Source organism: Artibeus jamaicensis, unplaced genomic scaffold, assembly GCF_021234435.1.
Source record: "Artibeus jamaicensis isolate MK-2021 breed Jamaican fruit bat unplaced genomic scaffold, CSHL_Jam_final contig_2377, whole genome shotgun sequence".
Classification (NCBI taxonomy): Eukaryota; Metazoa; Chordata; class Mammalia; order Chiroptera; family Phyllostomidae; genus Artibeus; species Artibeus jamaicensis.
Genome location: NW_026521496.1, coordinates 177,280 through 319,210, shown reverse-complemented (window position 1 = coordinate 319,210; position 141,931 = coordinate 177,280). Strand labels below are relative to the sequence as shown.

General features: G+C 44.2%; 2 protein-coding genes across 5 annotated transcripts; one reads left to right on the top strand and one right to left on the bottom strand.

Annotated features, from left to right (window-relative positions):
* Positions 1–29,920: 29,920 nt before the first annotated feature.
* Positions 29,921–107,881, bottom strand: NHSL2 (NHS like 2). 3 transcript variants are annotated; one of them, XM_037145445.2, is made up of 8 exons: positions 107,822–107,881; positions 47,209–47,364; positions 44,226–44,353; positions 43,723–43,918; positions 41,829–41,960; positions 37,967–40,273; positions 36,120–36,252; positions 29,921–35,299 (listed from the first exon to the last, which is right to left on the bottom strand). In XM_037145445.2, the coding sequence occupies exons 1-8, from the start codon at positions 107,835–107,837 to the stop codon at positions 34,975–34,977; spliced, it is 3,393 nt and encodes a 1,130-aa protein (XP_037001340.2). In that variant the 5' UTR covers positions 107,838–107,881; the 3' UTR covers positions 29,921–34,974. The 3 variants fall into 3 exon arrangements, with proteins under 3 accessions (XP_037001340.2, XP_053518279.1, XP_037001341.2); XM_053662304.1 differs by lacking the exon at positions 107,822–107,881 and adding an exon at positions 95,399–96,058; XM_037145446.2 differs by lacking the exons at positions 41,829–41,960; positions 43,723–43,918; positions 44,226–44,353; positions 47,209–47,364; positions 107,822–107,881 and adding an exon at positions 95,399–96,055.
* Positions 47,383–52,181, top strand: RTL5 (retrotransposon Gag like 5). Of its 2 annotated transcripts, none has more exons than XM_037145449.2 (2): positions 47,383–50,716; positions 51,606–52,181. In XM_037145449.2, the coding sequence occupies exon 1, from the start codon at positions 47,874–47,876 to the stop codon at positions 49,554–49,556; it is 1,683 nt and encodes a 560-aa protein (XP_037001344.2). In that variant the 5' UTR covers positions 47,383–47,873; the 3' UTR covers positions 49,557–50,716; positions 51,606–52,181. The 2 variants fall into 2 exon arrangements, with proteins under 2 accessions (XP_037001344.2, XP_037001343.2); XM_037145448.2 differs by having other exon boundaries at positions 47,383–51,155.
* Positions 107,882–141,931: the final 34,050 nt, after the last annotated feature.

The window sequence follows — 141,931 nt, the reverse complement described above, 5'->3', positions numbered from 1 at the left end:
AACTGCAATAGCATAATCAATAAAATATACTTTAAAAAAAGAAAGGGCTTCAGAGAAGGTTCTATCTATGTTTATCCAGCATTGTCTAAGCAAAAGAGCTGCAGTTTCTTAAGGCACTAATATTCCAGTATCTAGTGAAATGGATTTTGTCGAAGGCAGTGTTCATTTGAGACAATGGAAAACAGCCAACACAAATAGCATATGTAGCATGACCCTGGAGCTTTCCCTTCACTATCTCTTTTAGTTTTCACAAGTCTTGTTACAGAGATCACCATTGTCATTTTAGAGCTGAAGAAACAAGCTCAGAGAGGTTAACAAATGTTTTACAGCTAAGGACTGTGGCAGGGTTGGGCTCTGAACTCAGGTCTGTCTGACTCCCAAGCTGGTACCCTTGCTTTTTAAGGGATGATGACTTACTTTGCCATCCCCTAAATGAAATCCATGAACACCCAGTTCCCTTTGTTCTGAGTGTATGTTTCCCAAGTCAGCTTCCCAGGGATCTGAGGCCTCACAAGGGAACACAGTACTCAAGAAGTGTCAAGGCCAAGTTACTCAGCCACCATGGGACAGAGATTAAATGTTTCTCTGGCTTATGTACCAATGTGTGTTGGTTCTGAGCACTTGAGGCAAGGAGAAGGAACACTGTCTCGGCGGGGGACAGTGGGCAGGCACAGCATTATTACAAAGGCAGAGAGGGGACAGTAGGGAAGAGATCTTCTGTATCCTAACCTTCAGGATCTGGTCTCCATGTCCAGTGGATTCTGCCTCTGAAACAACTCTTCTCACCTGCTCCTCAACATTTTGCAGTGAACAATGAACACTTTACTAGAATTCACCAAACGTCTCTTGTACTCATCCCCCATGCTCTTCTCTACTGCCACAACCTTTTGCACATTCTCTGGACCGTTGGAACAGCCTCCATGTTGCTCTCTCGGTCATCAGTCTTACCACCCTCCAAACTAACTTCCCCAGCGTCTGACAGCTTTCAAAAACATAGATTTGGTGCCCACTTCCTTAATTAAGACCCTTCAGTAGCTACCAGATGTTGAGAGGCTGCTTAGCCTGGAGGCCCTAAGGCTATTCTGCTGCTATCTGCAGGCTCATCTCTTGTTAGTCCCCACTGGGCTCCAACCGGTTTATTACCATTTATAGGCCCTCAAATGTGTAGTTCAGACTTCATGCCTTTGCATATGCTGGTCTCTACCTGAATGCTCTTCCCCCATTTTTGATCTAGCTAACTCTTATTTACATTTCAAAATCAAGCTCAGGTGCTTCTTTCTCTTGGAAGCCTTCGCTGATCCACTTCTCCATCTTCTCTCAGGCTAGGCTAAGTACTCCTCTGAACTCTCAAAGTGCCCTAGGCTTATCTCGAACATTTGTGATTTTGAGGAGAAGTCCATGCTATAGATGCAGCACCCTTTGTTTAACCATTCACTCAATGAGAAACATTTGGCTTGTTTCCAGGTGGGGATACAACAAATACAGTGGCTATAAACATTGTGTACAGATTTTGGTGTGGATGCATATTTTTTTTAAATTTATTTATTTATTTTTTTAAATTGATTATGCTGTTACAGTTGTTCTATTCCCCCCTTCATTCCCCTCCACCCTGCCCCCCCATCCCCATCATTACCCCCCTTTAGTTTATGTCCATGTGTCTCAAGTCCTTTAGGTTCTATATTTCCCATGCTATTCTTGCCCCCCCATCTATTTTCTATCTACTGTCTATGCTACTTATTTTCTGTACTTTCTCCCCCATCTCCTCCTCCCACTCCCCTGTTGCTAACCCTCCTTGAGATCTTCATTTCTATGTTTCCACTCCTGATCTAGCTGTCCTTTTAGTTTGCTTTTGTTTTAGGTGTGGTTGTTAATAACTGTGAGCTTGTTGTCCTTTCACTGTTCATGTTTCTTTAACTTCTTTTTCTTAGATAAGTCCCTTTAACATTTCATATAATAAGGGCTTGGTGATGATGAACTCCTTGAATTTGATCTTATCTGAGGAGCGCTTTATCTGTCCTTCCATTCTAAATGAAAGTTTTGCTGGATAGAGCAATCTTGGTTGTAGGTCTTTAGATTTCATGACTTGGAATATTTCTTTCCAGCCCCTTCTTGCCTGTAAGGTCTCTTTTGAGAAATCTGCTGACAGTCTGATGGGAACTCCTTTGTAGGTGATTGTCCCCTTAGCTCTTGCTGCTTCTAGGATTCTCTCCTTCATTTTAATTTTGGCTAATGTAATTATGATGTGCCTTGGTGTGTTTCTTCTTGAGTCCAACTTTTTTGGTACTCTCTGAGCTTCTTGCATTTCTTGGAAGTCTATTTCCTTTGCCAGATTGGGGAAATTTTCTTTTATTATTTGTTCAAATAAGTTTTCCACTGGTGGCCGTGCCTTTCCCCCTTCTGGTACCCCTATAATTAGGATATTGGAGCGTTTAAAGATGTCCTGGAGGTTCCTAAGACTCTCCTCATTTCTTTGAATTCTTGCTCCTTGACTCTTTTCTGTTTGGCCATTATTTGCTTTCTTCTGGTCCACTCCATTGATTTGAGTCCCAGTTTCCTTTTCATCGCTATTGGCTTCCTGTGGAATTCCATTCATTTCCATTAGTTTAGCCTTCATATGTTTCTCTAATTTGTGGCTATAATCAACCAGATCTGTGAGGATCCTGATGACCAGTGTTTTAAACTGTGCGTCTGAGAGTTTTGCTATTTCTTCGTCGCTTAGATTTATCTCTGGGGCTTTGAGGTCTTCTTGCGACATTTTTGGTCTGTTCTGGCCCTTTAAGTGAGAGAAGCGGCGCCTTGGACTCCCTGGTCGCTGGGTTGTGACGCTGTATGTGGAGGCGTGGTCAGAGCGGGAAATGGCAGCGCCCTCTACGCCACAGCCGATCCAACCGCCCACTCCCTCGCCCGTCCGCTCGCAGGCAAATAGGCGACCGCAGTCAACACGCAGCACCGCCTCCCCACTGTCTCCTCTGCAGTCGCTCACCTGGTGGGTTGCTCGGTCGCTCACTAGGTCCAATCCTGCGTTTGGAACCCGTGCGTCTGGATTCGCGCGTCTGGATTCCGCGCCTGGGTCCGTCCGACCGAGTCCTCCGGTGCAACCCCTCACCAGACGCCGGTTTCGCCCCTTACCAGTTGGGCTGAAGAATTTGTTGTTAACGGACTTCGGAAAAGTTCAATTTTCCGTGTTCTGGTTATGTTTTCTGATGCTAATATTTAGTTGTCCCTAAACTTGGTTGTGTGAGAAGGCACGGCACATCCACCTATGCCTCCATCTTGGCGGAAGTCCCATATTTTCATTTCTCTAGAATTATTTCCAGGAGTGTAGTTGCTGAGTTGTATAGTAAATTGCATGTTTAGTTTTGTAAAAAACTGCCATGCTCTTTTCCAGAGTGGCTATACCATTTCACATATCCACCAACAATGTGTGAGTGATCCAATTTCCCCATCTAACATTTTGTGTTATCACAATGTTTTTATTTTAGCCACTTAGATAGATATGTACTGATATCTCATTGTGATTTTTACTTTGCATTTCTCTAATGGCCAATTATGTTGAACATCTTTTCATGTGTTAATTTGCTGTCTGTATATCCTCTTCTGTGAAATTAATGTTATGCCTTTTGCCCAGTTTCTGATTGGATTTTTTGTAACTGTTGACTTTCTTTTTTTTTTAATAGGATTGTGAGGATTTTTATTATTTTGATCTTTTGTGTTATTTTACAAATACTATTTATACTTAGGGAAAAAAGTGGCTTACAGTCCATCTTTACCTGTAACAGGTCCCTTTTTATACAGTCACTGTCAGAGGTGGGTCACTGTTCTGATCAGCCAACTGAGCTGATATAACCCGGATGACAATTTTTGATTGTATACCGGGAGATTATTGGCAGAGAGGAAATGGAACTGCTGGCTTCGTAAATTTATACTCTATACTCTCACTGCAGGATGCAGCCAGGTGCATTTATCGGAGATATTTCCATTGTCAAGGAGTGATGGGAAATTAATAGTTGTTTTAGTTCTGAGTGCTTTGGAATTTTTGTCTTAAAAAGACTTTAGTAAACTATTGACTTTCAAAAGTTCTTTATATACTCTAGATATCAATACTTTGTCAGGTATGTGGTTTGCAAATATTTTCTCCCAGTCTCTAACCTTGTCTTTTCATCGTCTTTAGGAGATCTTCTTTTTTGTTTTCAGAACAAAAGTCCTTAATTTTTTTTTGATCATGGTTATGGTGGCATATCTAAGAACTTTTTATCAAGTCCTACATCCCAGAGATTTTCTCCTATATTTTCTTCTAAAGGTTTTCTGTTTTATACTTAAATCTGTGAGTTAGCCCTGGCTGGTGTGGCTCATCGGTTGGGTTTAATTCTGCAAACCAAAAGGTTGCAGCTTACATTCCTGGGTTGTAGGCCAGGTTTCCGGTTGGAGTGCATGTAAGAGGCAACTGATTGATGTTTGTCCCTCTCACATTGATGTTTCTCTTCCTCTCTTTCTCCTTCCTTTTCCCCCCTCTCTCAAATCAATAAACAAATCCTTGGGTGAGGATTAAAAAACTTGTGAGTTAGTTTTATCCATTTGAATTAGTTTTTGAATAAGGTATAAGGTTTGGATTGAAGCCCTTTTTTTTGGCCTATAAATGTCCAATTGCTCCAACATCATTTGTCGAAAAGCTATTCTTCATTAAATTGCTTTTGCACTTTTGTTAAGTCAGCCAGCCATAATTGTGTGAGTCTGTTCTGGATTCAGTATTCTATTTTGTTGATCTGTGTGTCTATTCCTCCACCAATATCATACAATGTCATACAGTCTTCTTTTTTAATATTTTATTTATTTATTTTTAGAGAGAGGGGAAGGGTGGGAGAGAGGAAGAGAAACATCAAATCTGTGGTTGCCTCTCACATGCCCATCCCCCACTGGGGACCTGGCCCCTTGGGGGATGTGAACCAGTGACCCCTTAGTTCACAGGCCAGTGCTCAATCCACTGAGCTGCACCAGCCAGGGCTGCAATGTTATACAGTCTTGATTATTATAGCTACATACTAAGTCTTAAAATTGGGTAGAGTGATTCTTTTTTCCCTTTATTCTTATTTTTCAAAATTGTTTTTAGCTATTATAGTTGTTTTTACCTTTCCATACATATTTTAGAATAATCTTACCGGTATCTACAAAAAATGTTGCTGAGGGATTTTCTTTGCACTTTTTGATAGGAATGGTGTTAAACCTATAAAATATTTTGGAGAGAATTGATATCCTTACTTAGTTGACTCTTCAAATTCATAAACAAAGTATAACTCCCATGTAGTTAGATCTTCTTTGATATTTTCCATCAGTGTTTTGTAGTTTCAGCATAAAAGTCCTGTGTATTTTTTAGATTCATATCTGTGTATTTTATTTGATGATTGTGGGTGATACTGTAGTTTTAATTTAGGTTTTCACATGTTCATTGCTACTATGTAGAAATAAAATTGAGGTTTTTGTATGTTGTCCTTATATCCTGTGACCTTACTGAACTCATTTATTAATTCTAGGAGCTTGTTTATTTTGCGTGTGAATTTCTTGTGATTTTCTATATAGATCATCATGTCATCTCCAAAGAATTCACTTCCAAACTCAAGTGATTGACAATCATTTCCTTGAACCCGTAGGACCAAGATCCGTGTTGTGTTTGTTTTTTCTTGCTGACTTTCTCAAGGCCACTCAAATTCCTTGACACTTAGGCCTCTTTATCTTCAAGTCAGTAATGCTATGTTGTATCCCTCTCACATTTGGAATCTCTCACAGTTCCTTCTCTACTACTAGGGAGAGAAAACTCACCACTTTTAAGATCTCAATGTAATTAGATTGGGTCTACCAGGAAATCTCTTTTGATTAACTCTAGTCAATCAATTAGTAATCTTAATTATATCCCTTGAATCACTTTTGCTGTGAAACAATATAATCACGAGCATATTACCAAACCATAGTCAAAGTTCTTGGGACTAGGGCAGGAAGTCTTGGGGAGCCATTTTGGAATTGTACCTTACACTGTTAATATTTAGTTAGATGCCAGACATTGTGAATTTTTATACTGTGTGTGCTAGATTTCTATATTTCTTTAAGGACTCTTTTTTAAAGTATAATTTATTGATTATGCTATTGTAGTAATCCTATTTCACCCCCTTTATTTCCCTCCACCCTTCAACCCCTTCCCACCAGCATCCCCCCACCTCAATTCATGTGCATGCATCATACATATAAGTTCTTTGACTTCTCCATTTCCTATAATATTCTTAACCTCCTCCTGTCTATTTTGTATCTACCATTTATGTTTCCTATTCTCTGTACCTTTTCCCCCATTCTACCCTGCTCCCCACTGATAACCTTCCATGTGATCTACATTTCTGTAATTCTGTTCCTGTTCTAGTTTGCTTTTTTAAAAAGATTCAGTTGTTGATAATTGTAACTTTGTCGTTATTTTACTGTTCATATTTTTTATCATCTTCTTTTTCTTAGATAACTCCCTTTCACGTTTTATATAATAAGGGTTTGATGGTAATGAACTCCTTTAACTTTACCTTTTCTGGGAAGCACTTTATCTGCCCTTCCATTCTAAATGAAAGCTTTGCTGGATAGAGCAATCTTGGATGTAGGTCTTTGCATTTCATGACTTGGAATACTTCTTTCCAGCCCCTTCTTGCCTGCAAGGTCTCTTTTGAGAAATATGCTGACAGTCTGATGGGAACTCCTTTGTAGGTGACTATCCCCTTATCTCTTGCTGCTTTTAAGATTCTCTCCTTCATTTTAATCTTGGCTAATGTAATGATGATGTGCCTTGGTGTGTTCCTTCTTGGGTCCAATTTCTTTGGGACTCTCTGAGCTTCGTGGATTTCCTGGAAGTCTATTTCCTTTGCCAGATTAGGGAAGTTCTTTTTTATTATTTGTTCAAATAAGTTTTCCACTGGTGGCTGTTCCTCTTCCCTTTCTGGTACCCGTATAATTCGGATGTTGGAATGTTTAAAGTTGTCCCAAAAGTTCCTAAGCCTCTCCTCATTTTTTAAAAAAAAATTTGTTTCTTCATTCTGTACTGAATGAATATTTATTTCTTTCTCCTTCTGCATTAAATTGTTGATTTGAGTCCCTGTTTCCTCCCCTTCACTGTTGTTTCTGTGTATATTTCTCTTTATTTCACTTTGCATAGCCTCCACTTTTTCCTCTGTTTTGTGACCATACTCAACCATTTCTGCGAGCATCCTGATTACCAGTGTTTTGATCTCTGCAACTGATAGGTTGGCTATTTCTTCATCGTTTAGTTCTATTTTGGGGGTTATGATATGTTCTTTCATTTGTGCCATATTTCTTTGTCTCAGCACACTTGTTATGTTGTAAGGGGCAGAGCCTTAGGTATTCGTCAGGCTAGAACAACCGAGGTCACTGCATTGTGATGCTATATGTGGGGGAGGGGTTAGAGAGGAAGCAATTCCACTTGCTCACTCTCAGCTGGCTTTCAGTCACTTGCCCCACTTCCCACAAGTAAATTGGGCCCTTTTGCTGCTGATTCCTGGGTGGGTGGGTTTGTATATATTTAGAACCCAGTAGGTCTCTCCAATGAAATCTCCTATGAGGCTGGGTGTTTCCCCTGCTGCTGCAACCCACACAGGTTTTTACAGCTAGAGGTTTTTATAGCTAGAGGTTTTGAGGCTTTATTTCCCTGTGCTGGAACCCTAGGTTGCGTGGTCTGTCTTGCTCTCCAGTTACTCTTCCTGGTTTATTTGCACACAAATGTGGGACCGTCAACCACTGCCTTGCCTGCTGGGTCCTCCAGCCACCATCTTGACTAGGTTCCTCTCCGCCCCAGCTGCCTCTTTCCCTCTCTCCTACTGGTCTGAATGAATGTTTTCCTTTAACTCCTTGGTTGTGGGACTTACATACAGCTTGATTTTTCTGGCAGTCCTGGTTGTTTTTTGTTTTAAAAAAGAAGGACATTGTTGTCCTTCTTTTGGTTGTGCGAGGAGGCAAAGTATATTTACCTGTGCCTCCATCTGGACAGAAAGTCTCTCCTTTAAGGCTTCTTAAACTTTGTTCTAGGATGCAGTCAAGATATTTGGAAACAGTTTGGTCCTTTCAGGTTTATTTTATTTTATTTAAAGATTTTATTTATTTTTTATTTTTGGAGAGAGAAGGGAGGGAGAAAATAGGGAAAGAAACATCAATGTGTGAGACATACATTAATAAGTTGCCTCTCTCATATCCCCAAATGGGGACCTGACCTGCCACCCAGGCATGTGCCCTGACTGGGAATCGAACTGGTGACCTTTCGGTTTGTAGGCCAGCACTCAATCCACTGAGCCACACCAGCCAGCACTGTTTATTTTTCAGCTTTGTTAAGTGGAACCCAGAAAAGGGTTTAGTTTAGATCTAAACCCTACCACAGAGGCAATAGCTCTCTGAGGACTCTTATCAATTTCCCATGAGTTAGGAGTTTTTCAGCTCTTATTGGTGGGAACAAGAACTACTTAGAGCCCTTGTGTGAGTTCCAGCAATTGTTGCCCCTGCTCCTTTCGGGCAGTTTCCTCCAAACTGATCAATACCCATCTGAATGCTTGAGAAATACCATCTACAGATCTCTAAGGTTTTCTCTTTCTGTGCAGTGCCCTCCTCTCTGGAACACTGTCCTGCTAACTCTAGCTGCCTTGGCCTTCATGAACTCTCAGCTCCATTTACTCCACTCAGAAAGTCCACTGGGCTATAACTGGGTTTCCCCCTCATTGCATGATTGGCCTGGAAACTGTCACACAGTAGTAAGCTAGGGCAATGGTAGGGCTCACTTAGTTTGTTTCCTGCCTCTCAGGGATCACTATCCTTCATTTTCTGATGTCATGTCTTGAAAAACATACTCCATAGTTACATATATTCTGCCTTTTTTTTTTTTGGTATTTCAGACAGTAGGATAAATCTGGTCCCTGTTACTCCATCTTGGCAAGAAAGGGTAGTTCTGAACTTCATATAAATGAAACCGTACAGTAGGTAGTCATCTGTATCTGGCTTCTTTTGTGAGTAGCAACAGTTTGCTGTTTTTTAAATTGCTGGTAATATTCCATTCCATGAATATTTTCTCCCTTTTAAATGACTGCATAGAATTCCACTGTAAAGATATATTATAATTTATTTAATAGGTTTCCTATTGGTTTACATTTAGAGATGATTTCTAGCCTCTTGACAAACAGTGCTTCAACAGACATCTTGAATGTACATTTTGCACATGTGTGAGTTATCTTTAAGATAGATTCCCACTCATGGAACGGTTAGGGACAAATGATATGTGCATTTTGCATTTAGATAGTAATTGTCAAACTTTCCTCCAAAGACAGGATCAACCATTGTTTTTACTAACTACGTATAAGGATGCCTGTTTCTTCACTCACGTGTTATTCCTAAAAGAGCTGCCTTGGTCACTTAATTGGCCTATTAAATGTTTTCTCTGTGTGCAGGCCATAGGACCATTGCAGAAAGGGAAATCACTATCTAGCAGGGGTTTCCGATTACTTCAGGAATAAGCCTTCTTTGGATGCCATCCAAAGACTCTGGCCTAATACTAAATTGGCTTTATAAGGAACAGAGCCATAGCAAGGTTCCAATGTGGTAGTTTTTGCTCTGCTGAAACATCTTTAAAAAAATAAATTAATTGCAGGCCTTTGGGGAGCTTATCTCCTCTGAAACTAGAATTACACCTAAAACATTTCAAGATAGTGATTGTTTTCAGTGATGCTAGGCATGTTTCTCTTTTGTAACTTAAACAAAATGCTTCCTCCCAAAACAATATAAAAATCACATGGTTTAATGAGTCATTTTGGTGTCTCAAAGTTTTGCCCCTTCTAATTTAATGATGTGAAAGTATGCTAATGCTGCTTTAAGAGGTCAGTATAAACCAGGTAGCAATCAATGTTGATGGACTTAAAATAATATAAAAACTGATATATGATGTGCCTGTATATGTAAGTTTATAGTGAGTATAGTGTAAGCGGCACTGGAGTCCAACTGTCTGGGTATGAATCCCAATTTCATCACCTAACATTGCAGGCAAATTTCTTAACATTTCTGGGCCTCATCTGTAAAACAGAGTAATACCAGTATCTTTCTCATAGGATGTTGGGGGGATTAAAAAAAATTAATTTCAGTAAAGCACTTACAAAAATGTTTGACACATGGTGTGCTTTCAACAAACAAAAGCAATCACTATGTTTGCATGAGCCAGTACTTCCCTTCGGTGGTCAAATGTATCAATTAACATAAAGCTCTGTGAGTTGAGTTCCTGGTGGATGGCGGGTGTTTTACAGTGTAAGTTGCATTCTTCTAGCAAAATCTATGACAACTCTTAGAAGCTATCAAAAAATAAAGGGGCACTTCTGGCCAAGATGGAGGCGTAGGTGGAAACATTGTGCCTCCTTGCACAACCAAGTTTAAAGAAAACAAAGTTTTAGTAACAAAGATGCAACTAAAACACAGAAAATTGAACTATACAGAAGTCAACAACAACAAACCCTTCAGCCAGACTGGTAAGAGGGATGGAACCAGCAGCGGAGTGGGGTCAGGCAGGAAAGATCTGCTGGACCGACCCAGGTGGGCAGGTGGCCGTGGGCGGATCCCAGGTGTGGGGTAGCAACGGGTGGACCCAGTGAGGGCGCAAGGCGGCAGGCTGAGGCAGGCTGACCATGGTCACACATTCGCGCACAGATAAACCAGGCGATGGAGAGAGCAGTAAGATAGACTGTGCAGGCCCCAGCGGCGGGAAGCAGCAGAGGGGACCGCTATTGCCCCTCTTTGACCCCACCACCACATACAGCATCACAACCCAGCAACCTGGGTGGCCCCGCTCTGGTGAACACCTAGGGCTCTGCCCCTCATACATAACAGGTGTGAACAGACCAAAACATTATGGCTCAAGAAGAACTCAAAGCCCCAGAGCCAATAACTCTAAGCGACCAAGAAATAGCCAACCTATCAGTTGCACAGTTCAAAACACTGCTGATCAGGATGCTCACAGAACTGGTTGATTTTAGTCACAAATTAGAGGAACAAATGAAGGCTAAACTAAGTGAAATGAAGGGAAATGCAAGGAAACCAGTAGTGATGGAAAGGAAACTGGGACTCAGATCAATGGAGTGGACCAGAAGGAAGAAAAAAATGACCAAACAGAAAAGGATAAAGAAACAAAAATTCAAAAAAATGAGGAGAGGCTTAGGAACCTTCACGACATCTTTAAATGTTCCAACATCCAAATTATAGGGGTACCAGAAGGGGAAGAGGAAGAGCAACAAGTGAAAAACTTATTTGAACAAATAATAAAAAAGAAATTCCCTAATCTGGCAAAGGAAATGGGCTTCCAGGAAATCCAGAAAGCTCAGAGAGTCCCAAAGAAGTTGGACCCAAGAAGGAACACACCAAGGCACATCGTAATTACATTGGCCAAGATTAAAATGAAGGAGAGAATCTTAAAAGCAGCAAGAGATAAGGGGAGAGTCACCTGCAAAGGAGTTCCCATCAGACCGTCAGCGGATTTTTCAAAAGAGAACTTGCAGGCAAGAAGGGGCTGGAAAGAAGTATTCCAAGTCATGAAAGGCAAGGATCTGCATCCAAGATTGCTCTATCCAGCAAAGCTTTCATTTAGAATGGAAGGACAGATAAAGTGCTTCTCAGAGAAGGTCAAGTTCAAGGAGTTCATCATCACCAAGCCCTTATTGTATGAAATGTTAAAGGGACTTTTCTAAGAAAAAGAAGTAAAAAAAACATGAACAATGAAAGGACAGCAAACTCACAATTATTCACAAATACACCTAAAACAAAAGCAAACTAAGAGGACGGCTAGTTCAGGAGCAGAACCATAGAAATGAAGATCCCATGGAGGGTTAGCAACAGGGGAGTGGGAGGAGGAGAAGGGGGAAGAAGGTACAGAGAATAAGTAGCATAGATGATAGGTAGAAAATAGATAGGGGGAGGGCAAGAATAGTATGGGAAATATAGAATCTAAAGAACTTGAGACACGTAGGCATAAACTAAGGAGGGGAATGGTGGGGGAGGGGTGTGCAGGGTGGAGGGGAATGAAGGGGGGAAATAGGACAACTGTAATGGCATAATCAATAAAATATATTTTAAAAAACAAAGGGGAATAACAGTCACACACACACACAATAAACACATGTCCATAAAAGATAGTTTATGCAGGGACTCAGAGAAATCACCTCTGTGGTAGAAACTTCACTTCAACTCGTTTATTTCACATATTTGCTGGTGAGGCTTGTTTACCCCAACTGGATACATAAAAAGACTAGCTGGAGGGGCAAGGCTAGGGTCACAGCTGGAAGCAGGAAGGACCTGGGTGGAAGCATGCAAGTGTAAACAAACAGGGATGAAAGTTCAGGGACAGACTGAATAAGAGATTAGAGGGGGAGTGGGTTTTGCGCAAGGTTTACACATCTATCTCCCTTTGCGAGCAATGTGACAGCAGAGACACCATATACTAATAATCTCTCTAGGCTGAAGATGACTCAGTAAATATTTGTTGATAGAACTGAATGGAATTAAAATTAAACCGGTCAGGAATGGTGTCAAGGATCTCCAAACAAGTAGGAAAGAACAGGCAGTGTGGATTCTTACAGGGTGTCCTGGAACAGTATCTCTGAATGCAGCAGAGACAAATGGATTAAAAAAACTGGCAAAACATCATTCAAAAAATAAATAACAAAACACTGAGAAATTTTGGAAAAACTTTCTTTAATCATATCTCGCTACTAACAATTGCTGTCAATTTTGTTTATTCCCTTGTTGTGGTTGTCGTTTCTAAGTTTATTAATTTTTTCATTAATTCATTCAACAAATGTTTACTGAGCATATGTGCCAGGCATTCTCTGTGAATTGTTGTACACAGTTGCAATCATAATTTGCATATCATTCTGTAGCCTGCTTTTCAACTTACTGTAGCATGTGCCAGCATTTTCCTAGTGTGTTCCTGAGCACAAGCTGCCCCATGAACAAGAAGGCTCGGGAACACTGTCATTTAGAGACCTTCTCTTGGCTGTTCACAACTCAATTTCCTTTCTTGGTTGCTCCTTCTGTACTGGATACCTAAACATTGGCTGACCCCAGGCTAGGCCCGAGCTGTCTTCTATCCTCTTTTTGCTTTTGCTCCTTAGGCAAACTCATCCAGACTCAAGGCTCTTAACTGTCAATATTCTAAGGACTCCCGTATTTCTCTGCAGTCCTGACCACTGCCTGCGCTGACAGTTTGTACATCCAGCAGCCCATCTGGCATCACTGCCAGATCACTGGTGTGTCTAATAGATAATAGCCCATCTAATAATAGCCCATCACTGATGTGTCTAATAGGTAACTGAGATATTATATATATAAACCATAACCACTCATTCCTCTGTCCCTCCCAAATGCTCTCTTTCTCAAACCTACATAATCTGAAACCAAAAACTGAGTCATTTTTATATTTATTTTTATTTTTAAAAGACTTTATTTATTTATCTTTAGAGGGGAAGGGAGGGAGAGAAATATCAATGTGTGGTTGCCTCTCATGTGTCCCCTGCTGGGAACTGGCCTGCAGCCCAGGCATGTGGCCTGATTGGGAATTGAACCTCAATCTTTTGGTTTGCAGGCTCATGCTCAGTCCACTGAGCCTACACCAGCCAGGGCTGAGTCATTTTTTAAATAAAGATTTTATTTATTTATTCTTAAAGAGGGCAAGGCAAGAGAAAGAGAGGGAGAGAAACATCAATCAGCTGCCTCTCACATGTACCTCTGCTGAGGACTGGTCTGTAATCCAGACATGTGCCTTGACCAGGAATCAAACTGGTGACCTTTTGCTTTGCAGGACTACACCCAACCCACTGAGCTACACCAGTTAGGGCTTAGGTCTCTTTTTTGATTCTTCTCTTTCACTTGTCACCTGCCTCCAACTTACCAGCCAGTCCAGTGAGCTCAATATTCATATATAACCAAAATCCCTCCATTTTCCCTTATATCCATGGTCAACACCCTAGCCCCAGCCTCTGTCCGCTCTGCCTGGCCTACTGCAATAGTCTTCTCAGTGATCTCCTGCCTTCATTCTGGCTTCACTGTGATCTGTTCCCCACAGAGCAGCCAGAACAGTTTTTTTTAGTTAATTCTGCTTCTGATGAAAAACATAGCCTATAGAATATCAATTATATCCAATTGGTTAATGGTGTTGTTGAGTTTAACTAAGTGCTTATTTTTGTAATTTTTTAAATTAAAAAATTAAATTAGATTTTATTGTTTATGTTATTACAGTTGTTCCCACTCTTTCCCCCTCCATCCAAGCTCCCCTCAGGCAATCCCCACAATGCTGCCCATGTCCATGGGTCCATGCATATATGTTCTTTAGCTAATCCCTTGACCTTCTTTCATCCAGTCCCTCCTACCTCCTCCCCTGTGACAGCTGTCAGTCTGTTCCATGTATCCATGCCTCTGTTTCTGTTATGTTCCTCAGTTTATTTTGTTCATTAGATTCCACATATGAGGTTATATGGTGCTGGTTTTACTTTGACTGATTTTTTTTTCACTTAGCACAGTAATCTCCAGGTCCACCCTTGCTGTGGCAAAAGGTAAGAGTTCCTTTTTTATGGCTGAGTAGTATCCCATTGTGTAACTATATCACAGCTGTTTTATCCACTCATCTACTGATGGGCACTTAGGCTGGTCCCAGATCTTGGCTATTGTAAATAACACTGCAATGTACATAGGGGTGCTTATGTTCTTTCATACTGGTGTTTCACCAGAATAGTTTTTAAAAGGTTAGATCATGTCAGTGACCTCCCCCACTCCACAACCCTCTGATGGCTTTCCTTTGCTCTTAGAATAGATTCCAAAGCCCTTACTGTGGTGACTCTGCCTCCCTCACTCTCCCCCAACAGTGCTGGGCTTCCTTCTATTCCTTGAAAACAACAAACCCTCTCTCCCTTCTCTGGGTCTTTACATTTGATGCCCCTCTGCCCAGGAGACTCCCTTCAGGTGCCTTGTGGTCTCAGCTCAAAATTGCCAGCCCAGAGGAACCTTCTATGAGCAGCCCATCTGGAGTAGCTCCCTCTCAGTTCCCATGTACCATGCCACCTTGTTAATTTCCTGCCCAGTACTCACTGCAATCTGAAGTGATTTGGAGGTATTTATCTGTATTTTGCCTTTTCTAACTGGAATATAAGCTTCAGGAGAGCAAGGATCTTATCTCTCTGATTTACTGCTTTACTACTCAACATCTGAGTGACATACACAGTAAATACTTGTTGAATGAGTAAATGTGTAATAAAGGCTCTGAGAAGTCCAGTGGTAAAGAAACCTTGAAATCTGGTATGTAAAACATCTATTAGTGTGAGGGGAAGTTAGGAGGTGGAGAGATTGAGCAAAAAGGAAAAAGGACCCATGGACATGGACAACAGTGAGGTGATTGCTGGGGGTGATATAATGGGACTGAATGGTAATAGAAAAATATAATAAAGATCATATAAAAATAAAACACCTATTAGTAATGTCCTATGTTTTGTGGAAAATACTTCAAGAAATGCTAGCAGAACTATTTTTTCATGTTTTAGTGTAATGTAGTGAAACTAAAAGAGGTTTTGTATTCAGACAGATATGTACTGAAATCTTGGTTCTAACCCTCATTAGCTGTGTGATCTTTGGCAAGTTAATTTGATTCTTTGAGTTTCAGTTTCTCCACATTGAAATGGGAGTAACAATAAAAGACTTTGGATGTGGTTGCATTAAACTAGATACAGTAAATGCACTCAGTAAAATATGTCAAATGTATCACCCATTATCATAATTATGATTTTTACTTAGTCGCCCTTAGCAAAGCTTATTCAATGGTTTCCTCGTGGAAGGATACTTGATTCACTTCCAGACTCTTCAATATATCTTTTTCCTTTCTTTGCCTAGTTTTCCTAGCATAAATTCTCAGAAGGATTACTAAGTAAAAATGATATAAACATTTAAATTTCCTGATGTTTATTGCCAGATTTCATTTGAAAGGGATGGTATTTATCCATTGTGTTGACAGCCAGTCCTCAAGCATCATTTTGTTATTCCTTCTAGCCTGATGTACTGCCATTTCTTCTGCCTTTCCCCAATTTTTGCTACTACAATAGGCAAAAAAAATGGTCATTTAGTTTTTAAAATTTTGTATATCTTTGTTCATTAGGGAAGGTAAACATTTTCCTACATGACTGCCTCCTAACAGTATTTCTTCTCATCCATGCCTTTGCTCATTGTTCTCTTGTGCAAGCATATTCCTGTCACGGCTGTAAGGACACAGGCTGGTGGCTCTCAGCCCTGCTATGATGTGTCCTGCTGAACAGGGGCAGGGAAGGGTTGGTGCTATTATCCACTCCTGCTCATAAATTCAGGAGCTCTTTCTCTCTTGGTTTGCCACCTGCCCTGTCTGTTTCCCAGACTCCTTTTCCTGCAGCCCTTGCCTTAAATTTGGTGTAACTCAGAACTGTTTCTTGGGCCTTTAAAAAGATGTTCTTATTGTAAAATATAACATACATACATACATACAAAGTGCTTAAAACAAATGTATAGGTTGTACATTTGTAAAAATGGTTACAAATGGACACCAGTGTGATCACCACCCAAGTCCAAAAATAGAACATTGCCAAGCACCTTGGAAGCCTCCCCTGTGTTTGCACCAGTTACAATTTACCCTCCCTCTCATAAGGAGCCATGCCCTTAACATTTTTAAATTTATTTATTTGTTTGTTTATTTATTTATTTTGAGAGAGGAAAAGGGAGGGAGAAAGAGAGGGACAGAAACATGAATGTGTGGTCACCTCTCACACACGCTAAGCTGGGAACTTGGCCCAAAATCCAGGCATGTGCCCTGACTGGGAATTGAACCAGTGACCTTTCAGTCACAGGCCAGCACTCAGTCCACAGACCCACACCAGCCAGGTCCATGCTCTTGACTTTTATGATGACGACTTCCTTCCTTGTGTTTATAGTTTTATCATCTATCTATGCATCCCTAAACAAGAATTTAGTTCTGCTTGTTTCTGCACTTTATATAAATTGAATCATACCGTATGTGTTTCTTCATGTCTTCTTTAGCTCAACGTTATACTTGTATGCTCCACACATGTGGTTACATGTCGCTATAGCTTACCGTTGCTGTTTAGTGTTCCATAGTTTATTCATTCACCTCTTGATGGACTATATGGTTTCCAGTTTGGGCTGTTTTGTGCAATACTGCCATGACTTTTCTATATATCTTTCAGGAAAGATATGTAACCATTTCCCTAGAATATACTCGTGTGTCTAGGAGTAGATTTGCTGAGTCCTGGGGGATGCATATCTTCGACTTTAATACATCAAGACAAACTGTTTTCCCAAGTGATTGAACCAATTTAGATCTTCACTAGCAGTGTATCAGAGTTTCTGTTCCTACACACCTTACTTAACACCACAGTAATACCTCAGTACTCGTCAGCTTCAGAACTTGTCAAACCCTGTGCTCATCACATTTTCACAAGAAAAATTTTCCAGCACTCAGCACTTGCTTGGGACTCATCACACTTGCTAGAACTTGTATGGGTCATGATGCCGCCCCACAAGAGAAAATGCTTCATTCTTCGGTACTCATCAGTTTTGGCATTCATCATGAGTTCTGGGAGTGAACTAACAATGAGTACTGAGGCAGTACTGTAGTTATTGTTAGACTTTAAAATGTTTTCCCAGCCTGGTGGATGTGAAATGGAATGTCATTGTTTGTGTGTTTTACAGCTTTATTGAGGTATAATTGTTATAACAAACCACACGTATTCAATATGACAATCTTATGGCTAAACATCTGTGGAACCAGAAGCACAATCAAGGTGATGAACATATCCATACTCTCCCAGAGCTCCCCTCTGCCCCTTTGTATTCCATCCTCCCTCATTCCTCACTAAGTGTCTTTATGTGCTTATTGGATATTTGGATTTCTTCTTCTATCACAAGCCCATGCAAATTTCTTGCCCTTTTCTCTATTGCTTTCTATCATTTTATGCTAATTTATAGGAGTCCTCTGTTGGTAATGTGTTGCAAATATCTTTTCCTTTTCTGTGGCTTACTTTTTCACTCTTTAAGTGGTTTCCAAAGTGTAAAGTTGTTGAATTTTACCAGTTTTCCTTTATGGTTAGTGGTTTTGTGTTTTATTTAAGAAATCCTTTTCTACTCTGGGGTTGTGAAGATATTTCATACCTTATCTTCCAAAAGCTTTATATTATTAATGTTCATATTTAGGTTTTCATCTACATGGAACTGATTTCTTAGTATGGTCTGAAGCTAACTAATTTTTTATCATGTGAAATAAATAAAATAGAATGATAAAATTCTCAGTATTTATTGATGATGCAACAAATGAAACAAGAAATAAAGGGATACAAGAGAAATTTACATAGTAGAATCTACAAAGCTTATTGGATGTCAGAGAGAAGAAGAAACATCTAGGAAGATATCCAGGCATCTGACTTGTACAACTGAGTGGATGGTGATACAATTTACTGACTTAGGAAACACAGGGAGAGGAGCAGTAGATGTGAATGAGACCACTCAGGAAAAGCTTCTAAAGAAGGGGCAGAAGGCCTGGGATAGTCCTGAGAAATCCAAGGTTTAAAAGAATAGTGGAGAAATAAACAAAGGAAATTTTGAGGGAGTGGTCATATAGGTGTGTGGGGAAACCAGGAGACTGCAATGTCAGAGGCCAAATGAAGAAACTTTTTGAGGAATCAGTGGTCACCAGTACCAAGTGCTTCAAAGGTATAAGACAAGGTGAGTACTGAAAGCATCACTGGATTTTTTGACACAAAACTCCTCAGTGGTCCTCAAGACAGTGGACCTGTGGGAAGGGTAGGGGTAGAAGTCAGATCACAGAGAGTTATGAGTTAGCTGGGCTGCTCAATACTAACAATTATTTCATGACATTAGTTTTAAAGAAAGGAGATGAGCCACAGGATGGTGGCTGGAATGTGATGTGAGGTCCAGGAAGAGTTATTTTTAGGATGGAGAGATATGGACATGTTTGTTTCAAGAAGAAGGAGCTGGGAGAGAGGAATCCCAGGACACTATATGTACCCCCACATTGACTCTTTATTTTTAGAGAGAGTGACCCCACCCCCAAGAAAGTCACATCATCTCAACGGATGGCTTGGCTTCACCAAAATTAGATGCAGCCAGAAATGAACTTCCCCAGGCTCCTACATCCACACCAGACCATATACTATGGTCTGTCCTGTTACTATGAAAGAACTGTCCTCACTCTTATAAAACCCAAACAATCCTTCCTACTGAGTTCAGAGTATTACTCTCTCCTTTTCAAGGGCTCCTGCTTCACCAAAATTTTCCTTCACTGCTGGACCACTGCCATCTGTATACAAATAAGCACCCATGTCTTCCATACTATAAATATTCTCTCAATGTTTCCCCCACCAGCTAATGCTCTTATTTATTTGTTCTCCTTCACAGAAGAAACTCTCAAAGGGCTTGTCTGTAGTTATTCTCTCCACTCCCTCTACTCCCATTTTTATTCAACCAACACCAATTGAGGTTCTATTTATTATTATTATTATTATTATTATTATTATTATTACTATTATTGATTACTATTTAAGCTGTTATAGTTGTTCTCACTTTTCTCCCAAGGTTCTATTTTATAACTCTATTGAAACTTCTGTTATCATGTATTCAGTAAATCCATCAGTCACTTCTCAGTCCTCATATTACTTATCTCTGAGCAGTACTTGACACAGTTAATCAATGCTTTCTTATAAATACCCTCCTTTTTTGGCTTTCACAACACCACATCACCCAGGTTTTCTGTTTTTGCTCTGTATCATTTTTCTTTGCTGACCCTCTTCTTCTACCAAGATTCCAAGTGATGGTGGGCCCCATACCTCTGGCTTGATTTTCTCCTCTAACTACATTCTCTCCCTAGGTGAGCTTATTTAGTACCATGGCATCAAATACACCTATATGCTTATGGCTCCCAAATTTATATGTCTAGCCCTGATTTCTCTCCTAAGCTCCAGTTCATATAACCTGTTGTCCACCTGATATTTCCATTTGTATCACTAATAAGAGCCTCAAACTTAATGTGGTCAAAGCACAACTTTATTTCCCTCAGCTCAAATGTCACCTCCTGACAAATGCCTTTCATGACCACATGATCCAAAATAGTTGTCCTTTTTACTATCATAAAATACTATTGTGTTTTTCTTAATAATCTAAAATGATCATGCCTGTTTGTTTACTAACGTGCTGTCCATTCCCTCACACTAGAATGTAATGTTCTTTTTTATTTATTTAAATTTTTTATTGATTATGCCATTACAGTTGTTCTATTCCCCCCTTCATTCCCCTCCACCCTACCCCCCCGTCCCCACCATTACCCCCCTTTAGTTTATGACCATGTGTCTCAAGTTCTTTAGATTCTACATTTCCCATACTATTCTTGCCCTCCCCCTATCTATCTTCTACCTACCATCTATGATACTTATTTTTCTGTACCTTCTCCCCCCTTCTCCTCCTCCCACTCCCCTGTTGCTAACCCTCCTTGAGATCTTCATTTCTATGTTTCCACTCCTGATCTAGCTGTCCTTTTAGTTTGCTTTTGTTTCGGGTGTGGTTGTTAATAATTGTGAGTTTGCTGTCCTTTCACTGTTCATTTTTTTTAACTTCTTTTTCTTAGGTAAGTCCCTTTAACATTTCATATAATAAGGGTTTGGTGATGATGAACTCCTTGAATTTGATCTTATCTGAGAAGCACTTTATTTGTCCTTCCATTCTAAATGAAAGTTTTGCTGGATAGAGCAATCTTGGTTGTAGGTCTTTGGTTTTCATGACTTGGAATACCTCTTTCCAGCCCCTTCTTGCCTGTAAGGTCTCTTTTGAGAAATCAGCTGACAGTCTGATGGGAACTCCTTTATAGGTGACTGTCCCCTTATCTCTTGCTGCTTCTAGGATTCTCTCCTTCATTTTAATCTTGGCTAATGTAATGATGCTGTGCCTTGGTGTGTTCCTTCTTGGGTCCAACTTCTTTGGGACTCTGAGCTTCCTGGAAGTCTATTGCCTTTGCCAGATTGGGGAAATTCTCCTTTGTTATTTGTTATAAGCGTTCCACTGGTGGCTGTTCCTTCCCCCCTTCTGGTACCCCTATAATTTGGATGTTGGAGCGTTTAAAGATGTCCTGGAAGTTCCTAAGACTCTCCTCATTTTTTTGAATTCTTGCTTCTTCACTCTTTTCTGTTTGGCCATTACTTGCTTTCTTCTGGTCCACTCCTTTGATTTGAGTCCCAGTTTCCTTTTCATCACTATTGGTTTCCTGTGCAATTCCATTCATTTCAGTTAGTTTCGCCTTCATATGTTTGCCTAATTTGTGGCTATAATCAACCAGTTCTGTGAGGATCCTGATCACCAGTGTTTTAAACTGTGCGTCTGAGAGTTTTGCTATTTCTTCATCGCTTAGATCGATGGGCTCTGGGGCTTTGAGATATTCTTGCGACATTTTTGGTCTGTTCTGGCCCTTTAAGTGTGAGAAGCGGTGCCTTGGACTCCCAGGTTGCTGGCTTGTGATGCTGTATGTGGGAGCGTGGTCAGAGCGGGGAAATGGCGGCACCCTCTGCTGTTTTGTGCCACTGGGTGAGGAGCTGAGCCTTAGGTGGTTCACCTGGGCCGGGCCACTCAGAGTCGCTGGGTTATGACGCTGTATGTGGAGGCGGGGTCAGAGCGGAAATGGTGGTGCCCTCTGCTGCTGCTCGCAGCAGGGACCTGCTGGGTCCTGTCCAATCGCCCACTCCCTCGCTTGTCTATCCACACACGAATGCGCGACCACAGTCAACCTGCAGCCCTGCTCCCTCGCTGTTTCCCTGCGATTGCTTGCTGAGTTGCCCACCAGGTCCAACCCTGCACCTGGATTCCGCGCGCCTGAGCCCGTCTGACTGAGTTTTCCTGTGCTCCCCTGCTCTGCCAGCTGCTGATTTCACCCCTCTTACCGGTCAGGCTGAAGAATTTGTTGTTATCAGACTTCCGAAAAGTTCAATTTTCTGTGTTCTGGCTGTGTTTTCTGTTGCTAATATTTAGTTGTCTCTAAACTTGGTTGTGTGAGAAAGCATGGTGTCTCCATCTATGCCTCCATCTTGGCGGAAATCTTCCTTTTTTTAAAGATTTTATTTATTCAGAGGGGGGAGGGAAGGAAAGGAGAGAGGGAGAGAAATATCAATGTACGGTTGCCTCTCGTGGGTCCCCCACTAGGAACTGGCCTGCAACCCAGGCATGTGCCCTGACTGGGAATTGTACCATGATCCCTTGGTTTGCAGGCCCACGCTCAATCCACTGAGCTACACCAGCCAGGCCTAAAATGTAATGTTCTTAAAGATAGGAACCCTGACTGCTTTGGTTATCATTATACTCCTAGATTGTAGCATAGTGCCTAACATACAGTAGGTGCTTAATGAATATTTATGGAATAAAGGTTCACTGAAAAGGAGAAGTTGGAGATACAGGATACAGAAGGGATAAGGAAATGTGCATATATAGGTGGGATTGTGGATTTATTGTTAGGGAGGTAAGGGAATTTCCTGTCTGATACCTTCTACTTGGTCTGGGAAGCAAAAGGCTAAGTAATCTGCTGTAGAGGTAGCAGATGGGACGGGGGGCAGGTGTTGGCTAATGGAGGGTTTTAAGTCTGAAGAGAGTGGAGGTTTGAGGTTATGATAAACAGGAAAGAGAGCTGATTATGGAAACAGAAGAATTTTTTTTAGCAGAGCTGAAGGTCCTCTTTCAGTAAGTGAGCACCAGTTTGTATGACTGTGTATATTTTCCCCCAGCAGCCTCCTCTCTGTGGGAACAGAGAATTGGACAGTTGGATGAGCCTATGTTGGGTTGTACCTGGTGAGAGGGAGGAAGGACAATGGAACGAAAGTACTTGAGGGTGTTTGAGAGATAGTGGTCAAAATGCTAGACCTAAACTAATTGGGGAGAAGTTGAAATAGAGAGAAGGATTGAGAGATAAGGAATAAGACTGAGCTACATGAGAGCAGAGATCGTGTTTGTCATATTCAAAGCTCTACACCCAGTACTTAACGGAATGCTTGGTGTGTGGTAGACACCTACTAAATATTGAATAATGAATGGGTTAAGTTATTGGAAGTGTCAACGAAGTGGAGCAGTGTAATGAAGTAATTGAATGAGAGAGTTGAAAAGATATGAGGTTGTGGGGGATTGAAGTCAGGGTTTCAGTGGTATAGCAGTTCTGGAGAATAACAAGGTCCATTTGTGACCAGGAGAGTAAGTGGCTGGAGCAGAAGAGGAGGTCATCAGAGGTGAGTGGGCCAAAGAAATGAGAAGCCAGGGATTTACAACTGCTTTTTTTACATGAATTTGAAGTGATCCTGGATTTGACAAGTCTAGTGGTGGAAATAAAAACTGAAAGAAGGGGAGTGACTGAGAGGTTCAACAATCACCGTCTGGAAGTTGCAGTGGGGAGTAAGGAAGGGATGCACTGCACCTCCAGATGCAGAAGTTTTATAGAGGGAAAGACTCTCTGAGGACAGGCCTACAGGGGAAGTGTAATTCTCAGGAGAGAGCCACATTTCAGTTAAGGAAGGTGTTGGCAGGGGGATCTTTCTGCTTAGGTTGTAAGAGTATTTATCCCTAGAATCGGGGTTCCAGTGGGTACACTTTCAAAAAAGATGAGAGGGAGAGGAGCAGTGGGAGATTGAGTAGAAGAGTGGAAGCTTAGAATAGCATAAGGTAAGTGCTGAGAGAAAAGAGATGAGCAGAGGAGTTCATATCTAGGGTGGCGACTCCTAGAAAATAAGCATGTGAAGCCTATTGGTCCTGGTCTGCAGGGCTGCCAAGTGAACTAGACTCAGCAGTGGCCCTGCTGGGGTGTAAGTTCTGTGAGCACCAAACTGGGGTCTATATCAGTCACTACTCTACCCTCAGAACCTAGTACTCTGCTGGGCATGTGGAAGGAGTTCATTACGTTTTTGCTGAATAGATGAGTAAGAGAAGTGGATGGAAGAACACACGATACCTGCCCACTGTAGGTGCTTCATTGATTGCTAGTGCTTGATAGATGCTAGTATTATTCCTGGTATTTTATGATGGATTGACTTATCCATTTGCATATATAATATGCCCTTGGAAAGGGTTTGTTAATGGGCATTAATGAGGGTTGTGAAAAACCAAATCCAGTTACAGCTACTGGCATGTATCCTGAGATGGGGACTATAATTTAAGAAAGCTATGAACTTTGATAAAGCTATCAAACCAACCATAAAAGGAGTGGGAATCAGAAAATAAGAATTTGTACATGTTTAACCTGCAGTAGTCCTGGGACCAAGATACCTGCAAGAGACACAGAACTCTGTTGCCCAGATCCGTCTTCAAGGGTGGACTTGTTGCTGGGAGTGCTGTCAGCAAAGAACCTTCTATAGCTACCAGCTTCTTCTGGGATTGCCTGAGCTGGAGAGACTCACCTAACCCAAGGTTAGGGCCTTGGTGGTGTGGCCCACAGCCAGTGACTGACTGAAAAGGGTACAAAGGCCTGCCTTTGGCCCAGTGCAGGACAATTCTGACAGGGCATTTTGACACCAGGGCTTGCCATCAAATCAGCCGAGGTTTTGTGGTGCCTGTGTTGGTGCCGTTCTCTCCTGCCTAAGCCTGTTTCCTTCCCTTCTCTAGCACAGTTGTTGATCCCTGGGGCTTTTGCTAGGAAACACTTTGCATACCGAACTTCATTCCAGAGTCTGCTTCCTGGGAACTCAACTTGCAGCAACACATTGACATGTGCAGCAACACAATCAGACTCGTGTGATTTCAGGGACCTGGCAGGGATATAAATGAATGAAGCTGGTTGGACTGAATATAGCAGGGAGTGGTGGAGAACTAGATGAACTGGAGAGGTTGTGCCCTATCTAAATTTCCAAAAATTGAAAAACAACATTCTGTGCAATGGACAACACGTGTAAGCTAAGTTCAGCCCCCAGGCCTCTTGTTCATGACCTGTGCTTAAAAGGTATACTCTCTCTTTGGTTAGTGAATATACCAAACCCTGCCCTTGGTATGTCTTTTGAGTTTTCTCACTGTGTGTTAGATACTAAAAGCTTCACCAACTCATGGTGCAGGGTGAACACTAGACCCTGAACTGCAGGGTCCCACCGAGGCACTACTGGCATAAGGCCCACCTTGAGCCAGCCTCCTTTTTCGACCTTTATCTTAAATCTGAACATCTGCTATTGTCTGAGAATAGCCCCTGCCTCTTTGCCTTCCCTTGTAAGCTTTCTAGCTTGTTTCCAGCTCTGTTGTGTCTTTTTGGAAGAGCAGCCTGGTGCTGTCTGGGGACATGAGCTGCATGGGGGCCCAAGGAGATAAGGATGCTGGCTACAACACTACAACTGGTCCAGAGGTCTGGACCAGTTGGGAACAGAAAACAACTCCCTTTGCATGAAAGTTGACCCTTGAATATAGGTGTGACCACCTGGATGGTGGGACCATATCTTTTCTGAGGGTTGGACGTGATCTGGGCCACATCAGGTCTGCGATTTTTGCTCCCAGCCCAGACTTACACTGGACTGCCCTATTGGATGGCTTCATTGAACCAGAGAACAAAGAGGGGGAGCAGCCCTGAGCACAGTTGCCAAGGCAACTTCCTTCCCTCAGGAGCCTGGCAACGGTGGCAGACCACTTCACCAGAGCTTTTCCTCACCCACAGCCCCTTGTTGTCTCCATGAGCAGTTGAAATCAAATCCTTGAGGCAAAGCCCTTGAATACGCTTTACCTCACTATATATATGGCTGAGGTTCCCAACTCAGTGTGCCAGGTTTCTGCAAGACACTGTGTCCTGCATATCTATTCAGGGCTCTCAGAAGTTTATGAGAATCAGATTCCATGTGTGTGGGCCCCATACTTGTGTGGTCAGGAAAACATGCTCATGAACTGGGCTTAGTGTCTGAATAAAGGCATCATTGCTAAAATGAAAACCAGAGGGGGAGACAGAAAACAATTTGAACAGAAGTTGTTTATTTTAAGAAGACACAAACAGCTCTAGCTATATAAAGAATACAATTCAATTGCTGGTAGCAAGCCAGTAAGAAATGGTTTTGTTTAAAAAAAAAGGAAAAAAAGAAAGAAAGAAAGAAAGAAAGAAAGAAAGAAAGAAAGAAAGAAAGAAAGAAAGAAAGAAAGAAAGAAAGAAAGAAGGACTAGAAAAACCCTTTGTAATATCACGCCACAGAGGGCTTCCTTCCATTTTGTGTTGGAATTATAGAAAGACTGGGATTCCAATCCTTCTTGGTTTCCGTTGCTTCTTGAAATTTTTTTCCATGGACACATTCTCATCACTGAAGGGGTTACCTTATTTCTGCCTTCCAGTTTAGGATATTGGTTTATAAATTCCAGTCTCCCTCATTTTCCTTAGGTACATTGTTGGCACTCAGAACTGAACCATAGTGCTAACTTCACAAAATTTCATCTCCTGACTATGCATAATAGGACTAGTCAATCCTCCTTCCTCATTTTGCTTTTGGCAAGTGTGGCACTTCTGCTGCCTTAGCGTCAAAGGCACAAGCCTGGCTCCCTTCCTAAGCCTGGGAATCCTAAACAAAAGGCAGAAAGAAACTGTTTCACGGATGCTTTCAAATCAGAAAATCCTGAAAGTAATTTATGTCTCTGACTTTCTAAAACTTAGATTTCAGTGAGTGGGTAGATCTCTGGGCTCAAATGACAAAGGGTCAGTTAAAGATCCTAAGAAGTAATTTGCGTAGAAAAATCTGAAGCCTGAGAGGTATGTCTGAGTGACCGAGTCCTTAATGAATGAAAGTCATAGCTCTTTGTGTGTTGGCCTGTTCAGAACTGCCACAGAAGAGTTTCTTCAAATGGCTTCTTGGGAGAAGCCAGCACAAGCCAATGGAAAAGATGAAAAAAGGGAAATGCCTCAGGAGCCCCAATAATCCCCTTCTCCTTGACCAGCCCCATCAGACCTGGATCTAGACCAGAGAACTGCTGTGAGCAGTGGATGGGGCATATGTGCACATGTGTGTGTGTGTGTGTGTGTGAGATACATACATTAGGGAATGGGGACTTCACAGTCCAGCTGGAGAAACTACGCTTGCACACAGGCATACACCTTGTCATTCACTCATATCTCCTCTTGTTTATATGAGCAAATATTAATATGTGACTCTGAGCTTTAGACCTCCAAGTAATAGCATTAGAGATAGAGATGGAGCAAGATGGAGAAAGATGTGAAAGAGCTTTAAGAAATCCTTTTAGAGGTGCAGGAAACAGGAAATGGTAGTGTGTTGAATACCTGCTGATTTGGTGCTGCCCAGGGCATCCCAAGGAGCCCATGCCTGGGGGCAGGGACCCAGGAGGCAGGAGATTTTGGCAAGAAAAGCTGAAGACACAAAATACCTTCTATAACTCATTGTTTTTCTTGCTGGGGCTGAGTCTAGAACAGGTCCAAATCACATTAGAAAATGGGCATGTGGACATTCACAGTCATTGGAACCAAGAGAGCTGGGGATTTTCCTAGGGAATTGTATATTAGACTGGAGTCTCAGGGCCTGAGCTACCAGACTCTCCAGGGACAGCCCTAAACTTGTGATGGGAGTATGAGGTAGAGTGAAAGATGAACCACAGTTTGGGGGTAAGGATGGGACAAAAGAAATAAGAAAGCTCAGAAATCCATGCTTCCCTGCTAACTTCCCTTAAACTTGTAGAAGCAGAGGCACATTGGCTAACCTGGATAAGAGAGCTAGAGAAAACAATGAGGGTTCCTACACTGAGATAGTCAGTGAAAATGATAGATAGCTAGATAGGTAGATAGATAGATAGATAGATAGATAGATAGATAGATAGATAGATCATAAAGGGTATCCTATTGAAGAGTAATGGTTGGCATAAGCAGCTGTTCTCCACCCACCTCTGTGAAGAGTTATCTGACAATGCAGGACATGGGAAGTCAGTGAGCCATATTATGCAGTACACAAACCAGTAATTACATAGGACAGGTCACAGAAATGCCAGTCTCAGAGGACAGTCTGGACCAAGGCTCAGCAAACTATGACAAGTGGGCTAAATCCAGCCTGTGGCTTTTATGGCCCAAGAGCTAATCATTGTATTTACATTTTTAAGGTGTAAAAACACCTTTTAAAAGGTCAAACACCAAAAAAGAATTTTCTACTGAGGCCATATGTGGCTTACAAAGCTTAAAATAGTTACTATCTGGCCCTTTACAAAAATAATTTATCAACCCCTGATCTAATGATGAGGAAAATACCACCACCCTCTGAGCATTCCTGAAAAGGGAAACCAAAAAGATCCAGGAGAATAAAAGGGAACAATGGAAATGATTGGAAATACCATTCCATATGACTAAGATAGCCCCTAAAGGGCCACTGCCTGCAATTCCAGAGAATAATGAGGTATGCATGAACTATGGAGGGAAACCCAAGAATAGCTAAAGAGAGAGTTAGACTAATCAGCACTAGGCAAAGAATGTTCTGGAAAAGAGACTGCATGCAGAACTTAGTATGGTTAGAGAATTCTGTTATTGTTTGATAAGATGAAGATAGAATTTGAGCCCAGGGATTGGTAAAATATCAAGCTAGTTGAAGTTTCTAGGACACAACTAAGTATCTCATGAGCATGTAACAGTCTGAAAATCTCATAAAATTTAAGTGAAAGATAAAGTAGATTCTAGGAAAGCCTATATTGGCTTGCTCTACTTTAAATAAACACCAATTACAAAAGTTCACACTAGAAGAAGTAGAGGCTTTTAGGAGACAGTGACAAGAGAATTCTTTGTTTTTCAAAAGAAATCACCAAAAGATTCCCTTACATAGAAAGCTTCTCTCCTAAAACTGGAATTTGATGCAAAAAATTCATTTTTCAAATAACTTTTAAAGAAAACATCCATTGTACAAAGTAGAACACATATATTGAATTTGGAGGAAAATTAATGTTTCTAAACTGAAAATCAGATTTGTCTTTGAATTTATGAACTAAAGAACTCTTGATCACTATTCATATATATATATATATATGAAATATCCGAGAAACACATGTGTCACAAAAGCAGAAGCCAGCTGTAAGTCTTCTATAAATGTAGTGCTTTAAAATGAAAAAACACTGAACCCAAAGGCAGGAGACCTGAGATTGAGGCCGGGATCTGCCACTGTGTGACCTTGAGTGAGTTATTTAACCTTCCTGGGCCTCAGTTCCTCATCTTTAAAATGAGAAGTTGGTCCCTTTGAGCTCTAGTATTCCATGACTACAGATAAATATAGAAATAAGATAAATACAACAATCTAGAAATAAGAAATATTCCCCAAAGTAAGATTTGGAGCCAGTAGAAAAAAGTAGCAATGAAATATAATAAAAAGAATAAAATTTTAACTACTAGCCAGAGTAAATATATCTCATTTAAAAATTAATGAAAGATTTGCAATTTACAATTGATCAGGAGAGATAAGAACATACACATTGATATTTTTTCACCATCATACATACAGAGGAGGAAATGAGTTTGGGGTGACTTGTACAATGAGCACAATGCTGTGTTTGCATGCATAACATTCTATAAAATTGGACATTAGAAAAGCTCAACACCACATAAGGAATAAATTTCTATAAAGCTTGGCATTAAAGAGAGGCTAAAAGGAGTTAACTGGTTGTTCCAGTTCATATTTTGTTTGGGGATTAGGTGATATCAAATTCTGCTATTTAGGCAAAATTTTAAAATCTAATATACTTCTGCCAGAGCCCTTCTAGAGAACAGCAAGTAGCTGATTCAGATTGATGATTTCTTAACACCACACAACAACATGACAATATATATCACGTAGCCAGAGACTGATCACTGTAATGATAGCAGTGATGGGAAATGATGGGAGGGTTGGAATCATTTAGAGAGTTGTGACTGTAGTTATCCAGGAGCTTGAAGAAGTAACATCACTAGAAGAGACACACGTGCATGTGCACGTGCCCACATGTACCCCCCCACCCCCACATACATTCCAGGGCTGCTGCTGCTGCTAGTCCTGGTACCATACTTTGAGAGGCACTGGTTTAGATTTGGGGCTTCACTGAACAAAATATATACCTATTTCACGCAACCCATTATCTATGCAAACTCCTTTTTGCTAAACATATTAAAAATGTCTCAGATGCGTGTCTATAGTCATTTACTATTGTATTCCTCTGTAAATCTGTTTTCAAGTCTTCTAAAACTTTTTCAAATTAATGTCACTGTTTAAATAATTATAACTTTTGCTGCCCTCTGACAAAGGCAGCTGTTTGTACCTCTTTCCCTCTCTCTTGTCCGTTTAAATCCCTTATTACTTTTAGCTGAAATACATACAAAGGGTTTTGGGGAGAATCTTGTCTCATTCTCACACCAAGCTGAAGTGATAGCACAAAACATAGATGGCGTGGAGCAGAGGCTCATGTTCAGTAAACTTGTATCTCCAGTAAGTTTAATAGTCACCACCGATACTGGACTGACATTGATTGGACAATATTGGACACTTTCACCTTTCACAAACAGGACATATCTTCACAAACTCTTCAAATCCTTTTGTTTCTACTCAAATTATAAATATCATTAATTCCATTTGTGTAAAAATGTTAACGTACAATTATCTAGGCCTTTTGAGTGGCTATTAGTAGCATTTCTGAGAGTCCCTTGGTTGTAGCCGTATTGAGCAATACCGGATATCAGGACAATTAAATCGACTATCAGTAATTTATTACAATAATTCCAGGAGATTAATGTATTTGTCATATTCTGGAGTTAGCTGTCAGGGAATTTGGCCTTTCCATGGTGAAAAAAAAAAAAAAAAACACTTCTGCAACTAATTGATGCCTAAAATTCTACAAGTAGAATTTCATTCCTTTGGCATAAGGTTTTTTCCCCTGTTAAACTGCAAACAACCTTCAAAAGAGGTAGCATTGAGCCTTATAATCTCAAAGTAAAGGAATTTATCCCTTTCCTGAGAGCACACTTTTCTTAGCTAGGAAGAGAACAAACTAGGAGGCACTCAGAAGAGTTGGTGCTGTGAAGAAGGTCTGGGAAGAATGGAGCAGAAACAGGAGACCAACGATCCCAATGACCAGACCTCCAACTCATTCAGTATTTTGCTGATGGGCTATCCTGCTGGCATCCCTTACTAAAATGGATACTAACTTGCCACTTGGAGCAGGTTACTTAGAAAGCAACCATGTTTTCTGATAATAATGAAGATTCTTTGATGGACATAGGCATACAAAACTTTAGAGTAGTGGAAAAACAGATGGCAACAAAAACATCTGGTGCAACAACAGGCGGGGAGTTAACCCCCAAATCAGAAGAACCATAGTTGCTCTTAGGAAGAAGATAAACTGATAGTACTTTATGGAGTGCAAATCACAGAGCCAGGACAAGGGTAAGGCACTTGCACAGCCCTGAGAGTGGGCGCCTTCTTAAATTTTGCACCCCACACACCTCACTTACCTCACTCCAGGCCTGGCCCTGGCAAATCATATTAAATTGAAAGCTCACCATTGTGTTACACACTTGGTGCTGCTGAAAGGCTGCACTGGTGAGGAAAAGAGCACTGACCATGAGCTCATCTTTTTAGGGAAGAGTGCATTTATGAGGAAGAAGGCAGGCGCGTGGACAGATCTGCTCAGACTGATAGGTATAGTGGAATCGTGATCCAAACCATGTTGTCTAGAGTTAAAATGGATGTCTGGTAACATGCTTGTTGAATCTACTCTGTCTTTACACATTCAGGGTGATGTTTCCAGATCAATTGGTCAGTCTGTGGTCATTAAGCTAACATGAATTAATTTGCTGCCTTGCTCTTGCCTCCTTCAAGGGTGAGCTGTCAACTACAGCTGCAGTTCACAGGGATTGTGGCTAAGGGGCAAGTTGGGGCCAGGTGGAAGTCTCAGGAGAGAGACTGAGGCAGGCAAAGGAGAGGAGACACCAGCAAAGCTTCTTGTTATGCTGGGAATGACTTGCTCTCTAGCCTCAGCATCTGTACCACAAATATGTAATGAATACCCACCAAGAGCAAAGCACTCTTAACTACTCATTAACCTCTCCTAGGGATGACTTCCTGCACTCCTGACTGGACTGCCTGCTCCTATTGGTTAGAATCAGAGGAAACAAAGAAACAGAACTTGAATGGAAGCTGACCTCCTGGGGCCAACTTCATGTCACTTGCACCTCTTCTGTATTCCACCTTCAGAAATTGTTATCGTTATTACTTATAATAGTAATAGTGGCAGTAGTAGGTTCTCTGAAAGCATTTTTGGAGGGGCTCTCAGCCTCTCTTCTCCAGTCTCAGCAGAGTAGGTGCAGAAGGCAGCAAATACTGTGGTTTGTGCCTGGGTGGGAGAAAGAGTTGGTGTTATGATAATCAAGGGGAGGAGAGAGGTTGAGTGTTACGAGTAGGAAAGATGTTCACTGTTATGTTCATTGATGGTTGGTAGAAATCAAACAGTTTGGTTGTTGTTTGTTGGGAACTAGGTCCACCTCTTGCAAAACATTAAATGAATATTTCTAGTCCTCCATGTTACCTCTAGCCACACAATCTCTGCCTGAAATTCTCATGTGCTAATGGGAACACCACTGGCCATTTGAGGGTCACAGTGATGATGTAGAAGATGTTTTCAAAATTCCAGGCATACAGAGTGTTGTAGAGGAAAGTAAGACTCAAGGTAATTGAAAAATATACAGGTATCTGGGTATTCAGCTTAGAATCTTTTGGGGAAACCATCAGAGGTAGCAAGGTGAGGGGAGAGGCAAACCCCACTAGAAGTAGCAAACAAGAAGCTTCCAGTAAAATCAGCAGAAGTAATAAGTCCTATACTGTGTGAGTCTCATACTTAGCTTTAGAGTTCAGCTATTATTAATGGTTCCCAAGGAGAATGACCTGGCTGTCTTTTACCTCTGTTAGGCAAAAGCACAAACTCTCCTTCATTTTCCTACTGAGCAAGATGTTTATGTCTTTTGGAATTCTGAGTCTGGGACAGACAAGTGTGGCATTCATATATAAATTAAGGCCAGAAATGACTTTTTTATTTCAGGTAAAACCCCTGAAATTAGGTCAGGTCTTTTAAACCAAATAATTTGAATACCTTAAAAAACACCTGGAATTTTGCCGTTTATTATTTTAAGTGGCTTCTGTCTAAACCAGGGGAAAGTGCTGATTGCAAGGGAGTAGGTGGGGCTGGCCTGTACTCAGAAGTCTAGAATTCAGAACTGTACCAACCAAGGGCCTAGGCCTAGGGCTTCTGTGTGAGAGGTTTAAATCTTCTCAGCACTCAGTGTAGTTTTTTAGGTGCTCTGTCCCCTGGAGTGTGGGCAGTTGTGTTAAGAGCTTGCTTCTCATTGGTGAGTAACACGGACTATCAAAATCAAGATCTGTTTGTCTCTGGGGCAGTTTCTGCTTTTTCCAGGAGGCTGACCAATGAATCTATTGGGTGGAGGGGGGTGAAGGCGGAAGGGGTTGGGGAACCCTCTTTGTGGAACAGTCTACAATTGCACGTGGCTTCTTTTTCCCTAAGAGATGGTGGACAGTTACCCCTCCATTACTGGTCAGCCAGTTTTCTTTATCCAATGCTTTGTTCCTCCCTGCCCCCAGAAACCAGACATATGAAAATCCAATGAATCACTGCTCTTGCTTTGCTTAGGAAGTTGAACTGACAAGAACAGTTAGTGCCTATAAGCTTTGAGGTGGGGCAGGAGGGATACCAATGATTGTTCTGAGGCTCCATCAGCAATCCATTTACCAGTTCTTACCCTCTGTCCCCACATGGTTAACAGAAAGTTGGTCAAACAGTGTAAGCTAAATGGCAAAAAGTACACCATTTTGGGGGTGTGTTATGGGCCACAGCAATTTGCAAGGCTGCCTTTTAGCTTCTGGATATATCCTTTTAGTCTATACATTCTCAGTTTTAGACCATCGTAAGACTTCCTTTAAACAAAACAAAACCAACCACAAACCACACTTACTTTCTCTCCTCCTTGAGACTTTCATGATGTTGTTCCTTTAGCTAATTACTTCCTGTAATGAATGTTATATGCAAATGATATGAGAGTTCTTCGAATGCAGCATAAGCTGGGCACAGATCCTACCTATCAATGTTGTCAGACACTTGAAGGATCTGAAGGCGCTAGTGCAAGTCCCCTTGGCGAGATCAGAGTGAACAAATGACTGCCTTGTTTTTTGGCCAAGCTTGGTTCATCCAAAGCAACTTGATCCTGACCTTTTCAAGCTAAGGGGTTGTGGGAAGGATCTCTATGTTGTTGAAACTCATCACCCTGATCACCGTGTAGACAATCAAACTGCAAAAGGCATGAAGTTTCAGGACAGAGTAACATTCATATTTTTCACAAAAGCCATACAATCAACCCCATGCCGAAATAAGTGCACACCTGCAAACCTCTAGAAGGAGAGAGCTACACCATGGTTGAAGAGGCATCAGAGTCTTTCTGTTTTTCCACAAAGTCATCAAGGCCTCACCAGGAAAATGTATCATCAGCAGTGGCTCCCCAGGTCCCTAGGTTTGGCAGCCCTCAGTCTGCTCTCACACTGTGCTCCTCAGTGACAGGAGCCATGGATAGAGCAGCTGGTCATTGTTTTAAAAGATGGCACATGTGTCCTTGTATCTGAGAATTTCTTCTTAGTGCATACCACTGGCGGGAAATAAGGAGAAGATCCATAGTCAGTAATGGCAAGATGTTAAGTATGAAACCGTAAAATGTCCGAACATGATTAAAGTGCCTGATGACTTTAGTTCTAGATAAAGTGGTCTCTCTCCTACTGTCCAAAATGTGAATTAAAGTAAAAGAAGTGTAGGCTCTTTTGATTTGTTCATGGTTTCTTTTTAAAAACTTTTCTCTTCCCCCTTTTCTACTCAAGTTTAGTACCCTACTTGATCACTCAAGGCTTAGGTACTGGGGCTATCGGTGGTGTCGTAGTCTTTCGAAAATTGTGCGATAATTCTCCGAGCCAGTGGATTAGTGGTCTTCAGCAGTTCGGCTGCTGAGGGCCGGGACCTTGGAGTTGCCTTACTTCCCTTCTTCTGTAGCAAGGCCTTGAAATCATCATTTCTGCCAGCATCTAGGCTGGCACTGCCGCTTGACCCTGCAGAGGCAGCTGACTCACTAATTGGAGAATCAGCTGTGTTCCTTATTGGTGAGTAGGAGCTCGGTCTGCTGCCTCCAGCAAAGGCTTCCCCAGGCTCCTTCCAGCCAAGAAGCTTTCTTTTGGACCTACGTAAGAGAAAGTTTGCTTTGAGTGAATTCATGGGGCAGTCATTTCCTAAGGCTTCATATAAGTTCATGTATGCCAGTGATGTGATCTGGGAACTTCCATGCAGCAGCCTTGCAAGCAGTTGCACTCCCCAACTTTCTCTTGCTCCAAGTCCTTGGGCTCCCTTGTCTGGTCCCTCTCCCCATACTCCTTTCAGTGCCTGCAGCTGGAGTCATGGGCCTGCGCCTGTAGGCTCAGTCCTGCCCAGCTCTTAGGACTGAAGAAGAATTTAAGGAGTCAAGCTCAGTGACTGATCAAGACAGCCTGGGAACTGACCTTCCTCAAAACTGGTGCTCTAGCTCCAATAACTGGGTGATTTCCAGTTTCCTCCTCACTGAGCCCCTGCTTTGTGCCCCTGTCCAATAACTGGGTCCCCATCTGGTTCCCCCTTCACCTTAAGTTCCTGCTCTGATACTCGGCCTGGTGCCTCACTTGACTTCTTGATAAGATTTTTTTGTACAAAGAATTCTGTAAAGGGTTAAATGTCTCCAACTGTAGACAAAGCTGTGAGAAAGCAGATGGAGCCACAATAGGCTGAGCAGTTGCTAGGAGACGAGGGGCCTCTCACTTGGCACCTGGTCCTTCCTTCCCCACCCCTCCTCCACTTCACCCAGAGATGTCAGTGAATTGGTGACGTGAGGCCCTGTACTGCTTTCACATATGTAGGTATCTGAACTTGTCTCCAGTTTCTATTCTAATGGCTGCTTAGAGAGAAAAGTTTGTCTTTTGGTATAGAAAGGGAAGGCAATTACAATAGGAATTAAGGTAATTGGTCCAGACCTGTGTATCACAGTAAATAAATCTTCAGTTGTGCGTGAAGCCACAAACACATCATCATCATCTTCTGCAATCCATTCAGCTGTTTTATCACTGATAACACTTTTCTCTTCAGTGCTGGGTTCCATGGAACTCCCTAGGTATAAGAACCAGAAGGAGTTACTTTGACTACAAGAGTAGGGACAAAGCACATTCTCATCTGTATTTCATCTGATGTTCAAAGCAACTCTGGAAGAGCAGCAGGGTGGAGATTCTTAATGTCTCCACTCTGCAAAGGAACATGATGTTCAGAAGGTTAGCGATTTGATCAAGGTGGACTGAGTGCTGAAGATCAGCCTGGGTCCCTGCTCTCTCATGCCTCTTCTGTTACAATGGGCTGCTTGAGCATTCTCTTGTTTTAAATGGGTCCTTTTTAAAAATCAAAGAGCCAAGAGAAATCTACAGCAGTGACTCAACCAGTGGGTAGGAGAGGTACCTACCTGAATTTCAGAGTGAGTCTGAGGGGTTTGAGAAAGAAATTCTAAAATTATCTCTGACTTTGCTTTGTTTGAATGTACTAGTCACAATGATCTAATTTATACTGAAAGTCCAAATCAGCTTAAGGAAGGCCATAAGATTTTAATGTTTGGCCCTGGCTAGTGTGGCTCAGTGGACTGAGTGCTGGCCTGCAAACCAAAGGGTCACTGGTTTGATTCCCACTCAGGGCACATGCCTGGGTTGCAGGCCAGGTCCCCAGTAGGGGGCATGTGAGAGGTAACCACAAACTGATGTTTTTCTCCCTCTCTTTCTCCCTCCCTTCCCTTCTCTACAAATAAATAAATAAAATAACAACAACAAAAAAAAGATTTTGACGCTTGGTGTGGAGAGTTCAAAAAAGGAAGAGAAACATGGACAAACCTGGAAAACATTATGCTTAGTGAAGCAAGCCAGCCACAGAAAGACAAATACTGTATGATTCCACTTACATGAAGTCCCGAGAGGAGTCAGATTCAAAGACAGAAAGCAGAATGGTGGTTGCTAGGGCTGAGGGGAGGGGGTAATGGGGAGTTAATGTTTAATGGGTGCAGACTTCAGTTTTGCAAGATGAAAAGAGTTCTGGAGATGAATGGTGGTGATGGATATATTAGAGTGTGAGTATACTTAGCACTACTGAACTGTACATGTAAAACTGGTTAACGTGGTACAGTTTATGTTATGTGTATTTTGCCACAATGAAAACAAAAAGAGACAAGGAAGAAACCCCAAAAGGATGAGAAATATTATCTAACTTAGTCTTACTGTTCCAGAAAGAGCTAACCATCTAAGAAAGTGAGCTCCTTTTCCTGTCGAAAGCCTGCTGCTGGCAATGCATTCCATTGCTTCAGAAGCCTGCAAGCCCACCATGTCACTTGAACTCAGCCTGGGAGGGTGCCCAGTCTTATGCATGAAACTAAACTCAGTGTGGCTAGTGCAAAGTACTGTACAGTAAAGGAGAGAGAGAGAGAGAGAGAGAGAGAGAGAGAGAGAGAGAGAGAGAGATCGTTCCTAGGGCAGAGGAAACATGCCTGACTAGGTAGATGGGCTCCTAAGGTCCTAGGATGCTAAGACCTAGTTTCATTTCATTACCTTGGCACTGGGAGTTTCAGGGTAGACTGGCTCAAACTGAGCCTTGGAGATCTGTCCCTGGGTCAGTTCCAATCCCAAGGGCAGTGAGGCCTATTTAGAGTAACCCAAACCCTCAAGATATGTCCTTACTGACTTGGTCATCCTGGGGCCATGATCATGGGGCACTGGCTTCTGTCTCTGGCACTCCATTCTCAGCCTCATCTCTCCTGGGATTGAAAGGAAAAGCCAGCAGATAGTTTACTAACCCAGAGGGCTTGCCTCCCTTTCACTGTCAGCGTGTGGTATTGAAGTGGTCCTTGTATCAGGTGATTGCAGGTGGTCGCTGGTTGGGGGACACTTGGCATCTTCCTCCAGGGTGATGATGGGGCTGACAGGTAGCCTAGGTTCAGCTCCGCAGGCCTCCATGTGAGCTGTAGGTGAGGTTAGAGGCAGGTAGAGAATGCTGGGCTTTTTTGGTACAGGAGGCGGAATCTTGCCTTTTTTCTTCTCAGCTTGTTCTTGGCTCTGGAAGCTAATTCTTTCAGGCAGAGCTCTTGTCTTGGGGCCCTCATCCTCTGTGCTTCCCTGGGGAGGTTGCTGTGTTCCTGAGCAGAAGGCACCAGAGGAACTGGCAAAAGGTGTGAAAACAACAGATGATGATGCTGTTGACTCCCCTGGGCTTCTGGCCTCAGGGAAGCTGAAAGACTTTGGTTTCTGTACCACCGTGTAGATGTCTGGAGGGAGTGACCTCATGTGTTGAACTGAGCTCTTAGGGGTCATAGCCAATGTAGGTGAAGTGAGAGGGTGCTCCTCAGGGACAGATGGTGGCTTATGGACCAAGCTTGGAGGCCTTCGGGCCAGTGGGGGTTTCTCAGCTATGGGAGGTTTCATCTTTCTCTCTGGCAAGGTGAAGACTTCTCCTCCCGATTCCTCAGCATAGTCAGGGCTCTCGATGTCATCTTCTGGCTCAGATTTGCTGACTGACCTCAGGCGAACAGAACGTAGGTCAGACTGAGTAACCATGGGCATGATTGGCTGATTGGGACTAGTTTTCTGGAGCAGCTTGGCCCCAAAATTTGTATCTGAGTGATGCCGGCTCACCTTGGTTTTGCTTCGGATAGAGATACTCATCCCAGACAAATCCAGGTAGGTAGACGAGGTCAATGGCAGGTCAAATGATAGTCGTGACTTGGAAATTTTTTCCATTGGTGATGTTGGGGGTAGTGATGACTTCCTCTCAGGTACCACTGGACGCACTCGACCACTGCCACTCGGAGGGGGCAAGTGGCCCAATGTCAAGGACATGGAGACAGTGGGTGTTGGTGTCTCTGACTGACTGGAGTATCCACTGGAGGGTGACATCAGCCCAGTGGGTCTCCCTGGGGAGGGTACCTCCCTGGCCTCTACCTCAATGGAGAGTTGTGAAGGTGTTGTAGCTCTGGAGGTGGAAGGGGAGGCAAGAGACTCTGAGCTGCCCTGAACTGGAGTACACTCAATGACTGTGGTGCCAGTGGCAGTGCTGGAGCTGGACAAGGACTGGTAGGTGTCACCAGATTTCCAGTCAGTAAGATACCAATGGTGGGAGAATTGTGTACCTTCTGGGTCTTTGAAGGTAGGCACAGCTGGGTGACTCTGGGATGAGTGATGTCCTTGGTGTTCCAAGGAGAGGCAAAGGCTTCTGGGCCTCTGATCCTTGGGTAGTGCGGACCCACCTTCTGGCTCATCTTTGACCAGCGAGACACTGCGCATTGGTGGGGAAGGCTTCTTTTTGGCCTTCTTGAGTGAGATACTCTTGGATCTCTGCCTTCTATGCTGGGCCTCCTGTTGGGAACTAAGGGAGGCAATGTTGTCAGCACTGTTACTGCCCTCGGAACTTGTACTGGCATATGGCAGGGCACAGGCTTCAGTGGACTTTTGCTCCTCATTGTAGTCCACATCTGTGGTGCCTGAGTCTGTGGGCACAGACAGTGACCGCTCCCGGAACCTGCTGGCCCCACCTGGGCCTGTCTCCAGTCTTGAGGTACCACCACCAGTTAGAAGGCCAATCTTGAAGGGTCGCTCTGATATCTGCCTTCGTTGCATAGGGTGTTCAGAATAGCCAGCTGATCCACTGCATCCTGCTGGATTATCACGAATGACAAAGACACTGGCAGCCTCCTTAGGAACCAGAGGTGGCAGTGTGTGTACAGAAACCCATGCATTCCCAGAGGAAGGATGTTTTCCATTTTCATTGACTTGATTGCTCTGACTAGTGGCACTCGGAGTCATATAGGTAAAAGCATCTCCCTTCCAGGAAGCAGAGAATGTAGATTCTGTTGGTCCATTGCAAGAACTGGGGACACTATATACCATTCCCATGCTTTCCATGCCAGGAGGCTTGGTGCCACCATGCACCTGGAGAGGTTCTTCCAGATCACTAGAAGGATTTCTCAGTGCTGGTGAGCTGAGATTTGGGAAGCGAACTTCCTGACTGACTGCAACTCTTCCATGAACACCTTCTGGAACAGAATGACTGTGCTTGATGTCTGAGCTGGTTGAGCGAGCCACCCTGCCTGTGGGGCTGTTGCTGTGACCTGGAGGAGGGAAACACAGAACATTAGTGGTGCAACCAGGGATCCCCCAGCAGCTCCTGTGATGGCAGCACCAAGTTTTTGCCAAGAAGCATTTGCCAACAACTTGGTCAGAATTCCTTGGTTCCTCCTTTCCATAGACGAGAATGCATGGGAAGTTGGGTCCTTGCCCATCACGACACAGTGAGTCACAGGGTGCCCTTGAATTATCCATATGGCTGCCAAGGACTTTCCAGCTTTGATTATTCCTTTTGGATCTGAAGTGGCAGGTGGGGACTACCCTGCATTTTTTCCTGGGCTTTCACCCCAGGCTCATGAAACTGTCACAGACCTCAGCGTTCACTTCTCCTAAGATGAAAGTAGAGACTTTTGAACTATAAAAGACAGCACTATATGACTTTCAGCTCTAGCAATGAATTTGGAGTATGCCATAGCTGGAAAGCACAGAGTGTAGTTGCATTTTTGGCACCTGTCACTTTTTAACTTTGCCACATGAAGACTTAAGATAAGCTACGGATGTGAGGGAACCATTCCGATATTCAAAATCCCCCAAGATTTCTCATACACACAACAGTTATCACTGTTCTGTCATTACTATTGCTACTACTGCTGTGATAAAATTGATAGTAACAGGCACCATCTGCTGAATGCACACTATGTACCAGGCATAGGGTAGACAAATTATATACAATAACTCCAATCCTCATGACAACTCCATCAGGTTGGTATCATTATTCCCAATTTATAGTTGAAGAAGCTGAGACTGAGAGAATTCTTTAACTTGCTCAAGGCCTCATGGTTAAGAAATGGAGAGCCTGGGTTTGCATCCACCTCTCTGGTCTCTGCTCTTTGGATGGCATTCATTTAACAGCAGTAATGGTTCTGTTAAGATGGCGCTTTTTAAAAAAAAAAATTTTTTTATTTATCTTTAGAGGGGAAGGGAAGGAGAGAGGGAGAGAAATATCAATGTATGGTTGCCTTTCGTGCATCCCCTGCTGGGAACTGGCCTGCAGGGAACCGGCCTGTTCCAGGCATGTGCTCTGACTGGGAATCGAACCGCCATTGTCTGGTTCACAGGCCCGCGCTCAATCCACTGAGCTACACCAGCCAGGGCAAGATGGTGCTTTTAATGATAATTCCTCCTGTACCTACTTGGATAAACTTGTATGTCAATACATGGTTATGTTCCATTTATAATAGGAAACAATAATATTATAAATTTATAGCCTGGGAGACTGGCTCTTCATGTTTGGTTGCTCCCCTTGACCAAAGACCCTTGGTTATCTTTACTGGAGACCTGGCCCACAACCCAGGCATGTGCCCTGACTGGGAATCGAACCAGCAGCCCTTTGGTTCACAGGCCAGTGCTCAGTCCACTGAGCTATACCAGCCAGGGTCCCTTGGTTATCTTTAATTACCACATTGGCTTTTTCAGAATATGCAAAGCCCACCCCCTCAAATTATTCTTGTTCCCCATCACCACAATATAACCCGGGTGGCAGGATTGGAGGAAGTGAGCAAGGGGAAGGGTCTGGGGGATCAACTGTAGTGGGGTCACCTTGGTCTCGCTGGGAAAAGTTAGAGAATCCAATAATGGTCCGCCTCCGCCTCAGGGTGGACTTGGGGTTCACGGCTGTCTCTGTATTAAACAATGAGTGTCGCAAACTTGCGTGTTTATCAAACTGCTGCCCTGTAGCCAAAATAAAGACACTTGGGTGCATCTTGTTTTTTTGTTTACAGTATAGTGGAAATGGGCCTGAGGCAGAGAGAAGGGATGATGGCAGTAGCAATGAGCATGAACAGCATCCAGGCAGGTGGCCATTCTTCCACATCCCTCCCAACATGACCCCAGATACCCAGAGCCCCAAGACATACATGCTGGCTTTCATAGGCTACATCTAGGGTCACCTGTAAGTATTAGGTGGTTGAGAGCCATGGTTTTCAATCCTGGCTACATGTAGAAATAAACCAGGCAGCTTCTGAAACTCCAATACCTGGATCCCAGCCCAGAACATTTAACTCTTTGGGAGAAGGCCCAGGTAGAAGCTATTTCTCAAACTCCCCAGGTGGTTGATTATTAAGATGTACAGCTTGAGGCGGGAACCATTACTATAGACAGACAGGTTGAGACTAGAGGTCGCTTGATTATAATCTTTTCTTAAAGAAAGCCTTTATGTGGGCCAGAGGACAGTGTCTCCAAGAAGCTGCTTTACCTCCTCCCACCATCCAGGAAGCTGCCTGACCTTTGATTACATTTTGGTGGTGACTGAGATCTATTTCTCCTAAAGCACTGGGTCAGTCTTTGTTCCTGTGGCACTGCTGGGCCAGGGACAGGGTGAGATAGGGCGTAAGGTCCACTACTCCCCTCACCATCTCTCATTCAACAGTTGTTTAACCAAACCTTCCCCTCTCAGCCTCATAGCAAGGGACTCTGTGGACAAAGTTTAGGGCCAGCCTTACTGCAAGTAAGATAGAAATTGAGAAACAAAGTGTCCACAATCACTTTGTGAGTCTCTCCTCTCAGCTCTCACTTCTTTTTATACATCTTCCTAGGCTGTGGGCTCTATTTCTTGCCTCTGATTTCCTGAGATGACGCCACTGGCACTGGATGACCCTATATCCAGGGAATGATACCACATGTGGCCAGAGCTGTCCTCTTTCTCTTCATCGACTTTTCCCAGCATATCACAGGCCAATGTGGCACGCAGGGTGCCTCTGGTCCCTTTGAATCACGAAGTCCTTATTTCACCAGATCGCTGGCCCTAACTCCTTCTGAAATAACCAGCCTTCCTCCTCTTTCACTTACAGCCAGTGGAATATAGAGCATAAATTAATAATGTGTGTGGTATAAAGTGTCCCATATCCCCAAAGTCATGTCCAGCTGAGCTCACACATCATGTTTCCCATTCTCAAGGTAGTACTGGACCCCTCTTTAGTGCTTTTGGCCTTGGCCTCTTTCTGTTACTTCCCTTATTAAATACTTGCCACACCAGTTGAGGAGGTCCACCTCACTAGAAGATCAAGTGTCAACTTAAAGTGCCATAGGCCTGTGGCCCATGCCCTGAGTATGAGCGTCCCTTTCCCCTCAGAGTCCTATCCAGACATGGCTTCTGGCACAAGAAGTTTTCTTTCCCCAACCCAAATGTAACTCAAACACTTCAAATTTCCATAGATGCTGTAAAGAGCATACAAGTTCATAAAGTTTCAGAGTTTTCTGTTAAGATCAACTTGCAGTTAATGTGGTAGTGCCATTACAGGGTGAAGAAAGAGCAGCCAGAGCACCCTCTTCTGCATGCCTCTGTTCCCTGGCAAGAGCTGTGACCTTGACAGTGCAGGGCGAGCTGATAGCAAAGAAAGTCTTGCACCCTCCCCCAGCACCCAGTGCATTTGGAGAGGATGGTCTGTAGTTGGCGTGGGAGGAAGCAAACAGAAGTGGTGCTAAGCAACTCTACCAGAGATGTTGATGGGCACAATGTCAGAGTGCGTGGAGCAAGGCTGAAGCCACCGCTTCTCCTCTAGGATGGGCAAAGGGAAGGGGCTATTCCAGGCAACTTGCTTGTCGGCTGTGGTAGACAGGCTCAGGGAGGCCTCAGGGGCCCTCACACCCTGGGTGGTAGTCTCATCCTCGTTCAGCTGCTGTTTTGTAGGCTGTTGGGAAAGAAGGTGATGGAAAGGGTGTGCTCCTGACTGGAGATGAGCCATGCCTGTGGGATGGCTTGTCTAAGCAGGGTGGTTGGAGGCTTTGTCTGGGAGGCAGGAAAACATGGACAGGCTGCCAGGCCAGACACCTGCTGTGCAAGGCCCATTTCAGACAGGCCTCAGGGCAGCTCTCCTGGTGAGCAGAGGGGAGCAGCAGCTTCTAGTGGATAATCTAAGCAGCTCAAGTCCCCCTATTGATGGGTGCCGGGTGAGCTCTGCGTGCTGGCTGTCCCAGGCAGGGGACTAGGCAACTCACCATCAATACAAACTCCAGACGCCTGGCAGACTGGGGCCTTGGGCTAGGGGTGGGCTCAGGGGCCTCATCAGCAGAGCGGAAGGTCTGCCCCAGCAGTCTGGCCTCCGAGTACTGTTCCTCATAGTCTTCTGAAAAACAGCACAGTGGATACACACTCTAGGGGGCCATGGCCGAGTGCTGGGCAAGGGAGGGACTGTGAGCCAGGGCTCCTGCTCTAGCTGCCAGGCCTGACTTGCATGGTTTCTTTAAGATATTTCCTGGCATCTGAGCCTCTGGATTTGAAAATGGGAAAATGCCTACTCCCCAGGGCTATGAGAGCCAAAAAGAAAAGGGAATCAATGAATTTGAGTTGTGCTGGTCCTGAGACTAAGCCTTTGCTTCAGTGGTCCCCACTGTGGTCAACTTGGAGAAGAGGCTCAGGACACAGACATCTTTTGCTACTTTATGCTGTAAGGTCCTCTCTTTGAAGCCCTGTAGCTTTTCAGGTTTTCTGCAGCCCTATGTGGGACATGACCTGTGTGCAGCACAGAGAGACTTGTATTGGGAAGTCCAATGTGCAGTGCTCCCTTGGATGTCAAGAACTCTTGCTCGAGATTCCAAGGGCCTGGCTTCCTGTACCTTACTCCCACTATAGGTAGTGACAGGTCCAGGGAGCTTAGGTGAAGGAGAAGGAAGTCAGAGAAAGTGGCAGGGGAGGAAAGAGAAATTCAGGGGCGTTGTCAAGGAGTAAGAAGGATGCATGAGATTTGAACTGGTTTCATTTAAGTGATGAATTCAAAAGAAGTGAGGGAATTCAATGAAATGAAGGAAGTGAGAGTCAAGAATCAACACGCAGGGAGTCAAGAGTTTGCCTCAAAGGTTGTCTGATCCAACACCTCATTCTGGACACAGACTTTCTTCTCAGCAGCCTTTCAATGTACCTCTTCAGACTCCAAACACAGTGGCAGAGAAGGGGAGGCAGCCTTCCTCCCAAGGCCACTTGGCCCAAGGCCACTCCCAGTGGCCCAAGGCCACTTATTCTATCCAAGGACAGTTGGGACTGTCAGGTGTCAGGAAAGTTCTTCCTTATCTTGAGGTGAAATCTGGCTCCCTCTAAATTTCCACCCACTAGTCCTAATCCTGCCTGTGATGACAACACAGAACACACTGATTCTCTTACTGCACAGTAGCTCCTCTCTTATCTGAACACAAAGCTCATGGTGTCTCTTGGAATCTTGCTGCTCTAAGGTCACCACTGCCTTGGCAAGGAGGTGAGGGTTATGGCTGTAGTCCAATTGAGTGGCTATCTGCCATTTTCTATTCTCCACCAGTGTTAATCCTCATTGGCATGAGTAAATGAGAGCTGATGTCTTTTCACATTTAATTTAGTGTCCACTTATGTCTACTGAGCACCTCTTGGGGATCCAGCCCTGTGCCAGGTGCTTCTGGAAACCTAAGAGATATGGTTCTTTACATTGACAAGCTCAGGCTGGTTAGGTAGACAAAGTATATATCCAAGGCTAATAGACAAATGGGCAAATGAATGAACAGATGAAAGAAAGAGTAGTTCAGAACTATACAAGTCCTCTTGAACTGGATGGTACAAAGTGCCTCATATGAGTGCTTATGGAGGGAGGGAATGGTGCAAAGTACAGAACTCATGTTAAAAGTTTTCTTGGATGAGGCAAGAATTGAACTTAAAAGAAAGTATAGGGATCAGAATGGGATAGAGGAAGGGCTTCTAGGCTTGGAAAAGAGGTCTGAATGAGATGAGAGAGCCTGAAGAGGGTATAGAGCTTGTGACTTAGCATTGAGGTTTTATGTATAATATTTTATTGAGATATAACTTACCTATGGTAAAGTGCATGAATCTTAAGTGTATAGTTCAGTGAATTTTGACATATACATTCCCCTTTGTAACCTCCACCCAGGTATTTACAGTACTCCAGTAGTTCATCTCCATAGGTCTGAGCTTTAATACCATGTATGGTGGATAAATCCCTCTGGTCAATGTGTATGGTTTTCCTATTGGAAGGTTTGATCAGGAATCATCTTGCTGTTTTTCTTTTCTTTTGTGTTAACTTTAGTATTGTGTTTAGCTCAGCCCATGTTCCAAAAGACATGTACTGGGAGTTGATGTTACATCTCATCAGGGTGTCTCTAGCAACAAGATACTCCTGCTAAGCAATTTATTTTGACTCTATTTTTAATTCTGACAAAAGTGTGCCACATGGGGAATTCTCATTTTAAAGATGACTGATTAACTAGAAGCTCAGAGAGGGTGTGTATCTGCATAATGTCACACAGCTAGGTAGGTGTATGATTCGAATTAGATTCTAGCTCTGTCTGCTTTCCAAGTCTGGTTTTCCTCCTCTGTCTGTGGGTGCAGTGTGATTGCTCAGGCACTCCGACTGGGCTGTTTCTCTGGGTGGGGAGGACCCAGCTTTGCCGCACTATGACCTCGACAACACTGGGTTGGGAATTGGGGATGAACTGAGTGCAGTAGCTACCCAGGAGACACGTGGACAAGGTTAATGCAAGAGTAGAGTGAGTGAAGCCCAGAGGAGATCTGCAGGTGCCTTTTTTGGCTGAGTGACAGCATTCCAAAGGCATGCATGGGTGATGTGGCAAGAGAAGTTTTGGAAGGCTTGTGGGTCACACTGTAGGAGTCTCTCTCATCCAGCTGTCTTTGGAAATGGTTTGACCCATTGCCCTGTTTCAGTTTCTGTCCTTTCCCCCCATGGAGTATGGAACTAAAAAAAAAAAAAAAAAAAAAAAAAAAAAAAAAAAGAGGGAGTGGTAAACACCGTAGAAATAGGACCTTTTAGAATTGTGAGTCGAGAAGGCAAAAGATAGAAAATGTGTGTGTGCTTTGTTTTTCACCGGGTTTTACAGTGTTCTCTCTTTTTCTCTCGCTGGTCCCTGTCCTCTCTTCTGTGCCTCCCTCCAGCCACTGCACATCTGGCCTGTGGGGTCAAGCCGCAGCCCCACTCCCTCTCGGTACCTTGCAACAGGCTCTGGAGATTAAGCTGCGCCTCGCGAAGCAGCTCCTCTACACTCGGGGGCCTGCCCGAGGAGAGGAACACGTTCACTGGCTGTCGCCATGACGACCTCGAGTGGGCAGTCGCTGTCGCATTTTCCCGACCCGAGTTAGCTGCAGCTAGGGAAGGAGAGAGTCAGTGAGAGGCTCAGTTGAGGGGTGGGCACGGCGGCCACTGGGCGCCCGCGGTTCCCGAAGTCCCGCCCCTGCTGGGGTGGGGAGGCGGGGCGAGGCTGTGCTTAAAAGACTGGGATCCCGCAGCCGCAACATTTTTCCTCGAGAGATCCTGCAGCAGTCCGCTCTATCCTGCTCTGCCTGGGGGCTGCTGTCTTGCCACCCACGACTTCCGCTCAGCGCCTCTCAGCTCCCGCTGCCGCCCGCCCTCCGCCCGCCCTCTCCGATCCCTGGGAAGAGGTAACGCGCCCCGGGCCCAGCCTCCGGGCCTTGTGCCTGGAGCTCCCTCCCTCCTCGCCTCGGTGGGTGTGGCTCGGCCTACCCTGCGCTCCCCGAGACACTTCGCTCCCCTCTGGGGCCCCACTGCATTTCGGCCTCCTTTCACGGCCCCTAGCTCGGCACCCCCACCACAAGCCCCCACCCTGCCCAGGACCCAGGGCCCCGATCGAGTCCAGATGTCCGAGGCATCAGGAAATCTCAATAGCCTACGCATGGCGAACGTGGCCCTGCGCGAGGAATTAAATGCCCTTCGCGGGGAGAATGCCAATTTGGGCCTTCAGCTAGGAAGAGCCCTGGCGGAGGTGAATTCCTTGCGGGGCAATGTCTCCAGCTACATCCGCTGGCCAGTGCCCGTCCTTGCAGAGGAGAACTTTGAGTTCCCGCTCAACGAGATAGACTCCTTGCCCGAGGGTGAAATGCCCTTCACGCGCTGGCCTCCCCCACGCACCGAGCCCGAGTGCGCCCCGGAGGAGCTGTTGGTCAGTGGGACCCAGGACTCTGGCACCTCTGAGGGCCAGGTCGACCCTCCCCCGCAGCCCAGCCCGCCCCCGCCTGCACTGCCCCCTCCGGCCTCCAAGGAGCAGCCTGCGCAGCCTCCTGTGCCACCTCTGGAGCGGCCGGAGCTAGAGCCCTTTTCAGGCGACCCGGTCTACCTGCCTGAATTCCTGATGCGGTTAGAGACCTTCATAGCCGACCATGAGGATCATTTCCCCGGGGGTGCCGAGAGGGTGGCTTTTTTGATCTCCTTTTTCACTGGTGATGCCAAGGACTGGGCCGTCTCAGTCACCCAGGAAGGAAGCCCCCTGCATGCCAACTTCCCGCGCTTCCTGGATGAAATCCGTAAGAAATTCTGTGGCCCCATCCCCCCAAGTGTGGCGAAAAAGGCCATTCGCAAGCTCAAGCAGGGAGACTGTACCCTCGGCAGCTATGCAGATGCTTTTCAGTTCCTGGCCCAATTCTTGTCTTGGGATGACTGTCGCCTTCAAAACCAGTTCCTCAAAGGCCTGTCAGAATTCTTCCGCAAGGAGCTCTTGTGGTCAACTGAAATGGCCGACCTGGATGAGCTGATTCTCGAATGTGTGGAGATAGAAAGGAAAGTGCGTGTCCCCAAGCCAATCCCGCTCCCCGGGGTTCGCAATATCTTCTTCCCTTTTGCTGCAGACCCTAATGTCGAGGGCAGTGGAGAAGAAGAGCGCTACAGTGAGGATGAAGATGCTGAGGTGCGCAGGCGCAGGCTTCATGACCAGGACCAGCGGAGGCGTGCGAGAGCTATTCAGCAAGAGATGAGGGAGCAGGAGGAGGAGAAGAGGAAGAAGGAGGAAGAGATGAAGAAGAAGGAGGAGGAGATGAAACAGAAACGGGAGGAGGAGGACGACGACGACGAGGACGAGATTGTGGTGGTGGATGTTGTGGACGAGGAAGAGGAGGAGATGAGGAAGAAGAATGAGGATGAGAAAAAGGATGAGGATAAGGGCCAGGAACCAGGGCAGGAGCCAGAGCAGGAGCCAGAACAGGAGGAAGAGACCGAGGATGAAGCCCAGGATGATGACCTAGATGAGCTGATGGAGGTAGAGCCGACCTATGCCAACGCTTCATCCCAGACTACTGGCTACTATCACGAAAATTTTCTAGATACATCACCTCCAATAATACAGCCCAGCAGACGGAGGAACCAGAATCGAGTCCCACTGCTGGAGGGCCTTCCAGGTACCAACTCGCCTTTCTACAGTTCACCACCGCTGATTCGCCGAGCAGGTCGCTTGGGGCAACGCCATACTAGAAGACGGCCCCCAGTGCTATTCCGCCTCACTCCAAGACAGGCAGGACACCGGGCTTCACGTGGCCGAATTCGCGTGTGAGTGCTGGGGTGAGATGGCCACTTGGAACACACCCTTCTACTGCGTTCCCTGCCCCTGCTATTGCTGCCACATCTGCCCCATTTGCTGACCAGTACCTAAGGGAGTTCCAAACCTGAAAAACCTAAAGACGACCTGTAGAACTCCAGGCCATCTTGCAGCCCTGACCAGGGAGTGACATGTGCTCAACCAAAGCCACCTGGGAAAGGAGGGGTCAGCGATAGCTGTCCTCTTGGCTGGGCACTCTGCTCAGTCCTGCCACAAGCTAGCAACCAGGTTTCTGGGCCTACCCCTATAAATGAACTGGTCACCCCCTTGTATTTCCCTTCTAGTTGTTCCTAACCCTGTGTCCTATGCTTTTATCTACTCTGACTGGCTCACCAGGACTTCACCTAATGGCTCACTGCTCTGTCCCAATGAGCAAAAGGACAGGCTACACTGAACTCCTAATGCCACTAATTATTAGACATAATGGATGGAGAGCAAGATGCTATCAAGAAATGTGCCTAGAAGCCTGCACTTGCTTCAGCCTCCAGCAGAAGGGCCCTAAAGATGACCCTACATCTAGCCCAGTGAGGGTGGGCAAAGCCGCTTGTCAAAGGGACAACTTGACTGAGGTTTGTCCTTCACTGACTGAGCAAGCTAGTTCCACCCTCACACAGACTACTACATCGGGTCCCTTGAACCAGCTTGCCAAATCTGGGGCCCTTTCCTCTTATCACACTGCCCTCCTGGGCATCCCCGCTGGACAGAGCCCAGTGTTACCACTTCCCCTGATGTTTCCTGGAAGATGGGGGAGGAGGAAGAGGACCAAAAAGAAGCAGCAACAACTCAGTTTGACATTGTGAGGAGTGACCGTTTCCTTAGGGATGGTGGTCTCCTCCCTGGGCTGGGTCTTGGACAGCAGCACCCAGCCAAAGGTCTTTGCAGGAGACCTGCCATGCTTGGGGGTTCACAGAGGCCTAATTGGCCTTTCCTTCCTGGACCAACGAGGAGAGAAAGGGCCCTAGCCCTGCTCTTTAACTTCAATTTAAAGAGTTCCCTAGTTGTCAGAAGGGAGAGGAAGTTTCCCTCTACAGAGATTGCAGCCTCGCAGCCGAGACATCTTCACATCTCTCCCATGGGTGGGAAGCCATGGCCTGATGCTGGGCTTCAATGAGATGGTAAGGCTTGACAGGGTGACAGCCTCCTAGTAACTAACTCCTGGGACTTCTGGGAACAAACCTCAGGACCCTTATAGCGAGTCCTGCTGCTTGCCATGGGTCCAGAAACCACTGCTTGTGCAGTGAAAAGGACATACTATGTCATTGACCACAGAATGCCAGCCAAACCCATTGCTGGCCTGAACTGCCCTTGACACTGAGCTGCCTGCACAGTGCCTGGCAGCTGGGCAAGTATAGCCAAGGTGTCTGTGGCCAGAGGGAAGGAGGCATAGTAAATTAAGCCTGTGTTCTTCACGGGAGTCCAATAGATAACCTCAGCCCAGCCTTAGGGTTTTGAGCCTCCTGGAAGCAAGAGGAAGGAGCTGGAGGAAGAGGAGTCACAAACAAACCCAGTTCATCTGCTGGCTGGTTGCTGGTGAGATCTATTCATCAGTGGGAGGTAAGAAGCCCTTTTGTTTATCATATATTTCTCAGCTGGGGATCAGCAGAGCTGGGTTCCTATAACCTGTTGCTACCTTTTCAAAAGGCCTCCCCCTCCTCCAAAGAGAAAAGTAATGCCTAATCATTACAATTTGGACAACAGAGAAAACTATAAGCACAAATAACCACCCAAACATTCAGAAACCCAGCACACAGAGGCAAATATTACTAGCACTTAGCTGCCTTTCTTTCTAGTGCATTCTCAGTGCATCTCTTCAAAGCTGAGATCATCTTGCAAGCTCTTGATCAGCAGGATTAAAAATGGCTGCCACCTATGCAGTCAGGCATACTGAATAATTGAAGTATTCTCTTAATTCTTTAAGCATTTTAGTTTCCTGGTTTCCCCGCCCCCATCCCCACCAGTGCAGGAGTGAACAACACTGTAAAGAAAATTTTGTCTGTTTTTCAGCTATTTTTCCAGGAGAGTGTGCCAGAAGGGGAAGTGCTGTTCTTCGAGGCTGTGAACTCTGTTTGCTGATGGTCAACATACTGGCCCTGCTGTCTATGTCCCTGCTGGAGAAGTGCAAAGGACAGGTGCCTTGCACCCCCACTTCCAGGGACCCCCTCAGCACAGGCCCTGCCTGTTTCCATGGTGCTTCCACCCTGAGACCTTGTAGCCTCAGCCAGGGAAAGAGTGGGTGAGCAGTGAGCTGGTTCCTGGCCCTCTGGTGGCAGGGGGGCCTGGGCTTCCCTTTGACCCCTTTTCCCTGCTTTCCCAGATCTTCAATATTTGTTGTGATGTAACAGCTGCAAGAGCTGTAAGAGGAACTATGGGCTTTGGGAACTTTCTTGGGCTGAAAGAGGGATGGGGGTGGGAGGATGCATGCAGGGGTATGAAGGCAGCCCAAGGATTCCCAAAGACTCGGGAGGAAACCCGTTGGGAATAAATGTGTTATTGTTATTGCGTTATTGTTACATTATTGTGATGTGAAGATAAATTCTGTATGCTAAAGCTTTCTCCTCAATAAAGATATAAAGGGTGTGTAAAGAATGTATCTGTCTGGGTTACTGAGCAAGCATAGATGGATATAAACAGTAGGCATCAGGTACTTCCCAGGCACTTTACCTGAAGCAATGCTAGCCTGAAGGCTTGCAATCCTCAGATGAGGAAACTAAGGCTCACTGAGGCCCAAAGGACCTAACTAGAGTCCTATTCATTTGTGTTGGAAGGAAGTGGAGGAACTAGGCATCTTAAAAATAGTATTAGTTATCTACTTCCTGGAATATAAAGGTATAAATGTCCCAGCCATCTTATAACAGTGACATGCCCCTCCCAGCCCCCCAAACACACACAGACTTTGAAGGGAGGGAGGGGAAGGAAGCCAGGCTGGGTGAGGCAGGAGGGCCTTTCCACTTTTTGACAGTAGGTGGTGCTATGTGACACCAGTAAGCTAGCTGGTGGAGTTTTTTTTTTTACCAGCCTCACAGCAGTCCATGCAGTGACCCTCCCAGCAAGATTTCACTGCCCTCATAGCACGTGGGTCAAAAGAAATTGAATCCCATTCTGGGGTTTGCTGAAGTTTCCCAGCCATGAATTGGACATTTTTTTTTTTGGTACAGTGGGTGTGAACGTTTATCAAGCCCCCTACTGGTACAAGTGCTGAGCCATGCAGTGGACATCCATTATCTCAGTTCATTTACCTTTTCTTACCTATGAGGTAGGAAACAGGCTTACAGAGAAGTCACCGGCCCAAGGTTCACAACTGGTAAGTGGCTCTTTTTCAGCCCCGCAGTTGCCTAGGAGTTGGCTCCTCTCTGCCTCCACTCATAGGCCCTACTGTCTTTCAGGTCTACCCTGTCATGCCCACCCTCCTCTAAGCTTATAGGACTGTGGTGACAGGCAAAGCCAGGTTTCAGAGCCACATTGGCTTTGCCCCTTTAAGGGGAAGGAAGGAAATAAGGAAGGGAGGGAGGGAGGGAGGGAAGCAACCAATGCATTTCTGACCATGTGCCAGGCACTTTCACCAGCATCACTTAATTCTCACAGCAACTCGGGCAGGTAATGTCTCCTTTTAGAGCTAAGGGGTCTGAATCTCAGAGCTATTAGGCTCCATAGGGGACTCAGGTCTGTGTGACTCCCAAACTCAAAGTCCCTCAACTGTAATCTACCATGATGTTACCCAGCAAAGCCCGCGATGAGCTCAAGCCTCAACCTGACTGGAGTCTGGGTCTTTGCCCAAGCGAACAGGTGTGCATCAGATGCCCTATCCCTGGAGGCTCCAGAGAAGGCAGGCAGTGCAGAGTTTGTGGCGATGAGTTTGCAGGACAGTATGGCAGACTTTCCCTTCTTAGAAGGGATAGGACTGTGGGGGCCATGAACTGCATCCATGAGCACTGGGTCTCCCCATTCTGTTTCAGGGGGTCAGATAAGGTCTCCAGAATCCCTGGAGTTTCTCCTGCCCATTGCGGGTAGGGGTAGGTGAATCCAGATTTTGTCATGGCCCATCAGAGCAGGTGAGGGAAAGTAAGACCAATAGGGTGAGCCTTGTCCAACCCTGCGGCCAGAAGCCCCATGAGTATAGGGAACAGGGTCCTGGATTCCAGTCCAGCCGTGCCACTGACTCCATTTGGGACTTGCATGAGTCCACATTCCTACTCAGGCTACTGTCACCATAGGGTTCCTTGGGTGTATGGTGGGTACACAGTAGAATCTCAAGCCTAGTTTGGTATAAACGAAGAAGTTAATGAATAAGCGGGCTGCTGGATGGAACCTAGATACTGCATGCTAGGGGCATGTGCAGGTGGCATGAAGCCTGGAGGACTAGAAGTTCTTCTCCAAAATGGAATCGGAAGTCCCCAAATCTCCTTCACCTGGAAGGATGTGCAGAAACGACCTTTATTAGGTGCACATGTGAGATTTTGCAGTCAGGTTCAGAAAACCAACTGGCAGGAGCCTAAGTGAGGATGATGTGGTTTAGAAGAAACTTATGAAAAAAATTCTGAGAACTTGAGTTGATGGGGCTCAGGATGAGTCAGCAGACTGGATGCCAGAAATGCTAATGCCTTCCTGGGCTGCTGCTGCAAGAGTGGGGAGTCCAAGTGATGGTCAGGCCCCTCCTGGGGTCCTGGCCAATCAGTGGAAGGTATCAGACTGTACCTCACAGAAGCTCTTTTGCATGCCAGGAGTAAGAAAATATTAAAATAAAAGAAAGGGAGAGGGAAGAACGAGTGGGGGCAGTGGAAGAGTGACAAGGATGGTGAGGGTCATAAAAATCCTGTTCCCAAGGGACAGAGGAAGGCAGAGAAAATCTTGCTGAACCCACCGTTCCCCTCATTCATTCTGTGTTTTTCGAGGAAACTGGAAGCTCAAGGTCACTTGCTTCATTTACAGAATTTTACTGTGAACTCCAGCAGTTTGACATTCATAACTCTTAAACCAGCACCCTCCACTCAGACCCACACTAACAAAGTGAGAATCTCCAGAAATTTCTAGTTCTGAAAAGCACCCTAGGCAAGTCTAATGCCCTGCCCAGCCAAGTGCAGAAAAGAGTCTTAGGGACTAATTGACCCAGTAATGGCCAGTTTGGTTCTGAGTCTTTCCACAGAGCTCACCAGAGCAGGTAACCGGCCTGGAGATCCTGCACTAAGCACATAGTAAGTGATCAAAAAATATTTGCGCAGCCCTGGGTGGTGTGGCTAAGTGGATTGAGTGCCAGCCTGCAAACAAAAGGATCGCTGGTTCAATTCCCAGTCAGGGCATATGCCTGGATTGCAGGCCAAGTTCCCAGTGGGGGACATGCAAGAGGCAACCACACATAAATGTTTCTCTCCTCTTTCTCCCCCCATCCCCCTCTCTAAAAATAAATAAATAAAATCTTTAAAAAAAAAGAAAGATAGCTTTATACTGTGTATCTTTTTTTTAAAGATTTTATTTATTTATCTTTAAGGGGAAGGGAAGGAGAGGGAGAGAAATATCAATGTATGGTTGCCTCTCATGCGTCCCCCACTGGGAACTGGCCTGCAACCCAGGCATGTGCCCTGACTGGGAATCGAACTGTGATCTTTTGGTCCGCAGGCCCACGCTCAGTCCACTGAGCTACACCAGCCAGGGCATAAATAATAAATTTAAAAAAATATTCATGCAACGATCCCACCATGTCTCATGGTCTGGTGTGAGCTTGCCCCTGCTGGACTCCTGCTCAGACTGCGCCCCCTGAGAGTGAGATGACATAAGATGGGTGCAGAAGTCTGACCCTCAGAAACCAAATTCATAGGACCTGACCATCAGAACTGATTCATGTAGGGCCCTTGCCCCACCCAGCAAAAAGGACAGGCATTACCAAGGCAAGAGATTACCCCCAAATTGCAGGGGTCTTCACCTCCCACTAGCACTTCCTGTATCCTGCCCAGACTAGGGAAAACTCTGCAGGCCACTTCTCCCCAGGAATTCAACAGACACAGAAACACAAAGCCCAGAGTTCTTAGTTGGCCTGGTAACAGTGGGACCTACTTGGAAAAAAACAGTTTCTGAAAGCCTTAAGGGTGTGGATATTTCCTTTGACAGAAAGCAGGCTCTGACCTGCTCTCCTCAAGTCCCCTCTTCCATTCCTGCCTGCCACAAAAAGGGGTAGATCTGGGGCTCCTCATCTCTGTGACTCTCCTGGGAGTGGGTGAGGGTGACAGAAAAGAGGGCCCTGGCTTTTGATTCTGCTCTTGCTGTGGGCTGTTAATATAAGGAAGAGGCTAAAATGGAAGGTGTTAGCCTATGGATTCCTGGCGATTGTCCTCTGAGCTGAGGAAGCCGTACCTCACAGGACCCATACACAACCAAACCCGATGAGGGCAAGTGCTCCTAGCAACTACAGTTCTACCAGTTCCTCACCACATAGGAGACATAAACCAGAGAGTTTCCAAAGGTTCCAAACTTCTCCCTGCAAGGCCAGCCCCTTCTCACATCTCACTTGAACTACTGAAGTAGCCTACCTGCTGGTCTAAGCAGCCTCTAGTGTCTACCCCTTCTAATCAATGCACCTTCTACATGCTTGGAGGGGCATGGTCCTTTGAGCACACACATCTGGCTAGTCCTGTTGCTCTTATGCAAAGACCCTTCTGGGGCTCTCCATCCTCTGCAGGAAGTCTTGTGGACCTGATGCTGGCTGTCTTCACTATCTGCTCATATACTCTGTGTGCCCTCTCCTCTCCCCTTGCCATCCTTCTTCCCTCTTCCATTCAGTTCAAACCTCAAACATTCTGAATTACTTCCTCCTTTCTTTACGTACCAGGGGCTTTACATACCCTATTCCCTCTGCCTTAAAAATTCACAAGCACTCCTGGCCCCAGTCCAACTGGCAATCTCCTCAACTCATAGACCACTTCCTCCAGGACACAGCCTTTACTCACCAGACAAGCTCCTGCCATCTGTATCCCCACTCACTCCCCCAACCCCATTGCTCTGTGAGGCTCCAGTTGCACCTGGGACCAGGGGCTGGTTCATGACTATAAATGAGTTTGTTGCTGCAAAGCTGCTGTTCAGTGTGAGAACATGACCTCATCCCATTTGTGGGGTGGGTGGGGGTGGGCTCTGTATTAGCAGTGGCCTTTTGGAGAAGCACTGGCCTCCTAAGATCTGGCTGAGGGCTAATGGTACACAAATAGATCTGGGAGCACTGCCCCCCAGCCCCATTAAGTTGGAGATGTGGACAGTAGGAACGAGTCAAGAAAAGAAAGCAGGAACTTACAGAGCTGGTTGTTCATTCCCAGCTGAGCACCCTATTGATGGCTTCTGCCTCTTTGCGGGGGCCATAACTCATTCTCAGTGTGTGGAGAGTGACCCCTCACTGGGCTTCAGAGTTACACAGACCTGGCTTTGAACTCTGGCTCTGCCACTACCTTGTTGTGTACCCTTGGGTTGGTCATTTCCCCTCTCTAAGTTCCAGTTTTCTTTTTCTAAAAGTGGAGATAATAATAGGATATATTACTGAGATAATTGATATGAACCAAAGAGAACAACAGAAATAGCTAATACATATTAGCTCTTACTATTTCTTAGGCACTAAATGCTCTACAATTATTAACTCACTGAATCCCCACAATAAACTTATAACGTAGGTAGTGTTATTATTCCCCATTTTGCACATTAAGAACTGACACAGAAAGTTTAACTTGCCCAGTGTCACAGCACCGGTATAGCTTGCCGATCAGATAGGAAAAGTTCTGTGTATCAGAAATGAGGCCAGTGGAGCAGCAGAGCGCCAAGATCCAGGGCAGGGGTCTTAATCTCTTTTAGGTCACAGATCCTTCTAGCAGTTTGGTGAAACCTCTATACCCTTTTCTCAGAATGTTTTAAGATGCATAAAATAGAATATATAGATTTACAAAGGAAACCAATCATATTGAAATAGTTATAAAATGTTTTAAAGAAATTGTGATCTCATAAGTCTATGGATTAGAAGCTTTGAAGTGATGGTGAGCATCAATAATTTTTTTGAGACACAGCTATATAATGTGATATGAAAATATTTGTGATTTCTGTTGGGAATAAAGTCACAGATACTGTTAATACTATTAATGGCATGTTGCCTACATTCCTAATTTGAGGAAATACTAAATTTCTGTTAGAGTTCAGTGGGAAAAGATCAAATAATTTTCCCAGCCAAGTTCGCAGACCCCGTAAATTCTCTGCACACAGCCCTTGGAGGTCCAGGGAGTTCAAGTTAAGGAGCTTTGCCCTCAGATGTCAGAGAAAAGACAATGGCTGCACTGTCAGCTGTGAGGAGAAGCTGGGGGAAGGGAGGCTGGCAGAAAGACAAGTGTGTGGTTTCTCTTTCAAGAACTGTTTACGAAAATTGTGAAGTCTGGCAGATCCCTCTTCCTCTTGGTCCTGAGTCAGCAGCCCAGGGTGCGGCCAAGGCTGTCACACTTGGTTTGAATATCAAGCTCACCACACACCATTCCCTAAAAGTTGATTTGTTGCCACTTCCTTACTAGTAAAATCTTAGTGGGTTTTGCTTTATGTTAAAATTTAGGCCTGCTGAACAAATAGGAAGGACACAGGGAGGAGAACTAAGGGGGGTGGAAATGGGAGGGAGGTGGGGAGCACGGGGCGGGGGAGGATGGGATGGGAGAAATAGACAAAAAACTGTACTTGAAAAATAACTAAATAAAAATTTTTAAAAATTTAGGCCTGCTTGCACTTACAGATTTCTCATTAGTCTGAAAATAATCTTTAAGCAGACATTTTATTGTCTCTAAGACATTTTCTGAGCTAATGGATGCTTCTACCCTAGCACCCCAGCCAGGCTCAGGGCTCCCAGAGAGAAGGGGAAAGATTATCAACTGTGCCACACACCCCAGGACACCAGTCAGAATTGGTACTTTTCCAAAATACCACATGCTTTTTCCTGACTTCCTGGCTTTGCCACCTGTCAGCTGAGTCCCTGCCAACCAAGGGCAGCACAGTCCTGGGTGCCATGGCCAAGGAGACAAATGGTTGCAACAGCAGTAGGCCTCTGCTTTTATAACTTGCCTCTGTTCCCATTCAATACTCAAAGAGAGCTCTGCTCATAAGGAATCAGGCCCCAGGTATACTCATAATGCCTTGTTTGGAGGTCCCAGCTGGCCAGGGTCCATTGCCTTCTGCTATTCCCTAGGCCCCCTCATATTTACTCAGAAATGAGCAATAGTCACCTGATAGCCATGCACTAAAAAGGCTACAGCTTAATTTCCAAAGAGGGTGGGACTGTGATAGCCGTATGAACTACTGTCATTGCCTAGTAAAGAAGCTGATTCAGAATGAATCTGCTTCGGTTAGTTGAGAGAACAGAACAGTATGCTTTGAGAGTTCAGGCTGAGAGCTCCACATGCTAGAATGTGAAGAAGACTTATTTTCTTGACTATAGGAGAAATAAATGTATCCCTTAGATTGGTCAAGGCTCCTAAACATAGGTTGAAGGAGACTGAGGACCAGATAAGAATTCAAAAGAACCATGGTTAGCTACATTGACTTGAGAATAAAAGAGAGAAGACCCCAATTACTAAAATCAGAAATGAAAGAGGGTACATTATAATCCTCCTTACAGAAATAAAAGGGTCATAAAAGGAACACTATGAACAATTATACAATAAATTATATAACTTAGATGAACTATATAAATTCTTAGAAAGACAAACATTATTGCACATGACTGAAGAAAAAATAGAAACTCCAAATGAACTTATAATAAATAAAGAGATTGAATTAGTAATCAAAACTACCCATGAAGAAAAGCCAAGACACAGATGGCTTCTTTGGTGAATTACACCAAAAATTTAAAGAAAAATTAATGTCAATTCTTTTTTTAATGTCAATTCTTTTTTTAAAGATTTTATCTATTTATTTCTAGAGAGAGGGGAAGGGAGGAAGAAAGAGAGGGAGAGAAACATCAATGTGTGGCTGCCTCCCACATGCTCCCCACTGGGGACCTGGCCTGCAACACAGGCATCTGCCCTGTCTGGGAATCAAACCAGCAACCCTTGGGTTTGCAGGCCCATGCTCAATCCACTGAGCTACACCAGCCAGGGCTTAATGTCAATTCTTTATAAACTCTTTCAAAATATAGAAGGGGAAAGGGAGGGAGGATGGGGACAGGTAAGAGAGGGCAACAGAGGGATAAATGGTGATGGACAGAGACTTGCCTCGAAGTGGTGAACACACACTAGTGTACAGATGATGTATTGTGGACTCATGCATCTGAAACCTATGTAATTTTGTTAACCAATGGCACCCCAATAAGTTCAACAAAGAGGCAAAAAAGCACAGAAGAGGAAGTAACACTTTTCAACTTATTCTATGAGGTCAATTTTATCCTGATATGAAAACTAAACAGAAACATCACAGGAAAACTACAGAATAATATCTCTTATAAATATGACACAAAAATCTTCAACAAAATATTCTCAAACTAAATCCAGCAACAGACAAAAAGGACCGTACACCATAACCAAGTATGAGGATTTATTCCAGGAATGCAAAGTTATTGTAACATTTGAAAATCAGTCAATAAATGCTGCATACAAATAGAATAAAGAACCAAAAACATGATCATCTTAATAGAAATGCAAAAAGAATTTGACAAAAATCCAACACCATTCACGATAAAAACATTCAACAAACTACAAATAAAAAGGAATTTCCTCAACTTGATAAAGGGCTTCTCTGAAAAAAAAACACAATAACATCAGAATGATGGAACATTAGAAACTTTCCCTCTAAGATCAGAAACAAGACAGAGTCCACTCTTGCTCTTTCTACTCAACATTGTGCTGGACATTCTAGGCAGAGCCATTTGATAAGGAAAAATAAAAAAAAGGCATTGAAAAGATTGCAAAAGAAGAAGTAAACTATATTTGCAGATGACATGACCTTATATATAGAAATTCTAAGGAATCCATTAAAATATATTTAGAATTAATGAGTTTGACAAGGTAGCAGGATACAAAATCAATATCAAAATTGTATTGCTATACACTTGCAATGAACAATCTCAAATAAAATTAAGAAAGTAATTCCACTTTCAATACCATCAAAAGAATTAAACAGAATCAAACAAAAGTGGTTCAAGACTTGCAGTTCAAGACACTGAAAAATTACAAAACATGTTGAAAGAAATGAAAGATTGCAACAAATGGAGACATCTCGTGTTCATGAATAAATACATCTACTATTTTCAAGATGGTAATATCCCCCCAAATGCAATCCCTATCAGAAGCCCAGCTAGCTTCTTTGTAGAAATTGACAAGCTAATCCTAAAATTCATATGGAAATTCAAGGGGCCCAGAATGGCCAAAACAATCTTGATGAGGAACAAAGTTGGAGGGCTCACACTTCCTGGTTTCAAAATTTTATGCAAAGCTACAGTAATCAAAATAGTGTGTTGTTAGCATAAGGATAGACATATAAATCAATGAAACAGAACTGAGAGACCAGAAATAAAGTCATGCATTTATGGCCAATTGATTTTTGACAAGGGTGCCAATTCTATGCACTGGGGAAAGAACAGTCATTTCAACAAGTGGTGCTGGGATGATGGAATTTTCACATGAAGTTGAAATTTTCACACAAAATAATGAAGTTGAAATTCCTTTTCACAGTCATACAAAATTAAACCCCAAAAGGATCAGAGATCAAAGACTTACACGTCACAGATAAAACTTAGAAGGAATTATAGGTGTAAATCTTTGAGACCTTGGGTTAGAAAATGGTTTTTTAGATATGACACATTACCACAAGCAACAAAAGAAAAAATAGATAAGTTGGAATTAATCAAAATGAAAAAACTTTTGTTACAAGTAATGCTATCAAGAAACTAAAAAGACCCTGGCTGGTGTAGCTCAGTGGATTGAGCACAGGCCTGCGAACCACACAATCGCGGTTCAATTCCCAGTCAGGGCACATGCTTGGGTTGCAGGCCGGTTCCCTGCAGGCCAGTTCCCTGCAGGCCAATTCCCAGCAGGGGATGCACAAAAGGCAACCATACATTGATGTTCCTCTCCCTCTCTCCTTCCCCCTTCCCCTCTAAAGATAAATAAATAAAATCTTAAAAAAAAGAAACTAAAAAGATAGTGTACAGAATGCCAGAAAATATTTGCAAATCATATCTCTGATAAAAGACTTGTATCCAGAATATATAAACATCTCCCACAAATTGAACATAAAAGACAGATAACCACGTACAACAAAGTCCAGATAACTCTCACCTCACATGACTGTGGACAACTGATCAAAAGAGATGTGAAAATGGCCAAGTTTATTGAAAAAGTAGCTGCTTCTATGTGATTTCTTCCAAAATGCATATAAAATCTTATATATATATAAGATTATATATAATATATAATAAGTATATTAAATAATATATATTAAATATATTAAATATATAATAAACATATAATATATATTTATATATATTAGGTGCAGTGTATTCTGAAGGTGATTTATATGAACAAATTAAGTTGTAAATTTAGTTCACCTTTATGCCACATTTTGTAAAATCAGTACTTAAATACAAAATGATTTTCATAAATAAAGAAATATCATTGTAAAAAAAAGACAGATAACCCAATTCAAAAAAGGGCAAAGGATCTGAATAGATATTTTGCCAAAGAAGATATGCAAATGGCCAAGGAGCACATGAAAACATACTCAACATCGTTAGTCATTAGGGAAATTCAAATAAAAACTACACTGAGACCACACTTCACACCTACTAGGATAGTTATAACCCAAAAGTCAGATGAATGTTGATGAGGATGTGGAGAAACTGGGACCCTCTCACATTGCTAGTGGGAATGTAACATGGCTCGGCTAGTTTGGAAAATGTTAAATGTAGAATTATTATGAGGCCCAGAACTTTCACTCCTAGGCATATACCCAAGAGAAATGAAAACATTCCACACAAAGACTATGTTAATGCTGATTTACAATCATAACTGTATTTACAATAGCCAAAAATTACAAGCAACCCAAATGTGCATCAAATAGTGAATGGATAAATGAGTGAACCAAATGCATTGAAGCCATACAATGGAATGTTATCTGGCCATGAAATAGAGTAAAGTACTGATGCATGCTACAATGTGAATGAACCTTGAAAACTTTATGACATGTGAAAGAAACCAGTCACTAAATGGCACATAGTGAAGGATTCTATTTATAGGGCATGTCTAGAATAGGCAAATCCATAGATACAGAATAGATTAGTGGTTGCCAGAGGCTGGGGAGGGGTAAGGGGAAATGGGGTATAGGATTTCTTTCTGGGGTGTTGAAAATGTTCTAAAATTGTGGCTATGGCTGTACAACACTTTAGATATATAAATCTCCACAGAATTGTATACTTTAAGTGGGTGAATTGTATAGTATATGCACACATTATGTCTTTTTTTTAAGATTTTATTTATTTATCTTTAGAGGGGAAGGGAAGGAGAGAGGGAGAGAAATATCAAGTATGGTTGCCTCTCATGTGTCCCCCGCTGGGAACTGGCCTGCAACCCAGATATGTGCCCTGACTGGGAATCGAACCGTGATCCCTTAGTTCGCAGGCCCACTCTCAATCCACTGAGCTACACCAGCCAGGGCACATTATGTCTTAATAAAGCTGTTATCAGAAAAAAAAAGAGCCCCAGTAAGTTAGAAACATACCACTATATCACACTCCAAGGTCAAAACAAAGGCCACTATTTAAGGGGAGAAAGAGGAGGGATTTAGAGGAACAAGTATAAAGGACACAGGGACAATAACTAAGGGGGGTGGAAATGGGAGGGAGGTGGGAAGCAGGGGGCAGGGTGGGCTGGGATGGGAGAAATAGACAGAAAACTGTACTTGAAAAATAACTAAATAAAATTTAAATAAATAAACAAATAGATAAATAAATCAAAGTAAAAAAAAAAGGGCCACAAAATGAGATCAAGGTAGCTATATGATAAACTGCAGAAATTCTAGTGCATCCTTATAGACTTCAAAGTGAACAATGTATCAACTGGTATGCTACCATTTAAAAGTCAAGTGGTTACTGGGGTGCAAAGAAATATTCTGCAGAGACAAGCACCATACTCAGTTCAGACCTTAATAAACTTTTACTGGAGTGTCTTTGTTCTATGCACCACAGCTTAAAAGAGGAAAGTGGAGTTGAGGATGACACATGTCGTTGGAGTTTCAAGCTTACCACACACTCACCCCAATAATCTAACCTGGATCCTAATCTTGAAGTCATCTATCTTGTCTCTATGCCAGGATTCTACAGCCCAGTCAGAAGTCCCTTGGCACCCAGAGATATATAGGTGGCAAGATGGTGCTGTAGATCCCACCAGCTAGCTGTATTTACTCCTTTATAGTTGGAGGTCTAGTTGAAGCCCTCATCAAATATTCAGACTTCTACACAGCAATCTACCAGTCTTAAAGCTTCCATGACCATGTTGATTCTCAGCTGGAAATTTTTGCACTTCCTGAGGATGAGTCCATTGCCCAGCCCTCATGCCCACCTCCCAGGTATCCTTACCAGAGCCAGCCATCCCCAATACTGTGATTGAGACTCCCCAGATGGACCAGACTCGGGCTCACATCTCTTCCTTTCTAACCCTCAGAACACTTGTGTTTTACTCCCATGTGACCTGATGAGCCCACAACTGCCTTCTTGTCCCAGAGTGGAGATGGGACCCACATGTGGCAGTTCTATACCTTATGTCTTCTTGAGTAGTCTTTATTTCAACTCTGCCCATTGGCTATCCATGATCCAATCTATTTCTTGTCTAATCGAATTTACTCAATATTTTTATTCCAAAGATACATTCTGTTTAACCACATCTCAAAAGTTTTTGATTAGAGAAAGAAATCACCCATAATTTTACCTTGTCCACAGGCATACATATTTTTACATAAGTACAATCACAATAAAGACACTCTTTTGTACCATATTTTTTTACTTATCAAATCATAGGAGCTTTAGGATCCAGTGTTTTACTTAAAACCACTGTCATGCTGAGGGAGCAGACAGAAGTCCTAGGCTCCATTATTTCCAAAGTAAATAGCTATTAACATTTACATGTATAGCCCATAAGCATTTCACAAATTCAATCTTCACAACAACCCTGTGAGGCAGGTAGTCCTCCTCATATTCCCCCCCTTTTGACACATAAAGGTTAGATAGCTTGACCAAAGTCATGCAGTTAGTAACCCAGGCTGCCCAGCACGAGAGATTGTGCATATAACTCCTCCAGTTGGTCTCCAACTTTAGGGAGCATCAAAATTCCCTAGAGGGCCTGCTGAAACACACATGGCTGGGCCCTAATCCCAGAGTTTCTCATCAAATAGGTCTGGAGTAGAGTCCAAGATTCCACATTTCTCACAAGTTCCCAAGGGATGCTGAGGCTGCTGGTGTAAGGATTACATTCAAACAGCACTGCCTCACACAGCACAGCATCCCGACAACGGTAAACACGTCAGAGATACCTGGACTCCCAAAAGCAGTCATTACAGTGGGCAGGAACGGACCATTGCTTTCCAGTTCTCCTTTCCTCAGCCCTCTGCACTGGCAGGACACCCACCAAGGAGTGCCACATCACAAGGGAGTTAGTTTCCTGAAGAGAGGACTTATTCGTCCTCTCTTCAATTGGCTAAATGCAATCCCATCCATTAAATGGATGAATAAGTCAGTCCCTAGCTGTCAGGCAGCCCCTGCTTGCTTGCCTGGTGCCTGCAGCCAATTGATCTCACAGGTTAATACGATTAACTCAAGAAGAACTCAGCAGAATGCCTGCAGCCTCCTATGTCCCCCCAAATTGGGAAGGAAGGCTCAGGCTTGTCTTTGGTGCAAGAAATCTCTGCTGTTCTCCAAAGAGAACAGCTTTCCAGGAGAGTAAGGACCATCGTGTATTACTCAGCTAAGTCCTATTTCACTTTGTGATTTGTAGGACTGAGACTGGCTCGTCTGAAAACTGATTGGCGGGCGTGAGAAAACAGATTGGTTCAGCATTAATGAGGAGGAACATTTGTCCATTTCATCACAAAACAAATCACGAAAGTTTGGGCAGCTGTGTCATCAGGGAAAGAGGGTGGGACCTGGAGCTTCACTGAGCTGGCCCTGAGAATGTGCCTCATCACAACCTAGCTCCATCTCTTGTGCTTGCTTTGGCAGCACATACACAACCTAGCTGTATCTCCTTTAGAAACCCAGGTTTCCTCGTTGATAAAATGTGGCCAATAATACTTCCATCCTCTCCGTGTTGCAAAATAATTAAAGGACACTAGGGAGCAAAGCCTGGAGCAATGTTTTGAATCCTGGGAAGCACTTAAACTAGAGGCTGGCCCAGGAGACAAATGAGGAAACAATGAGGTATCCCTCACTGAAAGTCCCCCTAATATCTGCCCATGACCCTGCCCTTCATGGAGGTCACCTCCACTAGGCAGTCCTCTTATAGTGGACACTGTGATATACCATCCAGATCCCACCTCAGGGACAAACAACTCACTCTCCTAAGTGTTGGCAGAACTGCCACAAGGCAGCATTGTGCTGTCTGCCTGGTTTGGGGATTGCCTTGTCCAATGTCACATCTCCTCTGGGGGGTGGCTCCTTCAACCTAACTCAGGACAACTGGGAAGGGCAGTCTCAGCACTAGAGCTGGCTCTGACAATCTGCCTCATCATTACCTAGCTTGTGTCTCCTCTCTGAACCAAGGTTAAATTGACTGAAGCCTTTGTCAAGGCCGCAGTACTGTTTGGTTTATCCCCTCTGCACAATCCTGCTTCCTCACCCCTTTCCACAGCTGTTGATCCCAGGGGCATCCAAATAAACTTCTTGTGCACTAATCTCCATTGCAGAGTCCACTTTCTGGAGGAGCCAACCTCCTCAGCAGAGAGGGTGCTTTGTACTTTGAAAGGCGCACTGACACAGTTACTGTGGGCTCCAGCAGTGATGTTGTAGGTTGCTACCTTTCTGGATCCCTTTCCTTGCTAATGGCCTCTAGGCAATGTCCCTATCTTAAAAACAATTGTCAACTCTAATTTCTTTGTGCCTTCCTTTTTTTTCTTATTACAAAAGCAAAACATGTTTATCACAGTGAAAAATCAGAATATACAAACAAAATGAAAAAGTTATACACCATAGACAGGCAATGCTGATACCTTGGGTGTATATTTCTGGCAATTTTCCTATGCCAGCCAAAGATGGGATCATATTGTAAATATGTGTGGTTTGCTTAAAGTCTCACTGATACAGTAAATATTTTCTGCCACCCATGCTCAGCCACCCTGTGAGAATGGGGAAGTGAAGACCCAGAAGCCTGCGGGTAGCCCCTAATCTAGCCCCCTCACAAAACAGAGATGTGGAAACCAAGGCCCAGAAACAGGAAGAGGTTCTTCTCCAGCCCCACATTGAGTTAGCATGACAGCAGCTCCTCCCCAGTCACCTGAGGCCATCCAGATCACCTCCTAACCTGGCCCTGAGCCTACCAACTTAGATGTCTGAGTTGCCCAACCAGATTCAAGCCAGAAGAGGAGCAGGAAATGAGCTTTGCATAAGATAAATGCAAGAAAAGTGAGGACAGCATGTATGTGTTTGTGTCTGGGCCCCCGGAGCCACTTTGCAGCATACAGAACCCAGCCTTGAATCAGGAGACCGAGATTTTGCGTTTGGTTCTCAGTGGCATCAGCGAACTTTGCACAAAACACCCCTCACTGCCACTGGCATACCTTCTCTGGTTTGGTCATCTGCAGCCCTGCCTGCCATCTTTTCCCAGCACAATGGCCAGAGGAATCATTCTCAAAAGCCAGGGATGAGACAATGGATTCTTAGATATGACACAAAAGCACAACAACAAAAGAAAAAAATAGATAAATTAGATTTCATTAAAATTAAAAAAGATGTCATAGAGAGAATGAAAAGACAACCCACAAAACTGGGGATAATATTTGCCAATTATATATCTGATAAAGAACTTGTATCTAGAATACGTAAGAAACTCTTACAAATCAGTAATGAAAGACAACCCAATTCAAAAGCAGGCAAAGGATCGGGATAGACATTTTCCCAAAGAAGATATACAAAGGGCCAATAAGCACATGAGAAAATGCTTGACACTTTTAGTCATCAGAGAAATGCACACCAAAACTACAATGAAATCCTGCTTCACACCTCCTAGGATGGCTAGAATCAGGCAAGAACAAGTACTGGCAAGAATGTGAAAGAATTGGAACCCTCACACATGGCTGGAGGGAATTTAAAATGGTGCACCCACTATGGAAAACAGTCTGCAGTCTCTTGAACCATTAAATGTAGAGTTCAAACACAAAGTTACAACATGACCCAGCAATTCCACTTGTACTTATTTACCTAAGAAAATTGAAAACCTACATCCATACAAAATTTGTACACGAATGCTTATAGCAATATTATAATAGCTAAAAGGTGGAAACAACCCAAATGCCCATCAACTGATGAACTGATAAACAAAATATGGTACGTACACACAATGGAACATTATTCAGCAATAAAATGGATGAAGCTCTGATATATGCACCTGACAGCAGCCTCCTAAACTGTGCAACTACCAGGATTCAGGGTGCATTGCCCGGACTCACTGGATAGGAAGCAGAGCACTGGATAGGAATGATTGAGGCTGGCCTCTCTAACTAACCCCTGGAGTGTCAGGCACTCTACTCCTTTCCTCTGTTGTCTCCAGTCCCTCAACTTTTCTGCTTCCCACTTCAAAGGCCAGTGTTTTATGAGTCTGTGGAGCCCTTTGGAATATCTGAAGGGAAGGTAGAATCATGAAAGGCAAGCAGGGCACCTCTGGGGAGTGGCTGATCTGTTGCTGGTTCTATCTGCAGCACTTGCCTGGGTCAGCCAGTATCAGTATCCACCTTACTACAAGGTTTCTCCCCGCTCTTCCTTGTACTCCTTGATGGCATATGCAAGTGTAATATGTCTATGCTATTCTCAGTGCCTAGCACAGAGTATGTGCTTAATAAAGCATTTTAAATTAGATGAATGAATGAATGAGGGCATAAGTTCACAGCCTGATTTCATGTTTCACCTTAACAGTCCCTTGACTTTGTAACAGAGGCCACAGGTGGAGCCTAAGATTCCAATCCCAACTCTGCACATACTGTGTGACCTTGGACAAGTCAACCCATTAACCCTAACACTCAGTCTCCCTATTTGCAAAATTGAGATGGTCATCATGTCTGGCAGGGTTGTTGTGAGGACTGAATATGAATGTGTCAAGGACTCAGCTCTGTGCCTGAACATAGTAAGGACACAATCAAGACTAGCTATTGCTAGTTTTCCTCAATCCTTCCACCTTCCTCTAATTCTGAGAAGTTGGGGCACTTCATTGCAGCTGAGTTGGGGGTTCCCTTGTATACACAGACAGTGCTGGATTTCTGGTCAGGACATCCTCTTCCCTGTGAGCTTCCTTTCCCACACATCCTTTATGATCTCAGCCTACATCACCACAGAGAGTGGCCTCTAGTGACTGCACAGGCCCACCAAGGCAGGATAGGCTAATAATCAGTTTGCCCTAATTCTCCTTCTCCAGGCAGAGCCAGGAGTTGGGGTCATGAGCTTACAACCTGTTTTCCACTATTCTGAAAACTCTCAGTCCCAAAACATTGAACATAACCTCCTCGGCCAAGTTACTTTCCTAATCCCAGTTGCCATAACAACATGACTTAATGAAAGAGCAATTTTTTTCTTAAAATAATTCAACCCGTTTCCATATCAACAGGGGTTTATTTTGGTTCCACACTGAGCCAGGGCTTGGTAGCCAGCACCTGGCAGCAGCTTCTGCCCCTTGGAAGGGACTTGGATTTCTAGGGGGCCATTTGAGAAGTGCCATGGAAAGTGTGGTGGCCATGTGTGCTGAGGAGGCCATGCCCTCAGTGAAGGGTGCTAAATACAGGGCATAGGCACCAGAAGTTCCTCCTGGGGTTTTTGGGGTGGGAGATGGAGGGAAATGGAGATGACAACCATGTTCAGTGTCATATCCAAAGTCTAAATTCTATATAGACAAGCTCCCTGTGGTTGGAACTCTCTCATGGCACCACAAGCCTGGAGGGAGTGCTGGGACTGGGCCTCTGCATGGGGCAGCTTACAAGAGTGGGTGATAGGAGCAGGCAGGGCTGCACCATGTGCCTAGTAAATGATTCTACCTGTGCCTAAGCTGTCTGTGTGTGACTTAGATTCCTTCAGAAATTTCCTCATTTGACCAACATGATTGACCGACTCTTCACTAGGTTCCTGGAACTATGCAGGGGCCCTGGGGATATACCCGCAAGACACAGCTCTCTGCCCTCAGGGAGCTCCAGTGTTGTGTTGAGCCAGGTCACTCTCAAAGGCCACCCTTCTCAAATTTTTTGTGCATATGGGGATCTTGTTCAAATGCAGGTTTGAGCCCTGGCTGGTGTGGCTCAGTGGATTGAGTGCCTGCCTGCAAAGCAAAAGGTCACTGGTTTGACTGTCAATCAGGGCGCATGCCTGGGTTACAGGCCAGGTCCCCAGTAGGGGGCGCACAAAAAGCAACCACACATTGATGTTTCCCTTTCTTTTTCTCTCCCTCCCCCTCTCTCTAAAAATAAACAAATAAAATATTTTCAAAGCTGCAGGTTGGAATTAGTAGGTGGGAAGGGGGGAATGTAAGCCAAGAGTGTGTACTTCTCACTAGCTTCCAGTTGCCACTGTTATTGCTGGTCCTCATATTGCATGCAGTCCGAGGAACAAGAAATTGGTGGAGAAAACACAGCAGGGCCAGAGGGCAGCATTTGGCAACTCTGTTCCTGGCATCCTCTGGGGGATGCTCAGTCCTAGGGGTTTCAGCTGCATCCGTCACTGGGGTGGGATAACTTTCTCATGGAGTAAAACTCTGCTCTCTAGGCTACTTCTCTAAATCTGTACAGTTTTTATTTTAATAAACAAGAATGAAAAAGTGGGACAACCAGTTTAACAAACAAGAATGAAAAAGTTAACAACCCCAGTTGAGAGGCCACCAGGGTTGCTTTGATTCCTTCCCAAGGAAGCCCAAGTCAGCTATTTGAAACAGTGTATGGGAGAGCAGGGCCCTGGACATACTCAATTAAGATCCTGTCTGGGGGAAAAATGTCCTGTCTGAATGTTCATTTTGGAGCATAAGTCAGGGGTAAAATGTCAGCTGTGTTTGTTCCTAAGCATGTGATCCTGAGCAAAGTCACTTCACTTCTCTGTGCCTTGTTTTCCTCACTAACAAAATGGGGATAACAATCATAGTTAACCCATGAGGATGTTTTCCAGATTAAATGAATATTTGCAAAGCACCTGACACACAATAAGTGTCAACAATTTAACAAATTCTTACCGGGTCCTTTCTGTGCACCGGGCACATGGGCATTGGGGGATACTCTGGTGACCATGGTAGGCATCGTCCCTGATCTCATGGACTTTGCATTGAAGCAGAGGAGACCTGAATAATGAGAAGGAATCATCCATACAAGGTGGGGGTGGGGCACAGGTGTGGCAGGGGGAAATGGCAAATGCAAAGGCCCTAGGGTGGGAAATAATGACTGCAAGGAGCCGGCAAGTCTTGGAGGGTAGTGAGTGAGGGGGAGTGCCATTGGAAAAGATGTGGGAAAGGTGGGCAGGGAACTGGATCACTTCGGGTACTTGAGGGTGATGCCAGGAGTTTGGATTTGATTGCCAGTGCAATAGAAAACTATTGGAAGGTTCATGGTTTGGGGAGAGGACAGGATCTGATGTGACCTGGAGCAGATGGCATAAGGTCAAATCCTTGCTCTGTCACTGATTAGCTATGTGGCCCAGAACAGTCATGTGGCCTCAGTGAACTTCAGTGTTCTCATCTGTAAAGACTGCTTTTGTACAAAAGCAGTATGTACTTCCTTGGACAGTTGCATGGTCCAGTGAGTGATTCCATGGGAAAAGCCCTCTGTCTGGTTCATAGCAAGTACTGTCTGGAGCCTTGTCCTTACGGCTAAGGGCAGGGTGGATATCAGGAGGGAAGCTAGGGAGCTCCTCAAGGAGCCAGTTGCCTTGTGCACAGACAGTAGGCTGACTCCTTGGCTTTGAGATTGATGTGTGTTAATGGATGGGCAAGTGCAAACATCACAGAATCCTGAATAAAGAGCAACTACCACTATGGCTGAGGTCACAGAGTACACCAATGTGCCATGGTACGTAGTTGTTCCCTTCCACTTTGAGTAATCACCAGAACCTGTCGATCTGACCTCCTAAATTCCTCTTGAATCTCTTCCTGCCACCACTCACTGGCACCTCCCCAAATCAAAGCCCCATTACTTCTCACCTAAACAATCGCAAGAACCTTCTGCCTATCTCAGATCTTGCTTTCCAGAGGGCCACCAGACTCAGCTCCTAGTCATACAAGTCACATCGGCACACACCTCTGCATCAAAACCTTCAAGATAAAAATACCAGCTCCTCAAGCCTGGCCAACACATCCTCCTCCATCTAGTCTCCACCCCTCTCCTATTCACATATACACTCCTTTAGAAGCGCCATTCTCCAGCACTTACAATTTATTTCCACTAACAAGCTGCTTCCTCCCACCCTTGCCCCCGAAAATTTTTTAACCCAATAGCAGTCTATCTGTCCTCCTGGAATCAAGGTAATGCTTTCCCAACTTCTCTCGACTATATCTGCGGCTCCTTCCTCCAAGGCCCCAGGACTCTATCTTTTCTGCCTGTTGGTGCAATTGAGTTGCCCATGTTTTGATTATTGAGTCCATGTCCTGCACTAGCTGGTGAGCAGAGGAGGGCAAATAAGACAGTCCTGTGAGCAGAGCCATGATGTTAGCTTCACTGGGTTGAGCATTCATGAACACAAATTCTGACATGACAGGGCTCACCCAAGCTGAGGAGAGAAACAGGCCGTCTGGGGCTTGAGGTGAACTGGGAGCCCCACGCCCACCCACAAGGGGGCAGCACTCCTCATTTTTAGGGCTCGGATCTTGATGTTTTTAAAAAAGTAAACATGCAAGTAACTAAAAAGTGCCTTTTTAAAAAACTATGTAGGACAGCAACAACAACAAAAAGTGGCTTTCAGGACACATTTAGTCTTTTGATCGATTATTTTGCTAACTTAGAACCTGCTATTTGTTTATGGGATGAATGAATGGACAGATGAATAAATAGGTTTTTTTTCTAGATTCATGTTTCCTACAGCTCCTATAAATTTCAAAGATAGGGAGGAATTTATGCCTAATCAGTTCAATTTCTACTTGGTTTGCGTGTGTGTGTGTGTGTTTGTGTAAGGACATGAAAGTCAAAGTCAAAAGTTAAGTTTGCACATTTCTCTCTTCCAAAATGAAGCCCAATCTCTTTTACTTGGCAATTCCAACAGTATTGTCTCCTGGGCAGCCGGCAGGCCTTGTGAGCAGGGCTCTAACCTCAATTGCGGTAATACCACCTCTTTGAGATGTGGGTCACCCCAGGAGGAAGGGAGGGGCACAGAGGCCACAGAGCCTGTTTCTGCAGTGGTTGGTTTGCTCAGTTTGGTAACCTCTTCAAAACAAATTGCAGAGGATGGCAACTACTCAACTCTCTCCAACTTCCCCCATTCCCTCCCACCCAGCTTAACCTCAAATGGGAAAGCTTGGAGGAGGTACTGAGGACTCTATAAGTTTCAGGGATCAAGAACTCAAATGCCTTTTAGGCCCTGGCTCCCTGCCCCTGGGACTCTTGTAACTTGCTGTGCGCTGCAGGGTAGGACTTGTTCAGAGGGCTGCAGGTGGGTAGCCAGGTGCACCTTCTGCAGAGCTGGGCAGCAAACCTTGAGCTGCTCAACTCCCTGTTCAGGACCAACACACTCTTTCCTCGCAGCTGCCAAGGATGCTGCTAGTGGCTCACAGTTGAATCCTTCTCCAAGGTAATGCCCCTTTCCTGGGGCAGGGGGCAGTCTTCATCTAAAGACTAGTCAATAGATGGGGGCCAGGGTGACTATGGGACAAAGGCCCAGCCACTTGGCCTCAGTAGGGACCATCCCATCTCAGAGCTTCCCATGGGATTGGCTGAGATCTCTGATGCGACTGTATTGCAGTTTAAACCCTGCCTTTGATCATTCTGCTTCCCTTATCCCCGTGCAGGTGCTGTTCTAGAAGGCAGTCTCCAACAAGCCTGCATTCACATCCCTGTCTTAGATCTGTTTCCTGCAGAAGCCAGTCTATGACAGCCTCTTTGTCTTGGCCTCTTTTCTCTCACTGCCCTTTTCTTCCTTCACAATTGCAATCACTCTAAATCCTTCCATGACCATCTCGAAGAATGATCCTCCAATCTTTTCTGTTGCCATTGCCACTTTCCCAGTTTGCCCACTTGTACATCCCATAGCTGGGTGGACAACTTCACCTGGATGTCCCTTTTTGAGCCTCAAATTTAATATATTTAAAATAGAGACTTCTCCCACTCCCTTTATCAGCCTTTCCTCCTGACTTCTCAATTTCTATTAATGCCACCTCCACCTTTGGAATCCCAGTCTGGAAACCCCAGCATCGTTTTGAGAACCCTCCTGCTTAGAAAACTTTTGCAGCCCATCAGCACCTACAGAACAAAGTCTATGCTGCCTGGCCTTGCACTTCAGGCCTTCCTTATGGGCTCAACTTGGCTTCTGAAAAGTCTCTGATCCAGGACTTCTTAACATATTTATGGCTTGGACACCGTTGAGTGTCTGATGACATTTATGGAATGTTCTACGAGTATAAAATAAGATACATGGAATTGCAAAGGAAGTCAATTATATGTAAAGTCAGTTATTAATATATATGTTTTAAAAGGTATGGTAGAGTAATACATATTTGAGTATTAGCACATTAATACCATGATCTAGTGGTGGTGGGTCCAGTATCTCCCATACATTTGAAGTAATCACTAGTGTAAAAATATTTCAAGACATCTGCAGCAACAGTAAGGAGATGTCAAAATCCTTGTGGTTCCTATCAGAAACAATGTCACAAGGATCACTAATACTACTGTGCTGTGCTGCTTGCATCCATAATAGAAGGAAAGGCAAAATTTCAACTGGAGGTTAGTAAAGATAAAGTTGCAACTTTTTTCTACCCAAGTACCTGGACTCCCTGGTCAAGCACAGCTGTACTGTGGAGAGTTTCTGCTGCAGCTCCAATTGGAGGTTCACATTCCCTTAAACAGATTCCAAGCTCCTCCTCCCATCCTGGCTGAACTCTGGGAAGCTGATCCACTGGGCATAGACCAACCTGGCCCCATTCTCCATGTGGGCTCAGGTCCATGAACAGAGTAGCTCACTGCTGCCAGGAGCACACACCCCATTTGGGCAGCTCCTAAGGGCTGTCTTCCTTGGCTTCTCTCCCATCTGGTCCCAGGCTCTGTCTGAATGACTTAACATATTTCTATTGGCTCAGCCAAGATTACCTAGAAATCGTGAAGACACCAGGCTCATGGGGCAGCTCATGGCTATCAGATCCAAACAGAGTTCTGAGGCATTTAGTTGAAGAAGTCACTTCCAAAAGGACACCTGCAGCTTTGAAGTGCCACCACTCTGCTCAGGCCCTTCTAAGTTTTGACAGCTGAGACTCCTCTGGGTCTCAGGCTGACAGGGTGCACCCTCCTCTTAGCTTGCTGCCAGATGCTAAATGTCCTGTAATGCATGGGACAGTCTTATGCAATAAAGAATGATCCAATCCAAAAATAACAATCATGCCCTCAGTGGGAAACACTGAGTAGGCACTCTATAGATGTCTTCCTAGTGCCCCAGTGGTCCTTGTTGGCCAGATGTGTCTGCTTCTAAGGCATGGCCAGTCTATTTTCTATTGGGCATTTCTCTTGACTCCACCCATATCCCTTTGGCCCGAAATCCCAGTGACCTTGGCAGCTAGGGTTGGGATTGAGTAGCAGATATATAGGAAAATGAGAGCCCCACCCCCAACTGTGGCCATCACAGCTATCTCTTCCAAATTGGAGATTTGTTAGGCCTGGATCTTTGTTAGGTCAAGGGGAGCTGGGCTTGACAACTGCCACTAAGGAGAGAAAAGCTGGCAGGCAGCTAGCTGCTTTCAATTCCCTCCAAGTGCCTAGTGACCTGGGAAGGTTCCTCTGCCCCTGGGAAGAAAGGCCCATCCTCGGCTGTCTCTGCCTTGAAAATTGAACCAGGGAGTGGGCACTCTGATCCAGGACAGGAGAAGGTAACAACTCTTACTGTACTCATGTGGGTAAGTCATTTCCAGGTAGGAGCTGCCATGAGCCATCTTGCCTCTCAGCTGCATTACTTTCCATGAAGCAGTCTAGTTTCCTAAAAACACCTTGTCCACATTTCCCAGGCCAAACTGCTCCAGGAAATACTGGTGGCCATGATTGGTGGAGGGGTGCTGCTTCTGTTAATATTGTGTACTCTGATGAAAGGGATTACTGAGTCACTTATTGCAAAAATTATATTCTGACTTTCAAATTATATTCCTTACAAATAACAGATACTTATTATAGTGCTTCATGCTCTAGAAAGCACTTTACGGCCCTGGCTGGTGTAGCTCAGTGGACTGAGTGTGGGCTGCAAACCAAAGGGTCACTGATTTGATTCCCAGTCAGGATACATACCTGATTTGCAGGCCAGGTCCCCAGTGGGGGTCATGTGAGAGTCAACTACACACTGATATTTCTTTCCCTCTCTTTCCCTCTCTCTAAAAATGAATAAATAAAATTTAAAAAAATAAGAAAGCACTTTGTGTATTAGGTTGAACCATACAGAAGAGTTGATATTTTTAAATGATTTTATTTATTTGTTTGTTTGTTTGTTTTAGAGAGAAGGAAATGGAAGGAGAAAGAGAGGAGGAGAAACATCAATGTGCTAGAGAGACATCGATCAGTTGCTTCTTGCATGTGCCCTGACTGGGAATCAAACTGTAAACCTTTTGCCTTGCAAGAAAGACACTCAATCAACTGAGCCATACCGGAAATGGCCAGAATTGCTGATATTCAATGGTTTGGGGTCAATTTCATAGGGTTCAACCTAACACATTTTCTCTATTTTTTTTTTTTGGCTCCATTTTACAGAACAGAGTACTAAATCTCAGAGAGCTGAAATGACTTGTACTTATGACTAAGGTTGCAATCAATAGGAAATAGCAGGGTTGAGCCTTGACAACCCCCGTGCTCTCGATTCTCCAGGTAGGATGATTCAGCCCAGAAGACCTTAAAAGCAGTAATGTGAAAAGAGACAATGCTGGGAGACCATTCTCCCAGCCTGCTCTCAGGAATCCCTGTGTTGGCTGTACTCATCACCTTTTCTCAGTGGAGATTAGTGGGAGACTAGGTACCTGGCATAGCAGGCACTAGAAGTGATGATGTGAGAAATTTTAGTTTTATGGCTTTAGGAACAAATGGTACATCAAAGACAATATCAGAGCATGTTAATCCATCCATCCTGCCACCCAGCCACCCCCTCCCACGCATGTGTCAAGTTGTGCACTAGGTGCTGAGCTATCAACATTCAAGGAAGTCTTAATCAGCAAGGCTTCCACCCTTTGGCAAGCTGGGGGAGGGGAATGGAGTGGTGGAAGCTGGGATGAGACCACCATGTGCGTATGGGATTTTGATTTGCTGTGAAGATGCTCTGTATTCTCGTCTTTTTCCTCTGGCCCAGGCCCAACTTGGTGGGAGGCTCCTGCTTATGTGACCACAGAAAGCAGCTGGGTTTTGCATGGTGCTTCAGGAGTCGGATACCAGCCCCCCAGTAGTTTCTCAGGGGCAGGGGCTGGAGGAGGTAGCAGAAAGAGTGAAAGAGGAATGCTGGTGCCCCACCCCTCCTCAAGGCAACAGGAAATTGGGAGGTGGTACTGGTGAGGAAGAGCTCACTCCCAGGCTGCCATTGGAAGGAAGAAATTCCTTCTTCCTCCACCTGAGTCCACTTTGAGCCCTTGGCTAAGCCCAAGGCAGCGGGCTTGGTACTTGTGTCTGGCCAATGCGGGGGAGGGGTAGAGTGGGATAGGTTCGGTTTGGAAATTTGTCTACCAGTGGGCATGGGGCCACTGTCTTTGCCCAAGGACAGCATGCTGCCTGCAGGGGATAATCACAATTCTCAGCTTACTGTGTTGGGTAAGGGTGAGAGCCCTCAAGCCTGCTGTAAAGTCCAAATGCTTCCCAAACCTAGCCTGGCTCAGACCAGGATAAAGCTGGCTTCCCAGGCCCCAGCGCTCTCTAGTTGGCCAGTCAACTGCCTCCCTCTGTACTGCCAGCACCCAATCAGGTACCAACCCCCCAAACTCAAGCCTCAATGCAAACCCGTTTACAGTATGCAATTGTGCCCCTGCTCACCATTCCAGGTTGTAGGCTGTGCCGCCATGGCTGTCACCACTCCTTCCAGGGACCACAGCAGCTCTGAGGCTACCGGGTTAAGATCTAACAGTTGAGTAAGCCACGATGTGGGTTCCTCCCACCACACCCTCCCAGGGCTTTCCCCAGAGCCCCATTGCCACACTACTCCATTTTTGAAAAAAGGAACCAGGGGCACTGGGTCTTGAGTACAATGCAAAGTACAATAAGAGGCTATGAACAGAGCCACCTATGGAGGCAAAGAAAGAGAATCACCTCCTGAGCACTCAGGGCTCTTTTCTTATTTCTACAACCAGCAGAGCTAGAGCCCACGGTGGGGGATAGGGAGTTATGGGGTGGGAGTGAAGTTGGGGAGGGTAGAGGAGAAAGGCCTTTTATACCTCAGTCAGCTGTTCTGCCCTGCACAGGGCCAGCATGCAGTGAGTTTCTGGGGATCCACACACCAAGGTTCCAAGAGGTTCTAGGAGTTGCCTGGACTGTTGAAGTTTTGTCCTCAGCTTCTATCCTTCTGATCCACCCCTACCCACCACAGAGACACACAGCTCAGGTGACATTTTGGACTTCTGCCTGCTAGATCTCTGCTGTCCAATAGAGCAGCCACTGGTCCCATGTGGCTCATGAGCAACTCGAAATTGGCTAGTCTGATTTGAAATGTTCTCTGGGTACAAAATGCACACTGCATTTTAAAGACTTCATATGAAGCAAAAAATGTTAAATGTCTCATTAATACTTTTTAGTATTTATTATATGTTGAAATATTTTTATATATTGGATTAAATAAAATATATTATCAACATTAATTTCATCACCTTTTTTTTACCTTTTATTTTTTTAAAAGATTTTATTTATTTATCTTTAGAGGGGAAGGGAAGGAGAGAGGGAGAGAAACATCAATGTATGGTTACCTTTCATGCACCCCCTGCTGGGAACTGGCCTGCAGGGAACCGGCCTGCAACCCTGCTATGTGCCCTGACTGGGAATCGAACCGCGATTGTCTGGTTTGCAGGCCCGTGCTCAATCCACTGAGCTACATCAGCCAGGGCTTTTTTTTTACCTTTTAAATGTGGCTACTGGAAAGGAGGAATACTGGTATAGAAACTGGCAAATCAGTGAATGAAATAAAATAGTCCAAGATGAATATATATATATATATATATATATATATATATATATATATATATAGTAATTTAGCATATAATAAAGATGGCATTTCAAAGCAGCAGGGGGAAAATGTGGTTAATACCAGAATATTCAAAATTCCATATGTGGCTCACAAGTAAGTGTTACCATAGATAGCTTCTTTTTAAAGATATTGATATGAGGGAGAAACATCAATCAGTTGCCTCTCTCACATACCCCAACTGGGGACCAAACCTGCAACCAAGACATTTGCCATTTGCCCTGACTGGGATTCAAACCAGCAACCTTTCACTCTACAGGATGATGGCCAACCAACTGAGCTACACTGGTCAGGGCCCCTTCAGTACTATTTGAAGTTTTAAGAACAGGTGTGATATTTTTACAATAGTAAAACTATTACATGTATTTATATTTTACATATGAGAATATAATTTACTAAAATAGCTTATATAATAGTATAAAACATTAATATTTTCAGTAACAATTCAGTTTCTATTATTTTCATAGCTTTATATCTACTTGCAAACACCCCTCTCACCTTCCTCTTTGTTATTCCTCCATTTCTGCCCTCTTATTTCCTCACCTTCTCATTCCTCTCACCTTCAAAACCCCCAAGGATCTGTGAATGGGGAGCCATTGCACTTGTCTTGGCTCTGTGCTCAGCTTCAACCTGAAGCTTTGGCATCTCCTGCTATATGTCTTCCCATAGAAGAGGAAGGCACTATGCTGTATTAATGTTCAACTACACATACAATTACTTAAGACAACCATGTCAGCCCTATCCACTGTGGAGACAAAAACCTATCCAGGGAAACACAGCCTACCATTTCTCCCTAGCAGTTTCACCACATTCATGTTAAGATAAGTCAACTTAGAAAGAGAAAAATATTCACTTAAGAAAATGAGCGTGTTTGAATTTTTTTCCTTTCCTAGTTAAGGAATGGGTAGAAGCAGGGTAAAACAAGTGGACTTTGCAGAGAAGGCTTCAGTTAAGGAAACCAATTTAATTTGCCATCTGCAGTTAAAAATCACTAAGAAGGTCAAGTGTTTTCAAAAGACAACTATAGAAATTGGAAGAAGGGAAAAATTTCTCCAGCTTCTGGGAAATAGGTATAACAAAAGATTTGTTTGCTCCAGGGCAGATGGGAACCTCTGTCCTTAGAGTTTAATTGAGAGAGGAAAAAAAGACAAGAGTCTCGGCCAATTGTCAAGCAGATAATAGCTTCTGAAGGCTGGGCCAGCAAGGATTGAGAAACTGAAAGCCCTGTTGATTGTGCGGGGGACAAGTGGTGTGGGAAACTACCAATTTTCTTTTAACAGCCATTCTCAATGCAAATGGATAAATTGCTTCAATAAAGAAAGACCTGGAATGTCTATTGGAACTTTTTTTGTTTTTCATGAGGAGACCTACCCCCACAAAAAAAAATAATAAAGACCTGGCATCAAAATAAGTAGAAAAAGCACAGGACTTGGAGCTAGGAGACAGCTCTGGTCCTGAACTTACAAAACATAACAACAAATAATTGGTATGAGATTCCTTTGAGAACTACAAAGTGTGGTTAACTATTGTTATGGAACTCAATTTTGTCTTTGGTCCCTTCCATCTCCCCTTGCCTTCTGAGGCCCTCTTGTCTTCCACAGTTTCAGAACCAAAAATACTGAACCAAGGGCTGGAAAGGAATCCAACTGAAAGAACATCTATGCTCATCCCTGAGGATACCACCTAGATTGAAGAATTTTTTCCAACATCTTAAGTTAATGGAAACTAAGCCAGAATGCCATAATATTTGGTGTTATGATTTACACAAAAGCAAAATCTTAAGTACTAGGCTCTTATTTAAGCAAGTCTAGTGAACTAATTTGCAAATTCAAGGACTAGAACTACACTGCTTACAGGAGGAAGAAGAGGAGAAACTCAGCCTCCACATGGTATCCTTCGGTAGGTAGGCTTGGGACCCTCTTCGTGGCCCTAGTGGCCCATGTCCTGTGAACACAGCTAAGATACCTCCTTGCCTCTTCCTCACTCCCAAACATCACTCCATCACCAAGTTCCCTTGCTTTTACCTCCAAAATAGACCCAGAATCTGACAATTTCTCTCTGGCACTGTCACCACCCCAGCCCAAGATCTAATCGGTGGTAGAAGCCTCCTAAGTGGCTTCTAGTCCCCCTTTCCTGCCTCTCACTCTACAGCAGCCAGAGTCAGCTCTTTTAAAAGTGTATTTTATTGATTATGCTATTACAGTTGTCCCATTTTTTTCTCCCCTTTATCCTCCTCTACCTGGTACCCCCCTTCCCACCAGCATTCCCCCCACCTTAGATCATGTCCATGGGTTGTGCATATAAGTTCTTTGGCTTCTTCCTTTCCTATACTATTCTTTATTTTCCCCTGTCTATTTTGTACCTACCACTTATGCTTCTTATTCCCTGTACCTTTTCCCCCATTCTCCCCCACCATCCCTGCTGATAACCCTTCATATGATCTCCATTTCAGTGATTCTGTTACTGTTCTAGTTGTTTGCTTAGTTTTTTTTTGTTTTGTTTTTTTAGATTCAGTTGTTGATAGTTGTCAACTTTTTAAAAAAACAACTCTCCCCTGTCTGTCCACTGCATGGACCTTGGATGGGTGAGGCTTTGGCTAATGTCTGCAGTGCTCCATTCCCCCACCACCCCCTACCCCCAACCCCAGGGTTGAAAACTCCATGCTAGCTGAGACTGTGTCTGTCTTGCTCACCTCTATATCCCCAGGACTGGCCTCAGGCCTGGCATGTAGTGCACAGTTATTTGTTGAATGAAGGAACGAATTTTAACAACTAACATTTGCACAAGCTTTAAAGGTAAAGATCTTTCTTGATGTTCCAAATAACCCTATATCATAGGTACCATTGTTCTCATTTTACAGGTGAGAAAGGTAAGGGTCCGAGCATTGCTGAAGTTGACAGAGTTAATGTAGAGCATATTGAGAGTCATGTCTGTGGGGATCAAAACCTATGTTTTTGTGGCCACACAGCCATGGAAAGCTATACCCACCTGTGGAGAGTCACCCCATGCAGAGAGGCTTGGGTGTTTCTTGGCTGTATGAGGGGCCACTTTGCTCAGACCTTTGGGGCCTAGGGGGCAAGCCATGTGGAAATTCCCTGCTAAGCAGTGAGCAGAGTGAATTCTAAATCAGCCTTTCCTGGATGACTTAGAGAGCTACTCTAACTACAGTGACCTTACTTTCTAAATCTGAAATCAGGATTCTTGGTGTGACAAACAGAACAAAACACTTGCAACTGGGACTTTTCTGAAAAATGCAGAGCACACAGTTGTTATGCACATAATACATGGCAGCTACAATAACGGGCACTTCTCAGCTAATTCTGATGCAGCCACTCAGTCCATCACATCTCAAGAGGATTCTTCAAAACAACAACAACAACCCTGTTTTCTGGGTCTCAGTTTTCTATACATAAAATTCTTCCCCATCCACTATTTGGGTTTGTTTATAATTACTTCCCTACTTTCTTTTATCTTTTCTGCTAACCAATTTCTTCTTGGTCTGCCTCAGATTCTAGGTCCTGTTTGCTGATGGATACTGTGAATGGTTGAAGGAAATAAGCAAAAGTGCTTGGGGACCATGGCAACAGAGGCCATGGCAACAGGCCAAGCACTGAAGATGCCCTTTCTACCACTCCTAGTTTCAGTTTTAGACCAAGTGCTGCTGATAAGGCCTGATAGCCCCATTGTGTCACCTAATCAGGGCAATGCTGCTTGCTGGGGACATTGCCGCAAAATTTCAGTTCCAGAAAGAGCTTTGCAATGCTGTTGCTTTTCTGCACCAGTGTTGCAATGGCAGCCTCATGGTAAAGGCTATTGCCAAATCCAGAATTGAATCTAAGATTTGCCTCAAGCACTCATAACATTCCATTAGAGTGTACTTAGAACCCCTAGATGGGCAGGCAGGGAGTGAAAATAGCAAAACTTTGGTGGTTATCTGCTTGGGCCTGGAAGGCAAGAATCTTAAAGCTACTACCCAAGCAATCCACTCCAAGATTTTATACTGAAGTCTGAGAGACAAGGGGGTTCTCAGTGAATTGGAGTGTGAAGTCTTGTTTCATAGATGTTATTGGTCTCTCTGGTGTACTGGGTTCCCCTAAACCAGAGGATGGGGTCTGCAGCCTCAGTTTCCTTATCTGTAACAAAGGAGCAGCAGGAATCTCTGTCCTGCTTTTCTTTTCTTCTTTTTAGATAATGAACTATTTTGAGCATACAGAAAAGAACTGGGAAAAAGCAAATTTCCCCATATTTGTCCCAGAACTTTTTCTGAAAGAAATAAAATTTCACAGGTTCAGTTGAAGCCTCTTGGGTACCTCCCCAGTCCACGGAGGGGACTTCTGCTCCACAGAGGGAGCCATTCTGCTGAATTGGGTGTCTGTGATTCACATGCATGTTTTTAAATGTACTATGTCCATGCTCCTAAACAACATGCAATACACAGTATAGTTCTGCATGTTCTTAAACTTTGTATGAAGTTTATCAAACTGTAGCTATCTTTCTGCAATATACTTTATTTGCTCAACATTAAATTTGTGAGAAATATTCTCATTGATGCAGGTAGTTCTGATTCAGACATTTTCATGCTATGTAGTATTCCATTATTTAAATCTACAATGATGTTATTATTTATTCTCTTGTTGTTTCTTTTGTTATATCTATGTTCCTGTTCTTCCAGGATGGCTCAGAAGCCATGAGATGCCCAGGGAGATAGCAATAAGCAGAAGCCACGGGGAGTTGGCAAAACAAGGCAGCAGGAAAGGTAGGGACAGAGTGGTTGAGTGGTAGAATTAAGTGGCAGACACTTTACTGGTCTTGCCCAGCACTCAATTGTGAAGAGTGGGGGCTGCCAGAGATGGCTTCCTCTCCTTCACTTATGCATGAATGCTGACACTCATGACCTGTCACCCAAGGAAACTGAAGAACACTTTTGTTCCTACAACCCAAAAGAGGCCAACTTGCAGTCTGTGGGAAGAAGCCCAGACCCCACAAGAGCTGTGATTCACAAAGCCTGGGCCTGCACTTCTGAACCTGGGCCTTGATTCTGTCCTTTTGGGTGTGTGTGTGTGTGTGTGTGTGTGTGTGTGTGTGTACAGTATATGTATGCTATCCAGCCTTCCTTGTCCTGGCTGGTGATGCACAGAAGGAGGTCCAGAGGAGGTCCTGCATGAATCTGGAAGAGGGTGACAAGAACCAAAAAATCTTTGGCAGTGAAGGAGCAATGCCACATGGATTTGTGGATCATGGGTAATTCCTGGGTTCTACTAGATACCTAAGGTCTTAGGGACATAGTGTTAATGGGATATATCTACCACTAGACCGTTATGAGAGCCTCAACCATACCCATGGGCAACAACTGGGCAATCTCTGCCTTCATTGACTACACTCTCACCCCACCACCACTAAAACACAGCAAGGAGTTATAAGAAACCAACATGGCTGGCACCGAGGGCAATGAGACTTAAAAGCTTTCCAAATCTCTAACCAGGCTAGATTCCAGAGACTTCTGTGAGCCAGTTAGGGAACTGTGGGCTAGATCAGGAGTCATTTCAATTCTGTGTATGGGAAGAACACAATGGAAGGCGTGTTTTGAAAGATCAGTGTGCAGTGATGTGCAGAATGGACTGAAGTGGGCCTGACAAATGGCCTGGGGACTACCACTTGCTGGATGCTACACAGCAGATGCCACCAAGATGTTAATGCCACATGAGAATTGGCCTTGAAACTAAGTTAAGATTCTTTCATGGAGTTCCACATAGGGACTGTGGTTTGTCATGTATTATTTGAGGTGTCATGAAAAATTATCTAAAACTTGACAAGGCAGAAAAGATTACTTCATGCCTTTTCAGGAATATATGAGAGCATCACCCATGTGGTTGCTTGACTATTCACTATTATAAAATTAAATGTAAACTTGTGCAAAATTGATAAGTTGTAAATTATTTTTGTCTGGTAGAAATAAAAATTGTTTCTGTACAATAAGAAAAATAGCACCAAAAGTTGCAGTTTTATTATTCTATAGAACTACCCAGTTTTGTATACAACTCTTTAAAAAGATTATTTATTTATTTATTTTTAGAGAGAAAGGAAGAAAGAGAGAGAGAAACATCCATGTATGATTGTTTCTCACATGTCCCACACAGGGGACCCAGCCCACAACCAGGCATGTGCCCCAACTGGGAATCCAACTGGTGACCCTTTGCTTCGCAGGTCTGTGCTCAATCCACTGAGCCACACCAACCTGGGCATGTAATCAACTTTTAAAAATTCTTATTCCATCATTATTCAGAAATTGTATTTTTCATTTCTTCTTGGTTCTTGTTTATAGTTTCTATTTCCTTTCCCATACTGTTGTAGTTCTCACTCAGTTTCTTGTAGTTGTCTGTGAGTTCTTGAGCATTGTTATAACCATTCTTTTGAATTCTATATCAGATAGTTTGCTTGCCTCCATTTCAAAATCTTTCATATATTTTGGTATTTTTCTTTTTCTTTTTTTGCTATTTTTATTGTGGTAAAATATATATAACATAAAATTTGTCATTTTAATCATTTAAGTATACAATTCGATGGCATTAATTTTGTTCACAATGCTATACAACCATCTCCACTATCCATTTCCAAAATTTTTCATCACTCAAAACAAACATTAAATAGTAATTTCCTATTACTCCCTCTTCCTAACCCCTGATAACTTCCAGTCTACTCTCTCTGCCTATGAATTTACTTACTCTAGATATTTCATTAAAGTGAAATCATACACAATTTGTGACTGGCTTCTTTCATTTAACATAATGTTTTCATTTGTATTGTAGCATAGATTAGAAATTCAGTCTCCTCTATTACTGAACAATATTACATTGCATGGATACACCATATTTTGTTTATTCATTCATCTGTTAATGGACATTTGGGTTGTTTCAACTCTATTGTGAATAGTGCTGCCATGAACATTTGTGTTCGAGTATGTGTCCAAGGCCCTGGTTGGTATAGCTCAGTGGATTGAGCACAGGCCTAAGAACCAGAGGATTGCAGTTCGATTCCCAGTCAGGGCATATGCCTGGGTTGCAGGCCAGTTCCCAGTAGGGGACACACGAGAAGCAACCATACATTGATATTTCTCTCCCTCTCTCCTTCCCTCCCCTCTAAAGATAAATAAATAAAATCTTTTTTTTTGATGAGTTCAATACCATGATTTTAATCTTTTTTTTTGCAGTTTTTTAATTGATGTTCAAATACAGTTGTCTCCATTTTCCCACCACCACTTTCCTCTGCCCCACCCACTCCCACCTCCCACCCTCAATCCTACTCCACCTTTGGCTTTGTCCATGGGTCCTTTATACATGTTCATTTAAGACCCTTTCCCTTCTTTCCCACCTTATGTCCCTCCCCCCTCCTCTCTGGTTACTGTCAGTTTGTTCTTTTTTTTTTTAATTTATTTTTTTAAATTGATTATGCTGTTACAGTTGTTCTATTCCCCCCTTCATTCCCCTCCACCCTGCCCCCCCATCCCCACCATTACCCCCTTTAGTTTATGTCCATGTGTCTCAAGTCCTTTAGGTTCTATATTTCCCATGCTATTCTTGCCCCCCCATCTATCTACTGTCTATGCTACTTATTTTCTGTACCTTCTCCCCCCATCTCCTCCTCCCACTCCCCTGTTGCTAACCCTCCTTGAGATCTTCATTTCTATGTTTCCACTCCTGATCTAGCTGTTCTTTTAGTTTGCTTTTGTTTTAGGTGTGGTTGTTAATAACTGTGAGCTTGTTGTTCCTTCACTGTTCATGTTTCTTTAACTTCTTTTTCTTAGATAAGTCCCTTTAACATTTCATATAATAAAGGCTTGGTGATGATGAACTCCTTGAATTTGATCTTATCTGAGAAGCACCTTATCTGTCCTTCCATTCTAAATGAAAGTTTTGCTGGATAGAGCAATCTTGGTTGTAGGTCTTTAGATTTCATGACTTGGAATATTTCTTTCCAGCCCCTTCTTGCCTGTAAGGTCTCTTTTGAGAAATCTGCTGACAGTCTGATGGGGACTCCTTTGTAGGTGATTGTCCCCTTAGCTCTTGCTGCTTCTAGGATTCTCTCCTTCATTTTAATTTTGGCTAATGTAATTATGACATGCCTTGGTGTGTTTCTTCTTGAGTCCAACTTTTTTGGTACTCTCTGAGCTTCTTGGATTTCTTGGAAGTCTATTTCCTTTGCCAGATTGGGGAAATTTTCTTTTATTATTTGTGCAAATAATTTTTCCACTGGTGGTTGTGTCTTTCCCCCTTCTGGTACCCCTATAATTCGGATATTGGAGCGTTTAAAGATGTCCTGGAGGTTCCTAAGACTCTCCTCATTTCTTTGAATTCTTGCTCCTTGACTCTTTTCTGTTTGGCCATTATTTGCTTTCTTCTGGTCCACTCCATTGATTTGAGTCCCAGTTTCCTTTTCATCTCTATGGGTTTCCTGTGGAATTCCATTCATTTCCCTTAGTTTAGCCTTCATATGTTTCTCTAATTTGTGGCTATAATCAACCAGATCTGTGAGGATCCTGATGACCAGTGTTTTAAACTCTGCGTCTGAGAGTTTTGCTATTTCTTCGTCGCTTAGATTTATCTCTGGGGCTTTGAGGTCTTCCTGCGACATTTTTGGTCTGTTCTGGCCCTTTAAATGTGAGAAGCGGTGTCTTGGACTCCCAGGTTGCTGGGTTGTGACGCTGTATGTGGGGGCGTGGTCAGAGCGGGGAAATGGCGGTGCCCTCTACTGCCGCAGGCCACGGGGACCGCCCACTCCCTCGCCTGTCCGCTCGCCCACAGATAGGCAACCGCAGTCAACACGCAGCACCGCCTCCCCACTGTCTCCTCAGCAGTCGCTCACCTGGTGGGTTGCTCGGTCGCTCACTAGGTCCAATCCTGCGTTTGGAACCCGTGCGTCTGGATTCGCGCATCTGGATTCCGCGCCTGGGTCCGTCCTACCGGAGTCCTCTTGTGCAACCCCTCACGAGACGCCGGTTTCGCCCCTTACCAGTCGGGCTGAAGAATTTGTTGTTAACGGACTTCCGAAAAGTTCAATTTTCCGTGTTCTGGTTGTGTTTTCTGATGCTAATATTTAGTTTGTCCCTAAACTTGGTTGTGTGAGAAGGCACGGCACATCCACCTATACCTCCATCTTGGCGGAAGTCCCAAATAAATAAAATCTTAAAAAAAGTATGTGTCCAAGTACTTGTTTTCACTTCTTCTGGGTCTATGCCAAAAAGTGGAATTGCTGAATCATATGGTAACTCTATGTTTAACTTTTTGAAGGACTGCTAGACCTTCATATATTTTTTACAACGAGCTCTACCACAATGCTGGTTTGTTCATCAATGAGTTAAATAAATCTTTGATATGTGATTACAATATATTTCACTGAGAGTCATGATTTTAACTCTTTGAAAACGATACTTTTGATAAAGGTGATTCATTTACCTTGCTAATTTTTAAAGCATAAAGTTGACCCCTGCTGGCCCCCATTGCCTATTGCAAGCTCCCTACAAGGAAATCAAGGAAATAAGTAGAAATGAGGGGTCCCTTGCTTAAACTCATGAGGCTAGCATGGTATTTGGTGCTTCAAAAGAGAGAGGAAATTTTAATTATGGTCCTATGATAGTAATGCCAAATGAAGTCAGGCAGGACTACTCATGGACACAGAATGTGTATGTCTTTATTTTCTCTGGGAACATAAGACTTTTCTGCTCTGGAATGTCAAGCAACTGCTGATTTTCTACAGTGTGACAGCTTCTGCTGGGAAAACTCTAGATTTCTCTAGGTTGCTTTAAGCAACCTCTGGGACCAGATAAACTACAATCAAACCAATTGGTAGACATACTAGAATTCTTTTTGTATAGCCTTAAAATTTGTTTTCAGCCCTGGGTGGTGTGGCTTAGTAGATTGAGCGCCAGCCTGTGAACCAAAAGGTTACCAGTTCGGTTCCTAGTCAGGGCACATGCCTGGGTTGTGGGCCAGGTCCCCAGTAGGGGGCACTTAAAAAGGCACCCACACATTGATGTTTCTTGCCCTCTTTCTCCCTCCCTTCTACTCTGCCTAAAAATAAATAAAAAATCTTTAAAAATTGTTTTCATTGGCATTTGACAGGAAATCTTTTAGGCAGGAAATGAAAAGAAGAAAGAGACTTGGCCTGGATTTTAGGAGGATGGGCACACAGGTGGGCAGAGGACACAGCCTAGGGTTGGTGGGAAGGGAACAAGGAGCAGGTGCCCTGCCCACAACCCAGCTCTTCAAGGAGGATTTTTAGTTGCCTCTAAATGGCCTTTTATTCATACTATACAATCCTCCAAAAAAATCTCTACTGGAGTATTAATTACACATAAAATTATAAGTATTCTTGGTTTCATACATTTTTAGTGTTTCTAACCAAAGAAGTTTTGCCTTTTTGAGTGTGGCTGAAATTTTAAAAAATATATTTTCCCCCTCACAGCTCAAAAGGAACTAACAGGATTTTGATCACAATTTTCTCACATTTGAGACAAAGCTATGAAAGAATAGATGAGTGTAATGGAAGAATTTCACAGGTGGTTAAGAATGTATAGGAAAAAAACAGAATAAAAAAGAATGTCACTGTTATAAATATAATCAGAATATGTCTATTTCTGAAAGCATACTAGACAGATTAAGAAAATAAAGACAAAACCTACTTTATTCTGAAACTCTTATTTTTTTTCTCCCTCACAGGGCTGTGACAAGATGAAATACATGTAACAAGCACTTCGCAAACTTCAAAGAACTGCTCTGAGCAGGGCTGGGTGGTGGAGGGAGAGGGCATGGGATATGAAGCCCAATCCTGCTTGGGGATGCCCTGGCTTGGGGATCTCCCCAGCAATGAAGGCAAAAGAAAATCCTGGCATGCTTACCAGTGTGGCTTAGTGGGTTGGACATCATTTCTCAAAGAGAAAGGTTGATGGTTCAATTCCTTTTCTGAGTACATGCCTGGGTTGCAGGTTCAGTCCTGGTCAGGCCTTAAACTAGAGGCAACTGATGAGTGTTTCTCACATTGATATTTTTCTCCCTTCCTTCCCTTCTCTCTAAAAATAAATAAATAGCCCTGCCTAGTGTGGTTCAGTGGATTGAGTGCCGGCCTGCAAACCAAAGGGTTACTGGTATAATTCCCAGCCAGGGCACATGCCTGAGTTGTAGACCAGGTACCCTGTAGGGGGTGTGCAAGAGGCAACCACACATCAATGTTTCTTTCTTTCTCTTTCTCCCTCCCCTCCCCTATGTAAAAATAAATAAAACTAAAAAAAAAAGAAAAGAAAATCCTGAGGCCTCAGCTTTCACATGTGTAGAGTGAGCACAGTATTTTGCGTCTTACACCGTTGTTGATAAGGCCATGAGGAGCAAAAACAAAGTGCTGTGGAAGCATAGTTTTTTGGACACATTGTAGCCCTTACCACACTGTTCTAGAATAGTCTCTTTACTATTAATAAATAGTCAATTTATTATACCAGAAGTTCCTTGGGACTCGTTTGCCTCTGCATTGTCCTTGACTCTAAGCACAGTACTTAGAACATCATGCTCAGCCATTCATTCTTTTAACAAACATTTATTATGCCTTCCAGCCAACAACTCTTTATTTTTTAAGATTCTATTTATTTATTTATCTATCTATTTATTTATTTTTACAGGGAGGGAAGAGATGGAAGGAGAGAAACATCAGTGTGAGAGAGAAACATTGACTGGTTGCCTCTCATATGTGTCCTGATCAGGAACTCAGGGAGGAAGGGGAAGAAGGGAACCTGAAACCCAGGCATGTGCCTCAAATGGGAATTGAACTAGCAACCTTTTGCTTTGTAGGATGACTCCCAATCCACTGAGCCATACTGGCCAGGGCCCAGCCAACAACTCTTCATAGCCATATTCTGCTATCCAAATCTCCTTGCCTTTCCAGCATTTAAGCCCCAGGGTGGTCTGACAAGGATCTTGTGGTGGACACAGGGATACACCCTCCAAGAAGACTTGGGTGGTCTTCTGAGGACTGAGTGCTGCTGGAGGACAGTCCTCTTTGGGGATTGTCCAGCCACCTCCTCAGAAGACACTGCCTCACCCAAGGCTATGCACACTCCCTGGGGACAACCTGCATCTAGTGACTTGTCCATATGGGGTACAAATGTCTGGTCTCCTCATTGTAATTCAGAACAACTGTGAAGGGCCAACTAGCTCCAGAGCTCTTTGTGGGTCAGCTGAGGTAGGCATTAAGATGGTGTCCCAGTTCAGGTTCTCCCTCAAACAGTCCTGCTTACTTCCCTTAGACCATCAGCTGTTGATCCCAAAGGCACCTCAATCAACTTGGCACATGCAACCTGCAACAGTTCCTCTAGTGGTAATCCCCAACTGGTTTTGTGGCCTGTGTAGGCTCTGACTCAGCATCAGGGAAGCCTCCATTCCAAATGATCCCAGGAACTGGGACAGTCCCCAAGGCCCAGTCACTGTGCCACTGTGCACAGGCATCACTCACAGTTACATTTCTCTCTCTCTCTCTTTGTCTCTCTCATTTTTCTTATCAAATGCATTTGGAACCACTACTGTGAAACACATAGGCCTAAAAGCAAATAATTATAGCAATGGGAAAGGCAATACAATAGAAAAAAATGAACCTCATGCTTAGCTGAAGGAAAGCTTCCTAGAGGAGGGGCCCTTTAAATTGACTCTCAAACAATCAGTTGGGGTTTGATGCATGGACAAGGGATGTGAAGAAACATTGCACAGAAAGGGTATGGCATACTCAAAAGCTGTCAGACCTAAAAGGGCTCAGGGTGTGGGAAAAAGGGGGGGAAGGGACAATGAAGCCTGGGACACTAGTAGGGGCAGATCATGCAGAGCCTTATAGGCCACTTTGAGGAACTTGATGCTGAACCAAAACCACATTCCACTGTTGCCTAAGCTTTAGCCATTTAGGTACCACTTTGATGAGTTTTGCCCTATTTGGGTCCCACTGGTTCTATTTACTATTCACTTTTTCTTAAAATAAAAATTTTTTCTTACACAAATTTATAGTAAAATAAATTTTATATGGTAACAAAAACCAAAGCAAAAGGAGTATCATTTGCCAGAAATAGAAAGTAATAGTAAGAATAAATACAATGGAAACAGAACAGAGTAACTAAATTCTATGTAGATATCTCTGTCTGTCAATGTCTTTGAGCCTGAGGCCTGCTCTAGATCTGTTCCAAAGGATTAGCAAACATTACAGAGGTTGAAGAATAGCACCATGCTGAGACTTTCTCCTTGATGTAATCAGAAAGCTGGAAGGAGAAGGAGGCGAGAATCATTTTCTCACCATGTAATTCAATGTTCTTTAAAGCTGCACCATGTACCATTAGGATCACCTTGGAGTTCCCCTCCCTACCACCCTGCTGACTCTGAAAGCAGTTGGTAAACAATAAAGTGCCCTACAAATGTGCTTGTTATTAGCACTGTATTGTTTGGTCCATTGGCTCAGGGGCAGTCACTTCCACGTAGCTGTCCCTTCTTTGGCTCAGCAAGATTTTCCAAACCAGTGCCTGTGGCAATCATCATGCCCCACATTGTGTGAGAGAAAGCAATAAGGGTGGGCTGCGAGGTGGCAGAACTGTGGGAATCCCAGGCGCTCAAAACTGTGAGGGCCCTCACAGAGTATCCTATCTTCCCACTTTACAGCTGGGGAAACTGGGACCACAGGAGGGAAATGATTTATCCAAGGCCACAGAGGGTGTTAGCATTAGCAGCCCAGGTGACACACAGAGGAAAAAATAATATAACTTATTGTTTGAGGCTACTGGTTCCAGTAGTTGCCATCTGTGAGACAGAAGAGAATAGAATGTGGGAGCAGAGATGGGGAGAAGTGAGTCCATCAGGATTGAGAGCACAGGGGCACTCTTCAAAAATCAACCTTCTCGGTTGGGCTCCTCAGCTAGGTGCACAGGTTGAGGTGGGCCTGGAGCCTACGTGGTAGGAAGTGAGGAAAGGGCATTCAAGGGGATGAAGGGTTTGGGAAAGATACCCAAAGAACTGAGGTAGGCCAGCTCAACAGAACTGATCCAAAGGGCAGTGCCAACTCAGCCAGGACATGCTGGGACTGTGCAAAGCAACATAGGTGTGAGATTTGCCACACCTGGGTTCAACCTGGTTCTCTCACTTTATAACTGTGCATGCCTCTGGGTAAGTCCCTGAACTGCTCTGAGCCCGTCTCTTTATTGGAGTATGACATGGGTAATAACAGTACCCACCTCATGGGATTGTTGTGAAGATCATAAGAGGCAGTATAATCAAAGTTTCATATACAGAGCTTTTTACCATACTTAGTGTTATTTCCTCCCACCCACTAGACCTCTGCCAATACATTTTCTTCTCTCCTACCCACCCCCACTGCCAGCCCAGATTCACAGCCAGCACTTCCCAGCCCTGAGCTCTGTCCTATTCTTGGGCTCACCTGGCTGTCCCACTTATCCAGCTATGGGGTTCATAAAGGAGGCTTTCAAGTATTTGCAGATAAGAAAGCTTGAGGAAGCATGTTGCAGGGGGTGGGATGGGGACCTCCTTCACCTAAAGACAGAGGGCAGGCCAAGCAGCTGGCACCATACTGCTGGAGAGAGAGGCCAGCTTTGGCCTGGGAGAGAACAAACAAAAGGCTCAGGTCTCCTGCGGCATTAGAAGGCAGTGCCTGAAGCAAGTCCCTTCATTAAAAGCTAGCAGGCAGAAGGTTAAATATAGCCCTTTCCAGTTGTCTAGGACATATATTTGTGAAATGTCAGAGCTGTGTTACAGTGAGAGAAGATCTTGTCTGTGCTCTGTCTTTATAGAGTAGGAAGGAGGTGATAAAGGAGTGAAAGAAACCTTGACTTTCACCAGTGAGTAGTAGGCAGCCATTGGAGGATTTTGAACTGCCAGGTATGTTTTTTAAAGTCATGCTTTGGCTGAAGAGTGCAGAATGGGCTTGAGAGAGCCAGAGTGGGAGCAGGGAGCCCAATCAGAGGGAGAGTGATGGGGGTACCAAGCCAGGGTGCTAGCTGTGGAGGTGGAAGGAGGAAACTGACTGCAAGGTGGGCCAGGCCTGCATCCCAGGTGAAGATGGCACCTCCTCCCTCTCTTGCCCTGGTCTTTTGAAGGACTTGCCCCATGACTGTAAAAAAAAAAAAAAGACAACTTGCCCAAAGACAGCCAGACCCCTCACTCCCTTGGCAAGTCTTTTAGGAAGTTTCTTCTTGTCTATAGGCCCCAGCTCTGCTGCCTGAGCCCCCTTCAGACCCCATCTACTCCCTTCATCCTGTGACAGCCCCTGGAAGACTAGAACACCAAAGACCACATTCCTCTGATTCTTCTCCATGCCAAATAGCATGTGGTCCTCACAGTATTCAATTCTCAGTCCCGTCGCTCTGGTTTTCAACTACTAAGCTCATAAACTCCTTTTGAGCCTACTCCTGCAGCAATGGATCAACCAGAACTCCAGAGACATGGCATGGACTCATGGTCTTACTAGCTAACTCTGCAGCCTTAATTGTAGCTTCCAGTACATTTTCTGGGGCATGCAACTGCAGTGTCTTCCCCCTACCCCTGCTATCATCTTCACATGAGCCAGAGAGGGGTCCTGGTGTGGCCAGGGATCCTAAACTTGATTCTACCCTACTGTCAGCAGGTCTGGCTTGAATTTCAATTACAAGGCACTTGGTCCCTTGATAAAGACCTGTGCGGACAGTGATAGGCACCTCTTCCCTGCTCCTCCCTGCCTCTATGCTTCAGTATTGCAAAAACAAAAACAAAAGTCTAAACCCCCAGCATTTTAGCAGGAGTCCAGGAAGTGTGTAAACACTAAGATTGGCAGACAGTATTTTCCACCATCCATAGGACAAGACCTCAGAAGGCATGATAAGTCAATTTATTGAAAATAAGAGATATAGTATTTCTTACACACACACACACACACACACACACACACACACACACACACTCCCTTGTTCACTTTTATCATCTCTAGAATCCCAGCTTATCAGGGTTGGGTTGTGATCACATCCACACATTCCTCCCCCAGAGCCACCCAATTTTGAATTCTTTTCATAGCTTCTACCAAGTAGCCAGCCTGCCCTGCTTCACATACCTCTAGTACTGGGGTACCTGTTCCCCCCAAAAGTGGCCCAAGCTGCCTCAGGAAAACTCTGAGAGCAGAAAACACATCCTCCTCTTCAACAGACCCCAATTCCTTCCCTTCTTTTCTCTGCTGAGCAAGCAACCCTCCTTCCCTGAAGACTCACCTCCCAGGCTCCAGAAGAGGGTCATAGACTCGGCTCTTTCCATTCTAGTGGTGTGGATGGCCAAGACTCCACATTCAGCAAATTTTCATGCAAGAGAAAAATGTGTGGTGGGCCCACACTGTGGGCAGGGAGCTGATGGGCTCCACGTTGTTCTGAACCCCTTCCCCAGGCTCCTCAGTGGACGCCCAGGCACACTTCCCGATGCCTGTTTCCCAGCGTCCTGTCTGGGTCAGTTTGGCCCCACTGGTCACATGCTCTGTTGCCCCGCAAAGTTGTTCCTGGGCTGCCCAGGCAAAGTGAGGCAGAATTCAAAAAGTGAGTTTCCTCTCTTTTCTTTCACACTTGTTTCCGCCCCCACTGCCTGCTTGCAGCCACACAAGTCCAGTGGGTCCTGTCACAGCAGACCAGTGAGGGGAGCTGTTTGAGTTGGTCTGGTCTCTCTCTGGGTAATGTTCTCAGCCAGAGGCCCAAGTCAGACCCCACAGAGGGCTGACCTCCCGCCCTACTGCTGTCCTGCAGCAACGGGAAATGAGCAGGAACTGGCTGTCTGAGTCAGCGCCCCTGGTCTATTGTCACTGCATGGGCCCCTTCCTTCCCAGAGGAGAGACGTGCACAGAGATAGGCTTTGTTTTTTGCAAGTCTCTCTTGCACACACACACACTTTCTCTCTTGGTCTGAAATGAGTTGGTACACTATGGTTGAATGCAATTTAGTTCAGTTTCCCCAACTCCTAGTAAGTACTTACTGTGGCAGAGGTCATGCCAACACCACACAGAAGTCATTTCTCAGCATCCTTACCACAGATCGAGGAGCTAACAATGACAATAACAAGGGAGGAAACTGAGTCTCGGAGACGGAAACAGTTTCCCGGGGTCCAACACCACAAGAATAGTGATATTTGGAACCCAGCCTGGCTTGCCTGCCCACCTTCCTCACTGCTTCTCCCACCTTCACCCACCAGCATATTACAGATTTTAGAAAAGCCGATTTCCTAGGGCACAAAGCATTAGAGAATTGATGGCTTTAAAACATTTATAATATACCTTGTTCAAATTAATTTCTGTGTGTTCAGAAGGCCAAGGGCCCAGGAAAAAAAGTCACATGTACCAGAAGCTCCTTACAAAAGGACTCCATGACCATACTGGCAAAATGAGTGCAGCCAGAAGGGCTGTGCCTTGTCCCAGTGACCATCTTCTAACTGGAAGAGAGGCATGGTGGGTTCTTGCTCACCAGTAAAAAGAGCCCTACTGAAGCTTTATTCTTTCTCCATTCACTCCCCTCTGGAGATGCTGAGAGACAGGGAAACAGCTTGAGGGAAGGAGTTGGGAGCCTCCCCTGGAGGAGCTACCCTATTGCCTCGAGGGTTCTGTACACCTCTAGTACTGACCACATTCAACTCTTTGAGGACAGGACAGGGTTGTGGGTCTCTGGAAGCCCCACCTTCACAACAGACTTGTATGGTTTGCTAGAAAAAGCCTTCTAAAAGACAGAGGTGAAATTTCCAGACAAGGAGATTGCATGGTGGTATGAGAGGGGTGTCTTCTAAGAACAGTGCCTGGTTGACATCAACTGCATTCAAGACTTTAAGAAGGCTGAGGCTCAAGCAGTGAACACTCTCTGTGGCAACACCGAGAGGTTAAACTTAGCTAGATCAGCTTCCCAGACACTAGACCTGCTTTCCAGAACCCAGACCACAGCAGGTTAAGAAGGGAAATGGGAGGGGAGTGGAGACACCTTTCAGGAAATCTGGCTGTGGTTACAGAGGAAAGAGATAAGAGCCATGGCTGGAGGGAGAGGCAGAACTGTGACTAGGAGTTCAGTGTTGTCAGGATGGGGCTGATTCTATGTGCTTTTAAATGGAGGAGGTTTTGATCACCGTACCTTCCATACACCCTGCTGGCTGAATTTCATCTCAGACCAATTAAACCAGAATTTCTCAGAAGCGGGATCCAGACATTGACAGTGTTCTAAATATCCCCAGGTTGAGAACCATGACACTAATTCTTGTTAGAGACTGAATGTCCAGTCTTAGCCCAGCTGGTAGATGGAGGACAAAGGTGGCCCAACTGTCTTAGCTCCCTCACGTTTGCAGGTCAGCACAATGGCAAAGACAGACCCGGGGCCCCTAGTGTCTGGTCTCACGTGTGTGCTCATGGGCAAGTGGCTTAAACTCACTAAACCTCAGGTTCTAATCTATAGATTATTCACATAATTTACAGTTTCTCATCGATGTATGACCTTTAGTAGATAATAAAAGTACCTATACCATAAAGCTGTTGTGTGGATCAAGTGAGTAAATATCTGCAAAGTGCTCAGAGTGCTGCCTAGCTTGATATGAGCTATGCTGGGACTGGCCTGTGTCTTCTAGTGGCCCTTCTACTGGACTTATGGCTAATGCTCAGGAGGACTTCCCTTCAAAACTGGTGGTGGTCCTAACAACTGCTGGTGAGGATGTGGAGAAAAGGGAACCCTTGTGCACTGTTGGTGGGAATGCAGATTGGTGCAGCCACTATGGAAAATGGTGTGGAGTTTCCTTAAAAAATTAAAAATAGAACTGCCTTATGACCCAGCATATCCACTTACAGGTATTTATCCAAAGAAATCTAAAACACTGGTTCAAAAGATATACACACTCTTATATTCACTGCGGCATTATTTACAATAGCTGAGCCACCTAAGTGCCCATCAGTAGATGAGTGGATAAAACAACTATGGGACATTTACACGATGGAATACTACTCGGTTATTAACAGAAGGAAATCTGACCTTTTGCAACAGCATGGATGGACCTTGAGAACATTATGCTAAGTGAAATAAGTCAGTCAGAGAAAGACAAATACCATATGATTTCACTCATATGTGGAATATAAAGAACAAAATAAACAAATAAACAAAATGGAAACAGACTCAGAGATACTGAGAATACACTGGCCATTGCCACATTGGAGGGGGTATGGGGGGTGGGTGAAAAAGGTCAAGGAATTAAGAAGTAGAAATTGGTAGTTTCAGAATAGTCACAGGGATGCACAGGGAATATAGTCAACAATATTGTAATAATTGTATGGTACCAGGTGTGTACTAGAATTATTGTGCAGCTCACTTTGTAAGTTATATAAATGTTTAACCACTATGCTGTACACCTGAAACTAATATAAAATAATACTGAATGTTAACTGTAATTGAAAACTTAAAAATGATTATAATATAGCAGTAAATTAACAACCAGGATAAAATAGTGTAAGTACAACTTGCTCTCAATAATATAAGTATGCAAAGACTCTAGTGGAAGAATCATATCACACTTTTTTTTCTAAAAGAATCCACCTGATTTTATTTTACTTTTTTAGAGATAAGGGAAGGGAGAAGAAAGAGAAGGAGAGAAACATGAATGTGAGAGAGAAACATCAATTTGAGAGAGAAACATCAATTGCTTGCCTCTTGCCCGTGCTCCAACTGGGGACTAAAACTACAATGCAGGGCATCAAACTGGTGACCTTTTGGTTTGGGAGGCCATACGCAACCAACTGAGCCACACTGGTCAGGGCACTGTATCACACTTTAATCAGGGTCTAAGAATTTGCCTTAAAAAAATAACCAAAGGTGGGTAAAATGGGCTATATTTAAAAAAACAAAAAAACATTGTTGGTCCGGCCATTGACTTGGTCTCCCATCAGCCATCAACCCTGGCCTGACAGGCCCAAGTCTAATATCACCTGAAAAGCCACTTCTCACCTGGGTCCCTGTGGGCTGAAGCTGGCTGCTATTGCTGTGACAGAAACTGTCACTGTGTATATCCAGAGCTACATTGCTTGGGATGGAAAGACTTGAATTAGAGTCTCAGCCAAACCCTGACCTGTGTGGTTCAGTGGGTTGGGCTTTGTCCTGTAAATGGAGGGGTCACCAGTTGCATTCCTGATTGAGGCACGTGCCCAGGTCACATCATATTGTGTGTTGATGTTTCTCTCTCTTCCTATAAATAAATATAAACAAACAAACAAATAAATAAATATCTTTAGAGTCTCAGCCAATATTTATCTATTGTTTCTCCAACTCGAATTTTGAGTTATCTTGGCTGGAGTTGGGACAAACTGTTGTCTCATGGTGGGGAAGTGGTTGGTATGTGTCAGCTTCCACAACACAGACTTCATGTCTGGGGAATTAGAAGTCTAATGATGGTGGGATTGTGGGCTGGCTTCATCTTCAGAACTAGCAGTGTGATTTTGGGCTCTGGAGATTAAGATTCCAGCTTGGGTGGCCACCCAAAGAGACCTCAACCTTTCCAATTTTGCTCTTTCCCGAGCAGACAGCTCCCATCCCCCAAACCAGGACTTGCAGCACCGAAAGAATAGGAGAGGGCTTGTGACAGAACCAAAAGTTGGAGCAGATGTCTAGGTAGACAGTCATGGTGCAGAGGTGGGGTAGTCAAGAATCTGGGAAGAAAGAAGGTACAACATCAATGTTCAGCAGTGAAAGCCAGGACAGAAGTGTGAGGAGCTAAGCCCTCAAAGCCAGGTCTCCAAAGACAGGTCTCTGAAGCAGGAGCAAGGTCTCAGGCTGGGTCAGAATATTTCAAAGGAGCAGTGTGCTAGAAATGGCATGGGCGTTTTATGTCCTGTGTGGCACAGGAGAATGCACATCTTCTCTGAGACAAGCCTAAAGCCTAAACAGCACCCCCCACCTCTACCTCCAGGTCTACAAGTTCCATAAAAGGAAATCATGGAAGTGGCTCTGGGCCACCCTCTCCAATGCCAGAAACAACTCAGAGTACACAGTCCACCCAGGTGGCAGGGAGCAACTGGAAGCCTCATCCTGCTTCTCAGACCTCATACCCCTTCACATATGCTCTTGGAGAATTTACCAGGAGATGGACTTTCCAAATAGAAGATGTGCTGTTGAGAGAGATGAAGGTTTCATCAAAAACCATTTACTCCACAGGGCTGCAGATGACAGTTAGGAGGCCACATTAGACTAGCATGTTTGGAAGTACTGCCTGGGGGTGATGCAGAGCTGATCTGTCAGTGTGCAGGACTCCCACCAGGGACATCTTTCCTTGTCATCTCATGCATCATTTTTGCCTCTTCTCAATGTCAAAGTCTTGGTTTCTCCAAGTCTGATAATGGTCATGTGGACAGGACCATGTATGTGATGCAGAATGTCTTCACCAAGGTGATAAAGAAATTCCAGAGGACATGAGTACAAGTCTTGAGCAGTGTGTGTGTGTGTGTGTGTGTGTGTGTGCACGTGCAATGGCAGGATAGAACAGCTGGATTCTGGCCCACATTATTCTGTGAGGATGGGTGACCTTGGGGCACATCACCTCACTTCTATGGGTTAATAAAATGAAAGTTTGTTGAGGACAAGTGGACATTTCACCTTTATTAAAATACCTGAAGCATGGATGGACCATGCTTGTCCAATTTTGCAAAATGATAGACAAGAAGTCTGCTGTGTAATGTTGGCATGCAAAAATAATAATATATGAGGCGAATCCCCCAAAACCCGGAATTATGTTCTGGAGGGCAAGTCCCTGATAGTACAGGTTTCCCCCACTAGGTGAGTGTTCTAGGAACCCATCTGTATCAGTTCACCAGCTGGCATTGTGAGAGACTGTGCTCAGTTTCAGTGAAATTTTTTGAAGACTCTTTGACCACGTTTGCCCATTTCATGATGGGTAATTTACAAGCACACCTGCCCACACCGCACTGAGTGTTCAGCAGTTTTAACCAAAAATGGCATTGATCCCTATGCCCCACCCTCCCTATTCACCCGATTTCACCTCCAGTGACTTTGTTTTTGTTTCCTTGAATAAAAAAGTCCTTAAAGGGAAATGTTTGCTGATGTGGAAGAGGTGAAACAGAAAATGGAAGAAGCACTAAAAGGCATCAAGGAAATTGATGAGTTCAAAAACTGTTTTAAGCCATAGAAAAAAATGTCTTGATAGGTGTATTGCATTAAATGGAGAGTAGTTTGAATGTGACTGAAGTTTAAACATGTCAGAGTAAGTACAAATTTTTTACAAATAAATTCCGGGTTTTGGGGGTCTCCCCTCATACACACACTGCGCTCCCTGAAGACCCCTTCCACACCCTTCTCGGCACCTGTTGAGAAGCCCTGGATTGTAACTCCCCAGACACTCTCCCTCTCTGCCACTTAGAAGCAGCAATAACGACAGCACACCGTGCTCCTTGCTTACTACCCGCCACATGTTTCACATGCAGCACTTCATGTCATCCTTACAACCACCCTCTGAGGTAGGCACTGTTCATCCCAGCACACCAAGCTGGCAGCAGAGGCTCCGGAGTTTAGGTCACTTGTCTAAGGTCATGCAGCTAGTAAGTGGCTAAGTCTGGCTGAAAAACCAAGCAGCTGGGGCAGTCTTCTTTGTGTCCTTTATCAATTATTCTAATCTTCTCACCATGAACTTAAGCATTTTAGAGGAGGAGAAAAAAAACACAACATTTTCCCAATTATTCCTTAATCACGGGAAAAACCAGAAAACTTCACTTGCTTAAGCAAATTTTAATGGTACCTAGCACTCATAGGAGACAAGGTGGTTGCCACCTGAACCCATCCAGAAGCACATACCCAGGCTGGCTTCGCTGTTAACTGCTATGGGACAGTGGCAAAATTACCTAATATTTTGGTTTAAAAGCATTTGTATATATCCCCTGATAAGCCGTTTTAGTATGCAACATTTTATACCCCACAAAGCCCTTGAAACTCTCCTCCCACATCATTTGCTCCTTATCACAGCCCTGTAAGGTGGTGGTGGTGATTACTATTATTCTTACATTGCAGCTGAAGAAACTGAGGATACAATGGTGAAATAACTTTCCTCAAAGAACCAAAGTGAGGGTCAGAGCTTGGATTCAAACCTGAGGCTGCCCACATAAAACCCACAAGTCTCATTCCCTGCAGTTGCTTCTACTTTTGCATTTATGTCTTTCAAGTGTGTTTGCTGGCTCAGGGAAATGATATGATTTGGTCTCTCGGCTTGACAGAATGATTTGCCACTGTAATTGTTCTATGTGTTAATGGCTTTTATTTTTCATTGCACAAACAATATTATAATGACATTAATGGAAGTCTAAGGGAAAGAAAAAATTCACCAACAAGCCTGCCACCCACAATAAATCAAGTTTTGCTTTTTCCGCAATTCCCTTTCAGTTTTTGCTCATATGCAGACATACTTTTGATAGGGTTTCTAAAGCTCAGCATAGGTATGCTTTTGTTTCATGCCTTTCATATGTTATACTTTATTATACACATTGTCCATGTTGCTCAACAGTCTTCATAATTAGCTCTTTAGTGGTTCTACCATACTTTAGTGAGGTGGGATACATCAGATTTCCTCAGACATTTCCCTGTTATTGGATATTAGGATGGCCATTGTACTATTTTATATTCACTTTTTGCTTCCTTCTAGCTCTGGCCCAGGGACCGTGGGAGTATTATGATTGGCCTCAAGCCCCAGGGCCCATACCTTTACTTCCAACACATCTCTCAGTGTGGGAGGTGAGGAGTGCCAGGAATTATTTTGTTTGGTGGTCTAGAGTTTCAGCTTCTGCCATACTTTTCACTGGGCTCATGAAGTTAGATTAGGAAATATTTCTTTCAGGAGAAGGTCCCCAGGGAATAGGGGTCACTTGACTCCTGTATAAGTCTCTGCCACTTTAACATCTAGCATATGGAAATCAAGGATTGTGAGAATTTAATAAACTTGTCAATACAATAAAGACAGGTCAACTACAAAATGCCTTGCAAAAACGATGAGCTGATTTCTTCATTTTGTTTAGGCACAGAGAAGAGAATAGTGCACTCATTTTCATCTGAAGATATAGGTGACCTTGCTCACAGTGGTGGTGTGGTTACTTGGGGTGGTGGGGGACAACTGGAGAGCAGCATGATACCAATTCTCCTTGAATCTGAAGCCCATCTCAGCATCTGGTTTAGGCCTAAATTTCAGAATCCTCCTACTATCCTGCTAGCTTAGGAATCCTCAGCTGTAGCTTCTGGACTCAACACAGGACCTCCAATGAGTTCAACGCACATGTGCCATCAAGGAGACATATAGTGGGACTTCTCTAAGGCTGAGAATTACAGTCCTGGTTGCTACAGAGATTTGTGGACCCTTCCAGAACAGCCTCAGAATCCTCCTTTTACCACACCCAGTGTCCAGGGTTACTAACTCCTGCCACAGATGCAAAGATACTGAGAAGCACATGGAAAGATACAATAGATGCAAGCTTAATGGTCAGACAGACTTGGGCTCAAATCCGAGCTCTGCAATTTCCTGGTTATCAGACCATGACGCAGCTCTACACTTGAGTCTCAGTTTTCTCATCTGTAAAATGCCTTCAACTATTTCTGCCTGGACGTTGTTTTGAGGGTTAAGTGAAGTTGTGGATGGAGAGTATGGCAGACAATAGGTGTGTCATATTGATTCCCTTTTCCTCCTCTGCAGGACCGTAATTCAAATTGATGCTTCTTGTATGCACAGCCATGTACATGCTGTGTAGTCAGGATGGTTCAAGTACATATCTTCCCCAACCTATACAGATCCACAAAGTAACAAGACTATAGTTATTCAAGAGGTGAAAGGGAGTGGGAAAGTTGGGAAGAAATCAATTCCAACTTGTGATCTTGACAGACAAAGCTTTCCAGTGTCAAAGCAACCTATACTCTAAGGTTATGTTGGATTTCCACATGCTGTGACTATCTTACTGCTACCCCATTCCACGCCCACTCCCAGCCACTGTGCAACTGTACTAGCTGCTGGGAACACCTCAGCCTGGTGCTACCTGTGGTCCCCCTATACATGCTGGGCTCATTTCTGGTTCTATTCTCAGGGCAAGACTCATGGTGTTCCCTCCATCTGCAATCGTAATCATTCTTCTTTTGCTTGCAAATCTTTCCTACCTATCTCATACCACATCTTTCCAACAACCCTGGGGTGTGTGTAGTAAAGATCACCTCTAAGGACTTGTAGCTTTTTATAGGTGAAAGATGGAAGTAGTAGGGGAGAGTGACTTGTCTAAGATCAATCACCCTGCTCATTCATGGACAAGTGAGATCTGAACCAAAGCCTTCCAAGTCCTGCTCAATGGCTTTTTACCACCTTTGGTTAAATAAGTTTTAGCCTTTGACCTAAAAAAAAAAAAGCTCACATTTTACTAGTGGAGATAAACATGTAATAACAACCATAAATAATGACAATGCCTGAAAACAGTCAAAGTATGTCCTGGGACAAGCAGGACACACTTTGGGAACAATCCCAATCTTCCTTCCCCAAATTAACAAGGCTTGATTTCACAGCACGGGAGTGCAGGGGCAGGCCACTCTGATGCCTGTGCTAGGCATGGTCAAAAGGAGGGCAAAGGTGGAGGCAGGGAGCCAGAGTTAACAAAAATCTAGACTCAGGCATTGACAGGAGGACAAAAGGACAGTCTGCCAAGTCTCAGAAGAAGACTTAACAATAAATACTTGTTGGATGAATGGATGGATGGGTGGATGACTGAAAATTGTAAGCATGAGGTGAGGGGAAAAAAGCAGAGGATGACCCCTAGGTTTCTAGTTTGGGTTACTGGAGAGATGATGTCTCTCCAACAGAAAATGGAAGAGAGAAAGGAGAGCTTTTCTAGAGAGGTGGAGGATGGAACAAGATGTGCTTAGCTAGGAATGAGGTCCCTGTGGGACCATCAGGTGGAGATGGAGCAGTTGACTCAGTAGTCTCAGCTGGAGACAGACATTTGGAGGCCAGGTATATAGAAGCAGACTCTGGGTGTGGCCTTGACCACCAGGAGAGAGGGTGTTGAGTGAGAGGGCACAAGTGCCCAAAATGGAGCTCTAAGGAAAGGACATTTGTGAGTAAGGCCACACAACAGAAAAGATGCTTTCCTGTTCCATGAACTTTGCTGGAGACCTCACCTTCTCTCTTAGACCATTAGCTGACTTTCCTGTGCTTGTCTCCTCTCCTTGACCAGTCTGTGGGTAGCCTGGGACTGAAAAGTTAACCAGTCTTTCTATACATAGCCTGTAGGGGTGAGTGTTAATCTAAGGCTTCTGGGACTCCCTAGAGATGGTGAGTGAGCAGTGCAGTGTTAGGGGAAGACAAAGGCCAGGAGGCAGAAGGGAGAGAGGGAACAGTGGTCATGAGGCCACCTCATCATGCTGCCAGAGCTGGTCCAGGACCAGTTACCTCCAGGATGACCTTGGGTCAGATTTGGCAAAAGTGCAGAGCATTTTTATAGCCAAGAGTTGGAAGCAACCTAGGTGCCCATCAGTAAATGAATGGATCAAAAAACCGTGGTACATATACACAATGGAATTCTATGCAGCAGAGAGAAAGAAGGAGCTCCTATCCTTCGCAACAGCATGGATGGAACTGGAAAGCATTATGCTGAGTGAAATAGGCCAGGTGCTGAAAGACAAATACCATAGGATCTCACCTTTAACAGGAAGCTAAACAACAAAACAAACAAGCAAGCAGAAAAAAAAAACAAAGACACTGAAATAGAGAACAAGGGGACAGTGACCAGAGGGGAGAGGGAAGGGAAGTTAAGGGGAAAAAGGGGGAGGGATTTGGAGGAACAAATAGGAAGGACACAGGGACGAGAACTAAGGGGGGTGGAAATGGGAGGGAGGTGGGGAGCAAGGGGAGGCTGGGATGGGAGAAATAGACAAAAAAACTGTACTTGAAAAATAACTCAATAAAATTTAAAAAAAAAGAAAGTGCAGAGCATTTTTAAGAAATGAAATGGCAGCCAGTAACTGTCCTGAGCTGTATCACCAGGAGTTATGTGCAAAGTTATCCTCAGGCTCCTGTACTGGGCTGTGCAGAGCATCTCCTTTGAACACCAGCAAGGTCCTAAGCCTCCAGCTCTATGGCAGAGAAGCAGACAAGGTCATAAGCCTCCAGCTCTATGGCAGAGAAGCAGGATGCTATGAGGTGGTGGTTGGGCCATCCATTTAATACTGGCCTTAGAAGAGCATGTCCACAGAAGACTCCAAAGACACTTCAACACCCAGAGCCTTCGCCACAGGGTCAGTCCACCACAGGGGCCAAATTCCACTCATTCAGGAAGCCACAGCAGGCCTTGCTGTGGCAGGTGGGCCCAGGGGCAGTTACCTGCCTGCTAGCACATCCCAGGACACTTTCCTGTAGCCTCCCTCCCTCCCTTACACACCCTGTGAACCCATGATTGGGGGCTGCCCCTGGGACTGGCTGGCCCTGTATAACTTCCTTGGCTATATGGTCAGCAAGTCCCCAGAGAAAGACAGAGGCAGCTCTTTGGGCCTGAGCACGGCAACGCTTATGGCAAGACACCAATCCATTTGTTGCTTTCTTATGGTAAACTTCAATTAAACTTGATAAAACTTTCACTTCATTCACACTGACCTGAAAGGTGGATGAGATCCTCCCAAACAGGCACAGACAAAATCATGGGCTTCTCTATGAGGGGTGCTGAGAAAGGCAAAGAGGGGGCACCATCACACCATCAATAGACAAGGGCAGGAAGAGTACCCTTGTGCATGTGGCCTGATTTGAGGCAGCAGTGGAAGGTGTTTCCCAATGGCCAAGGAAAAGACAGGAGGAAGAAGAGTTGGTTGGTGGGGGGCAGGGTGGTGAATGAGAGAGAGAAGTTGTGTCCGCATACTCTTGCACTGCCTGGGAAGGCGAGCTAGGAAAAGTTGTCTCCAGATTCTATGTCCCTAATTTCCATACTGTCAGCATCTAGGAAAGGCTTGTTGAGGGGCATTATGCCATCCCCTTGAGTCCATGTTTAGAGAGGGCCAAGGGGCAAAACAGGGCACGCCCAGGATAGGAGGGCAACAAGCTCAAGGCTGCCACATGCTCCTGTCACCCATGCAGTATGGGAGAGCTCTGTCAGAGCTGGGGCAGGAGGTGGGGGCAGGGCATTACACAGCAAGAAACAGATTCGTCTGGTTCATTCGGTACATGCAGCATAGGAGGTAGAGCCAGGAGAGGTGTAGGTGTACAGTGCGGGTGGGAAGTGGGCTGGGAGAGATGAAGGCTTGAATAACAAAGGAGACTCGGAAAGGATAAGCCATGCATGTTTCCAGGTCTCTGCCTACTGGATCCAGACAGAAAGCACAGTCCTAGCAATAAACTTCAGTCCACAGCACGTTGCTCACTTCCCTGACGCTCCAACCACCCTCCAGAGGCTGCACAGGGTTGCTGGCCAAGAGGCCAGCCCTACCAGCTCAGGGATATTGGACTTATGCAATTCAGGCTGGCGCGGGAGCAGGGGAGCTGGGAGTTCACCCGCATCTCCCTTGGGCTCTCTCCCCGCCCCCTGCCAGCTCCTGCAAGTCACACCAAGGGTCAGGGGCCCCGCGACTGCAGCTGGGGAGGCCCTGGCTGTAGGAGTCGTGAAAAAAGGAGGGAATGGAAGAGAGTACCTGTTGCTGAATGCATCCTGCTTTGGCTCTTACTCCTCGGTTGCTTGTGGTGAGAGTTGCCCATCATTCTGTTCTGGACTGGCAGCCGCCCGTAGCCGCCGCTGCCGCCTCCGCCTCCTCCTCCTCCTTTTCCTCCTCCTCCTCTTCCTCCTCCCCCTCCTCCTCCTCCTCCTCCCCCCTCCTCTTCTTCTGCCTGTGCTCCTCCCCAGGTGCTTACATCACCTCAGCTTTGCTTCTCACACACATGGCTCACCCAAATCCCACTTGTGCCCCTGACACACAATTGTCCAGACCTGACCCTCTCACTTGGACTACAGCCTGCTAGGAGCTTCTTAGCCTCTCTCTCCTCTCCCTCTCTCTCCCTCCCTTCCTCCCTCCCTCCCTCCCTCCCTCCCTCTCTCTCTCCCTCCCTCCTTTCCTCTCTGTCTCTCCCTCTCCCCTCCCCCTTGCTTAGTGCTCCTCAGGTTGAACAGCTCAGGTTCTAGAAGAACCCTAGCAAGCCTTGAGCATGGCCCCCACCTCATATGCCTCTGCAGATGGGGCCAGCACGGGATCCCTCTGGGATCCGACTCGCCTGCCCTCACTGTCCCTAGCTGCCTGTGCTCTCAACGCTGTCATTTCTGCTGCCGCGAGCTCACTCGTCTGCAGAAGCTTGCAGGAGCGAGGGGCCAATGACAGAGCCTAATCCAGGAGTGTGACAGGGACCAGTGAAGGAATGTGCTACCCAGGAATTCTAAGTCACACAGCTTCCTGCTCCATTGGGGGATGGATCCAGTTCTGTAAGTGATAGCTGCCAGTGGACTCTGGGCTCCAGTCTTGACAGAGACTTGCAGAAATCTAGGTAAAGCATGAGGCTGCCGGGCTGCAGGCTTGGAGCTAACACAGCTGGATGCCTCTTTCCTGTCAGACACACCTGAAGCCTCACTCCACTCACCCTTCCCTCGCCTGCTTTGCCTTCCCCACGGGAGGGCAGAGCCGGCAGCTCAGAGATTCACAGACTGGAATGGGGACCCTCAGCAGCCAATGAAAGGGCTCCTTCCATGAGCCCCACTGTATATCCACACACATACTCTCAATATCTCTCCCTCTCTCTTTCACACACACGTGCATGTGCACATGCAGCTGCTCACTATAAGTGCTGCAGCCCTGTGGGACAAGTGACATGGGGCAGGCTCTGCTGGCTCAGCAGCTCATTCTACCTCCAATACTCTGGGAATGAGGAAGGGCCATGGCTGCTGGAATAAACTCTGCCAGAGCTGGACAACCTTGAGTGATTTCACTTACTTAGTAGAGTTTGGTACTGCCCAACGCTAATGTCATCAGACACCTGCAAATGTAGACAAGAGACCTGTCTATCATAGTCACAGCCACAGAGCATCATTGGTGCAGGTGTAGCTAGGAGATACCTTCTCAGAGGAAGTGACCCTTGAGCTGGGTTATTCTGTATGAAGGCCAGAGACAGAAAGGGAAAGGGCACACTGTTAAATATTTGAGATATCACCCCTGCTAGGAACCACTCTCGCCAGGCTCCCACCTATCAAGGGTCTCTTCAGTTCTTCTCAACAACCCCACAGTTCCCTTCATGCCAACAGACTGAGGCTACTGAGGGAGGCAAACACTGCCTTCCAGGCTGCCTAGCTTAGTGGCAGAGACAGATAATCACACAGAGAAGTCACAGGATGGTGTTATCCTTGCTTGGCTTTGTAGCTCATTGTAGAATGTAGCAGGAGGCCTCCAAGGGGTCCTGCCAGAGCCCAGAAAAGAGGAATTGTGAAAAAGAGGTCCCAGAGCAAATGTGAAGGGTGAAAATTGAAGCATCTTGGGAAAATATATTTATGAATATGGTAAAAATCTTGAAGGAGAGGTTTAAGACATATTTGGCCCTTGCCCTCTTATCTACTTGTGATAGATCCTAAATATGAGTCTTGATTGGTATAAAATTGTCCTCATGGACTGAAAAATGTTTAGAGAGGATACAAGAGACAGAACCATGACATCTTGATATGGTTCTAAACTGTGTATGGATATCCTAAAAGTCAAAATAGAATTGGACTCAACTGGGCTGTGGACTTGAGACCCCAGATTATATTCCTGAGGACCAGGTGTGGAAGGTGGACTAGGAACAGGTGTGTTTGGCAAGTATGGGGAGTAAGAGGATAAAGGGAGAGACTGAAGAATGAGTGAATGAAGGACACAGGGACGAGAACTAAGGGGGGTGGAAATGGGAGGGAGGTGGGGAGCAAGGGGCAGGGGAGGCTGGGATGGGAGAAATAGACAAAAAACTGTACTTGAAAAATAACTAAATAAAATTAATTAAAAAATAAAATAAATCTCTAACAAATAGTGAAAAAAAAAAGAATGAGTGAATGATCACAAACTGAACACCCCTATGAACCCACTACTCGGGTTAAGAAGCTGAGCCTGACCAGGACCATAGAAGACTTCCTCAGGGCAGTTTTTAGGCATCATCATCATCATTGCAGATCTGACAACAGCCCTGTAGGGAGGTGTAAATAGTTCATTCTGCTTTATAGACACCTGAACTGAAATGAGAAAGGGCAGACCAAGTTCCCCATTGGCTTCTCTCACTGGGTCTACACATGTGTTCAAGTGGTTCTGAGTAGAAAAACACTGAAAGAGAACAGTAGACACAGACCCTTCCTTTTTCTCTGTGTACCTCCACCTTATCATTCTTCTCTCCCTTTTTTTGACTGAGCCTCTCACAAAGGGAATCTATACCTGGTATCTTATGTCCTTACCTCCCTGTCTATGCTGCCCCCCTGCAGTCCCACCCCCTCCTCATCTCCAGCTGGAGCTCCCCTCACCTAGTCACCAGTGTTCCCATAGCCACAACAAGTAGTTGCTTTAGCATCTTTGGTCATTGGGCCTCTCTGCTCTGTTTGCCACTGGGGATTACACACTCCTTGCCAAAATGAACCCAACCAGTACATGGGGCAGCCAGGATTTGAAGCCCTGTCCATCTCTCTCCAAATTTTGTACGTTTTACACTACATCCGTCTTTATAATCTGAAGTAGATGGAGAATTCCTTTAGACATCTTTAACATTTTCCTCTGCCTCCCCTAGCCTTTTGCTGAGTCCTGTAAGTTGTTCCTGAAAACTCTCACAGACAAGCTTCTCAAGTGTTACCCACACTTCCCTCACGTGGCCCCAACTACAAATATCCCTCCCCTGTGCCACTAAGGTGAACATCCTCTTCACTGGGCTCCCTGCTTCTACCTCTGCAACTTATAATCTATTCTTTAAACTGTAGCCAGAGTGAGTGTTTATAAACATAAACCAAATCGCATCAGTCCATTGCTCAGAACCTTACCATGATCTTTTGTTGAAAGTGCTAAGTCCATGCTCTCTAGCTAATACTCAGAACCCACCCCATCTGACCTCGTCACCTTCTTTCTTTATTCTCTGAAATAAACCCTTCTGCCCATTCACTCTATGGGCTACTCATTCTGTTCTTTACCTCATCCTTGAGATTTACCATTCCAGGATAAAGCAAGCCAGGACAACTTTGGAGTCAGAGAAATCTAGATTCAAATCCTCACTCTATCATTTCTACCTGTTGTAAACCTACAAAGTTATTTATCGTCTCCAGGCTCCATTTCCTCATCTGTACAGTGGGCTATGGAAACATCTAACTTGCAGGCACCAGATACACAGTGGGTGCTTGCCAAAAAGTCCTTCTCTTGCCAAAAAGTCCTTCTCATGACCTTCTCACTATCTCTCCCTACTGTTCCCAAATTCTATACCTCCTCAGACTTCAAACCCTACCATCCCATGAAAGCCCTCTCCCCACCCACTCCCAGTCTGCAGGACTCACTCCCTCTCCCAGGTGCCTTCAGCCCTGGCTGTCTGAGTCACTCATTTGTTCCCAAACATAGATGTCCTGAACTTAGTCCTGAACTTGTTGGAAATCTTCCATGTGTTCATGGATCTTCCCTGGTCCAGCAGCTTCTGAGTTTCTTGAAGGGTGGGTCAGAATCTGAGTCTTTGAGTAAGCCCTGTAGAGGGCCTGGAGCAGAGACTGTGTCAGTTAAGTGTGTGCTGGCAAATCAGGACAGGCCAAGCCACCCTGCTCATGCAGACCCCTTCTCTCTTCCTCTTCCTCTTCCTCTGACCTCTCTTTTGCTAACAATCCTTCCAAAAGCTTCACAGCTAGGTCCTTGTGCGTCCACCAACCCAGGGGTCCTCTCAAAATGTTCACACCCATTTCTACTTATCAGGTGGACACCTAGGCTGTGTGTGGTGTTAGTGGCAGCTGTTTTTGACCATGGAAAGGTGTTAAACCATTTTTTTTTGCACTGAGCATTGTGCTGGGGGTTGGGACCAGCCAAGGTGTGGTGGCATTAGGAGGGCCTTAACCCCCCCCTGCAGTATCTTCCTGGCACATGTGCAAGCTAAGGCAGCCCAGAAGCATCTGTATTTATGAAGGACAGAGGGCCAGGCCATACCATTGCACTGGTCCCTGATCTGACTTGGTACCTCAAACACACCAGGACAGGGGGCAGAGAAGTCTGAGGCCTGAAATAAGTAACTCTGGGCCCATCTCCCCAAACTGATAGTGTTTAGGCTCATTGTTGTCACCTTGTCAGCCATGTCCAGCTGCACTCAGGGCTGGGGGTAGGGGGACAAGGCAGTACTATCACTAGACTGTATTCCGGAGCCCAAGATGAGACAAGACCCAGCTTGTCACTTTAGTCATGCTCTTGCTTACTCTTCATAACCACCCTGTGACTGCATATGTTGAGGCCCCATTATCTAGATAAGGAAATGGAATCAGGAAAAGAGGTGAACCTGGTAAGTGGCATGGTTAAGACTAGGACCCAAGTTATGCTGATTCCCAACCTGGTTCTTTGTTACTCTGTTGTCCCCATCTGCCATGACCAGTATGCACTCCACTCCTAGGTAAGGAATCTGCACATACACGTTCCTTGAGGAGAAGAGAATTCTAACACACAGCAATTCCTCTGACTCCAACAGGCCATGGATGAGGCTGGCCCTTGGCAGTTCATGCAGCATGCTGTATCAGAGACACTTTCCAACTGCATATCAGTCATAACCCCTCAAGCTAAAAGCACCAAGCAACTTCTCTTTCAGCCCCAAATAAGTGCTCTCTGCTTTCTGTTCCTTCTGTCTGGAATGCTTTTTCTTCTACCTGCATCTCTGCTTGTGAAAGATCATACAGTCTCTCAAAACCCAGCCTCCTCCTCCATGAAGCTTTCTCTCACCCTTGCAGCCAAAGTAAACTCAGCTCCACATGGCCATGGCCTCTTCATGAATGTCAGGTCCATTGCATATGCTTCCTGGCCTTGCTTCAAGCTTTTTCCAATCTCTCCAAATATAAACAGGTTTCTCCTCTGTTTATTCCTACAGCACAATACAATGTTCTCCAAAGAGCAGTATGCATTTGCTAGTGGTGCATGAGGTCATGGTATGAGAGGGAATTTTATATATGCATGGATGAGCTTTTTAAGTCTGAGTCATGCATTTTTCTAATGCATATTAGATTCTAATAATAATTAAAGGAAAAATTAGTGCATAAAATGTGTAATTTCTTGAGTATTCAGGCTGAATTAAATGAGTTGGTTTAAAGAAAAATAATTAGGTGTCTGTAAAGTGGATTGAACTATTTACACTTTCCCACAGAGCTGTTGCCAGAAGATCTCCAATGATGCCTAAAAAGTGCCCCGAGGAGGGCTTCTGTGGTTTTGACAGGAGTAGTGGGTCCACAGGTGCATTCAGTTTGTGATCATTCATCAAAGCGTACACTTAAAAAAAGATTTTATTTATTTTTAGAGAGAGGTGAAAAGAGAAAGAGAGGGAGAGAAACATTGATGTGCAACAGAAACATCAATTGGCTGTCTCTTGCATGCCCCCAACTAGAGACTTGACCCCCAACCCAGGCATGTGCCTTGACTGGGAATCAAACCTGCAACCTTTCAGTTCACAGTCCAGCACTCAACCCACTGAACCACACCAGCCAGGACAAAGTGTGTACTTTTTTGGTGTGACTTTTGATGTATGCACTTTTTGGTGTTTATGTAATTGTCCACAAAAAGTCTACTTTTTAATTTTAATTTATTTTTAACCCTCACCTGAGAATACGTTTATTGATTTCAGAGATAAGGGAAGGGAGGGAGACAGAGAGAGAGAAACATTGATTGGTTGCTTCTCATATATACCCCAACTGGGGATCGAACCCATAACCTAGGTATGTGCCCTGACTGGGGATCAAGCCCACAGCCTTTTGGTGTATGGGATGAAACCAACTAAACCACACCAGTCAGGGCAAAAAGTCTAATTTTTAAAGAGTGGTTGATACATAGTAGGTTCTCACTCAAGGGGAGTTGAACACTTTGTATTTGGGACCCAAGTGACCAGAAGGATGACAATGCCATTAACACCCAAGGAAAGGGGGTGTGGGTGTATAGAAAGTGGGTTTAGGGGAGGCAGGAAACTGTGGAATTGTGATTTGGGACATGTTTTCCTTTTTGGTCCTGTCCAAGTAAAAAAAAAAGCCAGAGTACCTCTGAGAGTTGATGCTGATGAATAGCAGGCCAAGGCCAAGGCCATGGAGGCAGAACCAGACAAGACCTGGATCATAAATGAGCATAAAACCTAGGAGCTAAGCAGAGAGGTTGGCACAGGAGACAGAGTGCTGGCTGTCTGTTTCACGACCTTACATGTGTCCTGGGCCTCTCTGACACATCATTTAGTTTCCACTTGGGGAGTAAAATATATAAACCTAATCACTTCCTCATGGTCCTTTCAGCTCAGATATTTGGAAAGTGGTTGTCCTATGTACTGATGTTAATCAACAAGTATGTTCTCAAATGATTTGATCACCAATACTGTTAGGCAGTTCTGGTCAGGGGACACAAGAATGAGAGGTGCCAGCAGCTGCCCTTAACAGGCTCCTAGGCCTTGGTTTTTCTCACATCCTTGCCCCTGGAGATAGACTAGCACCAAGTTCTAGAGTACAAGGGTCTTTAGAGACTTGCAAAGGAAACCCTAGCTGGGGTTGGAAATGCACATGCTTCTGAAGGCCAGGAAGGGCAGGGAAGTTTGTGAAGTAGGCTGGAGGAAGCAATAGGGGGTCATGTAGAACTTAAGTGTGTACACAGCCCACCCCCACCCTGGCTCCCAAGGCACTTAACCTCCAACCCGAGAAACCTCTAGGTGGCCCAATCCACTCTATATGTAGTCCACATGCTGCCTACAGCTTGCCAGTTTGCATCCTGCTAGCTGTGGTCTCCAAGTCTTTTTGAGCTTATCTCCTGACATATGGATATTTATAAATGGCGTACATGTAATACTGTGCTAATCAATTTTATAAATTATGAAACATAAACAAATATGGAAATTAAGTATAAAAACAAATATCAATAGGAGTTTTAATATTTTCTCCCTGTACCCCAGTAGATTATGCACCCACTTTGGAGGACACAGTTGTATTGAATCACACTCTGCCTTTTAGCCAGATGACAGAAGGAGGGCAGAAGAAGGGGTTAAGCATGTGTTGGACAGGACAGACACAAGGAGCTTACAATATAGTCAGAGGAGACAGACAATGACCACATCTACTAATAACCAAGGTAGAACTAGCTTGTGCTAAGCAGAAGTGCAATGAAGAAAATCAACATGGTGATATGATGGCGAGTGATGGGGTGGAGGTGGAGAGCTAGTTTGGATAAGTGATTGAGGCTGGTCTTTCTGAGCTAAGAACTCAGGATGACAAGGAGCTAGCAGAGAGAACAGAAAGTCGCGAGTCCACGAGGTGAAAAGGATGTTGATGTTTCTGAGAAATGGGAAAAAGACTAGCATGTCTAGAGTGAAGGAGGTGAGGGTAGATTTTGTTTTAAGTGCAATGGGACATTATTGAGAGTTTGAAGTAAGGGAGCAGCAAGATTTGATTTAAATTTTTAAAAGACCACCATGTCTACTATGTGGACAATAGATTGGCGGGGGTTCAAGTAGAAATGGGAAAGTCAGGTAGCTGTCATACTGTTCCAGGCAAGAGATGATGGACCAAGATCAGGGAAATAAATGCAAACAGCAAGAAGCAGTCAAGCATAAGATATATTTAAACTTCATAACAATCTTACAATAATGCCATTGAAAGGCCACTATTATCATCCACATGGCACATATGAGGAAACTGAGGCCAAAGAAAGTCAAATAACTTGTCCAAGATCATATAGCTTGTAAGTGGTAAAAGCAGAAATTCACCCAGGAAGTCTGCCTGACTGCCTTCCCATCCTACTCAGAATTCTAATTATGTTTCCTGCTCCAAAGAATCCTTCACTAGGACAATGCAGGGTCTTCCTGTTTCAATCCTGAAAATCACTGGGCATCCTGAACAGAGAAAAGGGCATTGAAGACTATTTGACCTAGCAACCATCCAAGGGCATAGAAGTGATTAGAACAGTCCATTTGTCCTGTTTTCTTAAACATGCTGAGTTCACTGGAGCTCTAAGTCAGGGAAAAACCATTCTTTCCTTTGGAGGGGGAGTAAACAGGAGGGGGCCAGTGAGGGTATATTTGGAAATAGAAAAACCAAAAGCTGCCAACTTGTGCCTTCAAGGAAAGCCCAGGGGTGCAGGCCAAGATAGGGGAAGTCACTTGCCAAGTCCCTCACAGCCCCCAAAGTTATCCATATAAAAAAAAAGGCAGAATTGTTCCTGCCAAAGACATGGAGTCCTTTACAGAGCACTTTGTTAGCAAAGCCTAGCATCCCTGTCACTATGCAAAGCACGTTGGACTGTTGCCATGGCAATAGGCAGCTGGGCGTCTGAATCAGCTCAAGGCCTGCCTCAGCAGAGAGGACCAAGACTGTGGGGGCATCTTCCAGAGGGTAGGGGGAGTTATGTTTTGTGTATGTTGATGAGGAGCCCTGAGCTCCCTTCCAGGTTATCAGGGTCTACAGCCTGTGTCTTCAGGAAATATTTCCTGTTGCCAGACACCTCTAACTCCACAATTCCTCAGGTTGGCATGACCTGACCCCTTTCCATGGTTCTCTCCAGGTGGAGTTTTCTCCCCTTTCTTCTTTGAGTGTCTGGATGATGAGCAATAAATGAAAACACCCAATGGCTGTAAAGCAAAACTCTCCTGTGTTACAAGTATAGGAAGAAACCAAAGTGCAGAGAATAAAAGTGACTTGCTGAAGGTTGTGCAACATTGGTGGTACCACAGTCAGAGCCTAACTCCCCTGACTCAATGTCACACAGCTAGACAGAGCTGGCATTAGACTTCAGGCCAGTCCTTGTACGTCAACCCATGGTCTCAAACTTCCGATGCCAAATGCACTCCCCACCCCATCCCTCATGTGAATGAGACACACAATTGCAAGTGATTCTAGATGATGTCCCTACTCTGCCAACTTAATATGTAAGGCAAGAAAATGTTCTTCAGTAAAGACCAGCAGCTACTGCTATGCCTCTGTGGGTCTCAGTTCCTTCATCTCTAAAGGAAGATAATGCTACTTTGGGTTTGTTAGAAGAATGAAATGAGAATTCATATAAAGTGCATGGATCAAGTTCTGATGCATAATAAGTGCTCAGTAAATGTTAGTTGCTATTAAGATTATTCCTTTAGGGGTCAGCCCAAATTCTGCCACCTCAGTGGCTCCAGCCCTCATTTGATGCAACTCAGTTTTCCCCAATCATCCACTAATTGCCAGTTGCCAGCACCTGGAGTTGAATTCCATCTGTCACAGGAAGGGGAGGGCATCAAGAAAAGGTGATACTGAGGTAGTCCTTAAAGAAGGAAGCAGCATTTATAATAAAATCAAGGTTGGAGAGAAGACATTCCAGGCAAAGGGGAGGTTTTGATCAGGAGCATAAGGTATGAAGATATCTGGTGTTTGGGGAGAAAAAGGAGTGATCTAGTATAGTCAGATAGAAGGTAAAGTAGTTGAGACCAGACCATGGAAGCCTTAGGTGTCATAATAAGAGGTGCAGATTTTATCTTGAAGGTAACAGGGAATCACAGAAGGTTTTAGGAGAGGAAGTGACCTGGAGATCAGTGTGGGGGCTGCAATGTTGAAGGCTGATTGGAGAGAGCTGGGAAGAGTATTCAGGAGCTGTGGAAGGCTGTGGATGAGAAGTGATGAGGAGCTGCCTTTAGAAGGGTGATTGTATAGAGAGGAAGAGCAGAGACACTAGTGGGACAATGGCAGAACAGGTGCTGCCATTCTCCAAGTTAGGGAGCCCTGGGAAAGAAGCAAATGCAGGGAGGGGGAGGAGAGACCTTAGCTTGGCCACACTGCATGCAGTACCTCTGGGATGGGCTGTATAGTCTGGAGCTCATCAGAGGGGGCTGGAGATAGAAAAGGAGCAGTCACCAGTTCTCAGAAGCATGTAATGCCACAATGAATGAGACAGTCCAGGTTGAGTAGGAGAATGGAAAGACAAGGGAGCACTGATGTGTGAGCTTTGCATCATGGCATTTTGGGTCTCTTCCTGGATCTGCAGTGGCTGCTTTCCTGATGCACCAACCCAACCCTTTCATGAAGCCCCCTGACATGCAGAACAAGGCACCTAGGCAACTCAGCCAACAGAGATGGTACAGGTTCTCATGCATACAGTCTTAGCAATCCAGGTGGGTAGCTAGCACTCTTGACATGAGGATTTTCTGGAAAAGGAACTTGATAATCTCAATAGGTCATAAAGAATTAAGGGGCAGGCAGAGGAAGCCTTTAAGTATTTGGGAAGCTGTCAAGCACATGGTGGCAGAAACAAGCTTTCCAAAATTCTGATTTTCACTTGAAAGTTCAAATTTTATCTTTGGTGACAAACACTGTCAACTCTTTTCCTTGAAGCAACAGATTCACTCCACTCATTTTTGAGAAAATGTCTGCCAGGCTCCCAAGTCTGAATAACCATAGTCCGTCTGTCAGTTGTGCTTTCAAGTACAAATGAAGTTGCATGAAAAGAAGCTTGCTGCACTCACCCTCAAACAATCGCACAAGCGCCTTTCCTCCAGAAAACCACACACTTCCTCACTCATCACAAGCACTGGGTGTGTTCTTCCCGCTCCATCACACAGATATGGAAAAGTGCTGAACTCAAGGATGTAGATGTAATAAAGTGAACAAGTTTTACTGCTTCATCAAAGCTGTTCTTCAATGAGACTGGCTTTTTAAAACCTGTGAATGTGTGGTGGTAAAGTATACAGTGACCAGTGCTATAGGCGGGTACCACTACTTTGATTCAAGCTGAGCTGTCAGCAGTTTTGCCCTTGGTGCAAACATCAACCTTGTGAAATAGGCAAATACTGGCTTAGTATTATCTTGAAAATAGTTCTGACCTTGCACACCTCTGAAAGGGTCTCAGGAACTCCTGGGGGAGTGGGTGTCTGTGGATCATATGTTGAGAACTGCTAGTTTAGACAAACTCTTGCCCAGGTCCACAGGGGCAAGTTAAAGGTTTATTGCACCATTATTTGTGGTACAGGGAGTTGAACAAGATGTCCAATCTCAGAGGAACAGAGAATTAAAATGTGTCAGATACATGCCATGTTAGAAGTGATAAACTAGGTGTGTACACAGAAACATGGATAGACCTCAAAAACAAAGAGAGACAGGAAGAGAGAGGGAGGGGAAAAGAGAGAGAGGGAGAGACAGAGAAACATCAATGTGAGAGAGAAACATCGATCAGTTGCCTCCTGTATGTACCCTGACTGGGGATCAAACCCACAACCTAGGTACGAGCCCTAACCAGGAAACAAACCCACAACCTTTTGATGTATGAGATGATGCTCCAACCAACTGAGCCACCCAGCCAGGACAAGACACTATATATTTCTCAGAGACATCTATATATCCAGGAACATATAACAATCCACTGAGAGGTGATGGAAGTGAGGACTGTAGATGAAAGGGAAAAATAAAATAAGACTAAAATTATTTTAAAGTACCTTGCATGTATAGATAATAGTGTGTAAGCAGTATATTCACTGTGCCCCTGAATGCAAATAAAAACAGAGTAAATAGGAGACAGAAGATATTTTATTCTTTCAAGAGCTCTAATGGTGAAAGGAAGGGGGGATTGCTGGGGAGAAGTCCAGGGAAAGAAATGGGTGGAATATCTGCTTTTTGCCTCTTGTCTATTCACCTTACCTACACTAGCTTGCATCTTGTCTATTCACTACCTACACAGGCCTGGTTCTGAAGCTTATAGAATAAGGCCCAGAAAGGTAGGGGAGGGCATGGCAGGAACCTCAACTTGCTGACTCCTATTTTCTCTGAGATGTAAATGAGATCATTGCCTAGAAGTAGGAGGTGGTATGTAGTCAATGCTTGAAGAGCTGGGGAAGATGTGTATCAGCTTCCATAGAGACTGGAGACAAGTACAAGTATGTACAGGCCCAGCTGGAGATGAGGGACATTTGAGATGGATGGGAGAAAAACTGCCTTTTTTCATTCATTTATTCAGCCAGTTAGTCAACAAATATTTATTGTCTATTATGTCCCAAGCACCTTGCAAGGTACTTAGGATACAGTAAGGAGTATCCTCATGGACCTGCCAGTTGTGTGTGTGTGTGTGTGTGTGTGTGTGTGTAGGTGTTAAGTAAACACACAGAAACAAATATAATTAAACCATGATAACTACAAGGAAAGAAGACACAGGATGCTGAGAGAGTATGCTAGTGAGGACTAATGCAGTCTGGGAAGCATATTCAACAGTTCCATAGTGTCCCACTGTTGAGTTGCTCTATAATTTAGTTAGCCAGTTGCTTATTGTAAGGCATTTAGAATTTCTTCCCCTTCTCTCCACATCATAACCAACATTTTGATGTACATCTTTCTACATCCATTTTTGGGCACTTGTTTGATTTCCTTAGCATGCATTTTCAGAAGTAGAATGGCCAGATCAAAGGGTATGCACATTTTTAAGGCTTTTGAAACATACTGCCCTGCAGAAATGTTGTGCTGGTTTATACTGGAAAAAGTATGCTTTAAACAAAAGGGTGAAAAGTAGTCAAATCTAGGAGATAAAAATTCTTTAAAGATTTGTCTTTTCTAGATTTTTTACATTTAATTTCCCCCATTTCTCTACCTTTTAACCACTCTTGTGTGTATGTGTGTTACTCATTTAAAATATTTTTGAATAGTTAACGCATACACATGGCAAAAATATCCAGAGAATGCAAAAGGAAATTCAGAGAAAAGTGAGTCTCCTTGACCCCTAGTCCAGTTCCTTGGGCATTCTGCCAGAGATGTTCTGTGAATATACAAAAAATTAGATGGTAGGGTCAGATTATATACATTTTTTGTACTTTACACTTTTCATTTAAAACAAAAAGCCACCTCATTTTAAAGGCTTCATAGTAGTCTATGGTTATTTAGCCATTTGTACTCTTTCCCATTACAAATAAAGTGTATCATTTATTTAACAACAATAGCAAAGATGGAAAAACAAGAAAAAAGACTGTCTACTGAGGTTACAATACGCCTCCATTTGTTCCCGTAATATGCTGGCTGATATGAATAAAACACTAAGAGATTTTTGTTAGTCTCCAGAAAAAAAAAGCAGGGTGTTTTTTTTTTAGGTTTGGAACTCTCATCCTTTTTACTAAACAATTGATTTGCTTTTTTTCTGTGAATTTTATAACTGATCATGTCTCCTCTTCTGTTATCTGCCATGAAAGAATTTGACTCATTTATCAAGAAGGTACTTCCTGACATTCACTTTCTATGAGGACTTCTTCACCAGTTCCCTTTGTTCTCCCCTTGTCTCATCTTTCTCTCGTACATCTAATTTAGGCTCTCTCCAAGTATTGGATGTATCTTCATAAGCCACCTTAAATCCTTTTTAAAATAAATCAAGTATGAATAATTTTTGACTAAAATTGAGTTAAATGCTTGAGTCTCTCTGGGACACAGTCCACAAGAGGGATAGGCAAGACATAAACAGAAGGTGCCTCAAGAAAACGACAAAAATCTAATTGGAGGTCAATCGATTTCTAGGCTACATGCGTCAAAGCTGAGGTCTCCAGCTTCCAAACACAGAAAGCAATTTAGCACTGGAGTTCCCATGGCAACGGTGCCTGCTCGCCTGAGAAGAGGCAGGAGTGGGGCCTGGGGGTTGCTGGAGGAGCTCTGGCTGCTGGCCCCATGACTTCTTCCGGCCTGAGTGTTGAGAAGTTCTGGGACTTCGCATTAATGGGGGACGCTGGATTTGGACCTAGCTGAAAATGTAGTTGCTTGGCAGAGGTGAAAAGTGTACAGTGGAGGTGGGGTGAGAGCAAGGTAGCCCTCCAATACTTGGAGTTAGATCTCACTTCTTTTCCTCTCTCTCTCCAGCTACTAAGAAGGAGAGCAGTAAGCAAGAGATAGAAGTCAGTGCAGGGATCACACTAAGCAATCCTCGCTCAAAGGGGCCGAAAGGGTGAATGGGGCAGAGACCGAGAAAGGGTTGACCTCATTAGCATGTTTAAAGCCCCAGCCTAATTGAATGTTTTGGCCTACAGTGAAGAAAGGTTGTGTTAGCCAGCCACAGGGGGAGGGGTTGCTTGAAGGCTGGAGGAAGGAAGCCCAGAACCACAAGGAGGCCAGGTTGGGGTGAATGGCTCCCTCACGAACAGGGGAGAATATAATATAGATGAGGATTCATCTGACCTGGGACAGAAGACTTTTTAGGCATAAAAACCACAAAGGAAAACAGCAACATATTTGGTAGCATCATTTAAAAAATAAAATGTTGGCACAACATCCCAAAGCAAAATAAACCCAAAATCAAAGACAAAACAGGGAAATAAAAACATATTTCCAAGACGGGGTAGGAAAAGATTTATATATTTATTGTATAAAGAGTTTTAAGTAATAAGAGCTTCATGAATAAGTAAAAAGACACACGTTTTACTTTTATAGGCAGAAAGACCAACTCTGTTTGTGAGGAGACCAGAAGAATATGTCATTCTCTGAAAGGAAATCTATTAAGAACACCAGAATATGGCTCAGCTCACACAGTTGCAAAAGTAGCCCAAGGAAGACAAGAGTTTGAAAATGTCCCACTTATTGCACTGGGGAGATGGGAGGGAGGTCACCTAAAGCTTACTGCACCCATCTAAAGGCAACCAATTTAGAACAACCTATCAAAAGGTACTGGAACCTGTCACCAGCCTGTGCAAACAGGAGGGCTCTGCTTTCCATACAGAATAGACACAGGTGTATGGCCGAGAATGTACTGAAGTATCTCCATGGGAAGAGGGCTATGATGTCTCCCCCATACCCAGAGCTGACCGTCTCAGAATAAAAGGGTGCTCAGTGATGCCTTGCTGTGAGAGTCTGTGAGGTTCTCTTGACAATGACCAAGTCCTGAGGTGGAGTCCCTGCTCCCAAGCAGCCTGCAAGGAATTCACGTAGGGGAAGAGACCCACTGTGTGTTTCCATAGATGGCAGAGATATTGATTGCTCCCACAAACACCACCTGAGACCTATTATGAGCCAGGCATGACCTATAAGTAGAGGAATACACCCCAAATGAAGAAGTTATTACAAAGAGTTGCCACTCTATTGGTGGCGATCATATACAATTTGTGAAGGAAGCAGCTTTTGAGATTGGATTTGAAGGTTGGGTAGGAGTTCAGTTAGCAGATATGGAGATAATAATTGGGTGTGAAGGCAAAGGCATGTGAGTGGGCATGATGATCTCTCAGGCCCTTTTCAGCTCTGCCAGTCTATGTTTATGAATTTCAACTCCATCCTAAGCAATCATATGTCTGTAAAATCTTAGATTCGATAGGTTGCTTATATTTTAATATATAAAAAACAAATATGTAAGTATTCAAATAAAAAGAAAAGTTCTTGAACTTCTTTAAAGCATTTCAATTAATGTCAGTGAGAGTGGTTCCAGTTTTGGGAAATTGTGCCACAGGTAATAAGGAGCCACTGAGGGCTCTATCTCCAAAACCAAGAAGATTAGAGGGGGAGAGAATGGAGGCAAGCAAACTGGTCAGGAAATTATCATGAGAATCCAGTGAGAAGAAATGGGGTCCTCAGCTCAGGAACAATGGCCCAGAGGCCTGGAGTGTTGGGAGAAGTGACTGACTAAAGAACAGGTTCCCAATTCCTGGTTTGCTGCACTCAAATCCTAATGAGTCAGAGTTCACATTCAATTCTGGCCATCACATTCTTTTCAACATGGAGGGGTATTGTTTTCCATTTCCCTTCCCCAAATTGGGACACATTGTTATGGCTGCTTAAACAAGGTGCCAATCCAACTGGGCAGTGGCAGGAAGTATTTTCCCACAGGAAAGGCTCGCATCAGATTCCTGCTGCCTTCTGCAAATGGGAATTGAGCCTCCTCCTGCAAAGAACATGAGGCCAGATTACAGTTGCACTTTCAACAGGTGTTAATAAGAGAAAAAGTCTCCTTTTCAGTTGGCAGCCTGGAGATGGAGTGTCTACAGAGAGGCTGTGGGGAGCACACCAGACACTTATTCCCAACTCTGTTGCTTGAGCAGTGTGGGGTAAAAGCCCTAAAAGGTAGGTGGCTCAGGAGAGGGTACTAATTGGTTTTCCATTTGCAACCTGAAGGAGGGATCTTCCCTCCTGAGACACAGGAAATATGGTTTGAAACCACCAGGGCCATCAGTGAGAGTAACTTGTGCTCCTGGAGGAATGAGAGAGGGACACAGGGGAAGGTGAACCAGGAGTGGCAGGGATGAGGAAGACCAGAGAACCCCATCCTCTCCTGCACCCTCAAGCCCACCTCTTTCAGTTGAAGCCCCTAGCCTCAGAAATCATGTGGCATCTCAGGCTATTCCCCGAGCAGTTGGCTTGAGGCCTCCTGGTACCTCTGAGAGCCAATTGAGACATGCTTGTCTCCCTTCTACTCTCTAAGCCAATGGCTGATCTTTCTTTTTTTAAGATTTTATTTATTTATTTTTAGAGAAAAGGGAAGAGAGGGAGGCAGAGAGGGAGAGTAGCATCAGTGTGTGGTTGCCTCTTGCGTGCCCCTCACTGGGGACCTTGCCTGCAACCTAGGCATGTGCCCTGACTGGGAATCAAACCAGTGACCCTTTAGTTCATAGGCTGGCATTCAATCCACTGAGCCACACCACAGCTAGGGCTCAGTGCCTGATGTTTCACACCGGCAAGCTCACTGTCATCCCTACTCGGTGCCAGGCCCTGGAGACACAAACTGAGAATTGGCATCCAGTCAGTCATGCCTCAGAGGCCTGAAGGGCCAATTGTCTCAGAGGATGACAGGCATGTGTGTTGCTTCTTATCTTATCACACTGGGAGCTCTCAGAAGGCCCACTACTGTTCAGTACCGGCCCAGAGAGGGTATGACATATACAGTATTTGTTTAATTTATTCAAGGAATTCTAAGCAACACAGGGAAATGAGGTCCATGTGGCCAAACTTATTTTCCATGCATGATAGGTAAGATGTTTTATGTCTGATTTTGTTCAAGCTACTGGGACAAATATTGTGTCAAGTGCAGTGGGAACCAAGATGGGGTTTTGCCTGGAGATATCTGGGAAGGCTTCCAGAGGTGTCGTCAAGGCAAGTTTTGAAGAATAAATGAGGTTTTTAAAGGTTGGAAATGAACACTATAGCTAGTTGTAGAGAATGTTAGCATGAGCAAAGGTGTATGTGGTTGGGTCTGCACATGGAAGAATTTGCTGCAAGGAGGTGGTAAGAGCTAATGTGGGAAAGGTTGTCTAGCCCCATCCTGTGGAGGGCCTCAAACACCAGCTGGAGGAATAGTTGGGAACATGTTGTGGAGAAGGAATTCATTACTAAAACTGGCCTGGCAGTGATGTGGGAGAAACAAGAGAGAGGAGGGTGGCGTAGGGAATGATTGAATGGTATGACATGAGGTCTCTACGAGAACAAAGCAGGAAGACAGAGTATGAAATGTTGATGACAAATTAGATTGTTTCATAAATTACTAATGAAACTGTAATTTGGCCCAGCCACTTAAAAGAGCAGTTTTGCAATATCTACGCACCCTCAACCCAACAATCTGACTTCTAGGTACAAACAGTTGAAAATTTCTTCCTGTGTGTGTGGAATATGTGGAAGAATGTTCATTGCAGTGTGATTGGTAATGGTAATAAAATAGAAACAATCCCCTCTATCAGGAGGGGATTGTAGAAGGAAGTTTTATTATTCATCAGATGGTATAGCTTGTAGTAGTTAACATGAACAACCTACATCTGTATATGTAAATGTAAGAGACAAAAAATATAATGCTGAGCAAAATCCCTCAAATTTTACGCAGTTATTTCATATAGAATACCATTTATGGCAAATGTTCTATATACAAAAACTACTACATACCATTTATGGACACATAAACATGGCTTGCATACATATCACAGTCATGACAATAAACCATGGGACTGGAGAGAACAGCACAGGGACAGTGGTGGCATCTGTAAGGTGTTATTTTGATGGAAAAATATCTCAGGCAAACAATGCAAGGGTTAGCATTTGTTCATTTTCAGTAGACGGTACATGAACATTTGCTATATTATCCTCTGACTTTTTTTAGAGTTTTTTTTAAGTAAAAAAGAAAGGAAGGGAGAAATGAAAGGCAGAACTGACCATTACCACATCTAGCAACTAGAAGCCCACAGACCCCTACCGAAGGATAAAACAGCTACAATCAATAAAAATAGCAGGAAAAATGACCCCACAGCTCCTAATAAATGCTACATCAGAGAGCCTGGGCTCTGTGCCACTCTTGCCCATACCCAGCTTCACTGGCTTTCAGTCAAGAAAACAATAAATGAGTCGTGCACAAAAGTGACCCAAGGTGGAGAACAATGATTTGGAGCTTTTGCCAGGCCCGGATGCAAAGGCACTTGGACAGTGAAATTTACACATATGTTCCCCACATGAGAAACAATTCATCTCTGCAGGGTGTCCAAGTGCCACAGCCAAAGTGTTAGGTCCAGACTTGCCAGGGACCAGGAGGGGGCCTTCCAGAGGGGAGGGAGAGGAGGAGGGCTTCTAGGGCTTCAGACCAGGAGAGAAGTGAAATCAAAGGGAATGTAATCTCACTAGGACTGGAACTTAAGTTCCAGTAGGATTTATTCATGCCTGCTTTGTTCACTGCTGTTGTCCCCAAGGCCTACAACAGTGTGCAGCACATATAGATGCTCACTATGTGCCAAGCCAGTGAAAGAGAGCAATGAGTGCCAGGGTGGAAGGGAGGAGCTTTGAGTTCCCCCAGCTCTTCACCATCTTGATCGCTGAAGTGATCAGATTTCCATGGGCTAAAATAGGCACTTGCAGCGTTTCTAGTGAATTTACACTGTTGCCTGAGGTAGGAGCTGATTACTGGAATTGGGGTGTTGGCAGAAGAAAGGACAATGCAGGCAGAGAGAAGTGAGGTTTCAAAGGAAGAGGAAAGAGCCAGGAGGCTCAGACAGGAAACATCCCTCAAAAATGAAAATCTGAACAAGTAGATGCAGGTGCGAGGAGGGTGTTTTTGGAAGCAAAGTGGATACCAGAGAGAATAAGGAAGGAAGAGGGGTCTCATTCCTATTGGGCACCGTTAGCTCCCTAAGGTGCCTTCCCCAATTTCAGAAAAGTTCCTCCTCCTGCTGAATGCTCAGACTGGAGAGTTGCCATGCCTTTGGGAGAATTAGGAAAAATGGCTCTGCGACATAGGGCTTAACTAGTGGAGCTCAGGCTAGATTTTAACCCCCATTCACTTGGGTGCCATTATGCAGGGCACAATTTGCAGAACTGCAGGCAACAGTGCTGACCCCCCACATCAACAGTGTGGACAACCAGGTTCTTCCTACTCTCCCATCATTGTGCCACTGCCACCTGCTGAAGACACTGCCACCACCCTGTTCTTGCTTTACAGTCCCAGCCAGTCCACCTTGCCCTGGACAACAGAAGGACCTTCCCGTGCAGGAAGGACTACTGAGTCCATAGCCCAACATCAGTTCTCAGGTGAATTTTCAAAGGTATTCTGCATGCAAGGACTCTGTGTTCTATTATCAGCAACATCTCAACTGCTTCATCAGGGAGATACACAGGGAGGTATACACTTCTTCACACTCCCAACAGAGGTCAAGGAAAGTCCAAGTAGCCAGAGACTAGAAAGAAGCTGTTGCACCCCCTGGTGTTGCCTAAAGGAAATGCCGATGACATTTTTTCTGTCACTCTGGAGAGGAAATAAAAGGCCCCCCATGGCCATCCCTGAGGTGAGTTATTCAGTCAGTAAGCAAACAGTAGGGGTAGAGCATCAGCACCCTCCTGGAGATCTTGGTGGGATCATATTGCCCCTGCTCAAGCAAAAGAATACAGCTTCCTAATCCTGAGAAAGTGGTGGCTATCAGATGGGATGCATCACTCTGTCTCTCCCACCAAAACTTACTTTCATTTACTTTCCATAAGCTCTTTTCTCCCCAAGATGACAGGTCCTTTGTCTTTTCTCAGGGCTACTTCTATCCACCTTTACTCTGGATTGTATCCCATCTTATTAACTACCTCTCTTTGAACCCAAGTGTGGGAAAAATCAATCTCTTCATACCTCCACTTCCTTATCACAACTCCTCACATGGAGTTGTGAGGGTTGAGTGAGTTAATCCACATAAAGTGCTTAGCTTCGTGCCTGCCATACAGTAGGCACTCAGTAAACATTACCTGTTATTACCATGAGTGTGAAGGGCACAATTAAGGACAATTACGTGTTAATGGCACTGAAACAGTCTGCACAACCAGATGTGGATTGAAACCAGGGTTTGTTTAGGGATTCAGGTCCTATGAAGCAGGCTTTTGCCTGCTGCCAGGCTGGATCCCAGAACCCTCGGGGTGCATTTTCTGCATAGCAAAGTCAGCCACCCTTTCCTCCTGACACTGTCAGCTTCCCATCTTGCCTCCTTTTTTGCCTTATTTAGACTACTCTCCTGATCTGAACTGACTGGGCAACTCCAAGGGCTGCTAGCACTAGAAGCTGGCCTCAGATGCTGTGTTGCATCAAGTTATGAGGCATGCCTTCTCTATACCCAGCACAATACACTGGGCCTCACTATGGTGGGGAGAAATCTCCTAATAATTCTCATCCTAAAACACTTGGGACTCCTTGGGACTCAATTTGGGGAGACAGTAAGCTAAAAAACTTATAGTCAGGATCAGGCTCAGTATAGGCAGAGAAGATTTAGGGAGCATGCAAAAGACTCCAAAGTGGCTCCTTTGTCATTCAGTGGCCATTACCTACAATTCCACTATTAGAATGCCTCATGTTGTGGCCACAGCCATTGCTCCCAGTGAGAATGCAAAAGCCCTGAGAATGGGAACACAGTGAATCAGTCTCCAATGTTGATGGCTTCAGTGGAACAGTTTACTAAGCAAAGTCTGCAAAACAGAAATATAACAGGTGCCAGCTCTCTTCTTCCCCCGCTCAGTCTGCTGACAGCTACTGTGTAACAAAAACTCAAAAACACAGGTATGGGAAGCACACTGGTGGAAACCCCTTAGGGGAAGCATAAGAGCAACTAGATTCCTGGGCATGGTTTCAGGATGGTGGACAAAAGGATGATAAAGTGAAGTGTGTGTAAAGAGGAGGGAACTAAGGGCACAGCCATGTTTCAACTTCACCAGCTTCAAGGGTGAACAATATCTATAGTGTATGTACATCACGCTACATTTTGAAATAAACCTTGGGTCTTAATCCCAATTCTGCCACTTATGAGCTGTGTGACTTTGGAAAAGTCACTTAACCTCTATGAACCTCAATCTTCCCATTTGTTCAGGGATGATGATGATGATGATACCAAATTGGTAAAGTTGTTTTGGGGCTTAAATGAGAAAAGATACCCAGTGTCTGACCTGGGGAAACTTACTTATTTGTGACATGTGAATTTTGCTCTGGGCCAGCAATTGGGGTTTTGCCAGCAATGTAAAGACACTGAGAAACAGAAACACAGTGAAGATGTGACTCCTGAACCCTCTCTCTGCAGTGTCTGTCCTTGAAATGTCCCTAGAGGAGAAAATAACCCTCAGCTCAGGATTTGGAAGCCAGAATCCAGATGGCATAGCCCATTTATCAATGCCACCAGACTTTCTTAATAAGCTTTCTGTATTCGTAACCACAGGAAGAAGAGGAAATGGGCCAGATTCCTTAGTGATAATGAGCACTGCCAGTTCACTTTTATACTGGCAAAGTGCATTGGATCACTCTGATTAGTTCTCACATCAGTCCTCAGGAGGCACAGGAGTCATTTTTGCTTTGTTTAAAGACATGAGAATTGGGAAGCACAAGGTTTCTGCCATTTCCAATTTCTGGTCTGGTCAAATCCTTCTTCTAGATAGATGGAGTTGCCTTATTGCTGTTAGAATTTTAGGGATGACTTTTTAGGGTCTAGTGCCATTTGATATTTTTCCAGGAAGATAGGCTACCTGGTGTGGTCTAAGAGACTCTTGTCTTTTACCTATCAGTTGGGGCCGCGGGTCGCCTAGCAGCAAAGAAACTTCAAACCTTAAAAGGTTAGGAATGCAGGGCCCAGAGAATGAGGGGAAACTGGCCAATGAAAGCACTTAGCAACATCCAAGGACCAATGGGGAGTAAGGCACTCTGTTTCCAGGAGGCAGCCTTGAGTTTCATTGGTCATCAACATGAAACCTGCTCCCTATATGGGGAGGCAGGGGAAGAGGGATCTGCAGCTCTATTTAGGAGCTTACACCTGTCCATGAAAGGGGGCTTAAGAAAACTGAGGTAGCTCCCACTCAGTGGCATTAGTGAGTTTTCAGTCATATCAGAAAAACCGAAGCAATTTCTAACAGACTTTTGCTTTTGCCAGGTCTGCACAAATGCAAATTGTGTGGGCCATAAGCACATGGTCTCCCAGTACAAAAAGGCCCACATGGTTACTCTGTCTGGTTTGGCTGAGTTGGCTGGAGTGTCATCCTGTATACCAAAAGATTGAAGGTTCAATTCCTGGCCAGGGCACAGACCTAGGTTGTGTGTTTGATCCCCAGTCAGGGACACCTATGGGAGGCAACAAACTGATATCTCTCTCTCTCTCTCCCTTCCTCTCTAAAATCAATAAACATCTATTTTTAAAAATTTTTATTTATTTATTTTTAGAGAGAGGGGAAGAGAGAGGAAGAGGGAAACATCAATGTGTGGTTGCCTCTCGCACACCTCCCACTGGGGACCTGGCCCTCAACCCAGGCATGTGCCCTGACTGGGAATTGAATTAGCGACCTTTTGGTTCACAGGCTAGCTCTCGATCCACTGAACCACACCAGCCAGTGTTCAATAAACACGTATTTTTTTTTAAAAAGCACACATGGTCATCTTAAACCAGATTGAAGGAAAAGCTATTTGTATGTCAGTCTCTACCTGTCCCAGGCTTGTCTCAGTCAGCAAGGATGGTCAAAGACCTGCCTGCTCAACCTGGTCTAGCTCTGGGACAAATGTGAATCAAGTCTGACAGGGCACTAGGAGTTCTTTCCTTGGCAAGTGGTGTGAGGAGGTGCTGCAAATATTGTGTGCTGCCCTGGGTGTTACATCTTAGGCTAACAGTGAGCTGAGCCTCTGAGGCTGAGGGGGCCTCCCACTGCCCCTTTTTTTACCCCCGCCCTTAAGGGCTGGTTTTTCTGACCAGCCACTGTGGTTGGGACTACTTTCCTTGGTCTCTCCACCAACCCCATCTGACAAGGGACTTGACACTCAGTCCTGAACCTCAGCTGGCTGCCGGGGAGCCAGTTAGCAGGTTTGGTTCTTGACAGCACCTCCCTTCCCTCAGTATTGGAACTCTGCTTAGACCCTGTGGATTGTGTGGGCCTGTGTGCTTCTGTAATATGCAACTAGATTCCCACCAAACCCTACATACTGCTATTGCACCCCATGCTCCACACTCCCCAGAAGGTGCCATTTGCACCAAATTTGCTTTAAGGTTTTCCCCCACCCCTTACAAATTGAACTGAAACCACTTCTTGTGCCCTGGCTGGGCTCTTCTTTAATTTTAGCACCTACTCTGTGCTAGAAACTTGGAAGTTTCCTGAGTCTTATTTGTCCCTGGCGCCTCTATCCTGCGCCATCTTGGACCCTGATGGTCCCAATCCCTTCATATGGAAGCTTCCAGAATGTTCTGTTATAGCCAAGGCTATATCAGTTAGGAAATTTTATGGGCCACTCTCCTTATGGAATCTCTAGAGTTTTGTGGGGCTCCACACCATGCCAAGGGGTGGGTGGGAAGGGTACTCTTACAAAGACACTGATTGGTGCTCATACTGGGGAGGGCTTGAGCTCTTGTTTAGGAAGCAGTGCCTTTCCTTCCATTCAACTAGGGGAAGAGTTCGACAACTAAGAGGAAACCGAATTCAGTTCATTGTCTTAAATCCTGGTCTCTGGTTGTGTCCGGTTAGCCACAAGCATGTGAGAATCCAAACGGTCACAATGTCCTCCACTGTTACCATGTCAGCTGTGGACATCTGCTTCCACTCTTCTTTGAACTCCTGATTCATACTAGTTTCCACCCCTATGCCAGTAGCCATGCCTTGAGCTCTAGTCTGTGAGACCTGAGACTGACTTGTGTTCCCTCAGCTCCACCTCTTCTCTTTCATTACCACTGCACTGGCCATGACCCTCTGGAACTGGCTCCTCACCACCCTCCCAATGAGCCTGGTAGCTCCTTAAGGACAGGGGCTGGGCCTCATTCACCACTGTGTTCCCTTCATCAGACATGGGGTATATGACATAAAAGAGGGCTTGGTAAGTTGGCAGAACAAATACATGCACTCAGCCTTGAGTGCAGAACTAAACCAGTTTCCTCAAAGCTTCATCAGTTTATTTTGTACTTGAAGAACTTGCACTCCTTTCTAAGAATGATCCTACCTGAAACTTGGATTTCCATTTCTCTGGAATGGGGGAAGGAGAAGGTCTTAGGAACACAGGCTCAAGGTGAGATGGAGAGTAAATAATTGCCAAAGTAACTAATAAATGGCATACATTAATATTATCATTAATAACATTTAAGACACAATTAATACTGACACACAAAGTTTAACCTGATTCATTTTGCAGAGACCTCAAGCAGCTTCTTCAGGGTGAAATTATGTGTGTAGGTGGCTTATATTTTCTAGGGATTTAATTTTGGGGTAGTAAATGAAGTGACAGTGAATTGGCTATATGAAGGGGCATTAGGTCTGATGGGGTTGAGAACTACTGGAGTAGGGAAACAGTGTGTCTTGTTTGCATGTGTACACATCCATATCCCCTAAGTCAACTGTGGGCACCTCAGAGGCAGCCCTGAGCCCAACTCCCCTCTCTTCTCTTCCCCACCACTCTGCATACCTAGTCTAGGCCTGGCACAGAACAGATGCATGAGGGGAGAGGGTGACCACAAAATTTTGAATAGTAGATATCTCACTTGGATCTGTGAATGCCCTGAATGTCACACCTACACCTGGTTCACTCATTCATCTGTTCGTATTTCTTTTTCTTTCATATTCTCTATTTTTTCTGCTGCATTTAAGATATATGGACTTTTTACATTTTTAAATTATTTCTCCATTACCAGTTATCCACTCTACACCTTCTTCAAACTCCATCCACCCTGGTCCCCCCACACCATTCATTTAAACCACCCAGAATGCATCAAGCACACAGTAAGCCCACCTCTTCAACCCAGACCCAAGGCTCCCTAGTCACTCTACAAAATTTTCGTAGCCTCCATTTTTTGGCTCAGGGACTGTCTCCTTGGTCCACACTCTGTTCAACTTTGATTTTCAGCCTCTTTCTAAGATTCTGCCTCTTAAATCCTCCCCTTTGGTTCCTGCCATTACTGCAAAGAAATAGGTATGGTCCAGTTAGTAAAACCCTTCTATTGCCAGAACACCCTACCCTAGCCTATCTCTTAACACCTCAGGCTGCTACTGGCCTGAAAAGAGTCAGGGATGAGGATCAACTCACAAAGAAAACAGAGCCATTGAGTCCTGCTTTCAGGAAGGAAGTAGATGGGGATCAGAGTAGGGTAAGGAAAAACAGCAGGGCCAGAAAGTCAGCTAGTGACAGTCCTCTCCTAGACTCCTATGTGGGGTGAACTGGAACTGCCAATGTCCTACAGAGGTAGCACAGCAGGCCCATCACCACTACACAACCTTGGAGCCCAAAGAGCGGAGCTTTAGGCTTTTATTTCTCACTCTGCTTGACCCTGTGGTTTGTACAAATTGTAGATGTTTTCCTGCTGAAATCACAGGAACTAAGGATTAGGGAGATTGGGGGGGAAAGCTAGAACACCCAGGGGCAGAGACTGAGGGGGTGGCCTCACCTAGAATGCCTTCAAGGCCTTTGTTCCCAGCCAAGGCCTCCAAACTCCTTCAGTCTCCTCCCCAAGTCAGTCTACCTCCTTATCTGAAAGAAAGAAAGTACTTGGGATCTGCATCAGCTGTTTCTTCTCTCAGGGCTGAAAGGCCTTGTAGCAGAGCCAGAACTGAGGGGTGAGTGGGAGAGAGAAGTCAAGCAGCGTCCTTCAGTCCCACATGGGCAGCTCCTGATAGAAGTTCTCACCAATCCCTTCTCGGACTCCCTTTGTTTTTCAACCCATCCCCACCCCTAGCCTGTTGAGAGCTGATAGCTGCAGGCCAGAATCAGATGAGTAAGTAAAGCCAGACATTAAATATTTCCACCCAGAAAGGAAAAGAGGGAGGTGACATAAAACCTCTCCTCATGTTTTGCTTCTACAACCTCTTGGACCTTGTGTTCTTGGACCTTGGACCTTGGACCCTACAACCTCTTGTGCTGTGTTTTGTTTGAAAGCCCATTGGACAGTCAGGTGGATATACTTCTGCATAACCTAGGAGTTGGATTACTTGCACAGGGGAAGAGCAGGGCACCTGGCCCTGCTGTTTCTTTCCTGTGCCCTCTGTGCTCCATGTTACCAGAGGCCACAAAGGAGTGGCCAGTAGACATGTTTTGATGGTGTAGCTTACAAGTTTCAAATAGTTGTCAATATTGTGAAGTGACAATATTTGACATTTTATTTTTTTATCCCTAGGTACTTTATTTTTCTTGTTGCCATATCAAATGGGATTTTCCCCCCTGAATTCTGTTTCTGATATTTCATTGTTGGTGTACAAAAATGCCTTTGAGCCCTGGCTGGTGTAGCTCAGTGGATTGAGCTCGGGCCTGCAAACCAGACAATCGCGGTTCGATTCCCAGTCAGGGCACATGCCTGGGTTGCAGGCTGGTTCCCTGCAGGCCAGTTCCCAGCAGGGGATGTGCAAAGGGCAACCATACATTGATGTTTCTCTCCCTCTCTCCTTCCCTTCCCCTCTAAAGATAAATAAATTAAATTTAAAAAATGCCTTTGATTTCTGAATATTGACTTTGTATCCTGCTGTTTTGCCAAATTCACTTTTTAGGTCAAGTAGTTTTTTTGTAGATTCTATAGGATTTTTCTATAGAAAATCCTATAGAATAGTGTATTTTCTACACTATCATGTCATCTGCAAAGTTCTAAATTTCTGGCACCTTGAGAAAAACTGGAAGATGTGGCAGCATTGGGCCAGTTATTTCATACAATAATGAGCAGCAGAGCTTAGAAACAACTGTCCCCTGGACAGAGCACAGACTGTCCAGTTTCCCACAGTCTCCACACCTCTCTCTAGTGCTCCAGGTGAGACAGGCCAGTAAGGCAGGATGTGTGAAATGGGAAACTGAGACAGATGGTTAAATGGCTAAGCAGTTTACAAACCATCTAGTAAATTGCAAAATCCTATCTTCTCTAACGGAAGACACTTAGAGCTTAGAGTAAATGGTTTATACTTCTCCTCTGCAACCAGAGGGTAAACAGTTTACCCAGGGAGATAGATAACAAAAATCCAATTAGTGCAGTTTTCACCAACCACACCCAAGGATGCAACAAGTCAAGGGAATAAATCTCATTTTGGTTAATCTGCATAAATTTCATGAATAGTCTATTAAGATCCTCCCCCAAAACCTCCTCTAAACTCCCAGCCTTAAAAACCCTCAAGATGAAGGATACAGCATGCTCTCCCTCTAAAGAGCACGCCTGTGCCTTTCCCTTTCCCCTCATCTTACCCCCACCCCACCTACATTATTACCTTTGCCTTTCTCTCTCCTAAGCTCCATGGGTCCTTCTCCTGTCTTTGCAATTTGTTTCCTGAGCTTACACAGCCCAACTGGCTCACTTCTACTACCTCTGTAACTTTTTAAGTAAACTTTTACACTTTGAGGCCTTGGCTCTGAATTCTTTCCTCGCCAAACTCAAGAATGGAGGTCCAATTTCTCTGGTAACAACTTGTGTGTTTCGCTATCGCCTAGTGACACAGGCATGGAGAGCCACATCATCCTTGTGTTAGTATTTGTATGCACATAACCTGCTTCACTCATCATTTATACAAACTTCCTGAGCCCTCTCAGGATTTCATTTGAGATCCCTGATTTATATCCAGCTACCTGCTGTTTCCAAAACACGCACCTCCATGTTTGTTTTTATTCTGCCCTCTATGTGCAATGTCACCTCACAGCCACCCTAGAAAACATGTACCCATTCTTCAAGGCCCAAGTGCAACCTAGCTGGTGTGGCTCAGTGGATTGAGTACTGGCAGGCAAACTGAAAGGTCATCAGTTCAATTCTTGGTCAGGGTACATGCTTGGGTTGCAGGTCAGATCTACAAGAGGCAATCAATCAATGTTTCTCTCTCTCTCTTTCTCCCTCACTTTCTTTCTTTTTGAAAATAAGTAAATAAAATCTTTTTTAAAGACCCAAATGCAGCCTTATCTCCCCTGTGAAGCTTTCCCTAACTCATACAAGCAGAACTGGGGACTTTCTACCTTGGATTCTCAAGTCATCTAGTCTATGCTCCATCATTATCATTTACTCATTGGATAATAATGTGTTTATACACCTGTTTCTGCTGCTAAACTGTGGGTGTCTCAAGGTCAGGAACCGGGTTTCCCTAACCCTTGAATTCCTAGATTCTAGGGCAGGGCCTGGCACACAGAAGACATTCAATGCATGAATAAATGATGAAATGACTGACTGAAGTGATGGAAAAGGAGTTATAAAGTACTCACTCAATATAGATAGTGACTGTCCCTTGATGGGGACCAGAGAAAAATTAGGTGGTATCAGAGCAATTTTAGTATCACTGAACTCAATCTTATTCAGCACCAAGTGCTTGAAGCAGAGCCTGTCATAATCTAGGGGCCCATAGACTAAAAGAATGGAGTCTATCTAACCAAGGACAGTGCGTTTGCAGTTCGGTTTGTAGTTGGAGTGCTCCAGTGGCCACTCTACATCACTCTGGTTTAGAATTCTGCAGCCAAGCACATCAGAGCTCTGGAACCCTGAGCAAGTGTCTTAACCTCTCCAGGGTTCAATGTCCAAACCAGAATATAAAATGAAAATAATACTTCATTACAGAGTAGGTGTAAGGAGTAAACAAGGTCAAGTGACATATTGCAGACAGTTAAGTGTTTGGGCCCTTTGTTGGTCTTGGTTAGTAAGAGAGAATATGTGTGTGAGAGTGAGTGGGGATTTTAAATGACATGGGAACTGCATAGATATGGCCTCTATTTCTATCCAGCTCTGACTCCTTGGGATACTTTCTCAAGACAAGATTAAGGCACATGACCTAAAAGGAGGAATCCTGTTATAGGATGATCAACAAAAACTCCAAAGAAAGAGCTAAGTCCAATTTTTCCATCAAAGGCTGCTCACAGGCACAGTGGAGCTCTCCCTCACCCCAATACCCAACCCACAGTGCCCACAATGCTCATAGGTATAAGTACTGCACTTGCTTAACCCTGTTGGCTGTAGTCCCCTCATCTCTATAATGGAAACATAACTCCTTAGAAGGGTAAGTGGGACCATTAATGACACCAGGTATCTAAAAACACTTAACTTGGTCTTAGTGTACAGAGCAGTTTCTCAATAAATATTAAGGCGTTTCCCTTCCTGGGGTCACAGGATTGTAGGCTAATAAAGAATGGCAGTGTTGTGTACTGAAGAAGTGGATGTGAAAGTGGCAGGGATAGGGTAACTTCTCATAGGCTGCAATGAGATGAGACCAAGGAATTGAGAATGGGGGAAGGAAAACACACATGAGGGTCCTAAATGTATACAGAATCTCTGACTGGGTCCTGAATACACATAATTCCATACAAGGACCAGCCAACCTGATGCTACCAGTTCCCAACTAACAAAAAAGGACCAAATTGTGGTCAACAGATCTTTCTGAGATTTCCCATGGACACTACATGGAGATTACTGATTGGAAGTATACCTGCCACTGAACTTAACTGAACTCGAAGTTAGAGACTTTTGTGAATGATTCAAAAGGCTTTTCAAGTGGCATTGTTTGTAAAATGTGATAAATGAGAAGAGATCTAAATGTGTAACAACTGGAGAATGGATAAAAATATTGTGGTTCAGCCATTATATAGAATAGTATACACAGCAATAAAAATAAATAAATTATAACTCGTGGCAGCATACATAAATCTCAAAAGCATAATGTTAAAAAGAAAGTGGTAGAAGAATATGTATGCACAGTATGATGCCATTTACACACAGTCTGTCTGGGAAAAAGTCCAATCGTTGTTAATATAATAAGAATGGTTTGCACAACATCAATGTAACCTGGCAGCCAAGGAGAGTGGACTGAAATGCACATGTGTGAACAATGATGATTTCACTGTACTAGTCAGTGGGGGTGGTACACACCATTGAGTGAGCATGTGTACTGTGTGGGTGTCTCATTCAAAATGACTGAGCAAGTAGACCAATGAATCTGCACCAAATCTTGCATGAGGCTTGAACATTCCTTAGTGGAAACTATTCAGATGATTCAGAAGGCCACAGCTATGGGCAACTGGTGATTGGCAGCTTCATCACGACAATGCACCTGCTCACACATCATGCCTTGTGCAGAGTGTTTTGTCAAACATCAAATCACCCAGATGACTCAGCTCCCCTACAGCCCAGGTTTAGCACCCTGAGACATCTGGCTTTTCCCAAAACTAAAATCACCATTGAAAAAAAGAAACAGATTTCAGGACTTGAATGAGATTCAGGAAACTATGACAGGGCCACTGGTGGCGATTAGGAGAACTGTGTGAGGTCCCAAGGTGCCTACTTTGAAGGGGACTAAGGCGTCATTGTCCTATATACAATGTTTTCTGTACCTGTATCTTCTTCAATAAATGTCTCTATTTTTCATATTACATGGATGGATACTTTCTGGGCAGATTTTGCATGAAGTTTAAAAGCATGCAAAATAATATGTATTGTTTGTGGATGAATGCATATGTGCTAAAGTATAAACACATGCATGGGAATTAGAAACAGCCAATTTGGGATACTGGTTTCTTCTAGGCCAGAATGGGGCGGGGCTCAACAGCTAAATTTGTAATGAGCTGTAGCTTAGAAAAGATCTGAAGCAAATGTGACAAAATGTTAGAATCTGACATTTTTCTCTATACTTTGCTGTATGTTTGAGTTTATAATTTTGAAAATGTGGGGCAAAAAGGTGTTTCAGGCTGCCCCGGCCTTGTCCTTTTACACACACACCTTTGCTGAGGGCCTGATCCAGCAGGTATGGGGTTGGGGATCTATCACAGGTCTGCCACCGATCATAGATCATTTAAACCTTCACATAATCCTAGAAAGGAAGTGCCACTTTTACTTCATTGTATAGAGGAGGCAGTTGAGGCTTAGACAGGTAAAGTGATGTGTACAAGGACAAAACACATGATTAGGCTCCAGGCTCCCAGACCCCCTTCTCATAACATGCATCTGGAAACATGAGTCTTATGCTGCCAAAACAAACTGGGGTTCTTTGAGCTTTTGGGTGCTTGGGGTTGTATGTTAGTTAAAAGAGACTGATCAACATTTCTTGATCCTCAACCTAGTGGCAGAAGGCAACCGGGATCTAGCATCTCCCAGACCTCCACCCAATGAGAGAAGTTGCTGCAGGTAGGCCTTTTCTCCCCTGGTAGCACTAGCAGAGGTTGAGTGGGAGCCCTGTTAGCCCCATGCTCCCCAAAGAGTTGACTGGGTGAGGCACTCTCTGCTTTGTAGCTTGGTATTCCTTACTGCTTACCAGGAAGAACTCAGTGAGAGGCTTGGAGAAGCACCTCTTGCCACTACTGGGGCCACCAGTAGGGATCAAATGGGAACCTCACAGGTACCTGGCCTGAGGAGGAGCTTTTCTTCTTCACAGGCATGGTGTCTTCTACCCCCACCTAACAGTATCAATCCTGGGAAAGTACATTCTACTCCTGTGGGAAGCACCAGTAGTGTGAACAACGAAGATCAAAATAGCACTGCAAAGGTTCTGAAAACTAAATTGTAATTGGAACCACAGCTCACAGAAGTAGGCCACGACCTATCTCTTTAACCTAAACAGAATGACTGCTAAAATATAAGACTGGAATAAGATACAGAGTCTCCTAACATAATATCCAAAATGTCCAGGATACACTGAAAAAATCATTCATCATACCAAGAAACAGGAAAATCACAACATGAATGAGAAAAGATAACACATGCCAACACCAAGATGAATCAGATGTTGGCATTACTGAGCAAGAGTTTTAAAGCAGTCATCATAAAATGCTTCAAAAAAATGCTCTTGAAAAAAATTTAAAAGTAGAAAATCCCAACAAAAACAATAGAAGATATTAAAAAACCCAATGGAAATTATAGAACTGAAAAATACATTAACAAAAACTCACTGGATAGGTTCAGTAGAAGAAATTATATGACAGAGGAAAGGATCAGTAAATTTAAAGGTAGAACAATAGAAATTATAGCATCTGAACAGCAGAGAGGAAACAGACTAAAAAAACATTAACAGAGTATCAGCAACCTTTAGGAAAATAAAAAAAAAAATACATCCCAAACTTGGTGATATACATAAACTACAGATTCAAGGTGAGTAAATCCAAATATGATACCCTCCTCCCAATTAACACCAATACAAGTCATATCTAAATTCTGAAAACTAAAGACCAAGAAAAAAATCTTGAAAGTGACCACAGAAATGTAATCCATTACCCATAGTGGGCAAATAATTCAAGTGAGAGAAGAAATCCATGGAGTTCATTAAAAAGTAGCACATATTTCAAGTGTGGAAAGAAGAGAGCTGTAAACCTAGAATACTATATTCAATGAAAACATTTTCCAAGAATGAAGGGTAAACCAAGACATTATCATAGGAAGGAAAACTAACAGAATTTGTCATCAGGAGACCTACCCTGAAAGAATAGTTGGAGGAAGTGCTTTAAACATAAAGAAAATGATTTAAAAAGGAACTTTGAAACATCAGGAAGGAAGAAAGCAAATGATAAGCAAAAATATGGGTAAATACAATAGAATTTTCTTCTGTTGAAGTTTCTATATTATGCTTTATGGTTGAAGCAAAAATTACACTCCTGTCTAAAGTGGTCCTAAATGTATGTAGAAGAAAAAGTTAAGACAAAACTGAAGGGAGGCCAGAAGGACATGAAGAGAGGTAATATACCTGTACTTCACTTGAACTGGTAAAAAGACAACACGAGCCACTGTGATTATGTGTATGTGTGTACACATACATATATCTACAGCAAAGCTATACAAAGAGATATACTCAAGGAAACTAGATACATCAGAATGTAATTCTAAAATATGTTTAAGTAACCCACATGAAAACAGGGAAATAAAAACAGAAAACAAAAGATAAAGTAGCAGACCTAAGCCCTAACATAGCAATAATTACATTAAATGTAAATGGTCTATACACCAAAACTGAAAGACAGACATTAGCAGAGTGGACTAAAAAGTCATGACCCAGCTATATGTCATCCACAAAAAATTTGCTTTAATCATAACAATATAGGTAAGTCAAAAGTAAGAAGACAGAAAAAGGTATGCCATGCAAACATTAACTTTAAAAAGCAGGCAAGATTATACTGACATAACATAAAGTAGACTTCAGAGCAAAGAAAATTACAAAGGCAAAAAAAAAAAAAGACATTACATAATGATGAAAGAATCAAACCACCAGGGAGACATAGCAATCCCAAATGAGGATGCATCAAACAACAGAGCTGCAAAATACAAGAAAGAATAACTAGAGCTGAAAGGTGAAACAGATGAATCCA

Excerpts from the sequence above, each read along its gene's own strand:
- RTL5 (XM_037145449.2), top strand. The coding sequence starts at position 47,874 with ATGTCCGAGGCATCAGGAAATCTCAATAGCCTACGCATGGCGAACGTG.
- NHSL2 (XM_053662304.1), bottom strand. The coding sequence starts at position 95,441 with ATGGAAAGAGCCGAGTCTATGACCCTCTTCTGGAGCCTGGGAG. Across the intron at positions 36,253-37,966 it reads AAGGGAGGCAAGCCCTCTGG|GGAGTTCCATGGAACCCAGC; the intron begins GTTAGTAAACTA and ends TCTTATACCTAG. Across the intron at positions 35,300-36,119 it reads TTATTTACTGTGATACACAG|GTCCAAAAGAAAGCTTCTTG; the intron begins GTCTGGACCAAT and ends TCTCTTACGTAG.